General features: G+C 34.1%; 11 protein-coding genes across 13 annotated transcripts in view; 2 read left to right on the forward strand and 9 right to left on the reverse strand.

Annotated features, from left to right (window-relative positions):
- Nucleotides 1–2,434: 2,434 nt before the first annotated feature.
- Nucleotides 2,435–3,319, reverse strand: LOC111414518 (mediator complex subunit 18). The gene has a single exon (XM_023045875.2). It carries the CDS (start codon nucleotides 3,181–3,183, stop codon nucleotides 2,548–2,550), a length of 636 nt encoding a protein of 211 aa, XP_022901643.2. The 5' UTR covers nucleotides 3,184–3,319; the 3' UTR covers nucleotides 2,435–2,547.
- A 217-nt stretch (nucleotides 3,320–3,536) lies between these two features.
- On the reverse strand, nucleotides 3,537–34,347 carry LOC111414515 (Curly Su). Its single transcript, XM_023045871.2, has 11 exons — nucleotides 34,161–34,347; nucleotides 22,864–23,040; nucleotides 18,982–19,058; nucleotides 11,647–11,737; nucleotides 11,363–11,554; nucleotides 10,568–11,291; nucleotides 10,397–10,510; nucleotides 10,188–10,320; nucleotides 9,802–10,132; nucleotides 9,466–9,744; nucleotides 3,537–4,039 (listed from the first exon to the last, which is right to left on the reverse strand). Exons 1-11 carry the CDS (start codon nucleotides 34,175–34,177, stop codon nucleotides 3,919–3,921), a joined length of 2,256 nt encoding a protein of 751 aa, XP_022901639.1. The 5' UTR covers nucleotides 34,178–34,347; the 3' UTR covers nucleotides 3,537–3,918.
- On the reverse strand, nucleotides 17,729–18,857 carry LOC139429284 (uncharacterized). Its single transcript, XM_071194924.1, has 2 exons — nucleotides 18,733–18,857; nucleotides 17,729–18,670 (listed from the first exon to the last, which is right to left on the reverse strand). The coding sequence occupies exons 1-2, from the start codon at nucleotides 18,812–18,814 to the stop codon at nucleotides 17,790–17,792; spliced, it is 963 nt and encodes a 320-aa protein (XP_071051025.1). The 5' UTR covers nucleotides 18,815–18,857; the 3' UTR covers nucleotides 17,729–17,789.
- A 14,739-nt stretch (nucleotides 34,348–49,086) lies between the features above and the next one.
- On the reverse strand, nucleotides 49,087–52,869 carry LOC139429311 (putative gustatory receptor 28a). Its single transcript, XM_071194981.1, has 2 exons — nucleotides 52,219–52,869; nucleotides 49,087–49,213 (listed from the first exon to the last, which is right to left on the reverse strand). The coding sequence occupies exons 1-2, from the start codon at nucleotides 52,806–52,808 to the stop codon at nucleotides 49,087–49,089; spliced, it is 717 nt and encodes a 238-aa protein (XP_071051082.1). The 5' UTR covers nucleotides 52,809–52,869.
- A 6,121-nt stretch (nucleotides 52,870–58,990) lies between these two features.
- Nucleotides 58,991–81,764, reverse strand: LOC111414516 (proton-coupled folate transporter-like). 3 transcript variants are annotated; one of them, XM_023045872.2, is made up of 5 exons: nucleotides 81,555–81,764; nucleotides 67,465–68,454; nucleotides 63,390–63,491; nucleotides 59,813–60,034; nucleotides 58,991–59,762 (listed from the first exon to the last, which is right to left on the reverse strand). In XM_023045872.2, the coding sequence occupies exons 2-5, from the start codon at nucleotides 68,441–68,443 to the stop codon at nucleotides 59,431–59,433; spliced, it is 1,635 nt and encodes a 544-aa protein (XP_022901640.2). In that variant the 5' UTR covers nucleotides 68,444–68,454; nucleotides 81,555–81,764; the 3' UTR covers nucleotides 58,991–59,430. The 3 variants fall into 3 exon arrangements, with proteins under 3 accessions (XP_022901640.2, XP_022901641.2, XP_071051156.1); XM_023045873.2 differs by lacking the exon at nucleotides 81,555–81,764 and adding an exon at nucleotides 74,849–75,061; XM_071195055.1 differs by lacking the exon at nucleotides 81,555–81,764 and adding an exon at nucleotides 73,677–73,750.
- Nucleotides 81,765–86,557: 4,793 nt separating this feature from the next.
- On the reverse strand, nucleotides 86,558–88,064 carry LOC111414517 (dynein regulatory complex subunit 2-like). The gene has a single exon (XM_023045874.2). The coding sequence runs from the start codon at nucleotides 88,058–88,060 to the stop codon at nucleotides 86,672–86,674; it is 1,389 nt and encodes a 462-aa protein (XP_022901642.1). The 5' UTR covers nucleotides 88,061–88,064; the 3' UTR covers nucleotides 86,558–86,671.
- A 22-nt stretch (nucleotides 88,065–88,086) lies between these two features.
- Nucleotides 88,087–109,295, reverse strand: LOC111414514 (angiotensin-converting enzyme-like). Its single transcript, XM_023045870.2, has 11 exons — nucleotides 109,059–109,295; nucleotides 108,809–109,006; nucleotides 108,595–108,756; nucleotides 102,391–102,643; nucleotides 101,409–102,336; nucleotides 101,211–101,354; nucleotides 100,732–101,158; nucleotides 99,350–100,671; nucleotides 98,863–99,289; nucleotides 88,432–89,753; nucleotides 88,087–88,378 (listed from the first exon to the last, which is right to left on the reverse strand). The coding sequence occupies exons 1-11, from the start codon at nucleotides 109,074–109,076 to the stop codon at nucleotides 88,171–88,173; spliced, it is 5,409 nt and encodes a 1,802-aa protein (XP_022901638.2). The 5' UTR covers nucleotides 109,077–109,295; the 3' UTR covers nucleotides 88,087–88,170.
- Nucleotides 109,296–109,503: 208 nt separating this feature from the next.
- On the reverse strand, nucleotides 109,504–124,230 carry LOC111414520 (angiotensin-converting enzyme-like). Its single transcript, XM_071195053.1, has 9 exons — nucleotides 123,973–124,230; nucleotides 123,755–123,916; nucleotides 116,340–116,448; nucleotides 116,142–116,285; nucleotides 115,891–116,082; nucleotides 115,201–115,840; nucleotides 115,007–115,105; nucleotides 114,806–114,949; nucleotides 109,504–109,719 (listed from the first exon to the last, which is right to left on the reverse strand). Exons 1-9 carry the CDS (start codon nucleotides 124,168–124,170, stop codon nucleotides 109,524–109,526), a joined length of 1,884 nt encoding a protein of 627 aa, XP_071051154.1. The 5' UTR covers nucleotides 124,171–124,230; the 3' UTR covers nucleotides 109,504–109,523.
- On the forward strand, nucleotides 124,216–133,472 carry LOC111429566 (angiotensin-converting enzyme-like). The gene is made up of 5 exons (XM_071195054.1): nucleotides 124,216–124,518; nucleotides 126,969–128,212; nucleotides 128,265–128,363; nucleotides 133,070–133,210; nucleotides 133,266–133,472. The coding sequence occupies exons 1-5, from the start codon at nucleotides 124,294–124,296 to the stop codon at nucleotides 133,414–133,416; spliced, it is 1,860 nt and encodes a 619-aa protein (XP_071051155.1). The 5' UTR covers nucleotides 124,216–124,293; the 3' UTR covers nucleotides 133,417–133,472.
- On the reverse strand, nucleotides 133,433–143,409 carry LOC111429565 (26S proteasome non-ATPase regulatory subunit 5). The gene is made up of 3 exons (XM_023065506.2): nucleotides 143,168–143,409; nucleotides 142,475–143,115; nucleotides 133,433–134,171 (listed from the first exon to the last, which is right to left on the reverse strand). Exons 1-3 carry the CDS (start codon nucleotides 143,344–143,346, stop codon nucleotides 133,492–133,494), a joined length of 1,500 nt encoding a protein of 499 aa, XP_022921274.2. The 5' UTR covers nucleotides 143,347–143,409; the 3' UTR covers nucleotides 133,433–133,491.
- A 303-nt stretch (nucleotides 143,410–143,712) lies between these two features.
- LOC111429567 (trypsin-7-like) overlaps nucleotides 143,713–144,179 on the forward strand; it is a 993-nt gene continuing 526 nt past the window's right edge. Inside the window, exons 1-3 of the mRNA XM_023065508.2 lie at nucleotides 143,713–143,785; nucleotides 143,845–144,010; nucleotides 144,063–144,179. The exon at nucleotides 144,063–144,179 is cut by the window's right edge and continues 133 nt beyond it. Coding sequence (XP_022921276.2) covers nucleotides 143,731–143,785; nucleotides 143,845–144,010; nucleotides 144,063–144,179 — 338 coding nt within the window. The 5' untranslated portion in view covers nucleotides 143,713–143,730. The remainder of the gene's footprint in view (nucleotides 143,786–143,844; nucleotides 144,011–144,062) is intronic.

Below are 144,179 nucleotides of genomic sequence, written 5' to 3' on the forward strand. Positions count from 1 at the left end.
TTTAGAAACGGGAATTATCCGTGATCGCTTCCAGATTTTAGGAAACTCACCCGTCTTTAGACACAAGATTACGCAAAAATTGCGTTACAATCACGAACAAAACACGCTGGAAAGTTATTATCATCAGCCGTAAATTTGTTCGGCAACTTCTTAAGAAGATCAAGAACTTGTTCCACAGTGATAATCTTTAAAATGATAGATGGATACATAGAGTGCGAATCAACCAACTGGCAGGTAGAGTCACCACCAAAAACTCGAGTATCGTAGAAAAAAAAGCCATTTCAGCTGAGGGTTGTGTAATCATAGTTTTATGCCTTATATAATTCCAGAAGCTACGAGGATCAGAGCGCAATGACCGCTCAGCATTACTTGTAAAGACTATACATATACAAATCAGAGATCTTTTGCTTAATCAAATATCTCAATCTTCCAAACTCCGCACGATATAAATCGCAATTCTTTGGATTTTCCACTTTCTTCTATGGAAGTCTTTTAACTTTAAAAGATTTTTAATCATTCTTCATGTAAAATAACCGCACAGCATCAACATCTATACACTAATCAAGAAAGGACCAATTTGTTTCGAGGAAATCACCATACAAGCCATAAAAATTGGCTCTGCGAAAATCATAACGACTAATATTTAAGGATGGTACAAATCTTCAGATACAAAAGGCAGGTCATCACGTACGAGTTGGAACTGATGCTCAGTGTTAGTTAAAACTAAATCAAACAATCTCCCGTCGCAGTTCAGCATATGGTTCAGTTGACACAGGCTTAGAAAATGACATGCTCTTCGAAACACTTGTGTTCTTCCATCACCGACAGTAGTATCAAGACCCTTAACATAATCAAGTAAATTAAAGTCTGCTATAATAAGTACAGGAAAGTTCAATAGCCTATGTTCCAAAGCATACAAGAAAGAAAGCAAATCAGGCTTTGGGGTTGTGTAATATATTGACTTTGAAATCGTCAGTATTCACGGCAATATTGCATGCAATAAAAATCATAAAACATTCTGCACAGCAACTTAGGAAACGTTCTGTAGAACCTACAACGCACGTAAACCAAAGGCTCATTGAGATGACATAACTTCATAATTGTATGAAACCCAAACAATCTCCATGCAACCTTTTATTCGTCCTATTTGGCCACAACAACAAAATAGACTGCATGGAATTACTGACATTATTTTCCAATTTCTTATATTAAAAGTTCTCTCAATTTCAATTTTTTATATTGAATGATTTTGCTCTAAATTTTTTATTGCTTGTCAAAAAAAATCGCTTCAGTAGCAATAAGAATTTCCATTTATTTTCTTCTTTGTAGAGAAATTGCTAATTTAATCCCTTTTACTTCCTGCGATCGGTGACTTTTTCTCGATTTTATTTTTAATATCAACGTCAAAAGAATCGACTACCTCAGAGGGCCCGGAGAGAAAACGGCGACGCCACAACGTTAACAACCTTTAAAAGTGTCCCCGTTTTCAAGGACAATTAACCCGAACTTTTCCCATCCACTAATTGCTTACTAAAACTTTTCCGCACAGAACAGCTTTAAAACGAAACTTTTCTGATGGCGAGCGGATGTGTAAATTAAATAAAATCAATTTTGACGTATTAACACCATAAAATGTGTCGGCTTCATATTCGGATCGAAATTTAGATGAAAATTTGACTTAAAAAAGGAAATATCTATAATAAATCGGTTTGCGTTGTTGGAGTTGAGTAGAAACGCGTTCCGAAAATGGGTTTCATAAAAATTTATTGCAAACTCCCCGCGAATATTCGCAGATCTCGTAATCTGCTTACGAACGGCAACGAGGAGGCAGCAACGCGGGGGATATACCGTAAATCACGCGGTTGACGCTCGTGGAGATATGCTCGAAAGCTGGAATAAAACCAAGAGAAAGAGACTATCTCGAAATGGGTGCGATACAAAGCTACGGAGGCTCTCTAATTATCCATACGGCCCTTTAATCTTCCGGAATATCCGGTCCGTTAATGAACCTATTCAAGATTATTATCCGGATTATACACTTAAAGTTAATAGTTCCTTATAATTATCTTGTCTTTATCTTCATCGTTTTCGATAACTATATAACATCTTTAACGACTTTTTTTAAGATGTAATACTTCTTTTTTTGAAGAATTTTGAAAAAAATGGAAAGTTATTTTAAAACAAATTAACCATATTAAAAAATATCTTTAAAAAAATTAAGAATTGGTGATTTTATAATAAAAACTTGTTTCGAAATGTTTCAAAACTTGAAAAATTAAGAAAAAATGTATACAAAAATTTTCTTTTGTAAAATGCAACTCAAATAACACACCTGCAAAATTGGTTGCCTACATAATCCTTTTTAATTAAAAATACTCTTTTATTCTAAAGCATTTTCTTTTTGGGGTAGAAAATATCTATGAATTAATTAAAATCACCTAAAATAATTATTTTTATTTAAATAAAAAATACTTAAAATACAAATAAAGTGCTTACCTAACCTAAAAATCATGCAAATCGATTTAACCTTATTTAATAATTTTCATATCATAATCGTTTATAATCAATCTTTTCCAAATGAACAAGAGGTTTTAATTGTTCAGCAAACAACCTCATATCTTCAGCTATCGCATCATAACCTTGTGGAGCTAAAACGGATAACTCGACCAAATAACTCTGCGAAATCAATTCTAAATTTTCCGGTTTATTTCCAACCCCACATTTACAAATTTTTGAAACGGTAATCTTCATTCGACCCTTTCGAAACATATACCCGCGAGCGGTGTACTCAAAATCCAATCGACAACCAAGTTCTTGCAAAAATTCCACGATAGCTGAATTACAAGCTACATCAATGCTCGATCTCACTATAGTAGGTCGGTTTTTATCTAATTCTTGTTGCCCAATGTATCTTAGTTGATAGGGAGCATCTTGATAATCTAAGGCTCTTCTAACTCTTAATGGAAGAGCGGATGTTCCAGGAGTATTCATACCCAACGTGAAGCACATTTCGTGATCGTAGAAAGTTTCAGCACCATCATCGACATTGTCGCACAATCCACGTAAACGATGAAGTAGCACTTCGACGTATTGATCCACCACGGAACCTTGGAGAAGATATTCTCGGTTTGGAATGATGTTTATTGCAGAAGCTAGGTTATCTTTTACTGAATCACTCGTCATTTTTGTATTTGAGTAAATTTTTTTAAAAATTAGTTGATTTACTTATCTTAAGAGAATTGATGGTATTTATGAGTTCTTTTTGGAAAATTGAGATGTTATTGTAGGTTGGACAAACATAACCTCACAAATTTTTGGGAGAACTTCGGTGCGGTGAATTTAAATTTTTAAATTCTTTTTATAAAATTTTATACTATCTTTTAATTAATTAAAAATGATTTTATTAATAATAATATTGACGATAAATGCAAATTTATTAATTACTTCTTTTTTAATTTTAAAATCTCTTTAAATTATTTAACATGAAGTTGGCAATTTTTGAAACATAACCTAAAATTTTTTAAATAATTTAATAATTCGTTTTTAATAAATATTTTTATTTTTTTCCTTCAAAGTACAAAAAAACTAACAATTATTTACACATAAAACGAAATAGTGTATGAAGACAATTCGAGTTCTCATTTCTATGTGGTGTTAAAGATAATATTTACAAGATATTTTTTAGTTGTAAATAAATTAAAGGAATTAGAATGGAATTCTTAATACAATATTAAGTGCTTTGTAACGTGAATTTGTAACAAATGTCTCTGTCTATAATTTGCAGAGGTAGTTTTCGTTTATCAGGCTTTTCGGATGATTTTAAAGTAAGTAAAAATACTATGAAATAAGTTCAGGCTTATTGGTCTTTGATGGCATTGTTTAAAAAGGTTTTTAAAGTTTTATTTTCTCTTTTTTTAGTTATTTTCCTAATGAAGGATCATAATTAAAGTGATTAAAATTGTGCTCCGAAGGATATTCTGCCCATTTACTTAAGTCCATGGATGGTATCACCCCACTTCTACAAGGTACTCTTGGATTTCTAAAAAGGTAATTAATTAATTTCTAAATAAATATAAAAATAAATGGAAAAATTCAAGAAACATCATGTGGCTTAATCAATGTGAAATGACCCAAAAGACACGTTAAAAATAAAAAGAAAGTACCGAATTAGTATATTACAAATTTACTTATTAAATACACGAATTTAAGTTAAAAACGAGTGGCGATTTTTGAACAAAAATAAAATAAATTTTGACAACGTAGGGAAATAGGTATGTAGCAGTTGGTAACACTTGAAAATAGAAATTTGAATTGACAATTAGAAATTGTCAAAACACAAAATGTATTTATCTGAAAAAAATGTTTTATGTACACCTCCCAAAATAAGAGAAATTGCTTCAATTCGATGCTAAGAACGTGTTTAAACATCGACAGACAAAATTTGTCACATTGACAACTAGAAAAATGTTACTAAAATCCCATTACAGCATGGGATGCTGTAAGGAGTCTCATTACAGCACCCGTTTGAGTACTGTAATTTAATTACCGTCGCAAATTACAAAAAATCACATTAAAATTTCGATGTGACGTCACGTTTTGTGAAGCAAGGCTAAACCCGAATGTTTCTAGTTCTAGTTGTTAGTTCTAGTTTTAGTGCAATAATAATATGCAACATAATGATATCTTATGCTAACTAGCGCTACCTACCACTGTCACTAGAACTAACATTACACCTAGAACTAGAAACATTCAAGTTTAGCCCTCTTAACCCATTTGTGCATAGTGTCCCTTTTAAGGGACATTTTGGGTTACTAATGGGTTAACCCATTATTGACTTGCGATCTATTTATAGATCAACATAAAAACCAGTTAGAAAAAAAAGCTGACACCTCTAGCCGCTGTTTGGATACCGGCAAAGTGTACTTATCACCAATACTGATTTGTGAAACAACGTTGTATGGGAGTAGTTTGTGAGTCCCCGAGTTTGCTTGATTTCGAAGTGCGTGCTTAAAAAAGTATTTTGCTCGTTTATATAAAAAATAAATTGAAGGTAAGTCAGTTCCAGTTCTTTCAAATTGTTCGGAGATTCTTTGATTTTGTCAAAAAATATCTCGATAGATTACTAGACGCTCACAGTAAACATTTTTTTCTGTTTTTTACTGTAAATAGAAGAGATGTTTTTAAAAATCTCCAAGATGTAATGGACTACTTGTATTCTGAGCATATAGAAGCGTATATATTAGTTTTGCCACCAGAGGTAGATGAGCTGACAAACGAGGAAATCTTTGATGAGGAAAATACTGAGTTTCGTAATGTACAGGGTGGGCAAATTTAGATGTTATTATAGGCTATCTCAGAAACTATAAGAGATACGAAAAAAGTAGGTGCCATGTCCCGATCTCTTTTTCCGAGACTAATCCAATCCCGTAAAGACCAAATCTCTATCTTCTTTTACTTTTAAGTTATAGCCAAAAAATCAAATTTTAGCGATTTCAAAAAAATGCTCATATTTCGTTTATTTTTGAAATTAGAGAAATAGGGTTAATACATTCTTAAGACACTTTTTTGAGTAGAATATAGTGCCAATGGAAAAATTTTAAACATAGCTGATAATTCTAAATCTTATGTATTCATTGATACCGAACTGTTCTAATCTTACAAACAGTAAGTTTAGTAGAAGAAGATGACAGTCTGTGACTGTTTAGTTCCTGAAGTTGTTATTCATATTTAATTATTCGTTAATTAATACATTTCTTGTATTTTTAATAAACAAATTTTACTTGCTAACCATATTTTATTGGTGAACAAAGTGAGTATTCAAAGTTTTTATTCATTAGTACAAAACCAACTTTAATCCTGAATAATGGTACAAAACCAACTTTATTCTGTCATATTCGTGCAAAACCATATAGCCACTATAATACACTATAGTAGGTAGTATTTACTGTCTGGACCCGCCTATTATAATCAAAATTTTAAACATACCGCTTACTATTTTGGAATTGATTTTGGGATTGAACCTGCGATACATCATTGAAAAGCTAAAAGTATGCTCTTTCCAGTGTGCTCTCTCCAGGAACATCATAATAAACTATAGTTTGTATTTAAAAAAATACAACATTGTGTTGTATCTCAAAAATCATAAAGTATGTTTAAAATTTTTCAACGCCAGTATATTCTACTTAAAAAAGTGTCTCAAGAACGTATCAACCCCATTTCTCTAATTTCAAAAATAAACGAAATTTGAGCATTTTTTGAAATCACCAAAATTTGACTTTTTGGCAAGAACTTAAAAACAAAAGAAGATAGAGGTTTGGTGTTGGATTAGTCTAGAAAAAAGAGTCCGAGACATGGCACCTACTTTTTTCGTATCTCTTATAGTTTCTGAGATAGCCTATAATAACACCCAAATTTGCCCACCCTGTACAAGATATTACCGGGTTTGTTGAGGTTGAAGCTCACGATTTGGATGAAAGTGATCATGATGATAATAAGCCATTAGTAATTCTACAATCTTCCTCAGAAAAAGTCTAAAATCCCTAAAAATTCGATTGCTCCCAGCTCCAAGGATTTGAGCTACAGTGATGAAGAAGATAATGTACCATTAGCATTTCTCGCACCTGTGCAGAAAAACCGGAAATTGTAGAAACATAAGATGGTAAATGCAAATTGGAGTAAAATGAACCCAACTTATAAAGTATACAGGGTGTATCTGAATGACGTGCCCAAACTTCAGGGGGTGATTCTTTAGGCAATTTTAAGGGTACTTTCTCATATAAATTTTTACCCTCTGCATAAAAAAATTTTAGCAAAAATGTAAAGGGGGTGGTTACGTTTAGTAGTTTAGAAGGATAGGTTGAAAGTACAAATAGGGTGAAAACGTGCCCTACTACCAGTTAAACATATTCCCCAAATTTCGTTGTCCTAGCGTTTATGGTTTTTTGAGAAAAAAAAATTAAACCAAAATTTTTGGCGGGGTGTAGCTCCTTAGGGGAGCCCAAGTCGCCCATGGTTTATATATCAAAGTACCCTTAAAATTGCCTAAAGAATCACCCCTTGAAGTTTGGGCATGTCATTCAGATACACCCTGTATATAAAATATGCTGGTTTGAAAAATAAACGCGGATTTGTGATTCCAAAAGATGAGATTAAAATTTGTATTGGCTTTATTATATTTAGCAGCTACTACACTTTACCATTTGTGCACGATTATTAGTCAGACGACCGATTTAGGACAGCCTATTATGAAAAATGATATGACCAGAAATGCTTATCTTGAGATAAAGTCTTTAATATATTTTCAGAATAATAAAAAGCTGTTAGATATGATAAATGCAAATTTTGAAAATTTTTGTATTTTTCAAAAAAATCTGTCCATAGATACAATGATTGTAAGGTATTACGATCACCACTTACTAAAACAGTTCATAAATGGTAAGCCGATACGATTTTTGTGGCGAAGATGGATATTGCTATTTCTATATTGCTATTTCTATTTCTATACTGGCAAGGAAAGCGGATCACAATCAGAACATCTTGCCACTAGAGTTGTTTTGAAAGTGCTATCTGCTGTAAAAAGTCCAAAAAGTTGTTGCTTATATTTCTTGTTTCGTCAATTAAAAGAAATGCATGTACTTGCAACAGGTACTATCAGAGAAAATAGGACTGCAAAATGTCCATTGCGACCAACCAAAGACTTAAAAAAGTTACCTCAAGGATCCTATGATCATAGATTTGATAGCGAAAACAAAATATTGCTGGTAAAATATAATGATAACAAATATGTTTGTGTGGCCACAAATTTTGATACCATACAACCAGTAGTTATATCGATTATATCGACATTATAATCACCATTATGATTGGCTCCTAGAAAAACATTCTATAACGATAAGGGATAAGAAATGGTACTGGTGTCTAGTCACAAGAATAATTGATATGGCTGTTGTAAACTCCTTCTTGCTATATAGGAGAATTCATGGGAAGAAGTCAATTTCCATCAAAGATTTTAGGAGACATATTTAAAAACTGGTCCCGGCACAAGTGTTTTGAAAAGTAGACCACAGGGACAGTGTAAGACTCGATAAGAATTTACATTTCATCGAAAGCAGAGCAAATCAACGTTTATGTCAATTTCCAATGTGCAAAAGTCGACCGCTTACTGTTTGCAAAAATATAATGTTACCTTATGTCACTTATGTGTTACTTATTTTAGTATGTTTCATAACAAAAACTTTAAAATGTAATGTTATTGTTCTCAATAAATTTTTTTGAGATTTAATCCGTGTGTACCATTATTATGCCCAGCCATCTATTTATAGATCAGCCTTTTTTGCAAAAACTAACATAGACAAACAACATAAACAATATTTTTAGGTATCAGTTGTTTTAGTTAAGTAAAAAAATGTACCAACATACTTTCTTTTTAAAGAAAATGTTATTTGGGCGTTAATGGGTTAAGAGATGTACTAAACCCGAATGTTTCTGGTTCTAGGTCTAGTGTTAATTCTACTTTTCTTTCAATAAAAATATACCACAATTTAGAGCTAGACAACATTTAAAACTAGAACTAACACTAGACCTAGAACTAGAAACATTCGGGCTTAGCCGCAAGTCTCTCAAGACGGTTAAACCCGAATGATTCTAGTTTTAGGTCTAGTGTTAGTTCTAGCATTGTACTATCACTAGAACTAACACAAGACCTAAAACTAGAATCATTCGGGTTTAGCCGTCTTAAGAGACGTGTGGCTAAACCCGAATGATTCTAGTTTTAGGTCTTGTGTTAGTTCTAGTTTTACACTATCACTAGAAGTAACAGAAGACCTAGAGATAGCATCATTGGTTAGTTCCAGTGATAGTGCTAGTGTAATACTAGAACTAACCTAGACCGAGAACTAGAAACATTCGGATTTAGCCGCACGTCTCTCAAGACGGCTAAACCCGAATGATTCTAGTTTTAGGTCTAGTGTTAGTTCTAGCATTGCACTATCACTAGAACTAACACACGACTTAAAACTAGAATCACTCAGGTTTAGCCGCACGTTTTTCAAGACGGCTAAACACGAATGATTCTAGTTCTAGGTTTTGTGTTAGTTGTAGTGATTGTGCTAATTCAAAAATGGCACTAACACTAGACCCAGAGCTAGAAACATTCGGGTTTAGCCACACATCTCTTAAGACGGCTAAACCCGAGTGATTCTAGTACTAGGTCTTGTGTTAGTTCTAGTGATAGTATATAAACTAAAACTAACACTAGACCTAAAACTAGAAAGTATCAGGTTTAACTCAACCACAACAAGTGACGTCATGTCGAAATTTTAAAGTGATTTTTCGGTAAATTTTACACTTTTCCGCATTTTTTTTATTTGTAACGGCTTGCTGAGTAATTTCCCGTCGATTAAAAAAAAATATCGATTTTTAAGCGACATGATGATTCTTGAATTATACCAAAAATATAAAACTTACATTTCATGATCGGGTAATACGAAAGGATATAATTGAATTGTATCGATTAAATCGGTATTGTCACAAATAATTCGTGCCAATCGAACTTTGCGAATTTCTTCTAACTGTTCGGGTGTAAATGAAGATGGTTGGTTGGCGTTTTCGTACCAAAATCGATCTCCTCTCCTTGAATAACTAAATTGGGTTGCTATGACACACGCGAAAGTTGGTCCTAACATACAACCGGGAAGAGGGCGTTCTGAAACTCCCCCGGACCATAAATCAACATCATTTGGATGTCTAAAATTAATAACGATTTTAATTATACTGTTATTAAGATGTTTTAGGATTTATTACTCGAAAATTGATGCGTATCTAGCAACAGTTTCGTTAGGCATTGACCCGAAAAGTCCTTCGAAATGATCGCTAGCGGGAAGCCCACAGAATTTTCTAAATTCCATGTAGCCGGGGATACCAAACTCGCGACCTCTTTGCATGTTAAAACTGACCAGATCCATTCCGTGCCTTGCCCCTACTTTTTTAAAGAGATGGTTCGTTACTTCTTGAGTAATCGAATCATCCATAGCTTGGGCTACTTGGTTCATTAATCCCATTAAGTATTCATCGAAAACTCCTGCTCGGTATAAATCGAAAGGTCTCCTAATTAAATCTGACAATCTTTTTGAAGCTAAAAATGTAACAAAATGATTATTTGTTATTAGAATCGTTTAATTTAAACTTACCAATAAATTTATGAGCTTTACTCCATCTCTCAACAGCTGTTGGTAATAAAGAATGTCCAAAACGATATGCAGCGGCGGCAAAAGCATCTATTACGTTAGGATTAACACTAGGGTCATAACCATGATAATAACCCTTTTAAAATTAAAATTAATATATATCGTATAGAGAAATCGGGGAATATTGCAATTTGTTGTTTTAGTGTACTTACATTTTTTTCAAGAAGTAATCCAAATTTCTGCATAACATCTTTACCTAAAAGTATCGGTAAGAACTCGTTGTAAGTAATATGTTGGATTATAGCAATATTAATTCTTCTAGCTTCCTAAAATAAAAATTAATTTAATTTAATTTCACCAAGATTTTATTTTATTTTTTTTACTTGGAAAAGAGTTTCATCATCCCAATGCGGGTTAACCTCAGCTAATCCTCTTGCAACTCTATTATGTTCTCTAGCCATTAAAGTATGCATACAAGTAAGAACTAGTTGTTCATTAACGCGAATTTCGCCGGCTTCAAAACAAAATTGGCTGCTATTAGCTCGAGTACATCCCTCGTCGGGAATATCAAGCTTCAAAGGAAGAATATCTTTTAATCCGTACTCAGAGAAAGCGGGATTCATTCTTAATTCCCCGCCAACTCCGGATCGTAATTTTCTGGCGAATTTTTCTGTAACTCCATAAACGGTGTTTCCATCCAAAACCCCAGTTAATGTGTTAAAAGGAACTCTGGAACCCAATCGACATCCCGGGCGTGGAGCCGGGAATGAACGTACGAAATTCATACACTTAAATTTAAAGAGTTTGTAAAAATAGTCATCTTCAGGGATGTAAATTTCGTCGCAATACGGATGTTTTAAATGAGGTGGACGATCGCAACATTCTTCGGGATCGTTTCTATTGATGGGATCTAAAGGAGTCCCGGTTAAAGTATAATCATGATCCATGAATTGCCCCCAAGCTATGATCATTACGGTTCCAGCGTGATCGTGGAAACCTTCATCCGGATGCATTGTCCTTGAAACTACTCGAGATAATGGAAGATTATTTCCGGTTACACTTATTCTTGGTGCTGACATCCCATCAGAAAATAATGGACCTATTAACCTTTAAGAAAAAGATGAAAGCGTTTTTATGTCAACCGTAAATGGGAAAATCTAATTAAAATTTATTTTTACCTCGTAAACGGTGTATTTGTGGCTCCCCATGTTGGGTGTTGAAGATTAGTACAAAGACCATCATATCTTCGATACTTTCCCGGGCGACATTCTACGTTCGATAAATATGGTGGGCACACTTCCCGGATTAACGTTTTACTTGTGTCTATTAATGGAAGAGCTTTTTCGATTTCTTCGTAAGATAACCCATAACTAACGCAAATAAAATGAAAACAATTGGATTAGATGATATAAAACTTTTAGAATTGAGGAAATTCATAAAAAAACTTGTTTAAAGTTCTTACGTTCGTGCTAAGTTTACGGAAACGTCTAAAAGTAGTTCACCAACTGTTGCTACATCTTCTGGTTTGTAATCACCATGAGGTTGAGAGACATCTAAAAGAAATAATAAATTTGTTTTAAAGTTTTTGCATAATTTAAGGCGATAATTAATTATTTTAATTGAATAATATGCTATAAAAGAGGCATGAGTCGAATGACGTCTAGAAGATGACATTCATAAACGATATTCTTTTAATCTAGATCTCTTAACCCAAAATAAGTTCCATGTTCTTGCTTGTGAAGACAACAGTGATGATATTAATGATTATCAGAATTTTCTAAGCAATATGGATAATAAAGATCCTGGAATGTGAATAACAACAAGAAAAATACTGAGAAGACACGAAGAAATTCCTACAATTATCCATGAAGGGAATCAGTTCTCCACTGTTGAAGGAAAAACTCAAGCCGTTGCTGATTATCTTGAATTATCATTAGAGCTCGGATTGTTATGCAGTCAAATTATAGGAAATATGCGCATAAATATGCAAGCTTTTTATTCAAAATATGCACAAATATGTGGAAATATGCAAACATATACATTTTTCATAGTTGTTATCAATCTATTTCTATCATATTTTTGTATATGTTTTGCCCTTTTCACATATTGTTCTATTTATTTTCTTCCTCTGACACGTTATCTTAAAAAAGAATAATTAAAGAAGTTAGCCATAGATACTCTAACAGATGTATCGTATTTTTTATTGTCGATTGCCTAGAAACATATGTAAAAACATATTCCAAGAAGATGGGACATCAAATTTAATATAAATAGTTTTATTTAGTTTAAATTTAACAGTTTTCCATTTTTTTAACTCCTAGTGTGAAAGTCTATAAGAAATACAATTTCGGAACAAACTATTGGCAACTCCTCTTAAAACTCTAATTTTTAACTTAAAAACCTAACGTAATCGTTGGCTAAGACGTTACGACTTAATTTTTAAAAAATTCTTACAACTTTAGCACAAGTTTTACAAAATAATTCCTCATTATTTAAATTTAGTTCGGGATAACTTTTTATCCACTGGGACACAAGACACTTTAGGCATTGTTGTTATAGATTGGTAGATTAATGTTCACATCCACTGAACACAGCCACAGTAACTATGGTTGGGGATTTCCTTAAACTTAAACTCAACAGCGCTAGGGATTCCCCGCATGTTTCTGTGAATCGTTGTAAACAAGAAACCAACCCGCAATCAAAAAATATCCTGTGTTGTGCTTTAATCTAAAAGGTATGTTCGCATATTTAAAAATCACGCAGTCATTATATTTTATTTTATTAAGCAATAAGAAACAAATCTAGTAAAATGACAAAATATGCGAAAATATGCAGTAAAAGGCTAATTTATGCAACAATCAAAAAAATTGTAAAAATATGCAAAATATGCAATTTTTTTATTGTACCATCTGCCTTATTTTTATGTAATTCGCCCAGAAATCAATTTTGAAAAAAATATTCCAGAAAATAAAGAAGATGCATTTTGCATAAAATCCGAGCCCTAATTATCATGTACTCACATACGTCGAGAAAAGCATGTCATCTTCTGTTACTATTCAAAGATATAATAAAACTCATCTTCCACGAATAGAAAGAGTAGATAAAGAAGTAACAAATGACGAAATCACATATTTAATTAACAATCTACCTAATAGGAAGGCCCCAGGGCATGACCTTTTACAAATTTAATTCTAAAACACCTCCCCTCGAATATTACTAGCCACTTAACTAATATCTAATTACCGTCGTATAAGTCTCTTTTCGACTCTCAAAATTGTTTGAAAAAGTTGTATTGCGAAAACTTAAGATCAGCTGCTGGAAAGAAATGTTATCCCAAACATACAGTTTGGTTTTCGGTCGGATCATTCAACAATTCACAAATTAGTGCTTGTTACAGAATTTATTGAGAAAGGTTTTTCTTTTTTTTTTTTTCATTTATTTTAAAACCGATTTAACTATGACAATGTTTTTCGTGGTTGCGTTGATACAAAAAAAAAGAAATAATTACATATAAATACCATGAATTACAGAATATGTAACTTCCGAACGTGTGAAATGCTAGTCCGAAGCGGATGCTATTAGGTCTTGGGGAAGCTTCCTTTTTAAACGCGTGTGGATTTGTTGGCGACCAACTTGATGCTGAACCGCACTAGAGCACTTACTGATATTGTTAAAAAGTTTTTAGTTAGTTTTTTAATAAATTCGCTGATAGTTGGGACATTTAAGTCTTCATGGAACTTTGTAAAGAAGTAGAGGGCACTCAGTTCGCAGTGGTGATTTTCTGTTGATCAGAGGATACAATTGGCGAAGCCTGGCATATCCTTGCTTGACCTTTGAGGTTATGTGGAGTTTCCAAGAGAGGAGAACTCCGAGGTATTTAATGGCTTCATCTTTTGCTTTCTGATGTATTTCTTGATCGTTTATAATAATGTAAGGAGCATTTCGATAAAGCCATAGCGAAAAAATCTGGAATTTGCTGGCATTGAGCAGAATGGCCCATTTTGAAAACCATTTCTGGATTTTGTCCACCGACTTTTGAAGTATCTCAATGGCATCAACAAGGATGTCGTTTTCTCCCATTATTAACATGTCATCCGCAAACATGGCCATTTCGAAGTTTACGTTGGTCGGGATATCATGCATAAAGATGTTGAACAGAGCACGGGATAAATTACTACCTTGTGGGGTGCCTGCAAGTATTCTTCGAGTGCTGGAGGAGTATCCATTGATGGTGACGAAGAAAATTCTCTCCTCCAGGAAGGAGAATAGAATTGCAAGTAAATAGTTGCTTAACCCCGTTTGATTGAGCTTGTATTTTAATCCTTCAATCCAGACAGTATCAAAGGCCCTTGCTATATCCAGCGAAACAACTTTTTAGCCTCGATATATTCCGCTACTCTTGCCAGTTGGTGAACCGTGGAGTGTTCCTCTCTAAATCCGTACTGGATGGTTGGGATTATTTTGAGGAGGCTTAACTCTTCTTGTAGTCGATGATGGATGACTCGTTCGAATAGCTTAGATAAGATTTTGCCTGGCTTTCTGAACATTAGGATTTGGGCTTTTTTCCATACTACCGGAAAGTAACCAACTTCCAGACAGCGATTAAAAATTACTGTGATGTGCCTCAGTAGTTTCTCCGGAAGGTGTTTTATTACTATATTAGGTATCTGAGCCTTGCTGTCCTTTAGTTCTTCTACTGAGATTCTGCCGATCTCGGTAGTTACTGAAGTTAGTAGATGGGATTCATTATATTGTTGGATTATGGTAATGTGACGAAAATAAGCAATACACCACTATCGCATTTTTAGATGTAGCTAAAACCTTTGATACAGTTTGGACGGAGGGATTAAAATTCAAACTATTGCATCTAGGTCTAGATGACTATATTACCGCCATACTTATGTCATATCTTCAAGAACGAACTTTTTGTGTGATAATAAATGGTACGTATTCAGATAGACCTTATTTAATATATTTATGCTATCACATGCGACCCCTCCCTGTTGTCCTCCCTGAACACATACCCCAAGTAAGTATACTCCCTAACCTCCTCGATCTCTTTTCCCTCCCATCTCCAGTTTTCTGTTCTTTTTCTCCCCCCCTTACAAAACTTCATCATCATTGTCTTCCCCACATTCACTTCCAGCCCCTTCCCCCTAAAATATCTTTCCAATGTCTTTATCATATCTTTCATCTCCGCCGCTTCTCTCGCCATGACCACGATGTCATCCGCGTATGATAACATATGCACCTTTCTACCTCCCACCACCAACCCTCCCATTTGCCCCTTCCCCAATCTATCCTCCAGGTCCGCCGTATACAGTGCAAACAGACTTGGGCTCAGCTATGGCAAAAAAGGCGAATAAGGTGATGGGACAAGTATGAGGTTGGGGGAAGAGAGTTTTTGGAAGGAATGTGGCAGCGAGGAAGATTATGTTTGAAGGCCTGGTTATCAGTGTGATGATGTATGGAGCAGAGGTATGGGGATGGAGAGAGCAGGCAATGCTGGAGGACGTGCAAGCTAGATACTGGAGATGGGTGCTTGGGGTGGCGAGGGAAACACCGGGGTATATAGTGAGGGAAGAGGTAAAGGTGGATAAGGTCAGAGTGGAGGCGGGCAGGAGAGCAGTGAAATTTGAAGAAAGAATAGAAGGGAGGCCAAACTGCGGGATCTTGGGGGAGTGTTGGAGGGAAATTAGAGAGGGAAAGATCAGATATGGGAAAGGAGACAGAGACAACTATTATAGACGAGCGGGCTACTCGGTAACTGAGATAAATAGTAGACGAAGGGTGGGTAGGGAGATGTGGAGGGAGTTGAGAGTTAGGGACCGAGATGTGCAGAGACAGGAAAGAAGGACACAAATAAAAGAGGGGAGGTATAACGAAAGGTACAGGGACATAATAACGGAGGGGCTGCCTAGATACTTGTTATTGGAAGGAGATGAGGAAGGGAAGAAGTTGGTGGCTAGGTTCCGTTGTGGAAACGAGGAGAGAGCTAACAGATACTGGATGGCCGATGAGGAGAGGTGGTGTAGGCTATGCAGGGACGAATGGGAAACGTTGGAACATATGTTGAATGGGTGCAGTGAGTTGAGGGAGGAGGAGTTGGACCGAGGGCAGATCTTAGGAGAGGGGGGAGAGGGGAAACGATGGATGAGAATGGTTGTGGGGGTAAGGAGACAAAGGGAAGGATGAGGAGATGATTGGGCCGAGGAGCCGAGGGTAAGGAAATGGAGGAAGAGGGTAGAGGGTGAAAATAATATACTAATAATATATATATTAGAATGTATTAAGGGGATAAAAATTGTAAATATTAAAAACAATAAAATGCTTATTATTATAATATATTTATGCATGATATACCGTGCCAAAGATGCAATGAAAAAGCTCTGTTTGCTGACGATATGTTGATTATGACCCAAAGTAGTGATTTGGAGGATGCTATAGAATAGCTACAAGATTATAATCAATAACACAGAACTTTATTGGAATCCTAAAGAAAAAGCTGTCAAATACTTAGGCATACATCTTAATCAACGATTAAATTCTCGTATTCACCTAAACAACAGATTAACTTTGGGATATGCTCGATTGAAACAACTATTTCCTCTAATAAATCTGAAAACTAAATACACTATAATACTATATAAAGCTTTAATAAGATCTTTGGTCACCTATGCTTGCCCGGTATGGAGTAATGCTTCCACAACAAATATCCGAAAAATACAATCTCTTCAAAACAAAATTCTATAGAGAGCAGTAGATGCGCCATAGTTTATTCGCAGTGAACAACTTTACGCTGAACTAAACATAATGATTATTGAAAATGTTATAAGAGATTTAACTAAAAAATGTTACGAAAACATCAATAAGTGTTCCAGTGCTACTAACTTTAATTTGTGTCTAGTTCTAGGTCTAGTGTTAGTTTTAGTGATAGTGCTAGTGCAATACTAGAACTGACATTAGACCGAGAACTAGAAACATTGGGGTTTAGCCGCACGTCTCTCAAAACGGTTAAACCCGAATGATGCTAGTTCTAGGTCTTGTGCTAGTTCTAGTTTTAGTTCAAAAAAAGTATACAATAACTAAAAAAATTTACAAAAACATCAATAAGTGTTCCAGTGCTACTAACTTTAATTTGGGTTTCAAAAATTTGTATCAGCGACTTAAAAGGAAAACGCCTCGAGATTTATTGTAAATTATTATTATTATGGTTTTAATAATAAGAGCCATAAATATGCCTTCTCGCCGAATTTGATGAAATCATGAGACCCTCAAAAGAACTCAAAGTGCTAACCTAAATCAGCAAGTATAAACTCAACTCCAAAAAACTAATTTGTGTAAAATTTTGACGTTTGAAGTTGCAACACTATGAAGTGACCAAAAAGGAGAACGTATTTTTTCCATAACTAGTTGGACATCACGAATATGCATCAAGAATTTTAGCAAGGATGAAAAAGTCCACGAGTAACAATTAATTACACGTACAAAGCTGGATTTTTCTTCATTTATATAAGCACAAAAAATGATATATAAATATAACTTTTTTATTAAAATTTTTATTTATTTTATTTCGAAAAAAGGATTTAAAAACCTTAAAACCATTTATTTAACATCAGAAACCGTTTCATTATTAACTTTAACATTTTCATCATTTCCCTTTTCGTCGGATTTCTTCGTTTCATCACTCTCTTGGCGTTCCTTAACTTCATCGGAATCTTTAATATCTTCAGCCTCTTCATCAGATAATCTAACTGCTTTATTTCTACTTCTCGCTTTTCTCCGATTAATTTTCGCTCTCCTCCCAGCTTTCCCATTCATTTCCCTCGAATTTCTCCTTCGTTTCCCTTGATTCCTCGCACTTTTCCCTCGATTCCTCCTCGAAGGTCTCCTTCCAGATTTTCCTCTCACTCTCCTCCTCCTTCCTCTTCTACCAGAAAGTTTTCTAGATCTTCTCCTAGTTTTTTGTTTTTCCGTTGTTATTTCATTAGAATCAGATTCAACCGATCTTGCTGTTGGTTGAATCGTCGTTGGTTCAATCCCCCTTGATTTAATTGTTTGTTGAGTTGTTGGCGAAATCGTTGTTGGGGGAATCGTTGTTGGATCAATCGATCTTAATTGAATCGATTTTGATTGAATTGATCTTGATTTAATCGATCTTGATTTGGTTGATGATTTATCGTTTGTGGGGGAAGAATCGTTAGCTTTTTCGGTGTTAAGTCTTCGAGAAACTTGCGTTTTTAAAATACGTGATTCCACCGAGTTGTTTTCGCTTTTATTTAATCCTTCTAATTTACCTTTTTCTTCTTCGGTTAAATTGCAGAGAGTTTCGCATTCTTCTTTGGAGTCGAAACGATTGTCGTTACCTCCACATCCTGTGTAAACGAACTTTTGGCATTTGTAGTGTTTTTGATTAAAGTAGTATTTTGGAAGTTTTGATGTACATTGTTTTCCGGTTGTTCCAGAAGATTTTGGTAACAAACATGCTTAAATTATTATTAATATAATTATCAGGGAGTTATTGAATAAGGTTTTTTTTGTTACTTACTTTCTGGTAAAGTAAATGTTTTAATGATGAATATTATAAGTAATAATAGATTTATAAGGAATATTTTTTGGTAAAATTCCATGATTATTCATTTATTTTTTTTTGTGCTTTATTCAATCATATTTCTTATTGTATGAGTTAAAATATTAATCGCAGCAATAACTTTTTAATTGTTTATTGTGTCTGATTAAATCCATTGTTGTTTTTATGATTAATTTAATAATTTAAGGAGATACATTTTAAACTTACGTATTCGTTTCCTTGCATCTAAATAGGCTGCATTAACGGCGTCATATGTAATACACGTTTGAGGACCGTTGTACGTTCTAGAAAAAGAAAAAGGATTAAATAAATACCGTGCCAATTTATCCATAAAAAGATTGACCAACAACCAAACCAACTAAGGTTAGTTGGGTTAATTGAGTTTCTCCTTCATTCCGAAACCAAGAAGGAAAATAAATTGGTGTACAGTAAAACTTCAATATAACGGACCTCCTCAGAACCGACTAAGGATATAACGGATCAAATATTTTTAAGTCATATACAGGGTGTATCTGAATGACTTCAACAAACTTCAAGGGGTGATTCTTTAGTCAATTTTAAGGGTACTTTGATATATGAACCATGGGCGACTTCGGCTCCCCTAAGGAGCTACACCCTTTCAAAAATGGCGGAAAATTTTGGTTTAATTTTTTTTTCTCAAAAACCATTAACGCTAAGAAAATGAAATTTGGGGAATATATTTAACTCATAATAGGGCACGCTTTGACCCTACTTGTACTTTCAACCTACCCTTTTAAACTACTAAACGTAACCACCCCCTTTACATTTCTGCTAATATTTTTTTATGCAGATGATAAATACATTAAAAAAATGTTACCTAGGTAGATGAAAGTATCCTAAAACATTTTTGTCTCTCTAAAATTTTTCCAAAAACGACTAATTTTTGAGAAAAAAGATAATACAGCAAACACTGTCGGTTAAACAACGGGGTTGTCGATCAAAAGTTGGATGAATTTTGAATGAAAAAATCTTAGTAGGCTTTGCAATCTTTGTCAGAAATATTTTTGATGTTTAAACGTCAGTTTTTCTTACTATTATTATTGTTTTTCAAATAAATTTTTGAATAAAGTTCTATCGCATTTACGCTCGTTCACTCGACGTTTCAAAATTTTAAATAAAACAATAATAAAGTAAGAAAACCACTGATATTTAAACGTCAAAAATATTTCTGACAAAGATTGCAAAGCCTACTAAGATTTTTTCATTAAAAATTCATTCCAACTTTCGATTAACAACCCTACAGCTTCACAGTTAGTGTTTGCTTAAATATTTTTTTCTCAGAAATTATTAAATTTGCGAAGAACATCAGAGAGACAAAAAAGTTTTAGAATAGTTTTATCTATCTAACTGAAATTTTTCCGATGTATTTATCATCTTCATAAAAAAAATCTAGGCATAAATTGAACGGGGGTGGTTACGTTTAGTAGTTTAGGGTGCAATAGGTGATATAGGGTGAAAATGTGCTCTATTATGAATTAAACATATTCCCCAAATTTCATTTTCCTAGCGTTTATGGTTTTTGAGAAAAAAAAATTAAACCAAAATTTTCCGCCATTTTTGGAGGGGTGTAGCTCCTTAGGGGAGCCGAAGTCGCCCATGGTTCATATATCAAAGTACCCTTAAAATTCACTAAAGAATCACCCCTTGAAGTTTGTTGCAGTCATTCAGATACACCCTGTATATTAGTGCTACTTAGTGTTACTTAGCACTATCACTAGAACTAATATTCGACCTAGAACGTGAAATATTCGGGTTTAGCCACACGTCTCTTAAGACGGCTAAACCTGAATGTTTCTAGTTCTCGGTCTAGTGTAACTTCTAGTATTGCACTAGTACTATCACTAGAACTAACACTAGACCTAGAACTAGAAACATTCGGATTTAGCCGCACGTCTCTCAAGACGGCTAAACCCGAATGATTCTAGTTCTAGGTCTTGTGTGATAGTGTAAAACTAGAACTAACACTAGTTTTAGTTCTATAAAAATATACAATAACTTAGTGATATGTAGTGCTACTTAGTGTTACTTCGCATTGTCACTAGATCTAATATTCGACCTAGAACGAGAAACATTCGGGTTTAGCCACATGTCTCTTAAGACGGCTAAACCCGAATGTTTCTAGTTCTAGGTCTAGTGTCAGTTCTAGTGATAGTGCTAGTGCAATACTAGAACTAACACTACACCTAGAACTAGAAACATTCGGATTTAGCCGCACGTCTTTCAAGACGGCTAAACCCGAATGATTCTAGTTCTAGGTCTTGTGTGATAGTGTAAAACTAAAACTAACACTAGTTTTAGTTCTATAAAAATATACAATAACTTAGTTAAATAAAATAACAGTGTCTTCTGTTTGTACTTTTATTAAAAACAAATTGTTTTTCACATTGTTTTTATAAAAACAAATAATCCATTTTTAATAAAAGTACAAACAGAAGACACTGTTATTTTATTTAATGCTTTAAAATGGAAAGAAATAACGAATACAACAATAATAACTTAGTGTTATGTAGTGCTACTTAGTATTACTTAGCATTGTCACTAGAACTAATATTCGATCTAGAACGAGAAACATTCGGGTTTAGCCACATGTCTCTTAAGACGGCTAAACCCGAATGTTTCTCATTCTAGGTCTAGTGCCAGTTCTAGTAATAGTGCTAGTGCAATATTAGAACTAACACTAGACCGAGAACTAGAAACATTCGGATTTAGCCGCACGTCTCTCAAGACGGCTAAACCCGAATCATTCTAGTTCTAGGTTTTGTGTTAGTTTTAGTGATAGTGTAAAACTAGAACTAACACTAGGTTTAGTTCTATAAAAATATACAATAACTTAGTGTTATGTAGTGCTACTTAGTGTTACTTAGCATTGTCACTAGAACTAATATTCGACCTAGAACGAGAAACATTCGGGTTTAGCCACATGTCTCCTAAGACGGCTAAACCCGAATGTTTCTAGTTCTAGGTCTAGTGTCAGTTCTAGTGATAGTGTTAGTGCAATACTAGAACTAACACTAGACCGAGAACTAGAAACATTCGGATTTAGCCGCACGTCCCTCAAGACGGCTAAACCCGAATGATTCTAGTTTTAGGTCTTGTGTTACATAGTTCTAGTGATAGTACTAGTGCAATATTAGAAGTAAAACTAGACCAAGAACTGGAAATATTCGGATTTAGCCGCACGTCTCTCAAGACGGCTAAACCCGAATGATTCTAGTTCTAGGTCTTGTGTTAGTTCTAGCGATAGTGTAAAATTAGAACTGACACTAATTTTAGTTCTATAAAAATAGACAATAACTTAGTGTTATGTACTGCTACTTAGTGTTACTTAGCATTGTCACTTCAACTAATATTCGACCTAGAACGAGAAACATTCGGGTTTAGCCACACGTCTCTCAAGGCGGCTAAACCCGAATGTTTCTAGTTCTAGGTCCAGTGTTAGTTCTAGTTTTAGTTCAATAAAAATATACAATAATTTAGCGTTATGTAGTGCTAGTTAGTATTGCTTAGCACTGTCACTAGAACTAATATTCAAGCTAGAGCGAAAAACATTCGGGTTTAACCGTACGTTTCTTAAAACGGCTAAATCAGAATCTTTTTAGTTCTAGGTCTAGTGTTAGTTAATTAATAATGTTAGTGTTAGTTCTAGTATTAATTGGTTAGTTGTATATTTTTCATTGAACTAACACTAGACTTAGAACTAGAAAGTTTCGTGTTTAGCCGTGCGTTTTCAAACAAATCAAATAATTTTGTGTTGGGATTAAAGAGAAGAAAGTGTCGCTGTAAAATGATGCAATCGAGAAAGCTTATGGGTATAAGAAAATCTTTTATTCATGCGGCGTTATTTTTAGGGGAAAACCTCGATGGTTTTATTTTTTTAATTTTTTTTTTGTGACGGGCAACGATCGTACGTGATCGTTTAGCGGAAATGAAACGCAACCGTCTGGTTTTAATCGTAAATTTTTCCGCTTGATGAGAATTCCAGTGGCTATTGTTTCAATTTTTTATTCCAACCGTTTTCAAGATCAATGTTAAAACTCGTTAGTAGTGAATTAATTGTGTTTAACTTACAGCGGGTTCCCTCTCAATAAGTTATATGTGTAATCAAATTGACTGGATCTTCCAGGTCCCTCCAATAATAAAGCACATTCACCATCGTTGAGTCCTTGAAGATCTAACTGAGAGTATTGAATTCCATTTGCCAATCCAAATAGATAGGCTAAGAAAAGGATCGGTGTGAAACACCGCCTGAAAACGAACAAATAAATAAATTTATTTAAAAAAAGAAAATTAACCAAGAATCATGTTATCTAATTGCTTTCAATTAGAAGAGTAGCACGCGAAACGGTCCTTTGTTATACCCAAATTATAGAACAATACACCATTGTGTTATAGTAGATTGGATTAGGTAAGTTGCGTCTGTACCAATTTCTGTACAGGCTGATGGTTAAGTTGGTTCGGGTGGGTTTATGGGAGAAAGTGAGTTTAATTTGTAAACGGATGTTGTATAACATTTAAAAAAAGGCGCGGCCAAAAGAAATCATTCCCAATTCATTCACAATTGATAAATTTATCCGAAGAAAGGTTAATTACATGACACAGCAAAGGATATGTTTGTAAAAGACATTACGCGACCGGAATGCAAAACAAAACGCATAAATTACGCGTTGATTTATCTCAGTACAGCATCAATTAGAATAATGAATGGGCTAAGAGCAAAACTGAAACCTTGTAAGGCTTTAGAACTTACATATGTCTTACAGTAGCATTTCAAACAAAAAAAAATCGCCCCCATTGTTCAGAATCTAATACAACACGTGAAAGTAAACGTCGTGTTAGTTTTTTTATACAGTTATGTAACAACATATCTCTTTTCAACCCAAAGAGAAAAAAATTTTTCAAGAAAAATTAACTTTGGCATCGAAACTAAAATTGTTTCTAAAATATGAAAGTAAAATTTACGATCGTCTACCAAAAATGGGCCAGCAAAATGGCATTAAGAAGTATGCGGCGAGTAAAAGTTTAAACTTAGCACCTCATTCCATCGCCGCCGTCGTCGTCGGTATCTGTTGGTTGTAAATCAAGACCGAGTAAAAAGTTGCGCAATCTGAAAACGATGTCGTACTCGGGTTCTGAGTAAAAGTGGAACCTAAAGCTGCGTCAATATCGATAATAATTTTGATTAACCCACACCTAGTGACCCACATTATGCGAAACTCGTTTCAAAGTGTAATTTTAAAGTAATTTATGGTCGAAAAACGAGCGCCAAAACGCAAAGCAAAGTTTCTTTTTAGATCAATGACGTTTGTTGGCTATCGTAACGAATTTATTTGCATAAAATCTAAATTATAGGGTAATTGAGAATGATCAATTTGTAAACGGTCAAATTACTAGATAATTACGTGACAATATATACTTAAATTATTGGTTTATTAAGAAATGATTTAAGTAAGATTTTTTTTTGATCCAATCATTAAGTTTATTATAAATTAATAAGGCAATTTATTTAATGACACTGTTATTTCTTTAATAAGTTCTATTTTATAATCAAGATTATTAAGTATAAATAATAACTCTTTGATATCAATATTAGAAAAAAATGTTTTAAAAAATTTTTTATAACATTTAGGTCAGGTTTTGAAATGGTTATCGAGATTTAACATGGCATTAATCGAGCATCTCGTTTTTTGATTGACTGACGCGTTGTGATATCGTTCGATCGAGTTGACGTCAAGCTGAGTGAGCTTTATAAAACTAGGTTTTATGGCGAGTTTATATTTGACGTTTCTATCACAACAGTTCAACTAATTTACTAAAAGATGTGTTTTGATATTTATGTCGTTCCATCAGAATCGATCAAAAGATATTTTTTTAATGGTAAATTACTTGAGAAAATATACCACAACTATGTTTAAAATTACCCTCATTACCATCCTCATCAGAAAGAGAATGTCAAATTTCTAAACTAATTTTCATTTCTACTCATTTCAAGATGGAGTACTATTCCAAATGAGAGGGACCTCATTTTAATATTCGCAGCCACACTTTCAACTTGTTTATCTCTATCATTTAAACCATCCATAGTTTTCACAAAATCAATTAATAAGTATTAATAAAAAGACAAATGCAGGTGTTTCTGTAAGTCGTGTCATAAGTTTTATCACAAATATTAGAGTCCAAATTTTTGGTCTAAACTTATAAATGGCTAAGATATGGGCCTTCAAACCTAAGAAATAAAAAGAAAAAAACGGAGGAGGAGTACAGAACACGGAGGAAGGAAGAAAACAGCACTCACAGCCCAAAAAGGAGAGAGGCAGGAATTAGAGAAACTAAGAACACAGTCGGACACGAGGAAATTTTACCAGAATGTACATAAGAATAGGAAAGGATCTAAATCTAGGATTATAATGAACAATGACTAAGGGTGGTGAATTTTCATGGAGCAAGGCGAAATACTAAAAACCTGGGTCGTTTTATGAACAAAAACTGCAAACAGAACAAACAAAGCAGAATCTGATTCTCTTCAGTTTTCTGATCTGGTTTGTATTATTGAGAATTTGGATAGTTTATTTAGGTCTGGTGTTAGTTCTAGGATTGCACTATCACTAGAACTAACACAAGACCTAAAACTAGAATCATTCGGGTTTAGCCGCACATCTCTCAAGACGGCTAAAGCCGAATGATTCTAGTTTTAGGTTTTGTGTTAGTTCTAGTGATAGTTCTAGTGCAATACTAGAATTAACACTAGACCGAGAACTAGAAACATTCGGAGTTAGCCGCACGTCTCTCAATACGGCTAAACCCGAATGATTCTAGTTTTGGGTTTTAAGTTAGTTCTAGTGCAAAACTAAAACTAACACTAGATCGAGAACTAGAAGCATTCGGATTTAACCGCACGTCTCTCAAGGCGCTTAAAACCGAATGATTCTAGTTTTAGGTCTAGCATTGCACTATCACTAGAAGTAATACAAGATCTAAAACTAGAATCATTCGGGTTTAGCCGCACGTCTCTTAAGACGGCTAAAGCCGAATGATTCTAGTTTTAGGTCTTGTGTTAGTTCTAGTGATAGTTCTAGTACAATACTACAACTAATACTAGACCGAGAACTAGAAACATTCGGATTTTGCTGCACGTCTCTCAAGACGGCTAAACCCGAATGATGCTAGTTCTAGGTCTTGTGTTAGTTCTAGTGATAGTGTAAAACTAGAACTAACACTAGACCTAGAGCTGGAAAGTATCGGGTTTAGCCGTGCGTCTAAAGTCTAAACTCGAATGTTTCTAGTTCTAGGTCTTGTGTTAGTTCTAGTTTTAGTTCAAAAAAGGTATACAATAACTCAGTGCTATGTAGTGCTACTTAGTGTTACTTAACACTGTCACTAGAACTAATATTCGACCTAGAGATTTTTTTTTTATAACAATTAGGTCAGGTTTTGAAACGCTTATCGAGATTTAACATGGCATTAATCGAGCATCTCGTTTTTTGATTAACTGAAGCGTTGTGATATTGTTGTGAAATCGAGTTGATTTCAAGCTGAGTAAGCTTTATAAAACTAGGTTTTATGGCGAGTTTATATTTGACGTTTCTATCACAACAGTTCAACTAATTTACTAAAAAAAGTGTTTTGATATTATTTATGTCATCCCATCAGAATCGATCAAAAGATATTTTGTTTATGGTAAATTACTTGAGAAAATGTACCACCACTATGTTTAAAATTACTCTTATTACCATCCTCATCAGAAAGAGAATGTCAAATTTCTAAACTAATTTTCATTTCTACTCATTTCAAGATGGAGTACTGTTCCAAATGAGACGGGGACCTCAATTTAACATTCTTCGCAGCCGCACTTTCAGCTTGTTAATAAGAATTAATAAAAAGACATAGACAGGTGTTTCTGTAAGTGGTGGCATAAGTTAAATCACAAATATTAGAGTAAAAATGAAGACGATTCGTGTAAAAATTTTTGGTCTAAACTTTAAAGTTAAGAAATAAAAAGAAAAAAACGGAGGAGGTGAACAAAACACGGAGGAAGGAAGAAAACAGCACTCACAGCCCAAAAAGGAGAGAAGCAGGAACTAAGAACACAGTCGGACACGAGGAAATTTTACCAAAATGTAAATAAGAATAGGAAAGGATCTAAACCTAGGATCATAATGAGCAATGACTAAGTGTAACGAATTCTTATGGAGCAAGGCGAAATACTGAAAACATGGGTAGTTTGTTATGAACAAAAACTGGATACAGAACAAACAAAGCAGAGGCTGATGATTCTCTTGAGTTTTCTGATCTGGTTCTTATTTATTATTTATTATTTGGATAGCTTATACATTATGGATGGCTTCGCTAATGCCCTGACTAACGGTGAACCTGACTAACTATTTCTGCAATACCAAGGACTGCTTTATAATTTGTCTTGGTATCATTGCACTATTTCTAAATAGCTCTTACTACCACAATCCCATAGCTGGATGCTATAAGAGGGTGTTTCTACAATTCGTGGCATAATTTTAATCACAAATACTAGTGTAAAAATGATATTGATCCCCAAAATGGCTAAGATATGGGCTTTCAAAGTCCTACTAACGCAGCTGCTAGATAATATTGCAAAATATTTCCCAAGCGCAGACAAACTGACAAAAAGTATGTAAATAACGGGAATCAGAAATCAGTTTGTACACCGGAACTAGAAGAAAATATTTTAATATTTACTCTATTACTGTCCATATAAGAAGACATTTCAGAATATCCAAAAGTACGGCTTGGCGTGTCCCTTAATCTAATGGTCTTAAACGATTTTTCATGATAACATTGCACTGTTTACGAAATTTTATATTTCTAAGACAAATCATATTGAAAATATTTAAGAAAATGTTTAAAAATTTCTTAACTTTGAAGCTATCTTCATCTAATGAATGATCTTAGCCATTTATCGGTTTAAACCAACAATTTTTAGACGAATCGTTATCATTTTTAATCTAGTGTTTGTAATTAAAATTATGCCACGACTTACAGAAACACCCTGTACATCAATAATTCACCTCAACTACTCTCATTTCATTATATCTCATCTCATTTCACCGCGTCATCTACTCTCATCTTATTTTTCATCGGTACGAGGTTATGAGATGAAATAATATGAGATAAGATGAAAACAGTTAAGATGAGATCAAATAAGATGAGATAAGAGGCGATGAGATGAAAATAGATGAGACGAGATGAAAACAGTTGAGATCAGATAAGATGAAATGAGATGAAAGACCATGATATTAATTAAGATGAAGTGAAAATATAAGAGGAATATGATGTCGATGTGTATAATATATTTGTAGACTTTAGGTAAGCTTACGATTCCATTAATAGACAACAGCTGTTCAAGATCATGGAACACTTTGAAATCCCAGCAAAGTTGATACGACTTGTTCAGAGCAACGTTGATACAGGGCCAACCGACAGACGACTTTCAGGTATCGCAGGGTTTGAAGCAGGGAGATGGGCTGGCCCCCACCCTTTTGAACCTCGTTATATATATATGTTATAAGGAAAATGGGGCTGAAAAGGACAGGCTTGCTAATCAGCAAATCACTGCACTCGGATTTTGCCAATTTTTTAATGAAATGATCAAAAAGTAGTGTATCTGATTTGGGATTATGAACATAAGGAGGTGGATGGAAAGCGAAGACAGGAATCGTCTGAATTGGCACGGCCTGGTAAAATGTTTTCTTTGTTGTTATTTTATGTCACTAAACTGCCAAAGTGATAGCTATTGTCTATTAGCGTGTTTGTTGACAACGTTTATATTTCAAAAACCTTGTAGGGACAGTTGTCTGTCGTTCTCAGTTTCTCTCTGAATACTTCTGGAGGTTGCTGGTGGCTTAAGACGTTTTGTAATTTCAGATGTATTTTTCAGATATTCCATCCGTACTGTTTTCTCTCTGTTGGTGCTTCTCTATTTCTGGCAAGCTTTCGACTGGCCACCAATCGTATCGTTTCTTTGATATCACAGCGAAATACTGACAAATAGGCGATACACTGATACGCACCGATAACACGATACGCAGATACGCAACAAATGTATACCCTTAAAAATAGAAATGTGAAAACATTCCGGAGTTACTAAATCTATACAATTCAGATGATTCGTGCAACACCTGATGGTTTATTATGTTACAAAAAAGAATCACTAGTAGAGCATAAACTATCTATGGGCCATACAATAGTCATACCACAGTATATATAACAGACAGTACTCTCACTCGGTTTGGCGGGAAGATATGCGCAGCCCTCATTACGCAGGCGAGCGGCCATTACGCTGGTTTAAATCTTGCTAATCGCCAGTGTGTCTGTGAGGTTTGTTTTTGTGCAGAGCCGTAACGACAAGTGTAAAGATTAAAATAAAATATCAAATATTATAAATAATGACGTTATTACTTATATAATATATAACTCAATAACTAATGTTTTTATCAGTTCAGAAATTTAATTGCGAATAACTTTTTTAATTTAATATTTTCGACGTTTTAAATATTTTTAATGCGGACCTGTTGTGTTTTATGCCAGAATAATGGCTTCGAGGTCATTGAAAATCAATTCGCCACATCAAACGTGCCGCCACTGAGTGAGAGTACTGTCTGTTATATATACTGTGGTCATACGGTACACCAATAAACTAGTCAATGTCGGGAACTGAAAATGAAAACTGAAAGTAAAAGTGCTGTTGAAGAACAGTTGGAGCATTTTATTAGAATTTAGTGCTGGTGAGTATATAAGCAAATGTTTAAGTCATTGTGGCTTCAAAGATCAAAACATTGTTTGAAGAAAAGTTACTCCAAGTGATGATATAGTCACACTTATATAGTCACATATAGTCAATCACTTCAACAAATCAACACCGTTGACGATTTTTTGGAAATAGATACTAATCTTGAGATTTGTAATAACAACGACGATTCCGATAGTGATCTTCGACGACAAGGATCGTTATGTATAGAAAATAAAATAATGTAATTTAAGAAACTAACAATGAAGACATATTTGATACTATATGTTTTGTATTTATTTTGCTTAGCCTTTAACAAAACCTACCAAGCCTATCATGGCAAGATCTCCCAAAGTTAAACTGCATAACTCCAACTTACTAGTTGGAACTACCACGAACGGCAGTGACAGCGCCTATCTATCTGAAAGAGACCACTGTATAAGAACGGTTATAAGTGTATCAAAAATCGTCAACCGTATAGAAATCCATAGAAAACATAATAAACCGAACACTAAGCGCGGCAGATTAGGAGTATGGAAAGCTGAAGGATAGTGCTGAAGCTGTGGGGTTAGGATCAACACGGAGAAGTCAAAGTTACAGGAAAAACATCTGTATCGAGACAGCGAATACTGCTTCATTTTATATACCTTGGGGTAGTATTATCTGGGCGTATTACAGAGGACCAAGAGCAGTCCTGGCCAATAGAACGTATTCTGCATTGACCCCCATATTCAGATCTAGGGATATCCACCGAGAAACCAAACTGCGTATATACAAATCAATCATGGATTGTAAGCTATGGGAGTGAGACATGGACGCTGACGCAAAAATCGGCGGAAACCGTGAATTTCTTCGAGAGCAGGATCTTGAGGAGAATATTTGGGCCACTTCAGGAGGAGGATGGATGGAGATTAAGATACAATCGCGAGTTGTATGAGATTTATAAAGACCTGCCTCTGGCACAGTTCGTCAGACTCCAACGCCTAAGATACGAGATTGAGAGTGAAGGAAGCAGTAGACTAGGACGCTAGAGACATGGTCGGGAGTAGGAGTTGGAGGTGACAGGCCAAGGACATGAGATGAAAACAGTTGGGATGATATGAAATAAGGGACGATGAGATAAAAAGAGATGAAATGATGAGGTGAGAAGATATGATGCGATAAAATGGGAATAGTTGAGTTGAAATGAGATGAGATAAGATGAAAACAGTTGAGATGAGATACGATAAAATGAGATGAGATCAAATAAGATGAGATAAGAGGCGATGAGATGAGAATAGATGAGACGAGATGAAAACAGTTGAGATCAGATAAGATGAAAGACCATGATATTAATTAAGATGAAGTGAAAAGATAAAAGAAATATGATGTCGATGTGTATAATATATTTGTAGACTTTAGGCAAGCTTACGATTCCATTAATAGACAACAGCTGTTCAAGATCATGGAACACTTTGAAATCCCAGCAAAGTTGATAAGACTTGTTCAGAGCAACGTTGATACAGGGCCAACCGACAGACGACTTTCAGGTATCGCAGGGTTTGAAGCAGGGAGATGGGCTGGCCCCCACCCTTTTGAACCTCGTGCTGGAATATGTTATAAGGAAAATGGGGCTGAAAAGGACAGGCTTGCTAATCACCAAATCACTGCACTTGGCAGCGTATGCGAACTACATAAATATAATGAACCGAACACTAAGCGCGGGAGATTGGGAGTATGGAAAGCTGAAGGATGGTGCTGAAGCTGTGGAGCTTAGGATCAACGCGGAGAAGTAAAAGTTACTGCTACAGACGAGGAGAAACATCAGTATCGAGGCAGCGATACTGCTTCATTTTATATACCTTGGGGTAGTATTATCTGGGCGTATTACAGAGGAAGAAGAGCAGTCCTAGCCAATAGAGCGTATTCTGCATTGACTCCCATATTCAGATCTAGGGATATCCACCGAGAAACCAAACTGCGTATATACAAATCAATCATGAATTGTAAGCTATGGGAGTGAGACATGGACGCTGACGCAAAAGTCGGCGGAAACCGTGAATGTCTTCGAGAGCAGGATCTTGAGGAGAATATTTGGGCCACTTCAGGAGGAGGATGCATGGAGATTAAGATACAATCGCAAGTTGTATGAGATTTATAAAGATCCGCCTCTGGCACAGTTCATCAGACTCCAACGCCTAAGATGCGCAGAACGAAATTGAGATTGGAGGAAGCAGTAGACTAGGACGCTAGAGACATGGTCGGGAGTACGAGTTGGAGGAGACAGGCCAAGGACATGAGATGAAAACAGGGATGATATGAAATAAGGGACGATGAGATAAAATGAGATGAAATGATGAGGTGAGAAGATATGATGCAATGAAATGAGAATAGTTGAGTTGAAATGAGATGAGAATAGCTGAGATGAGCAGCGTTGAGATGAAATGAGATAAAATGTGATAAGATGAAATTGGATCTTACACCATTTCAAAGGATCGACTTGGGTTGAGTTTTCAGCATTGTGATGATTTTTAGAACTTCCTCAATAATTAGCAACTCGACCTACTAATCAATGGGTTATCTAATGGGTATTTTCAATAGTGCAGAACATCAAATTCTTATCTTATAGAGACGCATATTAACAAAAAAAGTTGAATATGGTTAAATTTAGTTTCAATAAATTTCATAACAATTTCTAAATTATTTAATTTAATATTGTGCCTTTGAATGAGCGACCATTAATTTTCTGAACGTTAAGTTATTTAACCTTTAGAAATCATTTTTACTGAAACATTTCTCAATACATTAATACTTAAATATTTTCTTAATCGAATTTACGAACCAAAAAGATTAATTTTATATTAAAAAAAATCATAAATCAACTATTTCTTAATCGATTATTATTAAATTCTTGAGTGCCTATAATTTTCTATAAACATTTTTCTTAGCTTTTTTTGAAAGGTGTGGCATTTCAAACGCGTTCCATTTTCTTCCAGCACTATCAAACAAACCCGTGTGGTGTGTTGTTTACTTTGAGAAAAAATAATCTCGACACGCATCTAAAACGATTATAAATTGCGAACCTGGTGATTTTGCGTTTCGTAACGTTTGAAATCTAAAGCCCGTTATCCTTTAATGCTTTAATAGACTATAGTATTTATACTCGTGTGGGTTTATATTAGATTGTTTTAAGAAATTTCGAAACGATCTCAGTCAATTTAAAATTTCTTCGAGTTACTTTAATCATTAGGCGTGTGCGTTAACCTTCGATTTTCTTACAAAATCGTATTCAAAATTAATATATTGAATTGGCTAAGAATTTTTATAAATTTTTTCCCCAACCCAAAACGATAATTCATCCAATTAAGTTTCTCCAATCGAAATTAGAAGGTTCTCCAGCATCCGATAAGGCCGTTAACCACATTATTTAACGTCATTTACGATGTCGTTACGTAAAATTCGCTTTCGATAAACAGAGGACCAAGTAAGAGTTACGTGAGATAAAAAAAAAGTGAAAAGAGAGCGAAAGAAAATAAAACGGTATCGGTTTTAAATTACGAAGACTCCAAAAAACACAGACGTGGAGAAATGTGAAAGGTGAATTTGATGATGTCTCTTTTACCAACAACAAGAGTAAGTTATGAAAATTATTAGAGCGTTAACTTGGTTTAATTAAATACAATACGAGTTAAAAAAACCGAATTGAAAATCACGAAAGGTCCATTTCGAAAGCGAAAACTAGTACACAAAATCATCTAATCCAACTCTAATCGTCCAATTACAAAGCGTTTTATTACCACACTTTAACATTTCTGGTTAAAACCACTTCAAATAAATTGAATTAAATTAAAAATGTTATGGATTAGAAATATAAATTGAAATTCTCACGTTAAATTGTTTAAAAGAAATTAATGGATTGAACAATCGTAGTGATTATGGTAACCGTTAATTTTGGGTGGAGTTAACGAGCTTAGGAAGTCTAAACTAAAGTTTAAACATCGAGTTTGGTCAATTACAGACTTCTGGGGCCAATTGGGCAACTTAATCGTCTTAATTAAACACATACGGACACGTGAGAAAACAAGTGTTAGTACGTAGTTAGTTGGTCTTAGTTACACTTTAAACGGATCAATTTGGTTTAACTCTAACTTTAGTTAATCTAAAATTATTTTTTTTAATATTATAAAATTGAATCGATTTTGAGAGTGCAATTGCAATCAAGTTGTTACAAAACATTGATATTTCACACTTTTTAAGGATGTCCTGTTACGAACGTACTTTGCTTAAACAGGAAACAATCAAACGTTGCAAGAGTTTCACTCGCGTGCATATAAAGAGTCTTCATTAACGATTGAAAACTTAAACAGTAAGTTGAAAATTTGTTGTGAATATTTAAAATTTTGTTTTATTACGTGAAACGAATCGAAATTAAATTAACTTAATTCCCATGTTCTAGTAGCACACTTTTAATAAACCGTACTGTCACTGGGTTATTTAATATTCTTTCTAAGGTCTCCTAACATTCGAAATGGAAGGAAATCTAACTGTACTTAACTTCCGGGTGGAATTCTATTTAATTTGAATGTATTAAAATTTTAAATGATTATTTAAAAAAATAAATGTGTTTTACCGAGAATCTGTTGGCATCTCGTTCAAACCGCCTCTGAAATACCTTCACTATGGCACTTTATAAGATGTTTGTGTCTTACTACACAAGCCACCAACACGTTCACTACCGAGGTACAACGGGTTATTGATGTTAAATTCGAAACACGGCGACCGAAGAAGGTGTCTTCGATGGTGCGTATGGGTGTATCGGTGAGAGTGGAACATGTGACTTCTTTTTGAATGTCTTCAGCAAATCCACAACGACGATTACCACCTCTACAAATCATCGACTTACTTTATTAAGAATTATAATTTGTATCAATTAAAAAAATTTAAATAATTTTATTTATTTTATGAAATACTTTATTTTCTGAACTATAAATCTCAATATCGCCAAAAACATCTCTTTCATCCACTTTGAGTCCAACTCTTTATTATTATTACATTTCCGGTAATATTTCTCTATCTTCTGATTGTAGACCTTGTACTCCACTAACTTCTTCTGACATCTTGTACTCGTTACGCAAAAATATCGTTTTAGGAAATCAATTTCTCATCTATGGTTTTGCTTACTGACAAATCAAAGTATAATATTTTTGAAAGTCGTGGTTGTTGATTATCGCAACATCCGATGTGGAAAAGTTGAGGTTTATTGATGGAATTATGGACATATTTGTATAAAAATGCAAGTATCAGTGGATCTTAAGACCCAAAACACACCACAATTATCAAACACATGAGTTGTATTAGTCAAACATTAAGGGGGTTTTCTGTCGAAAATAACTGTGTGAAAATTTGTGCAGTTATCTGAACTGCAGATGTGTAGTATACTTTCAATTTTCGTCTCAGTTTCGACCAATTTTTACTCAGTTCCCCCGTTACTTTCGACAGGTTTGGTTCTAAGTGTGTTCTAAAATAATTCAATTTAATAATAATAATAATAATAATATTTATTGATCACAATGTACTACACTTCAGAATAAACAACTAAAAATGGTTTCCAATAAACAACTGATCAATCTTATGGTGAGATTCAATATATATTGTTCTTCCACCTCACCATAAAGTATATAAAGATTTCAATAGGTGACAGAAAAAGAAGAGCTGCAATTTGTTGCATAATTGCAGCAGTGTTGCTAGAAGAAGAAAAAAACGCCGTGTATGTTGGTGCAAACCTCGGTATCTGCAAAGAAGCGTTTTACCCAGTGATTACCACTTACTGATTGAGTTACAACAAAGTGGGAAAATTCGTTTCAAATTTTATTGGGCAAAGTTGCTCCTCTTATTGAAAAAAAGGGGCTCAGTCTTGAAGGAAGCAATACCAGCGCATGGGAGAATGATTCCACACTTCGGTTTCTAGCAGCTGGGAGAAGTTTTCAAGATTTGTCATTCTCAATGAGAATATCTCCTCAGGCTCTTGGAGAGATAATAATAGGAACATGCGTGGCAATACGGAAAACGCCGAAAATTTTTATTCTGGTAAGCTTACTTTATCCGATAAGACCATACGTGTGACTGAATAAAATATATTCCGAAAAGAGGAACAATACTTTATTACTATAACTATAACTTAACTATACAGGGTGTCTCACGTAACTGGTTCGTTAGAACTTTTTCATCTTCCACTATTCGTAGAGATTTGAAATTTTGGTAGCATGGGTTGTTCATTCGGAACTTTCGATCTAAAATATTTTCAAGATGGCCGTCACTTCCGGTCTACCGGAAGTAGACCATAACTTCGCTATTTTAAATGGAATGCTATAGTTTTTATTACACAGTTTAATTGTACGTAAAAAAATAGGTTGACTTTGATAAAAGTTATTGGTACCTAGCGTTTTTTGTTTTCGAGTTATTTTGGTTTTAAACTATTTTTGGTAAATTTCAACATGCTCTTTAAAACTCCATATCTCAGCCAAAGTTCATTCAAAAAAGATCTACTTTTGCACGATTACTCTTCAGATGTTGTCAAATAGATTGCCATTTGTTGTATCGGAGTATCTTAGCTTTTTGTTTTAATAGTTTCATTTATTTGATCTTCTGTTTATTATTTTTAGTAAGTAAAAGCTAGTAAACTAAAAGATTATCAATCGTAGTTAATAGTACAAATAATAATAGAAATAAATTAAACAAAAAACTGTCAAAACGTTATGGCCTTCTAATAAAAATACAAACGGTTTCCTGCATTATCTGCAGGTTTTGCTAAATTTACGAATATGAGAGAAACTACAATAAATAAGTATAGGAATGTTTATAGATAAATTGTAGAGAATTAAATTCCCTTTCGTGTAGGCTAATAAAATATAGGGCGTTCCATTTAAAATTTTCGACTTTCTCCCCATTGAATATGGAGAAACGGTAATTCAATTTTTGACCAACCTGTATAAGATACTCTGATACAATATATGACAATCTATTTGAGAGCATCTGACGAGTAATCGTGCCAATTTAGAGCTTTTTTGAATGAACGTTGGCTGGGATATAGGGTTTTAAAGTTCATGGTGAAATTTGCCAAAAAAAGCTTAAAATTAAAATAACTCGAAAACGAAAAACGCTAGGTACCAATAACTTTTATGAAAGTCAACATATTTTTTTACGTACAATTAAAAGGTGCAATAAAAACTATAGCATTCCATTTAAAATAACGAAGTTATGGTCTACTTCCGGTAGACCGGAAGTGGCAGCCATCTTGAAAATATTTTAGATCGAAAGTTCCGACTGAACAACCCATACTACCAAAATTTCAAAACTGTATGAATACTGGAACCTAAAAAAGTTCTAACGAACCAGTTACGTGAGACATCCTGTATATAAACATAAAGAGATACAAGTATATTATATTGTTATTGTAAATTTTGGCATTCATTGTCATCGTACGAGAATCCTTCTAACAGAGTCCCTGCCGTGTGTGGTTCAGAATGATGAGAATACGAATTCGAACCCCAACTAGGAGATGGTGATGGAGTGGATAGGGGCCCGATCTCTTTGAATCATTTACTTTATTCAACTCCTTGCGAAAAACAGATCTTAGATTATTTATTTTCTTCACTACACTATCACGTGTTGCATCAGACTCAAGAGGTTTTAGTTTTTCAATTAAAATGTCGTATGCTGCCGCTTTCTTAACACGATTAGAATAAGATACGCATGTGGTATCCCAAACCTCAGGATAGGACCGGTACCAGTCGACCAATGCTAAAAGCGAATCATTTTTGGAGACCGTAGTCATGGTGATTGCAAAAATAGGATGGCGACTGAACAACCTGTACGATGAAGTAAATAAACTACGCAGTTTTCGGTGTAAAAGAGGATCCGAACGCACAAACATTTCATCTGCGTGAAAACCGTCCTAAACTGCACAGTTCGCACAGTTTATAGCTCAGACATGACGTCACACGTTATAAACTGCACAGATAAATGGAAGGTGTGTAACCCCCCTTTAGATATTATGGCAAATGGGGTGTGCTAATTATTGGACTTAGAACTTCGAAGTCTTACCAGAGTAATGTCAAACGTGCGCTGGCAGTATGGCATCTATCCAATGAAATTCCAGATATTTTCTTAACCTCTGGAGGTTTGCCAATATACTTACAGACTTGTTCTTAAGTAGTCAAGAAACTTAAGATATATTCAGGGTGTATATGTATACAGATATACAGATGAACACGGAAATGAGACGAACCCAAGGCACCGTGCCTCAAAAATAACAACAAAAAAGAAAAATACATCAAAATCAAATGCTTCAACACGTATAGCGAGTCGCAAAAGACATAAACCCCCGCGCTACGATGTAAATCGTACGAGGAGTAAGCATGTAAAATAAATAATCGAGCTGAAGACGTCGGGGAGGAACACGAAAATTAACAACTTCAAGAAACCTAGAAGAACCAATACTACCATTAATGATTTTGTGGAATGTCAAAGCATCTCCACATGAACGACGCTGACGTAGCGAAAAGAAGTTGAAGGAGGCACAGGCTGATACGTAATCAATTTAAGCGATGTTGGTTTTAAAATATAGATACTTTAGGAATTGAACGGAAGTCGACAGTCCTTCTTCTTAAAGCCTACTACTGAACATGAGATTCTCCAGATGGCCCCCTTTCCCTACCAAATAAGAAAACCCCTGACATATACAATGTCTCAATAGTTTCAAACTTAATGTCGAAAAGACGCAAAAACTACTATTAACAACTAAAATTGAAGGACGGGAGCAAGAACTTATTAAATTCTTGGGGATATATGTTATGTCAAACCTAAGCTGAAACTCTCATGTTGAATATCTCCAAAGATATTTACGGGCTATAGCTGGATATGAGACTGTCAGAGCAACCTACTTTGCCAACTTTCATAGTAGGGCGTCGTATGGAATATTGATTTAGGGAAATTCTAGTGCGGCCAAAGATATTTTCATGCAGCAAAAGAAAGCATTACGGGTTTTAGCAGGTGTAAATAATACTGCAAGCTGCAAACCACTTTTTCAACAACATAAGATACTTAGCTTATCCTCTATCCGTATCCTAAGAAGTCTTCTCTACGTGCATTCCTCTAAAACCTCATTTCTAAAAAGTTCTGATATTCATATTTACGAAACCCGTTATAAATCACATTATCAGATTCCCTATCATCTTTGCCAATAAAAAATATAACTAATTGCCGCTTCGAAAAAGTTGTACGGCGTATCCTGATAGCTGACGCTTTCTATAATGTGAAGTTTCTTCAACTACCACGTTCGGAGATGGAGTCTTATGTTTCGTTTTGTAAATTATATAATTTTCTTTTCTATTTATATACATTGCTTTTGTTTTGTATATATTTGTATTCTTTTTTCTCTTGACGGTGCTTTATTTGTTTTATACTCTCTTTTATTACTTGTAAACATTTGAAAGCTCAATAAATGTTATTATTATTAATTTCTTTTGAATCCTTTCAATTCTGATAATATATATTATTTGATATTGGGGATTCCAAACGGAGCTGCAGAAGCTTAAAACGCTATGCACATACGCGAAATACAATCTTCTTATAACAGAAATATTTGTAAAATTTTGCGTGACTCTCATAATGAAGCCAAGCATTCGCTAAGCCTTAGCAACAGCTCCATCAACGTAGCCCTTAAACGTTAGTTTGACATCAAATGTGACGCCTAATTCCCTGGTCTGAGTCACTCTAGGTATGGTGTCATCACCCAGGCCATAATCGTATCTCTTCGTGCCAGCCTACCTTGTGAAAGAAGTAAATTTACATTTTTCAGGGTTTAGTGTCAAGAAATTTGAGCTGCAATAAATACGTAATGTCGCGCTGTAGCCTCGAACAATCCAACGGTGAAGAAACTCGAGTAAAAATGTTTATCTACAACTATTGAATTATCTATTCGTTATACATTTGATTTTTGACGGGTAATGACACGCATTACTCATGACTGACAAAGTGTTGAATAATGAAGCCATTATTCCACAGTTCTGGCAGCTTTCTTATATTGAGGTTATGCCTCAAATGTCTATCAAGTTTATTTTTTTTCCTTTTTTTGAATAGTTGTAGATAAAGTATAGTATTCAACTTGCGTATAATGGATGTTACCCACTCAGATTACAGCACTCGCTCGCTTCGCTCGCTCGAGTTGCAACTTCATCTTCGTGGGTAACAGCCGCCATTATACGCTTGTTGAATAATATACTATTATCTACGACTGCTTGGATAAATCATCATTACCACACTCATTTGAGGTGATTTGAGTTCCGTAATGAAGTTCATTACCGCACTGGTTTCATTACGTAACGCATTTTTAGCCCAATCAGAACAGACTTAATTTATTGAAACGAGCAACAATACAAAAGAAAAAGTGCTACCTATTTAAAGAGAAACAATACTATTTATTATAAACATTAATTGTTAATTTTTTACATTTCTAAACACTTCTTCTAGATAAGTAAACATGTTATTGAAACTGACATTAATTCAAAATTGTCAACAGTCATTTCAAAATATTTACAATTTTTAGCAGTCGTAGATAAAATGTTGTATATCACACGTGGGCTAGAGCATAATTACAGCACTCATGTGATTACATGACTCGGTTTTATTGTTAGAACTCGTCGTGCAATTCTTGACACTCGTACAGTAATTATGCTTCTAGCCCACTTGTAATATAAATAACTATTAAATCGTCAGCATACATCAAGCAATGAGAGTGTTTAATTATTGGATAAATATCATTGATATAAATATTAAATAGAAGAAATCCTGAGTGATGCCCTTGCTGTACACCTGAGGTAACAATCATGATGTCCGAAAAATAGCCATTCACCTTCAGAGTACATTGCTTTCAGAGTTCTTCTAATCGTAAGTTAATGCAAGCATAAATTCCTTCATCATGAAAGTTGGACATTGACTAGAGTGAGTTTAAACGATTCTTGTGTCTGCTTCTTCTATTTTCAAACTTATTTTTGAAACATGAAGTCTAACTAGAGTAATATTACATTTTTTCTTAAAACACCTCATTTATTGGGTAAGCAACAGAACTTTTTCTTCAAGAATCTAGTGTTGCCAGTGCAAGTACAGGTGGTCCCAAATTCGTTGTCCGCATAGGCTATCATGTCATGAACTCGTTTCTCGAGAAACTGCTAATGCTGAAAACTCCAAACAGCTTGTTTTAACATAGTAAGAAAAGAAAAGGTGACTTAGGTTAGTTTTGTTTACAAATGTCAATCATTCCCCGAAAGAATGTTAGGTAGGGTCAGTTTTCTTTTGAAACCCAATTATACCGTGAAGAAACCCAAATTATAGCGTGAAGGAATGTTACAATAGGTCAGTTTTCTTTTGAAACTTCAATTACAATGTGAAGGAATGTTAGGATAGGTCAGTTTTCTTTTGAAACCCAATTACACCGTGAAGAACCCCAAATTATAGCGTGAAGGAATGTTAAAATAGGTCAGTTTTCTTTTGAATCTTCAATTACAACGTGAAGGAATGTTAGGATAGGTCAGTTTTCTTTTACAACCCCAATTATAGCGTGAAGGAATGTCGGTTTTCTTTTGAATCCCAATTACAGCTTGAAGGAATGTTAGGATTGGCCAGTTGGTCGTGGCTAGTGAGGCAGTGGAGATGAAGGAGACGATAAGGTCTCTGGAGAGATATTTTAAGGCGAAGGGGTTGGAGGTAAACGTCGAGAAGACAAAGATCATGAAGTTCTGCAAAGGGGGAGAAGAAAGAGAAGAGAGATAGAGGAAGTGAAGTAGTATACGTACCTGGGATATAGGTTCTCGGAAAATAATAAGGTCGGGTCGTACGTGAGGGCGATGACAAAAAGAGCAAACAGGGTGATAAGACAAGTTTGGGAATGGGGGGACCGAACTTTTGGGAAGGATATGGGAAAAAGAAAGGTTATGTTTGATGGCTTTGTAAGGAGCACAAGAATGTACGGTGCTGAAGTATGGGGATGGAGAGAACAAGGATTGCTGGAGGATATACAAACAAGGTATTGAAGATGGGTAGTAGGGCTGACGAGGGAGACTCCAGGGTATGTAATGAGGGAGGAGATTAAGGTAGATGCAGTAAGGGTCGAGACTGGGAGAAGAGCAGTAAAGTACGTGGAAAGGATAAAAGGAAGATCGCATTGCAGGATCCTGGGAGACTGCTGGAAGGATATTAAAGGAGAGTGGGATACTCACTAACTGGTATCGACAACAGAAGAGTGGAGAGAGGTGAATTGTGGAGAGAACTGAGAGATAGGGACAGAGACATACAGAGGCAGGCAAAAAGGTCATACATATGGGAAGGGAGGTATAATGTAAGGTATGGGGAGATAGTGACAGAGAAACTGCCAAAGTATCTGTTGATGGAAGGGGATGATAAAGGGAAGAGATTGGTGGCCAAATTTCGTTGTGGCTATGAGAAGAGACGGAACAGGCACTGGGCGGACGATGTGGAGAGGAGAAACTCTTATTATCTTTTGAAACCCCAATTATAGTGTGAAGAAATATGACAATATCCATAATAGTTGTGTTTTTTATCAAAAACTCTTTAACATCTTGGGAATCGTTGGTGCTATAACTTTTAATTAAGAGTCCTTTTTTGTGTGAAACACATCCAGGAATTCAAAATTATAATTTATTCAATAGAATTAATGTTATAAGGCACAGAATGAAGATATTTAAACATTTTGGGCTTCTTAGTGTTTATTAACATAAAATCTGCTTTATCTTGAGATCGATTAATGATACAACTTTTAACTAAGAGTACCGTTTTACATAAAACAGTTCAAAGAATTCAAAAATATACTCCAAATCGAAATTAAGTTAACATCGTAGATGTAACAAGAGTCAAAATCGTTAATAGTTGAGTTTTTACATAGTAGAGTACTTTTTTACATAAAATACTTCAAAGAATTCAAAAATGTACTCAAACTACATTTTTTTTCAATGGTGGTTTCAAATCTTACAAGACGCCTTCTTCTCCTTATATTACCACTTGATGATATCTCTAATAATTATAAGCCAAACTCGATGCAAAATCTATGGAATAAATGATCTAATTTAAAAATAAATATATTAATTTAGTTCTTTGTTTTCGTCACATTGAATAATCTTCAATTTGGCGAAACAATTTTACCTTCGCGTTTGATTTATATGGACTAAGGTTAAATTTCCCAACCGAGACAGGAAAAGTGAGCGAACGAACGAAGCACGTGATCTTCTTGTAATACAGACCTCGTGACTGGTTTCACCAGATGGGCATCCAATTTTTTTTCGAAAATAATCGCATCTTCGTCGTTCACGGGTTCAAAGTGAAAGATAACTTCTTCAATAAGTTCTCCCTTTCGAATTCCAATTCAAATCCAAACGTTTCCAATTCCAACTCTGATATTGTTCGAGACGATGTTGAAATATTGACAATTTTATGCAATAACAAGATATCTGTGTGAATTTCTTCGCGGAATAATAAAGGAAAGAAATTGTAAATTGCCGGAAACCACGTTGGAATGATCTTCTTCGCGTGAATCGGGGTCTCTCTTTCTTTTGCAAAGAGAAAGGAAATCTTCTCGGCTATTGTTAATTGTAGTTTCCGGTTCAAAGATAATCGATCGATTTGCTTAATTAGTTGTAGTCCTTCTTTTTCTATTCTTTTACAATCGTATAAGTAATTAATGGGATGGTAAATAATTTTCCTTTTAATTATAATTAATGTTACTTTTACTTCATTTCTTTCCTACCATAATTAGTACTTATATTGTGGATCAAAAATGAATTTTCTTTTCCGATATCAACAAATATTGTTTTATTTAATGATATTTCCGTTTAATTCCGCCAATTTTAAATTGGAAAATTTGAAATTAATCAAATTAAAAGGCTGGTTTATTTTGGGATTATTTAATGTTTGCTTTCTCTACTCAATTCATGGACGATTAAAAATTTCTTTTGAAATTAAACCATTTTTGAACATATTGACGGATATAACGGCTTATATAACGTTAATTATTTTAAATGTGACGTTATCTTTACAAGTTGGGATTAAAAAGATCGATGAATTAAAAAAGTTAACTACGATAATCGAAATGTTGAATCGAAAAGAAGAGTCTAAAAACATCGGAAAATTCCAAGTAATTTTTTTGATCATTTTAACAATTTTAAACACTTCGTATTATTGGTATTATTCCTACAAAACGTTTAATGTTAGCAAATATTATTTTTTAAGAGAATTGCAATCGATTCAAGTAAACTTAATTATGTGTTTAATCCACCTTTATTTAACAAATTTAAATTTTCATATCCAACAATTTATGGATAAACTAAAAACCGTTTTTGACCTAAACGAATTTAAGCAAAGAAAAATCATCGAAAATTACGTTTTTATCTCACAAGCTATTAATTTATTCAATAAAATTTTCGGCTGGATTATTTTCTTTTTGGCTCTAAGATTTATAGCGGAAAACGTTGTTATGATAAACGTAATTCTAATTCAAATTAAAGGAAAAGTTCCATTGAACATCCCTCAATTGATTTCTTTAATTCGTGTCCTTATGATTTGGGTAAAACTAAATTAATAAACAATTAATAATAAATAATTTTCAAAAGTAACTATATTTTAGATTGTGGTTTTTATGATTTCAACATCTGGAAACAAAGTGAATAAATCGAAATCAAAAGTACTGGCGGTAATTTATGAATTGATGCATCGAAATCAGCGGTTAAAGAAAAATGTTTTATTAAAAATTTTAATCGGATTAAATCAAAATGAAGAACTTATTTCAGCTCATGGATTTTTTGTAGTTGATCATACGATGCTTTTGAGATCGGTTGGCGCTGTAGTGACTTATTTAATTATTTTGATTCAACTCAATCTTTAAGAATGAAATTTTAGTGTTTAGTTGTTTTGATGTAGAGATGCACGAGTTTGATTCACAAATACAACAAGAACATTAATAAAGGTTTTCGAAGAGTGATGTTGTTGATGTATTCAACTTAGAAATTTAGATAAAGCATCATTTCCAATACTGACAACATACATAGTAACATGTATAATATTTGGGGATCGTACTTAATAATAAATTTGATGCTGTGTTAGGGTAGAGTTGGATTTTGTTGTATAGTTCTTTGTAAAGTAATGCAAACTAAATTAACCGAACTAGCCGCAATTTTAGGGTTTGGATTGGATTGGATTGCATAGCTGTCTATGAAGTTATGCAAACCAACCTAATCCTAAACCTGCATCTAGTTGGCTTCGGATTAGTATTATTTGCATAGCTTTATACAGAGCTACGCAACCCAATCCAAACTGCAAGTTGGAATCCAATTCAACTCAATTAGATGCAGGTTTATTGCTAAGTTGGTTTGCATAGCTATACAGACAACTATGCAAACCAATACACCCCAACTCAAAAACTGTATCTGGTTGGTACCAACCCAACCCAATTATATGCAGGTTTATTGCTAGGTTGCTTTGCATAGCTTTACAAACAATTAAGCAACCCAATCCAACTCTAAAACTGTATCTGGTTGGGTTGGGATGGGTTGCATAGTTGTCTATTTTTTTTGTTAACGCGGTCGGTGGAAATCTGCTAGCAGACATCCGGCCTGGAATCTTGAGCGGCCGGATAGTGTAGGGATGGGGCCCATGATTGAATCCCCGACTCACTAAAAACCTCTTTCCTCATCTTCCTCCGGAACCACCAGAAGCCATTTCATCGGAGTTCTATCAGACTTCTTTTATTCTTTGCCTCTTCAGTATTAGTCCCTCTTTCTTCGACACACCATCCATCCGGTAACATAAAACAAAACAATTAACTTTTTGCATACTTCCGTCCCTCTCACCTGGTCTCCATTACCCACTACTCTCTACCGGCCTCTCTCATACTCCTCCTTTATGGTGAGAATCTCCACAACCATTTTCGAGACGTCATTATGTTACGGGGGATGGATTGCGCCGAAGAAGAAACAACAGTTGTTGAATAAAACGAAATAATTTATTTACAAAATATGTACACAAAAAAAAACCCTCAAAGGTTTTTTTTTTTTTAAGACGAAAGGGGTCGTCTTCGAATTGGCGGTTGAAGTGCTGGCTTGTTGTCGCTGTTATCGTTGTCGCTGTTGTTGTCGCTTCGGAGTTCGGTTGGAATTTACCGCTGATGGAAACCCGGCCGCCTTAAATAGGCGCCCTTGGGTAAAACCCTATCAACCGGGCGTTGTGGTTGGTTGGCGACCGTCCGATCCGTAGGTCGGGTTGACGACCAATGGCCAAGCAGATCGAACGGCGCTCAATTCGTACTTGGTGACAATTACACTTCCTCTCGCTAGCTAGCATCTGCTGTATGACATTATCAGTGTTTAAAATTACCCCGAGTTCATTCTGGCACTTCTCTCTCTCTGTTTTTTGAATCTTACACACACAAATGCGGTATGTTCCGCTGTGTCTATCTCCTCTAAAAACCAGCAGATGTCTGAGTCGGATTTCTTAATTTTCTTCAAATAGTTGCCAAATACTCCATGCCCTGTGATGAATCGTGTCAGGTGGTAGGTAGGTTCCCCCATTTTCTCTGATACCATGATTTAATATCTCGTATGAGTGACGCCGTCTAACCCTCTTGCATCTTCCACCTTGCTTCCCACTGATCCATGCTTTGTTTTTCGCCGCTGCCTTATATTCTTTTCCGTTTATGTGTATATTTATTATCTCATCAATCACTAAGTCAACTGGCTATTACTTCGACACTTGTTTTGGACACAGTGCAATGAGCACTCCTATTACTAGTTTTCTGTTTATGCAGTTAATCATATTCTTGTAATATTTGTACTTAAGAGCACACTTCCACGTTGGTGCGCATACAACACAGCGGACAACACAGTGGTCGCCAACAGTCTTCTCTTGGTGGAGCTTGGGCCTCCCAAATTAGGCATTATTCTCCGTAGTATGTTTGTCATCTTCGTGGCTTTGTCACTTATTGCCCTCACATGAGCCATCATCTTTAGGTCCTTATCCAGGTACACTCCTAAGTATTTTATCCTAATTGTGTAGTTACTGAGGTTATGGGATACCTGGCTGATCGCGTATCCGGCTTTATTCTCAATTTATCCTTACCTGTTACTATAAGTTTGGTGATACTTTAAACCTAGTTCCATTTAAACATATCTACAACTCTAGAGGTAGGATACTCGACTTAGTATTTACTAACTTTAACTGCGAAGTAACTGCAGAGCGTGACGTTGCACCCTTACTTACTGAAAACTTTAATCATCCTGCACTGAACATCTCGATTAAATCTCAGAATATTGAAGATGCTCTAGTGTTTCCATCAAATAACAACCTTGGTTTTAACTTCCGTAAAGCGGACTTTCGTGGATTGTATGACGATATTGGTCGTGTTGCCTGGTCTGATATATTGATGTGCTCGGATATCAATATTGCTGTGGAGAAATGTTACTATAACATCTATAACGATATTGAAAAATTTCGTGAATACCGAAAATTGTATATCCACCGACCCCAAAAATTTCTGGCGTTACGTGAATCAGAAACATGGCAATGCACGTATTCCAGGCTGCATGACCTTTGCTGGCTCTGAGATCTCTGATCCCCTGGAAATAGTGCAGGCCTTCTCTATCTTGTTTTCTGAAGCTTTCAATCCTGGACTTACAATTATCAATAACTGTAACCAGCAAGTCAACTGTCCTGGATCATTCTACATTACTCCATTTTCTATCGAGGAGGTAGAAATCTGTATGAAACAGCGCAATCTGAACATTATCAGTTCCTGGTCAATACAGAATGGAATTGATCTTAATATAGTAAAATGCGTTGTCGTATCTTACACAAGGTGTAATAACCTAATAACGTTCAATTATTGTCTGGGAGCTGAAACAATACACAGAAAACGCACTATTCGAGATCTGGGTGTCTTATTCGATGACCAATTGCAATTCAAAGACCATGTTAACGCTATAGCAAAGTCAGTCTCTGGTGCATTAAGTTTTATCATCAGACAATGTAAAAAAGTTAACAACGTTGCCGCATTAACAGTACATTTCAATGCGTTTGTTCGTACGAAATTGGAATATGGTTCTCTGGTTTTGTATCCTTGTTATATTTCTCACCAGCTTATGCTCGAGAGAGTGCAGAAGAGGTTCTTAAAATACTTACATTTTAAAACAGTTGGTCAGTATCCGGAGCGAGGTGTTGACTACGTTGCATCATTGGAAGAATTAAACTTTTCATCTTTGAGCAATCCTAGAGAAGGTACTAGTAAAAAAATTTTATCGAACATCGTTAATTGTACTGTCGACTCACCTTCACTTCTTGCTCGAATTGGATTCATTATACCCAGACCTGGTATGAGAAATAGCAACACATACCAAGTGTCGATCGCTAGGACCAACGTTCTGATGCGGGCGCCTCTGACACATATGGCACGGAACGCAAATAATGAAGTTACCACTTAAACTAAATATATATCCCTATTGTGACATATTATTATTTTTTCTCTCTTATTTTTGTTCTAAATTTATCTGAATTGTTATTAATTTTTGTTTTGTGCGCTTCTCACCTTACTTTACCTTTTTTTCCTTGTTGTACATTATCGTGTAATTGGGTCTTCGTGTTGGATAATAAAGAGATATATTATATTATTATTATTATAAGTCCCAGATCATCTGCATATACTAACATACCGACTCCAGCCTCCATCTCCAATTGAACCTCGTCATAGAATATATTCCAGAAGGTCGGATCCAAAACAGATCCCTGGGGGACTCCGCAAGATATTTCAAATTCTACCCCGTTTGGCGCTATTATCCTTCTTTCCGACACGTAGCTATGGATTATTCTGTGCATATATTTACTCACCCTTCCCTTTTCCAGCGCTTGGAGGCGCGGAATTGAAGACGTTTTCAATATCAATGGTAACCATTGCACATAATTCCTGTTTTTTTAGCGCTTTATTTTTAATATTCTCCACATAGCCTTGCACCTTTCTTATGGCATCTATAGTGGATCTCCCCTCCCTGAATCTATATTGATTATCGCTCAGTATACCCCTTTTTCTGATCTTCTTACGAGTCTATCCCTTACCAATGCTTCCATTATTTTACATATGGTTGCTTCCAGGCAGATTGATCTGTATGCAGCTTTACCCTTATCGTCTCTTTTGGGCTTTTCGATTAATACAAGGTTTGCTGCCTTCCACGAACGCGGAAACTATCCTCTTTTTAGACATTCATGGAAAATGTTTAGAAAGGTCTGTTTATTGCCTATCACACTTGCTATCAATATTTCCGGAGTTATATTGTCTGGTCCAGGGGCCTTCTTCCTTCTAGTTTTGAGTACAGCCTCTCTCGTCGTGGGAACAGTTTCTCCACCTGTTCCTTTATTATAGTGGTGTCTATAACGTCGATCGCGAAACCGTTTTGAGTCAATCGCCAACAAAATCATGAATCTGAAATATCTATATCTGGGCCGCAAATTTAAAAAAAGGAAGGTTCACTGATAGTTTTACCCCATATGTCTTCATTTAATTCCTCGCACAGCCTTCTCCAGCTTTTCTTTTTACTGTTCTCTATTAATTGTTTTAGATCACGTTTAATTTCCTTATGTTTCTTCATTCGTTCTTTTATTTCACTTTCTGGGGCTGTTTGTCCTCTTAATCTTGTTATTATCCTTCTAGATACGTTGCATTCCTTCCTTTTTGCTGCTATCTGATCATTCCACCAATATACTCCAGTCTGTTTTCTGCTACTACTTCTTTTTTTGTAAACCTTAACACTCTTTTGTTATATTTTTGGCCAGTCCTTCCTGATTTTGGTTTCTTTCTGGTGGGTACAATCCTACACAAATCTCCGAATATCATTTCATCGTTATATACGTCACTCTCCATCCTACGTGTTTCTGTATTGTCGTCGAGATATCATCCTGATGTTGCGAGGCACGTGTTTCTATTTCAAAAATATAGTTTTGTGATCACTCATATTTTCCCTTTCGTCATCTACTCTTCAGCTATGTACCTTGGAGTATAATCTTTCAGACGTACGGTAAAGTCTATATATTAATTAAGTTTATTGCTACCAAATCAGCAATACATTCCACAAACAATTAAATTTTAACCATACTACAATTACATATATCACATTACAATACAATACATTTTATTTCCTATCCTACCCCTCCCCATCTCCTCCCCGCATCTCCCTACGCTGCCTAGTCGCCACCACCTCCCTCATCCATTCTCTTCCCTCTGCCCCCTCCCCCAGCACCTGCTTCCAGCCGATCACCTCCTCTCTTAGCTCGTCACACTCCCTCAGTAGGTGCTCCAACGACTCCCACTCCCCCCCACATAGCCTACAACCCCTCTCATCATCTCTCATCCAATACCTATTCGCTCTCTCCTCATTGCCGCATCTGAATCTTGCCACCATCCTCTTCCCCTCCTCATCCCCCTCCACCGACAGGTACTTCGGCAATCCCTCCGTTATTATTTCCTCGTACTTAGGGTTGTACCTGCTCTCCCTTATCTGCCCCCTTCTTTCTTGCCTCTGTACATCTCTGTCCCTGCTCTCCAGCTCTTTCCACATCTCAATCCCTTCCCTCCTTCTATCATCTACCGCTTTCACTGAGTACCCCACCCTTCTGAAATATTCCTCCCTCCCTCGTTGCCCGTAACCCCCTTTCCCTGCCTTAATCTCTTTCCAGCACTCCCCCAAAATTTTACATTGAGACCTCCCTTCAACCCTCTCCTCAAAACGTACCGCCCTTTTACCCGCCTCCACTCTTAACTTATCAACCTTCACCTCTTCTCTGACTATGTACTCCGGCGTCTCTTTTGCCAACCCCAAAACCCATCTCCAATACCTAGCCTGTACGCCTTCCAACAGCCCTTGCTCTTTCCACCCCCAAAGCTCCGCCCCGTACATCATAACACTTCTAATCAAGCACTCGAATATCATCTTCCTTTTTCCCATATCCCTTCCAAATAATCTCTCTCCCCACCCCCAGACCTGCCCCATCACCTTATTTGCCTTCTTTGCCATTGCCCTCACATGCGCGCCTTCCTTGTTGTCCTCTCTAAATCTGTACCCCAAATATGTGTACTCCCTCACCTCCTCTATCTCCTTCCCTTCCCACCTCCAGTCTTCGCTCTTCCTTCTACCCCCTTTACAAGTAAAGTCTATATATGACTCTCCCATAAAACCAGGAAAATGTCGGTAGTAATGTCGGCAAGAAAATCTTCTAAACATCTGCCTTTCGCATCTAGTTTCACCCAACCCAGCTAGATGCAGGTTGAGGGTTGGGTTGGTTTGCATAACTTTATAGACAGCTATGCAACCAAATTCTAAAACTGCAAGTTGGGTTGGGTTAGGTTGCATAGCTGTCTATAAAGGTATGCAAACCAACTCAACCCAACTAGATGTAGGTTTAGGATTGGGTTGGATTGATTTACATACTGCTATAGAACCCACTAAAATCCAACCCAATTAGATGCAGGTTTATTGCTATCCAACCCAACTCTAAAACTGTATCTGGTTGGGTGGCAAACCAACCCAACCTAAGTAGGTACAAGTTTAGAGTTGGGTTGAATTGGGTTACACACTTTGCCGTTTTAAGGCAAAGTTCTAAACGTTTTAGTCAAGTTTCGTATCCATAAATTGTTATTTATAATTATTTTAAAAAAATTTAATAAAATGCATCTAATTATTTTAAGACCTTTAGAAAAGACCTTTAAGATTAATTGATATTGATAAAACAGGAAATAGAAATAAAATAATTCATGACTTTTAATTTAAAAGGTTGTTCCACTTCGTAGGAAATGCCAAATTAGTTACTAATTGAATTTGAAAGATTGTTTCGTTAAAAATTTGTCGAAAGAAAAAAGTAAAAGTGCTCCAGAAAATATAAAGATAAAGCTGTTGACCTTTTAAAAGTGAAGCTTTAAAAAAAAAAGTTGAGAAGGAGAAGGAACCAAACTGGTTGCCCATAAAACAATTTTAATGGAGGAAACCGAACCTACAGCATTTTTGTTCCACTTTTTCTTTACAACTTATACACTTCCTTGCGTAACATCCACCCGAGATTCACGTTAATTACCTCACTTCTGCCGGACCCAGATCTCTTTTGCATCATTACAAAACACCAACAACCATCGGATCAAGTGATTAATAAAAATTGTGTTACGAAAGAAAGTTCGTTAAAATTTTTAATTTATGATTTAAGAAAGAAACTTTAATTACAACCAAAAAGATATTTTTCTTTGACTTTTGAATTTGTTGTGCAGATTCCATCAATGTCTCTTTACTCTTTAGATTTTACAATCACAGAGTTGACCGTCTGGTGAAATTACGCAATCTAAAAGTGGAACACATACTGAAAAGCACCTACAAGTTGCACAATATTAAGAATGTTGAAGCATTTTTTAGTTATTTCTTTATTAACATATCCATAACGCGACCTCACCTTTAAAATTAATGAAACGTCGATGAAAAATTGATTGAAACTTAACCAAAACGGGATCAATGTGGTGTAAATTTCATTAATTAATATACAACGAACTCGTAAATTGATTAATTTATTTATTTAATTAAAAAATCTCGTTTTAAATTTAAATAAATTGCAATAAAATGATTACATACGAAGCAATTGAACCAAAAATAGTTAACAACAAAGTATTATCAATATCAAAAAACCCAACAGCTGTAAATTTAACTTCAATCTGATCGATTTGTTTCGCTAATAATCGAAATTCTTGTTGAAAAAATTCTTGGTTTTTCGATAAAATCGGTGGTAAATTCGTTAATAATCGGTGACAAATTTTTTGTGTTCTCCCCTTTTCTTGAATGGTTTGTTCACAAGAAGCCGAAATCATAATCGCAAAAACGATAAACATTCCAGTATTCCAAATAGAAACAGCGACGAATTGAAACGGATCTTCAACTTGCAGATTTCCCGATTTAATCACCACATCAAACGCTTTCACGATCGATAAAATAATTAAAATCGTAACGAATAAAATTTGAGCGCCGAAAATTTCGCTTAAAAAATTGATACATTCGCATAAAATCAGATGGTTACGTCGAAAAAACGATGTTGGATATAAAAAATCCTTTTGGCATCGAATTAATCGTTTATTTAACACGATAAAACGATATTTAATACCCATCGAGAAATGGTAAACTTTTAAAACTGTTAACATCACCATGTATAAGTTTACCCAAAACGTGATCAATAACGATAAATTTTCGTTTCCAAAAGCATTGAAATTCGCCCAACCTTCATAAAAACAACAACAAAACACAAAAATATGCAACAAAATTATTTCCATCCAAATAAACCACTTTTTTGATTTAACAAATATCTTCTCAACATCCAAATTTTCATCGATCTCTTTAATTTTTTCAAAAAATTTAATTGAAAACGACCGCTTTATAACAATACTCCATAAAATCGAGATAACATTAGTAGAAACGATTGCGATTAAAATTGCGACGTCGAAGTATTTCGTGTTAGTACGAAACGTTCTTTTTAACACGTTAATTATATTAAAAATTAAAGCGAAGATTAAAATCGTTGTTATAAGGATCGAATATATCAAAAATAACCAAAAATTGATTTTATTCCGCGATTTCGGTGTTGCCACGCAAAATAGGTTGCATAAAATTAGTAAAGGTTGCAAAACTGATTCGAAATTACAAGAAGTTTTCTTCATTGTTTTAACACTTTCGATGGTGGTGGATTTGTAATGTTACAAAAACTTTTTGGTTGAAAATGAGCTTTTAATGAGTCGATACGAAAATGATTGATTAGGTTTTTATCGTTCTATCTGATTAATTAAGGGAAATGGGAATCGTTTGAGAATAATTAATTTAAAGATAGGCTTTACATTTACATGAATTACATATCGGGTAAGCGGACCAACCAACCTTGTCGAATGCTCTTAATGAACAATACCTTGCTCGGTGAAATGTCATTTAGATCCTTTGGGGAGATAAACTGCGACTCAAAAATCGAGAATCTGATACGATTGGGCAGAGGCATAAAACATACTCAACCTCGTCGGCTAGACCCAACAAGTTGAGGTGTATTTTTAATCGGCAGTGCCTAGTAAAGATACCCATTAAAACTTTATTGCTGATACGAGCAATTCCTAAAATATTCCCGGGTTTGACAGTGGCACTTTAAATAAGCACTTTAGCATGCATATATCTCCTTCCAGGAGAACTGGTTCACAGTTGGCGAAGTCTCTCTTCAGCCCATAGTCCAATCCTATGTTTGGCCAACGCAAATGATACACCTACTGTTGGCTCTGGCAGGTGACACCCATCTCAGGTACCATGCCTTGTTTGATGGACTCACGAAACACTCATAACAAAGAAAAACTATTAACTTTTTGAAAATATTTCTCTTATCAACGCACCCGAATAAGGGGGCCACTGTGGCCCCTTTTCCTTTTCCTCCTGGATCTTGCTGGAGCCTCGTTCTTCTCTACATACATTCTTACTGTCTTTATCTTTCTTCGTGTTCCGTTCTCCGGGCTCCTACTGTTCTGTTCTTTCCTCTATCTCCTTCATCTCTATTACTTGTCTTGTAAAATTCACGACAGCATTCCAATTCCCCTCACTCTCCAACATAATCCCGACTCAGGTTTCCAGCGTCATCCCTCTCCCCAATTTGATATTTAATTCACTTCTGGTTTCCTTCCATCACAGTGGTAGAAGGTGTGTTCCACATCGTCCACTTGTGTCTTCGCAGTATATACATAACTCACAACACCACATTTATTTCTTCCTCTTCCGTATGTGTTATTCTTCTTCTTACCATTAGGTCGATAGGTGGTGAACCTCCCAGGACAAGTAGTGCTTCTGTGGATATTGTTCTGTACGCACTGGTAACTCTAATTAGTATTTGTCTTTGAATTCTCGTCAGCTTAACCACGTGTTGTTTCACCTTTAGGGCGTCGCGCCATGTTTTACAGGCGTACAATACTTGTGACCATATCACTGCACTTATTATTTTCCGTTTTTCAGCACTGGGTCCGTATGTTGATCCCATAATTCGATGAAGGGCTTGTACTGTTTTTTGCGCCTTACGAACCATCAAAAGACCTTTGGCGCCTTGGTATGAAGATAAATTATTTTGCTTATCTTTAGTGAATGAATTAAAAAGAATACCCGAAAAAGAGGGGAAGCCCCTTAGAGTTAAAATGTATATACACATATACAGAGTGCGGCAGAACTCCCTCCCTAATTTGACATAGTAGACATGTTACCGTGTGGTGAGTGATTAACAGTGTCGGGATCATCGGCCCATACTTTTTTAAAGAGGAGGAGTGACAGTGACCGTTAACTCGAATCGGTACATTCAAATGCTTCAAACTTTTTTGTAATTCGCGATGGTAATGAAAGCTATTACAGTACTCAAACGGGTGCTGTAATGAGACTCCTTACAGCATCCGATGCTGTAATGAGATTTTAGTAACATTTTATGGAACCAGTTCAAGTTGGTGGCATTAGGTTATTAATTTTTCTAGTTGTCAATGTGACAATTTATGTCTATGGATATTTAAACACGTTCTAAACATCGAATACAAGCTTCACAATGATGAGGACATTGAACTGTGAGCATTTCTCATATTTTGGGAGGTGTACATGAAACATTTCTTTCAGGTGAATACATTTTGTGTTTTGACACTTTCTAATTGTCAATTCAAATTTCTATTTTCAAGTGTTATGGTGTTACCAACTGTAACATTCTTATTTCCCCACATGGTCAAAATTTATTTTATTTATGTTAAAAAAAAAGGATAAAAACGCGAATTACAAAAAATAGCATAAAAAACACGTTTCATAAGACTTAAAGCACTCATTCATTCAACTTGAATTCGTGCATTTCAAGCGTGTCTTACCAAACTTGTTTTTTAATATACTATTATGGCACCACGATTCTATGCGGTACAGATTTAACAGGATGTGTACGGGGCCACTGCTCACTCAAGCAGGAGATCTCTTCAAGATCTGAGGCAGCTGTTCCCAGAATGCTTGATGTCTTTGCGCGGAGACATCCACTGGCCAGTACGATCTCTCTGTGATTTTTTTGTATGGGGGTTTGTTAAGGCTGAAGTTTACAAACATCATCCGAGAACTCTGCCAGCCCTACGACAAACGATTCAAGAAGAGATTGCTCGTATTCCTCAAGAAATGTTGATTAGCGTAATGGCGAACTTCCGAACTCGCATTCGGCAATGCATTGATAACGAAGGAAAACACTTGAGCGATATACTGTTCAAAAAGAGAAACATAATAACGTAACTTCCCATTCTGCAGATTCCATTAATGTTAATACAGTTTTGTTAATTTGTACCATCTGTTTTTTATTCAACTTTCAAATTAGGGAGGGAGTTTTGCCGCACCCTGTAATATCATAGCACAACATCAAGGTCTGCGTTACGAATCTCCTTCAGCAGCAAATCATGTGTCGGAAAAATTCGGCCTCCCAACAATATTCGCATGTTTATCCTACCCAACCCTATGCAACTTTTTTTTTTGCATAGAGGAGGAGAAAATCTTTATAACTGAGCCCAGACCGGATATGGCATCTCATCTGATCCGATCGGGAGTGTGGGACTCTCCTGGCACAGATGTTGTTGGCCAGGCCTACCGCACTAAAAACTCCCCCTCTCTTCCCGGAACCGCCCATCGGGGCATTTCTTCTGGATATCTCACTTCCTTCTTTCACCTTCACCGTTCATGGGAAGGGATTCTTCGTCTTTTTGCTTCTTCTTCACCCTGCATTCCTCCTTCCTCGGAAACTCAGCGTGTTACGGAGCCGAAAAAGCAATCCTGTTATTTTTTGAAAATTGCTTTAAATATCACTTACCGGCACGAGGGGGAGGATTGCTCCCCTTCTGCCTTTCTTGCGATAAGAGCCTGTAAACTTTTCCGCTCGATCGCAGCTAGTGCATCAGGAACTCATTTGCTGAAGTCGAAATTACATTTGCCTTTTCTTTTCTTCGTAGGGTGTTCTCGTGCCAAGACATATAAATAATTACTTTTTGAAATACTTTTTATACCATACATACCGAGTCGTTATGTCAGTTAGGAGCTTAATTATTTCTTCTCCTTTCTCTCTTGTCTCTAACAACATTTCGTGAATCACCTCAATATTGATACTCTCCCATCTCAGCCAGCTTCCGCATTCCATCGAAACGAATGCATTCAACGATAGTATGTTTTGGGGTATCTTCCACTCCGCATCCATACCAGCACAGATCTGATACTACTTTTTTAATCTTCTTAAGATATTGTCCGAAAATGCCGTATCTAACAATGGCTTGTGTTGCGTAATAGTTCGTGGGGCCTTTTTTTTGCCACGTTTTTACATCTTTTATAAAATGACTCGTCCAGCCTGTGTACTGACTCCATCTCTCTTGCCAACGCCGGTAGAGTTCTTCTCTATTCTGCTGTCTATTTTCTCCCCTGGTCTCCCAGTTTCTCGCTCTCTCCCATACCAGTATATCATAGGGAAGGCTTCTGGCCAACACTCCCACCGCTTCTGTCGAGACAGTTCTATACGCCGATGTTACGTATATTGCGATTTTTCTTTCTATAGATCTGAGCACGTTTTTATATTTTTTCATTCTCAGGACACTCTCCCATGCAGGTACTGCATACAAGGTCACTGATTCCACCACCTTTGCCAATAGCTTTCGTTTTGCTCGACTTGGTCCAACTACTCTAGGCATTATACCGGAGAGCGCGTTTATTATTCTTAAAGCTTTTTCTGCGGTTCGGCTTAGATGGGTAGTCATGCGCATATCCTTGCAAATATGAACTCTCGGCATTATCCACCCTTATCTCAATTTTCTGTAATTTCCATTTGCCTTCCAATATAACCACTTCCGTCTTTTCTGGTACCAATTGGAGGCCTATGTCATTTAAGCGCTTGTTTAACATCTTTATGCAGTACTCAGCTTTTTTTTTTTTTCACTTCTTCTGGGTTGGCTGCTTTTACGACTACTGCCAAGTCATCTGCATAGCCAACTATCCCGACCCCCTTCTCAGTCTTCATTCTTATCACTGTGTCATAGCACATATTCCACAACGTACCACCTATTACTGACCCATGTGGGACGCTGCATTTTATTTCTTTTTCTCACCCGTCGGGGAGAACAACAGTTCTGTCTGAGAGGTAGGACTTGACCAGTCTTCTCACCTCTTCTGGCGCACCTTTAAAGTGCATGACCTACTACCGCCCATGGCATCGAATTGAATGCATTCTTCACGTCTAATAAAATCATCGCCCCGTATCCGCGGTGAGTTAATGATGTTTTCTTCCATTCTTGTGCTTCCTTTGTTATGGTCATGACGGCATCAACGGTACTCCTTCCTTTCCTGTACCCGTACTGTGCTTCAGATATTATCTTATTTTGTTCTAGGTGTTCTGTTGATCTGTTATTGATGATTCTCTCTAGTAACTTGCCAACTGCGCTTAACAGGCAAAGTGGTCTATATTTAGAATTTTTAGCCTTTCTCTATATTTTAGGAAATTTTCCTGTTTCAAGGCAACCGTTATACACGCTAAGAATCCTATGCAACCAACCCAATCTAACCCAACCCAACAAAACTCAAACAGTTATCGTTCTCAACCCAATTCTACCCTACCCAACCCAAAGATAACCAAATTAATCCGACCCAACGTAACCCAACAACTGCAGAGCGAGATGAAGCACCAGGCACGCCATTAACAGTTATTTCTAGCGATGAATCACAAATGGATTTGTTTTCAGCCTAACTAGGCCTATCTCAAAGGAGATAGGCCTAGCAGAATATCCATTGCTAGAGTTGGCGTTGTGCTTATCGCACCAGAGATTGCCAATCCAGCTACTCGTTGAATTCGTGAAAGTTTACTGATCATAGGTCTAACCACAGTCCCATAGTGCCAGTGCTGTCCTTCAGGGGTAAGACCCCAATTCATTCCATAAAAGGGTTTTGTCTAGGATTACTCCTAGATATTTGACTTCCATTGAGAAAGGAATTTCTTCACCTTGGTTAGTTGGGCAGATTAGTCCAATCCTTCGTCTCCTGGTGAAGGGTACAACGATTATCCTTGCGAGTTTATCGAGAGATTCTGCGCTTTACACCAAGCGCAAATGGTATCTAGGGTCACCTGGTGGACTTTGGATATCCTTAAATATAGGCAACCTAATATTCATTCATAATTTAAAAAAATAAATTAATCAAGATCAAAATTCGACTCCTTTAATTGTTTCAATTAATTCCCCATGTGTTGGATTTTCCACTTACTTGTGTTATGGTATAAAAATTCATTAGTGTTAAAAAGTAATGAATTTTTTTCATAAATTTTAACAACAAAAAAAAAATGATATGAATAAAATGGAAATATTTATTTAAAATAATAATTAAACAACATTGAAACATGTCGATTCGATTTTTTGTTGAAATAGTAATTAATTTGCTAGATAATAAATTTATCAATAAATTACGATTATTTTATGGCCATAATAATTTAGTTAATAAAACCACAACAATTAAGCTACATCTTAATAATAACAATAATAAAAACCTACAAGATTTTATTTTAATTATCTTAACGTAGACACACACACAATTTATTAAAAATTATAATAACTAACTAATAAAAAAAAAAACGTTCGTATCACAATTCAAATTCACAAAAGTAATTAAATTAATATTTATTTTGAGTAATTTTCTCTACATATTTTTTTATGTGCAGCTCAAATTTAATTGATTCATTTTTATATTTTATGTTCTTTAAACGTTAAATCAATCTAAGTTTTTTTTTCTTCATAATTTGTACTTCTCCATTTCAAAAGCTGCATTTTCTATACCAAGAAATTGAGATCGCAAAGTTCCATCTTCATTTGAAATAACTCCGTTTTCTTGTTTATTTTCGGATTTTTCCAAATCTTGATTAATTTTAGACTCTTTGGCTTCCTTTTTATGCTGAATATACATCCACCCAAAAATTATTACAGCCGGAATTGTTAAAGCCCCTCCTAACAACAAAAATGCTCCCGGCATTGTATCCATTGTTGCCGCGTAAGTCGCGCTGTACATAGGACCATACACTAAAGGCATTAAAGCTTCGCAAACACCGAATAAAGAATTAACTTTACCTGAAATGAATTCATAAATATATGAGGAGTTAATTAAATAAAAATCGAACCTAATTCTTCGGTTGGAACTAATTTAGAAGCGATCGATCTCATCGCGATAAATGAAGTCCCGTTAAAGATTTCGACGATGGCTCCTAAATAAAAAACTAAAGATGTTTTTGCGAAGGTGTAAACGAAACTTGATAACACTTTGCTCATGCTAGAAATTACGCCGATTAAAGCATCATCAATTCGCATTATTTGGCTGAAAAGTCCCACTGAAATTCCAGTTCCTAAAAAAATAATTTATTAAAAAATTTGAATTAGTACAAAAAAAAATATGCATCATAGTGATATCTAGCGCAAATTAGTACTATCTAGCACTGTCACTAGAACTAACACTCGATCTAGAACTAGAAACATTCCGGTTTAGCCATGCGTCTCTTAAGACGGCTAAACCCGAATGATTCTAGTTCTACGTCTTGTGTTACTTCTAGTGATAGTGCTAGTGCAATACTAGAACTAACACTAGACCGAGAACTAGAAACATTCGGATTTAGCCGTACGTCGCTCAAGACGGCTAAACCCGAATGTTTCTAGTTCTAGGTCTAGCGTTAGTTCTAGTTTTAGTTCAATGAAAATATGCAATATAGTGATATCTAGTGCAAACTAGCACTATCTAGTACTGTCACTAGAACTAACACAAAACCTAGAACTAGAAACATTCGAGTTTAGCCGTGCGTCTCTCAAGACGGTTAAACACGAAGGATTCTAGTTCTAGGTCTTGTGTTAGTTCTAGTTTTAGTTCAATAAAAATATGCAATATAGTGATATCTAGTGCAAACTAGCACTATCTAGTACTGTCACTAGAACTAACACAAAACCTAGAACTAGAAACATTCGAGTTTAGCCGTGCGTCTCTTAAGACGGCTAAACCCGAAGGATTCTAGTTTTACGTCTTGTGTTAGTTCTAGTTTTTGTTCAATAAAAACATGCAACATAGCGATATCTAGTGCAAACTAGTACTATCTAGTACTATCACTAGAACTAACACAAGACCTAGAACTAGAAACATTCGGGTTTAGCCGTGCGTCTCTCAAGACGACTAAACCCGAAGGATTCTAGTTCTAGGTCTTGTGTTAGTTCTAGTTTTAGTTCAATAAAAATATGCAATATAGTGATATATAGTGCAAACTAGCACTATCTAGTACTGTCACTAGAACTAACACAAGACCTAGAACTAGAAACATTCGGGTTTAGCCGTGCGTCTCTCAAGACGGCTAAACCCGAAGGATTCTCGCTCTAGGTCTTATGTTCGTTCTAGTTTTAGTTCAATAAAAATATGCACTATAGTGATATCTAGTGCAAACTAGCACTATCTAGTACTGTCACTAAAACTAACACAAGACCTAGAACTAGAATCATTCGAGTTTAGCCGTCTTTAGAGATGCACGGTTAAATCCGAATGTTTCTAGTTCTAGGTCTTGTGTTAGTTCTAGTGATAGTGCTACTGCAATACTAGAGCTAACACTAGATCGAGAACTAGAAACATTCCGGTTTAGCCATGCGTCTTTTAAGACGGCTAAACCCGAATGATTCTAGTTCTAGGTCTTGTGTTACTTCTAGTGATAGTGCTAGTGCAATACTAGAACTAACACTAGACCGAGAACTAGAAACATTCGGATTTAGCCGCACGTCTCTCAAGACGGCTAAACTCGAATGTTTCTAGTTCTAGGTCTAGCGTTAGTTCTAGTTTTAGTTCAATGAAAATATGCAATATAGTGATATCTAGTGCAAACTAGCACTATCTAGTACTGTCACTAGAACTAACACAAGACCTAGAACTAGAAACATTCGAGTTTAGCCGTGCGTCTCTCAAGACGGCTAAACACGAAGGATTCTAGTTCTAGGTCTTGTGTTAGTTCTAGTTTTAGTTCAATAAAAATATGCAATATAGTGATATCTAGTGCAATCTAGCACTATCTAGTACTGTCACTAGAACTAACACAAGACCTAGAACTAGAAGCATTCGGGTTTAGCCGTTCGTCTCTTAAGACGGCTAAACCCGAAGGATTCTAGTTTTACGTCTTGTGTTAGTTCTAGTTTTTGTTCAATAAAAACATGCAACATAGCGATATCTAGTGCAAACTAGTACTATCTAGTACTATCACTAGAACTAACACAAGACCTAGAACTAGAAACATTCGAGTTTAGCCGTGCGTCTCTCAAGACGGCTAAACACGAAGGATTCTAGTTCTAGGTCTTGTGTTAGTTCTAGTTTTAGTTCAATAAAAATATGCAATATAGTGATATATAGTGCAAACTAGCACTATCTAGTACTGTCACTAGAACTAACACAAGACCTAGAACTAGAAACATTCGGGTTTAGCCGTGCGTCTCTCAAGACGGCTAAACCCGAAGGATTCTCGCTCTAGGTCTTATGTTCGTTCTAGTTTTAGTTCAATAAAAATATGCACTATAGTGATATCTAGTGCAAACTAGCACTATCTAGTACTGTCACTAAAACTAACACAAGACCTAGAACTAGAAACATTCGGGTTTAGCCGTGCGTCTCTCAAGACGGCTAAACCCGAAGGATTCTAGTTCTACGTCTTGTGTTAGTTCTAGTTTTCGTTCAATAAAAATATGCAACATAGCGATATCTAGTGCAAACTAGTACTATCTAGTACTATCACTAGAACTAACACAAGACCTAAAACTAGAAACATTCGGGTTTAGCCGTGCGTCTCTTAAGACGGCTAAACCCGAAGGATTCTAGTTCTACGTCTTGTGTTAGTTCTAGTTTTAGTTCAATAAAAATATGCAACATTGTGATATCTAGTGCAAACTAGCACTATCTAGCACTGTCACTAGAACTAACACAAAACCTACAACTAGAATCATTCGGGTTTAGCCGTCTTGAGAGATTTGCGGCTAAATCCGAATGTTTCTAGTTCTAGGTCTTGTGTTAGTTTTAGTTTTAATTCAATAAAAATATGCAACGTAGTGATATCTAGTGCAAACTAGCACTATCTAGTACTGTCACTAAAACTAACACAAGACCTAGAACTAGAAGTATTCGGGTTTAGCCGTCTTGAGAGATGCACGGCTAAACCCGAATATTTCTAGTTCTAGGTCTTGTGTTAGTTCTAGTGATAATGCTAGTGCAATACTAGAACTAACACTAGACCGAGAACTAGAAACATTCGGATTTACCCGCACGTCTCTCAAGACGGCTAAATCCGAATGATTCTAGTTGTAGGTCTTGTGTTAGTTCTAGTGATAGCGTAAAACTAGAACGAACACTAGACCTAGAATTAGAACTAATCCCGAAACTTTCCAGTTCTAGTTGTAGAGTTAGTTCTAGTTTTCGTTCAATAAAAATATGCAACATAGCGATATCTAGTGTAAACTAGTACTATCTAGCACTGTCACTAGAACTAACACTAGACTAATAACTAGAAACATTCGGGTTTAACCATGCATCTCTTAAGATGGCTAAACCCGACTGTTTCTTGTTCTACGTCTGGTATTAGTTCTAATTTAATTCAAGAAAAATATCCAACAATCTAATAATGAATAACAATTAAAACTAGAAAGTTTCGAGTTTAGCCGTGCATTTTCAGACGAATCGAGGTTTTACTATACCTATAAATCCAGTTATCATGTTGTAAGCTGAAAAAATGCTAAAATCGAATTCGTCCCAATTGAATCTGTATCTAGTAAATAAATACATCACGACCATTTCGCCTAAAAAGAAATGTAGTAATTAGAACTTTAGATATTTAGTATTTAGAACAAAAGTTCAAATTGGAAAAAAAGAGGCTAGTCATTAAATTGTCATGTTATTCAAAACCTGTTATTTGATTTTAACCAACCGTTGTTATTTCTCACGAACATCAAGCCGGATATTAAACATTTTCGAACACGATGGATGTACGTCGTTGTATAACCATCGATAAATCCTTGTTTTTTTTTTGACCTCTCTATTTATTTTTTTATTCTCTATGTATAATTTTGTGGTTGAATAGTGTCCTCATCTAAATAACTAAAGCTAATAATATTACACCGTACCGAATCCAAACATTACTATTATGTAATCTATTCACAACATAGGTAACTTGTTACTGAGCGGATTTTAAATGAGAAAAAAAAACAATTTTAAAGCAGCTGATTTGATAAATCAGGGTCAAAACCAATGCCGTAATTGGTACTTTACCAGTTTTATTTATTTCCCAGTAAATTATTTTTAAACGCATTCTCGTTTTCTATGCAAAATTACAACACAAATTCGATTTTGCACAATCGATGTTCTTAACTGACTAAAAAAGAGACCAATAGTTCAACGTTCGCTTGTGACATTATTAAAGTTGTTGTAGCAAAATTCGATTCTTAATAAAATAATAAATTATAAATAAATGCAATCCGAGGTAATCTTTCTAAAACGATTTGATGAAAACTCTCTGGATGAACCCGAGTGCAATAAGCGCAATTTTAATTTGTCGTTTCCTTATTTTTTACGATTGTACTGTCCTTGGCACTGTATCTGGTTTCTAAGTAAGCTTAAATTACATAGTTGTCGATTAGATCGTATTTGATTACACGGTAACCGTTCAAAAAATTGCAGAAAAAAGTGATTAAAAAAAGATTAACCATAATCATTAGAATCGGTTGTTAAGATAACAATTAAATGTAATTTTTGTATAATTATTTGTTTAAAAAGGAATGGTTGAATTTTGTGCCATGCGCAAAGCTCAAAGTACAAATTGCAAAAACGTCCACTTTAAAGTTAATCTTAATGTTATGCAGAATTAATGAGACAATTTTCCAGAAAAGAACCTTGTAGTAACTTGATTATTTTGATGAAGATTCTACAAAAATAAATCATATAAACAAGCGTGTTTTTTTCATATTTTCGAAGAATTTGGTGCGAAATGGAATAAAATTATAATTAATACAACGTTTGCGAATTAAATTTGCTTCTTATTTTATCGCAATATCTTAATTTATTCTTAAGATACGATTTTTTAAAATTTTCATTGACATAATCACTTTGATTATCGAAATGCTTGTATTCAAAAAATGCTAATAATTTAAACAAATTCTCTTCATCACATTAAAACCTTATTAAATTTCATTTAAATTGCTACTTATTTCATCTTAATATCTCAATTCGTTTTTGAGATATGATTCTTTAAATATGGTGGGGTTTCAAATTGCGTGACTTTGGTTTTGTAGGGTTGAATTTAAAAAATCATAACTCCAACATTTTTGAATGTAAAGAAATGAGCTTCGATATATTTAATATTAATTAAATTTGCTTTAAAGTGCTTCTTATTTCATTGTGATATCTCAATTGGTTCTTGAGATACGATTTTTTTAAATTTTCATTGGCATAATCACCTTGACTATCTAGATGCTTGTATTCAAAAATCCTAATGATTTACACAAATTCTCATCATGACATTAAACCCTTATTAAATTTCATTTAAATTGCTGCTTATTTCAGCGTAATATCTCAATTAGTTTATGAGATATGATTTTTTAAATATGGTGGGGTTTAAAATTGCGTGACTTTGGTTTTGTAGGGTTGAATTTAAAAAATCATTACTCCAACGTTTTTGAATTTAAAGAAATAAGGTTCGATGTATTTAATATTAATTAAATTTTCTTTAAAGTGCTTCTTATTTCATTGCGATATCTCAATTGGTTCTTGAGATATGATTTTTTTAAATTTTCATTGACATAATCACCTTTGATTATCGAAATGCTTGTATTCAAAAAATCCTAATAATTTAAACAAATTCTCATCATGACATTAAAACCTTATTAAATTTCATTTAAATTGCTGCTTATTTCAGCGTAATATCTCAATTAGTTTATGAGATATGATTTTTTAAATATGGTGGGGTTTAAAATTGCGTGACTTTGGTTTTGTAGGGTTGAATTTAAAAAATCATAACTCCAACATTTTTGAATTTAAAGAAATGAGCTTCGATATATTTAATACTAATTAAATTTGCTTTAAAGTGTTTCTTATTTCATTGCGATATCTCAATTGGTTCCTGAGATATGATTTTTTTAAATTTTCATTGACATAATCACCTTGATTATCGAAATGCTTGTATTCAAAAAATCCTAATAATTTAAACAAATTCTCTTCATCACATTAAAACCTTATTAAATTTCATTTAAATTGCTGCTTATTTCATCTTAATATCTCAATTCGTTTTTGAGATATGATTCTTTAAATATGGTGGGGTTTAAAATTGCGTGACTTTGGTTTTGTAGGGTTGAATTTAAAAAATCATTACTCCAACGTTTTTGAATTTAAAGAAATGAGTTTCGATGTATTTAATATTAATTAAATTTGTTTTAAAGTGCTTCTTATTTCATTGTGATATCTCAACTGGTTCTTGAGATACGATTTTTTTAAATTTTCATTGACATAATCACCTTGATTATCGAGATGCTTATATTCAAAAAATCCTAATGATTTAAACAAATTCTCTTCATCACATTAAAACCTTATTAAATTTCATTTAAATTGCTGCTTATTTCATCGCGATATCTCAATTAGTTTTTGAGATATAATTTTTTAAAGATGGTGGCGTTTAAAATTACGTGATTTTGGTTTTGCAGGGTTGAATTTAAAAAATCATAACTCCAACATTTTTGAATTTAAAGAAATGAGCTTCGATATATTTAATACTAATTAAATTTGCTTTAAAGTGTTTCTTATTTCATTGCGATATCTCAATTGGTTCCTGAGATACGATTTTTTTAAATTTTCTTTGACATAATCACCTTGATTATCAAGATGCTTGTATACAAAAATCCTAATGATTTAAACAAATTTTCTTCATCATATTGAAACCTTATTAAATTGCATTAAAATTACTGCTTAATTCATCTTAATATCTCAATTAGTTTTTGAGATATGCTTTTTAAAGATGATGAGGTTTCAAATTGCGTGATTTTGGTTTTGCAGGGTTGAATTTAAAAAATCAAAACTCCAACATTTTTGAATTTAAAGAATTGAGCTTCTTTATATTTAATATTAATTAAATTAGCTTTAAAGTGCCTCTTATTTCATTGCGATATCTCAATTGGTTCTTGAGATACGATTTTTCTACATTTTCATTGACAATCACCTTGTTTATCGAGATGCTTGTATTCAGAAAATCCTAATGATTTAAAAAAATGTTCTTCATCACATTAAAACCTTATTAAATTTCAGTTAAATTGCTGCTTATTTCATCGTAATATCTCAATTAGTTTATGAGATATGATTTTTTAAAGATGGTGGGTTTAAAAATTGCGTGATTTTGGTTTGCAGGGTTGAATTTAAAATATCATAACTCCAACATTTTTGAATTTAAAGAAATGAGCTTGGCTATATTTAATATTAATTAAATTTGCTTTAAAGTGCTTCTTATTTTATTGCTATATCTCTATTGGTTCTCAGATACGTTTTTTTTTTCTATTTTCTACGATTTACTAATAATAAATAGCATATTATTTACTTGAATGCATTTATGAACAGTATGGTTTTTGTTGACTCTGTTTTTTTATAATATGTTATCTATGACTACTTGCAATGAATCAATCAACTCGCCGCTATCTTGCATTGCTATTTTGCAAATTATATCTCAGATATATTATATTAAAAAAAAATAATAAACAACTTTTATGTTAGCAATGATTATAAAAAAATTCTTACCATGCATCGGTCCAATGACCACCATAACCACCAACATTAACAGTAAAACTTTGCTTTTCCTATTGGCTTCTCCTCTTTTGAAGGCCACTTTGAAGGTTTCCACAATATGATGATAATCGAAGAAATCTCTAACGAAAGCGCACGGTTTATTTGATAACGTAGGAACGTCGACTTTTTTCCTCTCCTCGATTTTATAGTAACCATAAAGAAAAGCAATCACATACAACACGGCCGATATCGAAAAGACACCGTAAAACCCGATCTTCTTAAATAAAATTCCACTTAGTGCTAACCCAACCGGAACTCCAAGTGATGAAAACACGTTTACAATGCCAATCCTAAGAGTTCTCGTCTCCAAACTGGTTATATCTGCTATGTAACTAAAAACTCCCATAAACATTGTAAACCAACCTCCGGTCAACGCCGGAAATAAACCTTCTATGAAAGCGTTAACTTCCATTGGGAGTTCTTCAAAAAAATACGTACATAACATTAATCCCATAACCGTTAAAAATTCCCCAACAATCGGAAGAAGCATGCATGGTTTTCTTAACCCCCATCGATCACTCCACGAACCGATAAAAAGAATTAAAAAAGCTGGCAAAGCACTTTGAAGAATCGTTTTCCAAACGGTCATCGAAGCGACTAATTGTTGAACTTCTTGTTCTTCCATTGTGTAATTCGCGGTATCTCTCCGACTTAAAGCATCGCAAACCTCCTTAGGATAAGCCAAATTTACCCGACAAGCTTTTTCTATGCTTAAATTTTGCGTGGCCAAACTGGCTAAAACGCACGGCATTATGTAACACGCCACAATCGGTTCAACCGTTATATTCGCTTTAAGAAGTTTACATTTTTCGGTAAAATTAAGGTCATTCCATTTTGAAAAACTATCTTGTTTTTGAAGCGGAGCTTTCGATTGGGGTTGTTTCTTTTCAGGTTTTGCGTCAGACGTAGGTTTTTCGCTTATTTGGGCCATTTCTTTTCAATCTGTAACAAGAATTAATTGATTTAAAGTTTTTTATCTGAATTAAAAAAATTATATCTCAAAAACTAAAAGAGATATTTCAAAACGGACTTGATCATTAGAAAATAGATGCTTTAGTAGATGATTTGTGATAATTTCAGAAAGATTTTCTAAAAAATCGATTTTTCACGAATTTTTATAGTTAAGGTAGAAAAGCTTAATATTTGTAACAAATTTCGAATGACTTCAAATCTTTATATCTTAAGAACTAAAAGTGATATTTCAAAACGGACTTGATCATTGAAAAGTAGATGCTTTATTGGATGATTGGTGATAATTTCAACAAGATTTTTTTAAAAATAGATTTTTCACGAATTTTTATAGTTAAGGTAGAAAAGTTTAATATTTGTAAAAAATTTCGAATGACTTCAAATCTTTATATCTTAAGTACTAAAAGTGATATATCAAAACGGACTTGATCATTGAAAAATAGATGCTTTAATGAATGATTAATGATAAATTCAGAAAGATTTTCCAAGAAATCGATTTTTCACCAATTATTATTGTTAAGGTAGAACCACTTAATATTTGTAAAAAATTTCGAACGACTTCAAATCTTTATATCTTAAGAACTGAAAGTGATATTTCAAAACGGACTTGATCATTGAAAAATAGATGCTTTAATGGATGATTGGTGATAATTTCAACAAGATTTTTTTAAAAATAGATTTTTCACGAATTTTTATAGTTAAGGTAGACAAGCTTAATATTTGTAAAAATTTCGAATGATTTCAAATCTTTATATCTTAGGAACTAAAAGTGATATCTGAAAAAGGACTTGATCATTGAAAAATAGATGCTTTAATGGATGATTGGAGATAATTGCAAAAAGATTTTCCAAGAAATCGATTTTTCACAAATTTTTACAGTTAAAGTAGAAAACCTTAACATTTGTAAAAAATTTCGAATGACTTCAAATCGTTATATCTTAAGAACTAAAAGTGATATTGCAAAACGGACTTGACCATTGAAAAATAGATGCTTTAATGCATGATTTGTGATAATTTCAGAAAGATTTTCTAAGTAATCGATTTTTCACTAATTTTTAGAGTTAACGTAGAAAAGCTTAATATTTATAAAAAATTTCGAATGACTTCAAATCTTTATATCTTAAGAACTAAAAGTGATATGGCAAAACGAACTTGACCATTGAAAAATAGATGCTTTAATGCATGATTTGTGTAATTTCAGAAAGATTTTCTAAGTAATCGATTTTTCACTAATTTTTATAGTTAACGTAGAAAAGCTTAATATTTGTAAAAAATTTCGAATGACTTCAAATCTTTATATCTTAAGAACTAAAAGTGATATTTCAAAACGGACTTGATCATTGAAAAATAGATGCTTTATTGGATGATTGGTGATAATTTCAACAATATTTTCTAAGAAATCGATTTATTTGGGCCATTTCTTTTCAATCTGTAACAAGAATTAATTGATTTAAAGTTTTTTATCTGAATTAAAAAAATTATATCTCAAAAACTAAAAGAGATATTTCAAAACGGACTTGATCATTAGAAAATAGATGCTTTAGTAGATGATTTGTGATAATTTCAGAAAGATTTTCTAAAAAATCGATTTTTCACGAATTTTTATAGTTAAGGTAGAAAAGCTTAATATTTGTAACAAATTTCGAATGACTTCAAATCTTTATATCTTAAGAACTAAAAGTGATATTTCAAAACGGACTTGATCATTGAAAAGTAGATGCTTTATTGGATGATTGGTGATAATTTCAACAAGATTTTTTTAAAAATAGATTTTTCACGAATTTTTATAGTTAACGTAGAAAAGCTTAATATTTGTAAAAAATTTCGAATGACTTCAAATCTTTATATCTTAAGAACTAAAAGTGATATTGCAAAACAGACTTGATCATTGAAAACTAGATGCTTTAATGGATGATTGGTGATAATTGCAAAAAACTTTTCCAAGAAATAGATTTTTCACAATTTTTATAGTTAAAGTAGAAAACCTTAATATTTGTAAAAAATTTCGAGTGACTTCAAATCTTTATATCTTAAGAACTAAAAGTGATATTTCAAAACTGACTTGATCATCGAAAAATAAATGCTTTAATGGATAATTGGTGATAATTTCAAAAAGATATTCTAAGTAATCGATTTTTCACGAATTTTTATAATTATGGTAGAAAAGCTTAATATTTGTAAAAAATTTCAAATGACTTCAAATCTTTATATCTTAAGAACTAAAAGTGATATCTGAAAACGGACTTGATCATTGAAAAATAGATGCTTTAATGGATGATTGGTGATAATTGCAAAAAGATTTTCCAAGAAATCGATTTTTCACTAATTTTTATAGTTAACGTAGAAAAGCTTAATATTTGTAAAAAATTTCTAATGACTTCAAATCTTTATATCTTAAAAACTAAAAGTGATATGGCAAAACGAACTTGATCATTGAAAAATAGATGCTTTAATGCCTGATTTGTGATAATTTCAGAAAGATTTTCTAAGTAATGGATTTTTCACGAATTTTTATAATTATGGTAGAAAAGCTTAACATTTGTAAAAAATTTCGAATGACTTCAAATCTTTATATCTTAAGAACTAAAAGTGATATGGCAAAATGAACTTGATCATTGAAAAATAGATGCTTTAATGCCTGATTTGTGATAATTTCAGAAAGATTTTCTAAGTAATCGATTTTTCACGAATTTTTATAGTTAAGGTAGACAAGCTTAATATTTGTAAAAATTTCGAATGATTTCAAATCTTTATATATTAGGAACTAAAAGTGATATCTGAAAAAGGACTTGATCATTCAAAAATAGACGCTTTAATGGATGATTGGAGATAATTGCAAAAAGATTTTCCAAGAAATCGATTTTTCACAAATTTTTACAGTTAAAGTAGAAAACCTTAACATTTGTAAAAAATTTCGAATGATTTCAAATCTTTATATCTTAAGAACTAAAAGTGATATTGCAAAACGGACTTGATCATTGAAAAATAGATGCTTTAATGCATGATTTGTGATAATTTCAGAAAGATTTTCTAAGTAATCGATTTTTCACAAATTTTTATAGTTATGGTAGAAAAGCTTAATATTTGTAAAAAATTTCGAATGACTTCAAATCTTTATATCTTAAGAACTAAAAGTGATATTGCAAAACGGACTTGATCATTGAAAACTAGATGCTTTAATGGATGATTGGTGATAATTGCAAAAAACTTTTCCAAGAAATAGATTTTCACAATTTTTATAGTTAAAGTAGAAAACCTTAATATTTGTAAAAAATTTCGAGTGACTTCAAATCTTTATATCTTAAGAACTAAAAGTGATATTTCAAAACTGACTTGATCATCGAAAAATAAATGCTTTAATGGATAATTGGTGATAATTTCAACAAGATTTTCTAAGTAATCGATTTTTCACGAATTTTTATAATTATGGTTGAAAAGCTTAATATTTGTAAAAAATTTCGAATGACTTCAAATCTTTATATCTTAAGAACTAAAAGTGATATCTGAAAACGGACTTGATCATTGAAAAATAGATACTTTAATGGATGATTGGTGATAATTGCAAAAAGATTTTCCAAGAAATCGATTTTTCACTAATTTTTATAGTTAACGTAGAAAAGCTTAATATTTGTAAAAAATTTCTAATGACTTCAAATCTTTATATCTTAAAAACTAAAAGTGATATGGCAAAACGAACTTGATCATTGAAAAATAGATGCTTTAATGCCTGATTTGTGATAATTTCAGAAAGATTTTCTAAGTAATGGATTTTTCACGAATTTTTATAATTATGGTAGAAAAGCTTAACATTTGTAAAAAATTTCGAATGACTTCAAATCTTTATATCTTAAGAACTAAAAGTGATATGGCAAAATGAACTTGATCATTGAAAAATAGATGCTTTAATGCCTGATTTGTGATAATTTGAGAAAGATTTTCTAAGTAATGGATTTTTCACGAATTTTTATAGTTAAGGTAGACAAGCTTAATATTTGTAAAAATTTCGAATGATTTCAAATCTTTATATCTTAGGAACTAAAAATGATATCTGAAAAAGGACTTGATCATTGAAAAATAGATGCTTTAATGGATGATTGGTGATAATTTCATCAAGATTTTTTTAAAAATCGATTTTTCACGAATTTTTATAGTTAAGGTAGAAAAGTTTAATATTTGTAAAAAATTTCGAATGATTTCAAATCTTTATATCTTAAGTACTAAAAGTGATATCTGAAAATGGACTTGATCATTGAAAAATAGATGCTTTAATGGATGATTAGAGATAATTGCAAAAAGATTTTCCAAGAAATCGATTTTTCACAAATTTTTACAGTTAAAGTAGAAAACCTTAACATTTGTAAAAAATTTCGAATGACTTCAAATCTTTATATCTTAAGAACTAAAAGTCATATTTCAAAACGGACTTGATCATTGAAAAATAGATGCTTTAATGGATGATTGGTGATAATTTCAGAAAGATTTTCCAAGAAATCAATTTTTCACGAATTTTTATAGTTAAAGTAGAAAAGCTTAATATTTGTAAAAATTTCGTATGTCTTCAAATCTTTATATCTTAAGAACTAAAAGTCATATTTCAAAACGGACTTGATCATTGAAAAATAGATGCTTTAATGGATGATTGGTGCTAATTTCAACAAGATTTTCTAAAAAATCGATTTTTCACGAATTTTTATAGTTAAGGCAGAAAAGCTTAACATTTGTAAAAAATTTCGAATGACTTCAAATCTTTATATCTTAAGAACTAAAAGTGATATTGCAAAACGGGCTTGATCATTGAAAAATAGATGCTTTAATTCATGATTTGTGATAATTTCAGAAAGATTTTCTAAGTAATCGATTTTTCACGAATTTTTATAGTTATGGTAGAAAAGCTTAATATTTGTAAAAAATTTCGAATGACTTCAAATCTTTATATCTTAAGAACTAAAACTGATATTTCAAAACGGACTTTATCATTGAAAAATAGATACTTTAATTTATATAGATGACAATTTTATAAAATTTTCCAATCTTGAAAATAAAGCATAATTTTTAAATTAAATCCTTCGGGTTCGTAATTTATCTAAGAATTTTATCAACAAGTTGTTCCACAAACATCTTAAGAATCTTATGTAATTTACCAGCTTTAAAGAAGTGAATGCAAACTTTTGTATCATCAATTGGTTACGGATTACCTTTCCTCGACGGCGGAATAAAACCCAAGGCTACAACACTATCATTTCGATTTGATGATTTCGGCAAGGCTAGAATATACGTAAAGATTTCGCAAGAACCAGTTGCAATTAAAATCTTAATAACCTCACCTTATTAAATAAATATGTTGAACTTCTCTACATCTTAAGAAGTAGCATTAAAATATTCTAACGGTTATAACTTTTTAAAAAAAGGCAACTAAAAAGATTATCGTTGTTTAAATTCTTCTTCTCTTGAGTACAATAGTACTTACAAAAACGAATGAGTAGACATCAAAATACCGTTAATGTGGCTTAGGCATTTAAAGATTAGGTTTCATTTTAAACACTCAACGTCTTCCCATTTATTTAACCTTAGGCTAATAGAGATCGGCCTTATTTTTTATTTTCTCTAAAACTTGTAATGGATGAGATGTCTAAGTTAAGCAGAATACCTCAACTAGATCTGGTTGCGGAATTTGAAATCACGAAACACGATCTGTATGTTTTGACCAAAGTTGAGAGTTGGATGGGTTGAGTTTTGAACAATAAAGGAGTCTACGACCTCCGTAAGATGTAAGAAAATGTTTATTAAAGGTAAATTGTTAAAATGTGGGTCAATGCAACATCGTTTTGTTGTTAATCGTCTCGAACGAAGTCGTGAATTGAAAATTATGATTAACACCGTGATAGGTAAAATATAAAATTCATCAATACTGAGTAATAAGGTATTTAATGATATCGCTCGTATTGCTAATACTAAAAAGAATTAAAAAAATGTTCATTATCTGATACGAATAGTATTCTGAACGTGTAGAAATGAAGGTGATTTAAATTTGTTTTTAACTATGTGGGATTTACCCAGGATGTTTTATGGAAATTTAATAAACAGAAAGAGAAATATTATTTTCGCTACTTTCCATTTAACAACAACTTTCTCCTAGTCCACACTCAACATGAAACCCGTATTCACAAGATTACAGCAAACTTCTCGCTTAATCAGCTTTTAGTTACAATCCCGGTAACAACAATTACTTACATAATAGGAAGTAATTTTAGAACCCACAAAAAAATTCAAGGTGATTAAAAAAGCTATAAAAATAAATGTTTCAAAAACAACAACGTAAAAGGTGTTAACGATTATTAACTTAAAAAATGTGTTAGAAATGTCTTACCTATTAAAACAAATCGATTATTTTATAAATTATAAAGAATTTGATTCATACATTTATTTTATAAATAAAATAAATTTTTTTTACTTCGATAAAATCAATTTTTTTAACTTAAAAGTGTTGCGCTTGTTGGGGAACTACAGAACCACTTGTAACTGACACAGAAACACGACAGAGTTCGTATCGGCACAGTTGAACCTGCGTGTTTAACGTTGTAACTCGCAAAATGCAAATGGTCGTGTGTGGTTCGGCCTCCCACTTTGACTTATACAGGGCGATTCCGTCCAAAAACCATACCAATATTATTGTTATAATCCCAATTAAACTCTTAAAACGTTTGGGGTAATAACTTTCTTATTAGCTAATTGAATTTGCTTCTAATGCGCCATCAAAACCCAATCAATTGATTTATGGCTTCTTTTCTTTTGCAATTTGAACAATAAGTTAACCAAAGTTTTAATAATTTCAATGTACGTCAAGATTTATTGTGTTTAGGAAACAATTTTTTCCACTATAATAGTTGCCATTAATTAAAACCGTCGGGCCTTTATGAGTAATTATACAATTATGATCGTTACTAGGAAGTAATTTCCTTGAATAGTACGTTTATTTAAGATTGATGATAATCAAACAAATTTAGTTAACAGTAATCAAGCAGTTCTAAATCTAGATTTAATTAAACAAATTGTTTGCCAAATCAATTTAAAACACCTTGAGCATTTTGTGTGGAGCCAATAAAATGTGTTATTAAATTTGCAACCTGAGCTGCTATAAGTAAAAGTAAAAGTCAAACAAGTCTAATAAGATTTTATTAAAATAATTTCCTTTCTAACTAATAGATATTTGAAAACTATTCGTTATATCTTAATAATCAAAAGTGATATTTCAAAACGGACTTGATCATTAAAAAATAGATGCTTTCATTGATATTTTGTAGTAATTTTATAAACATTTATAATTTTTCACGAATTTTTAAAGTTAAGGTGGTAAAACTTAAAATGAATTGAAACGTTTATATCTCAAAAACTAAAACTGATGTCTGAAAATGGATTTAACCAATAAAAAATAGATGCTTTAATAAATAATTGGTGATAATTTCAGAAAGATTTTCCAAGAAATCGATTTTTCGCGATTTTTTAAAGTTAAGGTTGGTAAAACTTAGAATTTGTTACAAATTTCCGATGAATTGAAATTTTTATATCTCAAAAACTAAAAGTGATATTTCAAAATTGATTTGATCAACAACAAATAGATGCTTTAAAGGATGATTGGTGATAATTTCAGAAAGATGTTCCAAGAAATCAATTTTTCACGAATTTTTAAAATAAGGTGGGAAAGCTTAATATTTGTAAAAAATTTCGATTGACTTCAAATCTTTATATCTTAAAAACTAACAGTGATACTTCAAAACGGACTTGATCATTGAAAACTAGATGCTTTAGTGGATGATTGGTAACAATTTCAGAAAGGTTTTCCGAGAAATCGATTTTTTAAAAATTTTTAAAGTTAAGGTAGAAAAACTTTATATTTGTAAAAAAATTTCGATTACTTCAAATCTTTATATCTTAAGAACTAAAAGTGATATTTCAAAACGGACTTGATCATTGAAAAATAGATGCCTTAATAGATGATTGTTGATAATTTCAGAAAGATTTTCTAAGAAGTCGATTTTATACAAATTTTTAAAGATAAGGTGGTAAAACTTAAAATTTGTCACAAATTTCCGTTGAATTAAAATATTTTTATCTCAAAAACTAAAAGTGATATTTCAAAATAGACTTCATCATCGAAAAATAGATGCTTCACTGTATGATTGGTGATAATTTCAGAAAGATTTTCTAAGAAATCGATTTTATACAAATTTTTAAAGATAAGGTGGTAAAACTTAAAATTTGTCACAAATTTCCGTTGAATTAAAATATTTTTATCTCAAAAACTAAAAGTGATATTTCAAAATAGACTTCATCATCGAAAAATAGATGCTTCACTGTATGATTGGTGATAATTTCAGAAAGATTTTCTAAGAAATCGATTTTTAACGAATTTTTATAGTTAAGGTAGAACAGCTTAATATTTGTAAACAATTTCGATTGACTTCAAATCTTTATATCTTAAGAACTAAAAGTGATACTTAAAAACGGACTTGATCATTGAAAACTACATGCTTTAGTGGATGATTGGTGATAATTTCAGAAAGATTTTCTAAAAAATCGATTTTTCACAAATTTTTATAGTTAAGGTAAAAAACCTTAATATTTGTAAAAAATTTCGAATGACTTCAAATCTTTATATCTTAAGAACTAAAAGTGATACTTAAAAACGGACTTGATCATTGAAAACTACATGCTTTAGTGGATGATCGGTGATAATTTTAGAAAGATTTTCTAAGAAATCGATTTTTCACGAATTTTTATAGTTAAGGTAGAAAACCTTAATATTTGTAAAAAATTTCGTATGACTTCAAATCTTTATATCTTAAGAACTAAAAGTGATACTTAAAAACGGACTTGATCATTGAAAACTACATGCTTTAGTGGATGATCGGTGATAATTTTAGAAAGATTTTCTAAGAAATCGATTTTTCACGAATTTTTATAGTTAAGGTAGAAAACCTTAATATTTGTAAAAAATTTCGTATGACTTCAAATCTTTATATCTTAAGAACTAAAAGTGATACTTAAAAACGGACTTGATCATTGAAAACTACATGCTTTAGTGGATGATCGGTGATAATTTTAGAAAGATTTTCTAAGAAATCGATTTTTCACGAATTTTTATAGTTAAGGTAGAAAACCTTAATATTTGTAAAAAATTTCGTATGACTTCAAATCTTTATATCTTAAGAACTAAAAGTGATACTTAAAAACGGACTTGATCATTGAAAACTACATGCTTTAGTGGATGATCGGTGATAATTTTAGAAAGATTTTCTAAGAAATCGATTTTTCACGAATTTTTATAGTTAAGGTAGAAAACCTTAATATTTGTAAAAAATTTCGTATGACTTCAAATCTTTATATCTTAAGAACTAAAAGTGATACTTAAAAACGGACTTGATCATTGAAAACTACATGCTTTAGTGGATGATCGGTGATAATTTTAGAAAGATTTTCTAAGAAATCGATTTTTCACGAATTTTTATAGTTAAGGTAGAAAACCTTAATATTTGTAAAAAATTTCGTATGACTTCAAATCTATATATCTTAAGAACTAAAAGTGATATTTCAAAACGGACTTGATCATTGAAAACTACATGCTTTAGTGGATGATTGGTGATAATTTCAGAAAGATTTTCTAAGAAATCGATTTTTCACTAATTTTTATAGTTATGGTAGAAAAGCTTAATATTTGTAAAAAATTTCGAATTACTTCAAATCTTTATATCTTAAGAGCTAAAAGTGATATTTCAAAATGGACTTGATCATTGAAAAATAGATGCCTTAATAGATGATTGTTGATAATTTCAGAAAGATTTTCCAATAAATCGATTTTTCACAAATTTTTATAGTTAAGGTAAGAAACCTTAATATTTGTAAAAAATTTCGAATGACTTCAAATCTTTATATCTTAAGAGCTAAAAGTGATATTTCAAAACAGACTTGATCATTGAAAAATAGATGCTTTAGTGGATGATTGGTGATAATTTCAAAAAGATTTTCCAAGAAATCGATTTTTCGCGATTTTTTAAAGTTAAGGTGGGTAAAACTTAGAATTTGTTACAAATTTCCGATTGAAATTTTGTATCTCAAAAACTAAAAGTGATATTTCAAAATTGATTTGATCAACAAAGAATAGTTGCTTTAAAGGATGATTGGTGATAATTTCAGAAAGATGTTCCAAGAAATCAATTTTTCACGAATTTTTAAGATAAGGTGGAAAAGCTTAATATTTGTAAAAAATTTCGATTGACTTCAAATCTTTATATCTTAAGAACTAAAAGTGATACTTCAAAACGGACTTGATCATTGAAAACTAGATGCTTTAGTGGATGATTGGTGACAATTTCAGAAAGGTTTTCCGAGAAATCGATTTTTTAAGAATTTTTAAAGTTAAGGTAGAAAAACTTTATATTTGTAAAAAATGTCGATTGACTTCAAATCTTTATATCTTAAGAATTAAAAGTGATATTTCAAAACGGACTTGATCATTGAAAAATAGATGCCTTAATAGATGATTGTTGATAATTTCAGAAAGATTTTCTAAGAAATCGATTTTATACAAATTTTTAAAGATAAGGTGGTAAAACTTAAAATTTGTCACAAATTTCCGTTGAATTAAAATATTTTTATCTCAAAAACTAAAAGTGATATTTCAAAATAGACTTCATCATCGAAAAATAGATGCTTCACTGTATGATTGGTGATAATTTCAGAAAGATTTTCTAAGAAATCGATTTTTAACGAATTTTTATAGTTAAGGTAGAAAAGCTTAATATTTGTAAACAATTTCGATTGACTTCAAATCTTTATATCTTAAGAACTAAAAGTGATACTTAAAAACGGACTTGATCATTGAAAACTACATGCTTTAGTGGATGATTGGTGATAATTTCAGAAAGATTTTCTAAAAAATCGATTTTTCACAAATTTTTATAGTTAAGGTAAAAAACCTTAATATTTGTAAAAAATTTCGAATGACTTCAAATCTTTATATCTTAAGAACTAAAAGTGATACTTAAAAACGGACTTGATCATTGAAAACTACATGCTTTAGTGGATGATCGGTGATAATTTTAGAAAGATTTTCTAAGAAATCGATTTTTCACGAATTTTTATAGTTAAGGTAGAAAACCTTAATATTTGTAAAAAATTTCGTATGACTTCAAATCTATATATCTTAAGAACTAAAAGTGATATTTCAAAACGGACTTGATCATTGAAAAATACATGCCTTAATGGATGATTGTTGATAATTTCAGAAAGATTTTCTAAAAAATCGATTTTTCACGAATTTTTATAGTTATGGTACAAAAGCTTCTATAAGTGTAAAAAATTTCGATTGACTTCAAATCTTTATATTATAAGAACTAAAAATGATATTTCAAAACGGACTTGATCATTGAAAAATAGATGCCTTAATAGATGATTGTTGATAATTTCAGAAAAATTTTCTAAGAAATCGATTTTTCACGAATTTTTATAGTTAAGGTAGAAAAGCTTAATATTTGTAAAAAATTTCGTATGGCTTGAAATCTTTATATCTTAAGAACTAAAAGTGATACTTAAAAACGGACTTGATCATTGAAAACTACATGCTTTAGTGGATGATTGTTGATAATTTCAAAAAGATTTTCAAAGAAATCGATTTTTTACGAATTTTTATAGTTAAGGTAGAAACTTTAATATTTGTAAAAAATTTCGAACGACTTCAAATCTTTATATCTTAAGAACTAAAAGTGATATTTCAAAACGGACTTGATCATTGAAAACTAGATGCTTTAGTGGATAATTGGTGATAATTTCAGAAAGATTTTCCAAGAAATCGATTTTTCACGAATTTTTATAGTTAAGGTAAAAAACCTTAATATTTGTAAAAAATTTCGAATGACTTCAAATCTTTATATCTTAAGAACTAAAAGTGATATTTCAAATCGGACTTGATCATTGAAAAATAGATGCTTTAATGGATGATTGGTGATAATTTCAAAAAGATTTTCCAAGAAATCGATTTTTTACGAATTTTTATAGTTAAGGTAGAAAAGCTTAATATTTGTAAAATATTTCGAATGACTTCAAATCTTTATATCTTAAGAACTAAGTGATATTTCAAAACGGACTTCATCATTGAAGAATGAGTACTTTAGTTTACAATCATCGGTGATAATTTCTTCTTCAAATCTTCCTTCATAACTTCTTTAGTCCTGATCACTCTGCATCGATATAGAAACTTCATTTTGTGTTTTAGTCGTAGACCCAACGATTTTATGGATTTTATCTCGTATTTACTTCTTTTTATTATACATTCTTGTTGAATTTCTCATATTTTCTCATATTGATGAAGGTGAGTTTACATCTTTTTGCATCTTATCAATATGTATCATTTATTTGGACAAGATAAAAGTGACCATCCGGTTCGTAATCTCTCGTGAAATCCACTTGAAATAGAATGATGAGTCACGCCTGATTCTGAACAATAATCCTTAACTTTCTTTGTCGCAAAAGCTGTGCAAAGCAGTTTGAACAAACTCCTTTGTAGTTGTTATTTTGACTGGGGATATACAAGATGCAGCAATTTCAAATAACTTTTGAAGACTGGCAACTTCAAATATGTCTCTCATAAATTTAGTTCATAAAACAACCCAACTTTAAAAAAATTATTACAAATTTTTCCACGAAGCCCTTGAATTAAATAACACCTTTTTGTTATTAGAGTACTTTTTTCATTTCCTTTTTAATTCAATTTAAATTCACTTCAAAGAAAAAAGAAATTAACTAAAAAATTAAATTGTAATTACGACAACCCACCAACAATAATCGTGATTTAGTGACGCAAACGCAACAATTTTTTTCCGGCTGTTCGCATCTCGGCACGCAAATTATCGTGTACTACAAAAACAGAGTGTAAATTTCCGATTAAGATCCATATTAAATTGTATTAAAAAATTTTCCTACTCTAAATTGAGTGCTTGTTTAATTTTGTTTTGAAATTGAAAATTTTTATTCAAATAACAAGGTAACATTTTGATGTTAGAACGCTTACAACACACTACCTTCAATGATATCGTCGTCGATTTTCGTCCGCTCTCACATGGCACAACCCACTAAAACGGCACAATTAGCAAATTGTCACCGCACATTATTCGGTTTAGGTGCGAGAAGACACATTCAAACCACTCTCTAAACTCTCAACTAGTACTATTATAGTAACACCAAAACCGTTCACGTGTCGAGAGATGAACACACGGTCCTCCACGTTTAATTATTTTTTATTAACAAACGGACGCGTTTTAAAAAGAGAACTATATCTATAGAGAACGTTTTTTTTTCTACTTTTAGATGGCCTTTCTTTTGCCTCGACACCAACGACGATGATAACGATGAGAAAGTGCTAAAATGAAACTACGGAGTGAGAGAAAAACTCCACGAATTGAAACAAGTCTGGAAGATGTTTTACCAAATCAGTAAGTAGATGGGGAAGCTTTTCTTTCGCCTTAAGCCGGTTACAAAACCTGGTTAATTAGACGAGTTCATTTTGCTTTAAAGAAAAACGAATCCTAAAAGATCTTTGAAATGTTTTAAGAAGATTACAAAAAGTTTCTTCTTAAAGTAAAAAAAACAGGTTATCTAAGTTAATAGATTAATTAAATTGCAAATCAATACCGTGCTTAGATACAAATCAAAACAATTTATTGGAATCTCTATAAAATAAAGTACTATAAACGTCCTCGGAAATACAAAACATCCACGTAAAGTTCAATTGATAATCATTTATAGTGTCTCGATTCGATTGTTCTACCGGTGTTGTTTTCCTTCAATGTCTTGTTACAACATCCTCACGAATACGTGGTGTAACCATACTTGTTAATAATTTTATGTGTTTATTGTTTCGAATAGTAATCAATTTATCTTTATCAATTTATATTTAAAAAACTAAAAGTGTTATTTCAAAACGGACTTGATCATTGAAAAATAGATGCTTTAATGGATGATTAGTGATAATTTCAGAAAGATTTTCTAAATAATCGATTTTTTACGAATTTTTATAGCTAAGGTAGAAAAGCTTAATATTTGTAAAAAAAATCGAATGACTTCAAATCCTTATATCTTAAGATCTAAAAGTGATATATCAAAACGGACTTGATCATTGAAAAATAGACACTTTAATGGATGATTGGTGATAATTTCAGAAAGATTTTCGAAATAATCGATTTTTTACGAATTTTTATAGCTAAGGTAGAAAAGCTTAATATTTGTAAAAAAATCGACTGATTTCAAATCCTTATATCTTAAGAACTAAAAGTGATATATCAAAACGGACTTGATCATTGAAAAATGGATACTTTAATGGATGATTGGTGATAATTTCAGAAAGATTTTCCGAGAAATCGATTTTTCACGGATTTTTAAAGCTAAAGTGTTAAAACTTAAAATTTGTTACAAATTTTCGATGAATTGAAATATTTATATTTTAAAAACTAAAAGTGATGTTTCAAAATAGATTTGATCAATAAAAAATAGATACTTTAATGGATGATTGGTGATCATTTCAGAAAGATTTGTTAAGAAATCGACTTTTCACGAATTTTTATAGCTAAGGTAGAAAAGCTTAATATTTTAAAAAAATTTCGAATGACTTCAAATCTTTATATCTTAAGAACTAAAAGTGATATTTCAAAACGGACTTGATCACTGAAAAATAGATGCTTTAATGGATGATTGGTGATAATTTCAGAAAGATTTTCCAAGAAATCGATTTTTCACGAATTGTTATAGCTAAGGTAGAAAAGCTTAATATTTGTAAAAATTTCGAATGACTTCAAATCTTTATATCTTAAGAACTAAAAGTGATATTTCAAAACGGACTTGATGATTGAAAAATAGATGCTTTAATGGATGATTGGTGATAATTTCAGAAAGATTTTCTAAATAATCGATTTTTTACGAATTTTTATCGTTAAGGTAGAAAAGCTTACTATTTGTAAAACATTTCGAATAACTTCAAATCTTTATATCTTAAGAACTAAAAGTGATATTTCAAAACGGACTTGATCACTGAAAAATAGATGCTTTAATGGATGATTGGTGATAATTTCAGAAAGATTTTCCAAGAAATCGATTTTTCACGAATTGTTATAGCTAAGGTAGAAAAGCTTAATATTTGTAAAAATTTCGAATGACTTCAAATCTTTATATGTTAAGAACTAAAAGTGATATTTCAAAACGGACTTGATCGTTGAAAAATAGATACTTTAATGGATGATTGGTGATAATTTCAGAAAGATTTTCTAAATAATCGATTTTTTACGAATTTTTATCGTTATGGTAGAAAAGCTTAATATTTGTAAAAAATTTCGAATGACTTCAGATCCTTATATCTTAAGAACTAAAAGTGATATATCAAAATGGACTTGATCATTGAAAAATGGATACTTTAATAGATGATTGGTGATAATTTCAGAAAGATTTGTTAAGAAATCGACTTTTCACGAATTTTTATAGCTAAGGTAGAAAAGCTTAATATTTAAAAAAAATTTTCGAATGACTTCAAATCTTTATATCTTAAGAACTAAAAGTGATATATCAAAACGGACTTGATCATTGAAAAATGGATACTTTAATGGATGATTGGTGATAATTTCAGAAAGATTTACTAAATAATCGATTTTTTACGAGTTTTTATAGATAAGGTAGAAAAGCTTAATATTTGTAAAAAATTTTGAATGACTTCAAACCTTTATATCTTAAGAACTAAAAGTGATATTTTAAAACGGACTTGATCATTAAAAAATAGATACTTTAATGGATGATTTAAATAATCGATTTTTTACGAGTTTTTATAGATAAGGTAGAAAAGCTTAATATTTGTAAAAAATTTTGAATGACTTCAAACCTTTATATCTTAAGAACTAAAAGTGATATTTCAAAACGGACTTGATCATTGAAAAATATATACTTTAATGGATGATTGGTGATAATTTCAGAAAGATTTACTAAATAACCGACTTTTTACGAGTTTTTATAGATAAGGTAGAAAAGCTTAATATTAAAAAAAAATTTCGAATGACTTCAAATCCTTATATCTTAAGAACTAAAAGTGATATATCAAAACGGACTTGATCATTGAAAAATGGATACTTTAATGGATGATTGGTGATAATTTCAGAAAGATTTACTAAATAACCGACTTTTTACGAGTTTTTATAGATAAGGTAGAAAAGCTTAATATTTGTAAAAAATTTCGAATGACTTCAAATCTTTATATCTTAAGAACTAGAAGTGATATTTCAAAACGGACTTGATCATTGGGAATCAGATGCTTTAATGGATGATTGGCGATAATTTTAGAAAGATTTACTAAATAATCGATTTTTTACGAGTTTTTATAGATAAGGTAGAAAATACATATACCAATTATTTGAAATAAGAATAAAACAAAATTTTACTAGACTTATAACAAAGGCCTTCCAACCACTTAGTGGACTGTTGGCTGACGTCTTTCTGGATAATCTAGAGAATGAATTGGTCATTAACAACAGGAATCCCCATAGAGACAACATATTTCTTTGGCAAAGATATGTTGACGATGTCTTTGTTATCACAAATACAATTCGCATATTAACACATTGCAGGAAAACATAAAATTCACATTAGAGACGAAAAAGGATAACAAAGTAAATTTTCTAGACTTTTACTTTTAAAAAGACCAATGAAGGAATACATCTAGATATTTATAGAAAAGACACAAACAGACATAATTATTCCTCAAGACTCGTATCACGACTAGACACAAAAACTAGCTTATGTTCACATATGACAAAAATTTGGGGAACACTGTTCTAAGATGTCATCTTCTACGTCATCGTCACTACATTCTTGAACTAGACTAGATCATCGTCGGTCATGTGTTCACAGTCCAAAACATTCGAGTCAATATTTAGCCACTCCAGAATATTTTCGTCATCCAGCCCTGAACATATTTTACCCGCTGAAACATATCTAAAGGTTCATTCAGCAATACATTTTTCAATTGTGATATCTTTCACATTTTTTCCAGGCATACGACATGTGGTGTACAGCATCTCGAAGCGTAATTGATTTCCAAAACTGTAAATGTGCATTGTTATCTTTTGCGACCAGATCCATCATAAAAATTTTTCTGTACAAACTCTTCATCGTTTCAATTACACACATTTGTCACATTTGGCGGAAGATACAAAACTGTGATATTCCCGTTCAAGAGGCAATACTGCTTTTGAGGGAGATCTGCCGTCCATATATTTTTTTACGTGTGGTACAAATTTATTTTTAAACCACCTTTCAAAAATGTATCGCGTCCATCCATGCATAACGGTTCTTATAGTATTCGACTAAGAGTTTTTTTATATCTTTTAAAGCTCTAGGCGACTTTGACTTCCCCATTACAGTTAATTTTAGCTTATCTTCTCCAGTAGCATTTGAGCAACATAACACTTTTTTAGCAAATGCTGTATATTAGGGCAGGTACTAAACCCCTCTCTTTAATAACGTGTCACAAAAAAAGTAGCCGTTAGCGTCAGCACTAAGCTATTCTCCTTGAAATTGTAATTCTCTAATTTCATGCCTTTCTTTAAAACGTCGCAACCAACCTATTGAAAGTGTAAGTATTTGTAACTTTTCTGCAAAGTATTGTGCTTTAACTAACACATACGGATCGGACATGACGGACATCGGCTCTCCTAGTGCTCTTTGCTGAAAAACCCACTTCACCATTACATTTTCCATTTGCTCACTCTGTGTACCTTTCATTATTTTCCTATGTGAAAGGCAAGCTGATGTTTTACACATAGAAACGAATATTTCAAATTTGGGCTACTGTTTCACTAAATCGCGTACGGTTTGTTGTCTAACTCCATCTTCGTCAACCAGCAGACACACTTTCATCATGTTCACGTTTAATAATTTCCAATTTTTTTCCACTGTTAAAACTATCCATTACTACAGTACAGAAACGCGCTACAATACAGTATGTACCTACGCAATACGAATTTACACAGGAAGAATGAAAACGAAAGAATTTGTTAAAATTAAAAAATATATAAATCACAAGCATGGTTAATCTAAACCCGGATAATCGACACTTTACTGTAATTTTAAACTAAAACCAATACATTTATTTATTTTTAAATTTTTAATTCTTTTTAAAACCAAAATCTTGATTATTAAATTTCAACGCAGATTGTAGTCCACCATCAATATTAATAATTGGAACCCTCGGTTTTAATTGTTCACCTGGATTTTCATAAGCAACGCAATTCAAGCATTCACAATACTGATGAATTTTCTGTCTAATTCCTTTATTTTGCGATTCTAAAAATTTCTTTTCCTCGTACATGCTATATCGGATGGCATCCGCCTGTCCAAATCTTTTCCAAAACGTTTTTAATTCGTAGACGTCTCGAAAATACTCGCAATCCATTACGTTAACCTTAATGTTTTTCCCCAACATCGGGAATGGTAAAACTTTTTCTTGTATTGTTTCGTATTTACGACACATCGAGGCTAATTGCAAAATGTACGAACCTTTGGTTTCGATTTTTTTTAACGTATCCATCGCTTCATTCGCTTCGATGGTGAACAAAGTCAATTTGCTGTCGTCGAAATTAAGTTCTTTTTCCAATTGTGATTTTAACGACCAAAAAGTGTCCGCGTAAAAGTATCTTTCGATGATTAAATCGCCCGCTTTTTGTCCGATGGAACGGTGTAATCTGGCCGTTTCATATTTTAACTTTCTAATTAACTCGAAAAGTTGGGCGATTCTTTCCAATTGATTTTGCATTAATGTGTTAACTTGTTCTTCGGCAGCGTTTAAAATCAAATATTGTTTTCTTTTTTGTGCCGTCTTATCATTGAATGATGTTACGAAATCCATTGTGTCGTTCCAAACTTTCATGTATTTCTCGTGGATATCAAAGCTTAATTTTTGAAGGGCTTCGTTGTTTTTATTTTGCTCGTCTTCCATTCTCGCGCAATATTCGCAACGAATGTATTGTTCGTGTTCTTTTTGCATCATTTCTAATCCGAATAACATCATGTTTAAAAAGTCGACATCATCTCTGTGTTTGCTCATTAATCGTTCAACTTCTAATTCGTTAAACATTCTCATATTGCGTACTTCCGCTTTGCTATCTTGGTTCAATGCTTCTAATTGTTCTTTAAATAATAAAAATAATTTATTTACGTTTTCGCAATGATTCCGAATGTTCATCATGTATTGCTCCTCAGCTTCGTTTATGGCATCCATTAATAGGGATATTTGAAAATCTTTGGCATCTATGGCTATTTCAAAATTATGCCAAGCGTATTCTAATTGCTTTTTTATTTCTGGTATTCCGATGCTGAGTAATAAATCTTTCCATGATTTCTCATGCCTTTTAACGGTTAATCGTCCATATTTTAATTCGCGTTGGAGTTCATCGATTTTTAATTGACGCGCTTTGATTGCAGCCAAACGTTTCTTTTCGGCTTTTTTCGCCGCTTTTAAAGCTTTTTTTTCTTCTTTTGATAATTTCGGCGACATATCGATTTAAGGATTAAAATTACTAATTTGACAATTTTATTGACATGGTTTTGTTTTATTATTATAATAAAAAGGAAACAAAAACAATTTATAAATTAAGATAAAATTTTTTAGGCTAAAAATCGATAAACAAGTAATCCTACAAGAAGTGTTAGCATTGAAGATTTCGTGGTGAACGTGCCGCCGTTATATTCTTTCAAATATTTATAAAGCGGGTCAAAGTATTCCATTAAAGCTGAGGCATCTAAAGCTTCTTCCTCAGTCATGGCTTTTAATACTTCTTTCCAATGTTTGCTGGAACCCAGTTTCAAACCAACACTGGAATAAATAAAATCATTATAACATTAATACAACAAGATTCTTTTTTTTACCTTAATTGTGAGCCGGCTTCTTTGGAAGTATAAAAATCGCATTTATGCAAAGGTTTGCTGCTATCTTTAGGGTCATATTGTCCAGCAGTAATGCAAAGACTCCTATAAAATTGGAACTCCAAAATGTGTGCAACGAAATAGCTAATATACTGGTAATCCCCGGCAACGTGAAACTTCGCGCCGGGATCAAAATCGGTTTCGCTTCTTTGAACGGGCGGTTTAACTTTTTGAATGTTCTTTCTGTACTCCCACCATTTAGCGTTCCATTGATCTTCTGCAACCTCCCCGCTAAAGACGTCCCACCTCCATTTATCGATTAATAATCCAAAGGGTAAGAAAGCCACACGCTCCAAAGCCATATCCATTAAAGCGTTTATCGAAGCTTCTTCAGTATCTTTGTAATCTTTTAATAACTCAATTTTTTCTAAGTGCTGTGGGGTGGCAACTGAAAGAGCGATTGTATCGCCGACGGCTTCGTGAAAACCTGGATTAGCACCATCTCTTAATACAATAGGTTGATCTTTGTATTGTAAATAATATTGTATGTGGCCCATTTCGTGGTGAACCGTTATAAAATCTTCGTAATCAACTTCAGTACACATTTTGATCCTGAACGTTTTTGCGTCATAGAAATCCCAAGCAGAAGCGTGACATAAAACTTCTTTATCATTTGGTTTAATAATCATTGAATCATCACCATACGAAACGGAGTTGTCCAAAAGTCCTAAAGATTTGTAAAACTCGTTGGACATTTCAAACATTTTCTTGACGTCATAGCCAGCTTCTTGCATCGCTTTAGTAACGTCTACTTCGCTTTCATTTGGATATGGTTTAACTAATGGGGAGAGATTTATCCAAGATTGTGCCCACATATTTCCAAAAACGTGCGCGGGAATTAAACCATCTTCAATATCAATTTTATCTCCATATTTCTCTTTTAATTTACCACCAACGTACTTATGTAATTCATCGTACAAAGGCTCTATAGTTTTCCATAACTCTTCAAGGTTCTCAACGAAACCATCCGTTTCAAACGAAGACATCCACATCTCCCCTTTATCGGTGAAACTGTTCGCTTTGGCTGCTTCGTTAGATAATTCAACATACGTTTTATAGAGATTTCTCATTTTTGCACCGCTAGCCTTCCTCCATTCGGTCCAAGCGTACTCCAATTCATCGTAATCGTTTGATTTCGATAAAATCGATTCTATACCAGGTTCTAAATTTAAACCATCCTTTGAAAGATCACATTCTTTGTTAGTGTAAGGACAAATTTTTGCTGCACTGTAAATGTTGGTCATATCCGCAATTGTAGTTGTTAACTGAAATGAACATAACACAATTAATACCATTCTTTTAGATAATGAAAAATTTAGATTATTGGACTAAACGTAACTTAGGTTAGGTTATTAGCCTCAGAAATTCAGAAGTATGTTCAATGAATTCAATTCAATAAGATTTTTTGTTAAATCAGGAAAGATGAAAAAGTCAAGATTTAATCTGAAGTAAAAACCAACTATTTTCTTCATAGTTTTTCTTTCTTCGTATTATAGCACTTCCCGTTTACGTGGCATTTTGCCTATGTTTATTCAATCATTTCTTTCGGACCGTTCCTTTTGTGTCAGAGTGGGGAATGGGATCTCATCGGAGCATTTGATGGAAAATGGCGTTCCTCAGGGTTCTACTTTAAGCGTGGCCCTTTTTCTGATTGCTATGAATGGCGTAATATCCAATCTTAACCCAGAAATAGGAAGATCTTTATACGTGGATGACCTTTGTATATAAACTGACCGGCAAAAAAATACGGCCACTATAAATTAGCTAAAACTTCAAAGGTGGCTTTCTCGCGAACCGCGCATTCGATTTTGATGATTGTTTCTTTGATCGAAAGGTTGATTCTTCGGTAATAATCCTGCGATAGGAATTTTCATTTAGATTTTAATTTGAGCATATACGGGCTGCAAGAATGAGAAAAAGTTTTTTTTCTCGAAATTTGTTATACCCTGTGGGGTGCAACTGCTACAGCAGATGGTGTTAACTGGAATCAAACGGTAGCCCAATCTTTTCTGAACATTTTGTTTTTTTATTCACTCTATTATCTCTATTACTAACGAAGATGCAGTGTTTTAAAGCGAACGTCTGTGAAAACAAGACAAACAAGCATAAAAAATTTAAGGTGGCGCGCTAGGTAGCGTATGTCATTTGTTTCGAATAGTAAATTGATAGTTGTTAAAGATTTTCACAGTCTTTTAACATAATAGCAATCCCGTTGTCAGTAACTGATGTTGCGCGTATTGTTACTTTAATTGAGGATGACAAAAGTCAGCGATACATTGCCCATACCTTGGGTATACCCCGAACAACAGTTCAGGATGCCTGGAACAATATGTGGAAACAGGAAATTTCACTAGGCAGCAAGGTTTCGGTAGAAGACGAGTGACAACAGCAGTTGATGACCGATTTATTGTTCTAAACACTGTGAGGAATCGTAGAACGACAGCTGTAGAAACTCGGCATCGTCTTCAAATGATGCGTGGGGTTGACGTAAGGGAAAGAACCATTCATCGAAGACTTGATAAAAGTGATCTGACTGCAAGAAGACCTGCCAAAAGATCTCGGCTGCTCCAGAGACATCGGTCTTCAATTTGGGCACGTACATATGAATTAGGGAATGGAACAATGGGGTAAGGTGCTCTTCACTGACGAGTCCCGCTTTTGTCTCCTCCTATCGACTACACTCCAAGTGTGGAGACATCGTAATGAAAGGTTTGCGACCTGCACAATTTCGGAAAGAGTACCTTTCCATGAAGGTTCTATTCCCATTTTATTGGTGACGGATTCATGCTAATACATGACAATGCGCGATCGCACATAGCACGTGTGGTTAACGAATATCTTGATGAGGTAGGGTATTGAACGGATAGAGTGGCTAGCGTGCAGCCCGGACCATAACCCTATCGAATATCTTTGGGACCAACTTCAGAGACGCATTCGTCGTCGTTCTGTCCTACCGGACGACCTTCAAGAGTTACGAATTGCTCTTGAAGAAGAGTTTACCGCAATTCCTCAGGAATCAATTACAAACCTAATCAGTTCGATGCCGCGTCGACTACATGAGGTTATTTTGCCTCGTGGGGGGCACACACGCTATTAATTTTCGTGTTATTATTAATTGTTACATTAAATTAAATTTGTTTTCTTGTTTATTTGTCAACAGATGTTTACAATAATGAAGGACGTACGCAATTCTGTAATTCTAAGAAAATGTAAGTGCTTCTGCAAAACTGTTTCAGTTTTTGTTTTCAAGGTCAGTGATTTCAGGTGCCACTTTTAACACAGATTAAAAATCTGTATAGGCTTCATTGTAAATTCCTGGCCACAGAATCACCATCGAAACATTCGCGTTTTATAATTGTATAGTCCACAAATCTTTCATTTCAACGTCTTCATATTCACTCATCGATCATCGGGTGATAGACAAAACCACTACTCATCCGTGCAGATTGAATACGCGCTCGTCGATATCTTGGAAACAACCTCGGTCCTTTGGCAGCCATCTTACAGCGAGAGCACATCTAGCAAGTTTTCAGCGAATGGTTCTCTCACTGACATCAACAACATGCACCATTTGAAGACGACGCCGAGCTTCTACAGCTGTCGTTCTACGATTGCTTAGAACAATAAAACGGTCATCAGCTACTATTGTCACTCGTCTTGTTTTCACAGGAGAACGCTTTAAAATACTGCATCTTCGTTAGTAACAGAGATAATAGAGTGAATAAAAAAACAAAATGCTCAGAAAAGATTGGGCTACCGTTTGATTCCAGTTAACACCCTCTGCTGTAGCAGCTGCACTCCACAGAGTATTACAAATTTCGAGAAAAAAAAGGTTTTGTCATTCTTGCACCCCGTATATGCTCAAATTAATATCCGAATAAAAATTTCTATTGCAGGATTATTACAGAAGAATCAACCTTTCGATCAAAAAAAGAATCATCAAAATCGAATGATTGGTTCGCGAGTAAGCCAGCTTTGAAATTGTGGCTACATTTTAGTGGCCGGTTTTTTTCGCCGGTCAGTGTATTTAATAATAATAATAATAATGTCTTTATTACCAACATCAAATTAACAAATTAAATATTCTATACAAAACAAAAAAAATAAAATAAAATACTAAATTCACTAGTAAATTATAATAGTACGAAATGGCGAAGTTCAGTGCCGAGACACTGCTCAACTTAACCTTAAATTCCATTATAATAATATTCAAAAAATTCCAAAACGTTTAGCAACAAGCGAACAAACTAGATATATAAAGAAAATAATTAAAGAAATACCTCTGCCAGTACAGACAGAAACGGAAAAAAAAATGTAAAAAAAAAAAGAAAACTAATACTTAATAAATGCCACCTTCGCCTTACATTTAAATAGTTAGGATGGCCGTCTGTTGATCAAGTAAGCAACCAAACACTCGCTTTTTAAATGAGGAGACGCTTGCAAGCAGTTTCGTTTCAGTGGGTAAATCATTGTACATCTTTACAATCTGATAACTGAAGCTCCGTTTAAATAACTCCGTATTGTGGTTAGGAGGTGACTGAATCTCAAATTCATGTTATGAATGTCAGTGCGATATTGAATTTTTTGGCATAAATATTGAGGCTTTTCTCTCTGAATTATGTTGTAATAAAACACACAACAATGCAGCTGCCTCCTACGGACCATATTAAGCCATTTTACCTCTGTCAACTTATGTGAAATTCTGTCATACTTCCTAATCCCGAAAATAAATCGCAGACAGGCGTTCTGAACCCTCTGTATGCGCTGCTCATCGACCCTAAGTAAAGACGGCCCATACACCACATCTCCAAAATTAAATTTTGATAAAATCAGCGCATTACAAAGTAGAGTCTTAGTGTTGACAGTGAGAAGATGGCGAGAGGGGTAAAGAGCTTTTAGTTTACCAAACGCACCCTGAAGCATACTTGACACGTGACTTCGGAATCTCAAATCCGAATCCATCACCAACCCTAAATTACGTGCTTCAGATACAATGGGGAGCGTTGATCCGTTGACATCTCCACCATAACGCAAAATATCCATTTTTCGGCCAAATATCATAACTTTTGATTTATTCAGATTGATTACTAAACTGTGATGGTTGGCGGCAGACACCAGATCCGACAATATATTCAATAAATTCAGATAATGTTGTTGTTCTTGAGGTTTATATGATATATACACCTGAGTATCGTCTGCGTAAAAATGAACTTTGCAGTACTTAAAAATATTACTTAAAGGTGCTGTGTAAATTGAGAATAGGGTTGGGGAGAGCACAGAACCCTGCGCCACACCCGACCCAAGAAGGCGTACATTAGATTGATGGTTAGACAGCTGCACGTATTGTTGACGATCACTCAAAAAATTCTCAAAGAATGCAACTGCTGAATCTTCCAGCCCATAGTGCTTTAAAATAGTTAGTAAGAGGTTGTGATTTACTGTATCAAATGCCTTCGTGTAATCCAATAGAACAAGTATAGTCATGTACCCTCTATCTGTTGCACCCATTATGTCATCGATTACACACGTTAAAGCAGTCGTACAAGTGTGACCATGTCTAAATCCAGAATGAACCGAAGGAAGGATGTTATTAATTTCCAGGTGATGCTGCAGTTGAACATTAATAATTTTTTCCATGATTTTTGACATTGCCGTTAGTATACTTATTGGACGAAGGTCAGAAACGAGGATCGGATTAGCAACTTTTGGAATCGGGCGCACGACTGCTACTTTCCACAAAGAAGGAAATACACTATTTTGAATACAAAAATTAACAAGATGTGTGACATAAGGCAGTAGAAATGGCATACAGTATTCTAATGTTTTAACCGATACTCCATCGGTTTCATTTGAAAGGATCCACAGTACAACAACTTAATAATTCACTTCAGCCTGCCATCAACACTATATTGGAGAACACTATATCGATTGGTTATAAGGTATCTGTGCAAAAAACAAAGTGTGTTCTATTCTCTAGACGATATCGTCATCAAGAAAATCCCTCTTTGTATTTACAAAGTATCCGTATTGGTGTTGTTCCTGAAATTAAATTCTTAGGGATGATATTCGATGCCAAGTTACGATGGCAGATCCATATTCAGTACATTATTTCGCGTTGTCGGAAATCATTAAATCTACTGCGCGTTTTATCTGGTACAAGGTGGGGGGTTGATACTACAGTGCTGAAGATGTTGTATAAACGTGTGATATTGCCTGTTATTGATTATGGTAGTGTGGTGTATTTCTCTGCAAGAATAACCGTACTCAAAAAACTTAATGTAATACACAATCTTACAATACGGTATATACTTGGGGCTTTTCCCACTAGTCCGGTTCATAGTTTGTATTGTGAGTCTGGTATTGCTCCCCTTCACCATCGGCGTAATTGGCAAATTCTTAATTATTTTGTAAAAACCTGAGCACCCAATCTCTATATTATTTTCCCAACAGCCACCTGTGTACAGATTAACAGCCACAAGACCGGCAATAGTAAGAGCCAAAGAACTGCTGGGAACTTTAGATTTTACGATGCTTTCTTTATGCAGTATCGAATTTACTCCTTGGCTGTTAAATAAACCCGTTTTCAATTTAAATCTTACATGTTATGCTAAAGAGAGTACACCACGGGAATTACTTAGAGCTGAATTTAGAAATATAATCAATGCCTATGATGATGCTGTTTTTATTTATACTGATGGTTCCAAAAAGGAGAGTGGGGTTGGTTTCGCGTTTGTGGTTGGGGATAGTAATTATTCATGGAGCTTACAGAGTTTTGCGTCTTCTTTGCGGAGTTATATGCCATCTTCCAGGCTCTGTTATTCATCCGTATGAGTCATAATGGAAATAACTTTGTCATAGTTTTTAAATAAAATTGTAGTTTTGAGTGCTCTTAAATCATTACAAGCAATGTGTCCAAATGAACCGATGGTACGGATGGTTGGAGAATTGTTACATGTTATCTTGCTTTCTGGAAAACAGATCGTATTTATATGGGTGCCCGGTCATATCGGCATTGAGGGTAATGAAAGGGCAGATAAAGCAGCAGGACACGGGGTTGACGATAACAGTGTTGACGTCAGTGTATGTCGTCATAAGGATATCATAAGGCATCTTAAATTTCTGGTATAGTAGACGCCACGAGAGCTGGCAGTAAATCATCATTTTCCGCTCTTACAAATGCCATACGTAGTTCACAAACCGCTAGAGAGTAATGTGTGTTGGAAAGAGATAGCATTAGTTTAATATGTCTGCTGTACAGTTCAAATGACCTCGTCGAAAAAGTACGTCTGTTCTTCTAAGGGATGTCACTCTATAATTATAACCTCAAATCGCAACGTCTTGTGAGCGTTGTCATGAATCTGTTAGTTTTTTCACAAGCCGAAAATGTTTTCTTTGAAAGGAAAATCATTAAATAATATCTTTGACAATGTTTGACATATAACCTCCATTACTAACATAACCTACATTTAAATGTATGTGGTGAAATAATCTAAGTCGTACGTCCATATCTTGATTCATACCATTTTTAAGCGATCTGTCACTGCCAGCTCTCGTGGTTTCTACTATATATAACAAATGCCAGAATAACTGGCAACACAATGAAAGCTTTCTACGCCGTATCAAACCCTTAATAAAACCTTGGAATCAGCCCATTATCTTCAATAGATTAGAACAGGTGAAACTAGCGAGATTACATATAGGACATACACAACTAACTTCCGGTTATTTGTTAAAACGAGAACCAAGACCTGTATGTTTGGGCTGCGAAGTTCATCTCACGGTAATGCATATCCTGCTAGACTGTGAATTATATGCCAACGAGAGACAATTACATAATTCTGGTATAGTCATTAATGCTGCGATCCATTTCTGTGAGTCACTTCTCTCCATTGCTTCATTGTAATTTTTGGGTACGTTTTCTAAAGTGTCGATGTGCATGCCAGGTGTGATTCACTTAAATCGTTACCTTTTAAATGGTTTGGTAGTTTCCTTGGACTTTGACTTTGTCTCAAAGGTTATGTCTGATCTTTCCGATTTTTGAGTTGTTTTGTTGCATTTTTATTCTCTCTTTCCTCTTGTGTTTCATTGTCTACTTCCTTCTGTTTCTTTACATGTCGGTTACTTATTTAATTGGTGTTCTCAATTATCGTATTCTGAAATTTTGAACTTGTCAGTCATAAAATCATAAAATTTCTTGTTCCAACATCTAGCATATGCCTCCTTGAGTCCGTATAAGTGTTTTGTTAGTTTATAAATATATCAGTTTCTTTGTTCACATCCTTCTGGTATAGTCATTAATATATCCTCTTCTAAGTCTCTATGCAAAAATGCAGATTTTATGATGCTGCGATCCATTTCTGTGAGCCACTTCTCCTCATTGCTTCATTGTAATTTTTGGGTACGTTTTCTAAAGTGTCGATGTGCAATGCCAGGTGTGATTCACTGAAATAGTTATCTTCTAAATGGTTTGGTAGTTGTTTCCTGGGACTTTGACTTTGTCTCAAAGGTTGTGACCGATCTTTTCGATTTTTGAGTTGTTTTGTTGCATTTTCATTCTCTCTTTCCTCTTGTGTTTCATTTTCTACTTCCTTCTGTTTCTTTACGTGTCCGTTCTTTATTTAATTGGTGTTTCAGTCAGATCATTATCAGTGTATTCTATCATCATGCAAGTGTCAGCGTTTGAGTCGAACTTCTTCCTTAATTGTTTTAGTTTTAAGTTGTACGCAATACATCCAAATACTTTTATTTTCTTGAAGTTGATTTTCTTTGATAAAACATTGTTTTCTTTTAACGCTGTTGTTCGGAGTTCTGTTTATTAGATAAGCAGCACAATAAGTTGCTTCTCCGCACATATTTTTGTCCAGTTTTGAATCTAATAACATAGTGTTTTGTTTGCTCTTTCAGCAATTCCGTTTTATTCAAGTGTGTTCTGGTGTTTAATTCATTCCTCTTTACAGAATGATTGAAAATCCTTTCACAAGTACTCAAGTTCCATTGTCACATGAAACGCGTTTGCATGATTCTCGTTTACTTCATATTGTATTTTGTAGAGATTGTCTTCCTTTTTAGCTAGTACTATTATTTTTTTTATTTTTGATCAGTACAGCTTTTTCCTTATCAAACTTTATCTTACTTTCTACGATAGCGAGCTTTTGTACCGAAAGTAGGTTACATCTCAGATCTTTTACGTGCAGACATTTTTTTCTTTCTGCCATTTCAATTATTAGTCCAAGAATAATTTCAATTTCTGGTTGGTACAGCCAAACGTGTTTCTTTCTTGAAGTAATTTCTTATATTTGCTAGATGATCAGTTGCCCCTGATGGCAGATAGAATTCTACTCTGTTAGGTTTGTTCTTGATCGGGTTTTCATAAACGATAAATGCCAATTTTTCATTTTCGCCGTCGTCACTCTTCTCAGCAACGTGAGCTTCTCTTTTCTTGCAATTAAATTTCAAAGTTGTGAAATGTTCCTATCCATTTCTTTGTTCGATCTCTATTCTTCGCTAACTTGTTAAAAGCAGTTTTATTTTCTTCAAAATTATCATCATTATTCATTTTACGTTTCAATTCTTAATCCAATTATTTGGCCTTGACGTAAATTTCTACAATCTACAGTAAGTTTTTCTCTTTCAACGAGTTCTAAGGCTGTTGCTATATTATCATAGCTTCTGGGTAGTGTTAGCAGTAAATGGCATACCACATCTGTGTTTTCTAAGGCAGCTCCGAAGGCTTTTAAACTCTAATTGTTTCGTCAAATTTCAGAAAATGACTTTCTAACGATTCTTTAGATGAAAGTTTCATGCATAGTAATTTTCTGCACAAGTACAATTGGTTTGCAATACTTTTTCTTTCGAACTAATTTTCTTAGTACTTTCCAATTTTGTAGATCTTTAATTAGTTGTAGATAAATTTCTTTTCTTTTGAATTCTTCAGCAGTTCCTACAGTTTCTATGCATTTGTTAACGTCTGCGTGATCCAGGTAGGAAATTGCTGGTAGTCGAAATTTCTAATGATTAAAGTTCTCGCCGTCGAATTGACAAATTCTTAATTCCTAATTTCTGGGCGTTCTAACTGTGTTCTGGACGCATAACCTGATGAAATAATAGCCGGAGTTCGCCCATAACAGTGGTTTTATTGTATTTAACACTACATGTATCTAACTAAACTAGTTACTTCAGTTCGGCGTAGTTTACATCACTAACTTTTACAAACCGGTTTTAACGGTTTCTTAGAGCGACTTGTTATTACTTTCGACAGCGCAAACGCGGCTTTCGGCTCATTTACGTTTACACATTCGCATAACCAAAAAAGTCTTTCAACTAATTCTTTGAAACCGATAAATTTTTCGAAATAATTTATGTAATAATATTTACCTTTGATAACTTATCCGAATCTAAAGCAGCATTCCCCAAAACTTTTAACAAATGGATTTGCCTCTTAAGATCCTCATCTTTGTAATTATCCTCAATCAAATACTGGAACGTGTTCGTCCAATGTTCCTTTTTAAAGTCTGCAAGCGCCAAGGTTTGTTTAACATCTTCTTTTTGTGCCTCTTCATTATTAACATCTGTGGCTAAATTCCAAGCTGCTTCCACTTGGTTATAATAGAACGTTTTGGATTCTTCGTTATAATCATTTAACAAGGCTTTAATTTCAGCTTCATTCTTATTTTGCACTTTTAGCCATTGATACAACGGTTTGAAGTAGTCCATAAGAGCCGAAGCATCCAAAGCATCTTCTCCAGTCATTGCTTTTAAGACTTCTTCCCAATGTTGGCTGGAACCCAATTTCAAACCAGCACTGAAATAAATAAACACAAATAAAATACTAATATAAAAAGACATCTTTTTTGGAGATTACCTTAATTTTGTTCCGGCTTCTTTGGACTTATAGAAATCGCATTTATGTAAAGGTTTATTCTCATCATTAGCATCATACTCCCCAGCCGCGATACAAAGACTTCTATAAAGTTGAAATTCCAAAATGTGTGCAACAAAGTAACTAATATACTGGGAATCTCCAGCAACGTGATACTTCGCGCCTGGATCGAAATCGGTTTCACTTCTTTGAACGGGCGGTTTAACTTTTTGAATTTGTTTTCTGTACTCCCACCATTTATCGTTCCATTTATCTTGAGTAACCGTTCCGCTAAATACGTCCCATCTCCATTTATCAATTAATAATCCAAACGGTAAGAAAGCGACCCGCTCTAAAGCCATATCCATCAAGGCGTTCATTGAAGCTTCTTTATCATCTTCATAATCTTTTAATAAACCAATTTCTTGTAAATGTTTTGGGGTGGAAACTGAAAGTGCGATTGTATCACCAATAGCTTCATGAAAGCCGGGGTTAGCACCATCTCGTAAAGTAATCGGTTGATCTTTGTACTGCAAGAAATATTGGATGTGACCCATTTCGTGATGAACCGTTATAAAATCTTCGTAATCAATTTCAGTACACATTTTGATCCTGAACGTTTTTGCGTCATAGAAATCCCAAGCAGAAGCGTGACATAAAACTTCTTTATCATTTGGTTTAACAATCATTGAATCATCACCATATGAAACGGAGTTGTCCAAAAGTCCTAAAGATGTGTAAAACTCGTTGGACATTTCAAACATTTTTTTGACATCATAATCAGCTTCTTCCATCGCTTTAGTAACGTTTACTTCGCTCGCATTTGGATATGGTGTAACTAATGGGGAGAGATTTATCCAAGATTGTGCCCACATATTTCCAAAAACGTGCGCGGGAATTAAACCATCTTCAATATCAATTTTATCTCCATATTTCTCTTTTAATTTACCACCAACGTACTTATGTAATTCATCGTATAAAGGTTTTACGGTACTCCATAAATCATCGAGATTTTGAACAAAATTTGTCGTTTCAAACCAAGACATCCACATCTCCCCTTTATCGTGAAAATTGTTTGCTACGGCTGCTTCATTAGATAATTCAACATACTTTTTGTAGTGATCTATCATTTTTGCACCGCTAGCCTTCCTCCATTCGGTCCAAGCGTACTCCAATTCATCGTAATCATTTGATTTCGATAAAATCGATTCTATACCAGGTTCTAAATTTAAACCATCCTTTGAAAGATCACATTCTTTGTTAGTGTAAGGACAAATTTTTGCTGCACTGTAAATGTTGGTCATATCAGAAATAGTATTCGTTAACTAAAAAAATATAAAAACGAAAAATTAAAAGAAGACATCTAAAAATTGGAAATAAATTACTTCTGATAACTTCTCTGTGTCTAAAGCTGCGTTCCCCAAAACTTTTAAGAAATGAAGTTGTCGCTTAACATTTTCATCTTGGTAGTCATCTTCATTTAGATATTGGAATGTGTCAGTCCAATGTTTCTTTGTGAATTCGGCAAGTGCTAAAGTTGCTTTAACTTCTTCATTTTGTGCGTCTGTATTGGCTACGTCTGTGGCAAAGTTCCAAGATGCCACCACTTGGTTATAATAGAAAGTTTGGGCTTCTTTGTAGTAATCGTCCAAATAAGTTTTTAGGGCTTCTTCATCCATGTTTTGAATTTTTAACCAATTATATAATGGTTTGAAATAATCTAAGAGAGCTGATGCGTCAAGATCAGTTTCGCCAGTCATTGCTTTTAAAGCTTCAGACCAATGTTTACTAGCTCCTAAAGATAATCCATCCCTAAGAATTATAAATTTATACTTGTTATTAAATCATTAATTATCATTAATACTTTAATTTCGTTCCGGCAGCAGTTGATTCGTAGAAATCACATTTATGTAAAGGCTTCTCATCTGGTTTTTCGAGGTTGTATTCACCTGCAGCTGCGCAAAGACCTCTATACATTTGAAATTCCAAAATGTGAGCTACAAAATAACTAAAAGATAAAAGTTAATCGGTGATTTTAACAAAATGATTTTTTGAAAATTACTTTATGTATTGGGAATCTCCAGCAACGTGGTATTTAGCAGCCGGATCAAAATCGGTGTCTTTGCTTTCAACTGGTCGCTTAACTTTTTGAATCTCCTCCCTATATTTCCACCATTGCTTATTCCAATCTTGCTCTGTAACTTTTCCATTAAAAACATCCCACCTCCATTTATCTATTAATAATCCAAATGGTAAGAATGCAACTCTTTCTAAAGCCATGTCCATTAAGGCATTAATTGAAGCTTCCTCGGAGTCAACATAGTTTTGGAGTAAACCAACTTTTTCTAGATGTTTTGGCGTGGCAACAGAAAGTGCAATTGTATCACCAACGGCTTCGTGAAAACCTGGATTAGCACCTCCTCTGAGTGCAATTTGAAGTTGTTTATATTGAAGGTAATATTGGATGTGTCCCATTTCGTGATGGACGGTTATAAAATCCTCCATGTCGATTTGCGTGCACATTTTAATTCTAAAATCTGATCCATCGCAAAAATCCCAAGCGGAAGCGTGACATAAAACATCTTTATCATCCGGTTTCGTAATCATCGCCTTCGCTCCGTACGACATTGCGTTATCTTCAAGACCAAGAGAGGTGTAGAATTTATTGGATTCCTCGAACATTTTTAGAACGGTATAACCTTGCTCGAGCATGGCTTGAGTAACATCAACAGCACTAGCATCAGGATATGGTTTTACCAAAGAACCTAAATTAACCCAGGATTGCGCCCACATATTTCCAAAAACATGAGCCGGAATTAAACCATCAGCAATATCCAGTTTTTCCCCATATCGAGTTTTTAATTTCTTTGAAACGTATTTGTGAAGTTCGTCGTAAAGCGGTTTAACCTGATTCCATAAACCATCGAGTTTTGATTCAAAGTTCTCAGTTTCGTAAGCTTCTTGCCATAATTCAGCAGCGTTGTGTTTACCTTAATCAAGAAAAATAAATTATTAATTTTCACTAAATTGAGATATTACTTTACCGTTTTTAACTGCAATTCTGTTTTTGAGTTCAACGTATTTTTGATATTCGGGTTTAATTTTAGCTCCTGTTGCATCTCTCCATGCTGTCCATGCGTAAAGTAATTCATCGTAATCGGTTGATTCAGACATTATTTTTTCTATTCCTGGTTCTAATGTTAATAATTCCGATGCCGTGCAAGTATCTTTTGTTTTATATGGACAAATTTTTGCTGTACTATAAATGTTACTCATTTTATTCGTTATTTCTGTAAACTAAAAGAAAATTTTATTATAAATACTATATGTTAAGACCTCAGTTGAGAATCTGAAGGCTCTGAATTTTGTATATCAATACGAAATCGCCTGTTTTAAAAGATTGTAGCGCCTCGCCCACAATTGAAGATTAATCTTTTTCAAGATATATAAAGAATGATTTCACACTCAATTGAAATGGAATGTGAGATAGCTGGAATCTATTTAACGCAGTTAGATATAATCATCATGACTACCTACGTACAGATCTCTGAACGCTAATTTAAACACATTTCTTGAACCGGAAACCAAAATCGTCATAACAGGAGATTTCAACATAGACACTTTAATATTCAATGGGGCTACACGGGAACTCATTAATACTATGGCTTGCTGGGGTTTAAAGTCAACTAGCTCTGAATACACAAGAGAGTCTGTAACAACTAGAACCTCAATTGATGACATATTCACGAATGTCGATCTATACACCATTAACATTCTTAAATCTGGGATTTCTGACCATCATAGAATCGTTTTAAACTTACCAACTATTCCAGTAGTCAACACCAAAACCAGAATGCGACGTTTAACACAATACGGACAATTGCAGTTCAAAAATGTATTGGAAAATGAAACTTGGAACACTGTTTTTAATACAGTAGGGGCTGAAAACAAACACGATGTTTTTCTAAATTTATATTTACACTTCGTGAATATCGCCTTCCCAATTCAACAAAGACCACGTAAAAGAAAACAATATGTAATGAATGCTCAAACTCTGCAGGTGAAAGAAACTGTGGCTATGAGGTATTAGCCAACATAATAATTAATTATTTCTATTATTATTTGTACTATTAACTACGATTGATAATCTTTTAGTTTACTAGCTTTTACTTACCAAAAATAACAAACAGAAGATCAAATAAATGAAATTATTAGAACAAAAAGTTAATGACAAAAATTAGATTTGAATAAAAACATAAATTTATAATATAAATTTGTTATTAAATTGAATTTGGAAATGCAATAAAATACATTAAATTATTTATTTCGTTGTCTTCCGGAACTAATAAATTCTTTATCAATTTTTTGAAATTTTTCCTTGTGATGGGCGTTAGGTTTGTTAGGCATCTCTCATTAAGTGATCGACACGTCTTGTGCGAAAGTTTATTACATTCGCCATCAATACAAAATAAATTTCAAATATCCGCGGTGGAATAATTTACCATGATGTTCAATAACTTACACCCGTCGTCAAATGTAACTAATGGCAACAATAATACAAACATGGACCAAAAACTGTCAAAATTCCATAGCTTTCTAATAAAAAATCCTGTATTTCGTGCATGTTTTAATAAATTTCGCAATATAAGGCAAACTACAATAAATAGGTATGGGAATGTTTATAGATAATTTGTAGAGAATTAAATTCTCTTTCTGATAGGCTAAACTCAAGATAGACCAAAATAACTCGAAAACGAAAAACGCTAGGTACCAATAACATTTATCAACTTATCAAGTCAACCTATTTTTTTACGTACAATTAAATTGTGTAATAAAAACTATAACATTCCATTTAAAATAGCGCAGTTATGGTCTACTTCCGGTAGACCGGAAGTGGCGGCCATCTTGAAAATATGTTAGATCGAAAGTGCCGAATGAACAACCCATGCTACCAAAATTTCAAATCTCTACGAATAGTGGAACCTGAAAAAGTTTTAACGAACCAGTTACGTGAGACACCCTGTATAAGTTGTTTTTTAGAAATTCCAACGTTTTTGAGATATAATCATTTTTCTATATTATAACACAACCAGCATTTTTGTCAGCTTTAACGAAGAACGGTAGTGTCGTTCAGTGTCGTCCACTTTACATCTTTATTTTCCGTTATTTCAGTTTTTAAATCATTTTATCTACAACTATTGAATTATCTATTCGTTATACATTTGATTTTTGTCGGGTAATGACACCAATTACTCATGACTGACAAAGTGTTGAATAATGAAGCCATTATTCCACAGTTCTGACGCGACCTTGGCGTTTTGATGGTAAATATCTTTTTGTTAGAGGTTTTGCATCTTTTACATCATCATACAAAGAATAATTTCGCCGAGGTCGCTTGCGGGTGAGGCGCTGAATTTGGTATATCAATACGAAATTGTTAGCTTTTGAGATATACAGTATGTCCACGGAAAAGGTGTTGAATAAGAAAAACCTTTTTATTTTTAATTTTATCGAAAAATGTTAATGTTGATAAAAAATTTTGCTAGTTCTTAGAGTAAGATTGGGATAGAAACATTTAACATATTTTATACGCCGGTGTGCAGAAAATTGAAAAAACTTTAAATGGTACAAGAGTAAAGTGCATTTATTTGAGAAGATAAGGAAATAAGTTACTAGGAAAAGTTGTTCAAAAGTAAAAGGTAGTCTCTAATACCAATTTTCGAAAAAATCGGCCTACTTTTATTTATTTGTGATCATTAAATTTATTTTAATATCAATTAACTAATTCCAAATCAACAATGCACAAGTTGTAAGTTTATTTACTCAAACACACTACCACCCTGTTGGGCACATGCCTTTAAACGAACAACTAATTCATCAAAACTTTTTCGAACCTCATGTGAAAATATTGAAGCAACGGCATCTCTAATTTCATCCTTTAATTGATCAGTAGTGGCATTTATTTGAAGTGTGCGATAAACAATTTATTTCAATCAGCCCCATAGGAAAAAATCCATTAATTTAAATCTGGACTCCTAGTCTAACCATCGTCTAACCGTTGCCGAATAATGTGCTAGGCATCCATCAAGGAAGTTTTGTTAACATAGCTAAATAGCTATTCGCATTACAAATAGTGTCAAAGAAGTATGGCCCTATTCTAAATATGGCACTACTCCAATATCGTGCATGTTGCGAAGCCACAACACCATTGGTCGAAAAAGTTGATCCATCAGAAAACATTATTTTCTTATGAAGTACTCTTTCCATACTGCCAATCCACAGACAAAAATCCAAACGTTTTGCTCCATCGCCGATTTCCAAAACATGATTATAAACTGGCTTGTATGGATGTATCTTGTTGTGTTTTAATATCTTGTGAATTTGCGACTTTTTAACAAATTGGAGATTTTCAGCTCTTCTTCTTAATGATAATTTCGGGTGTACCTCTACTGAATGTAATACCAACAAAGTGCTTGCATCATTTTCATCGTACCTCTTCTTTTCTCTAGGTATTCGCAACAATGACCCAGTGCTTAAAAACTTGAAAATTTATTTACGGCAAGTAGTCTCAGAAACGTACACATTGAGGAATTTTTCATTAAATTCCTGAATAATTCGACGATAACATTTTTCGCCTTTCCCATAACATTGCACCAAGTAAATTTTTTGCTGTAAAGTAAGCATTTTAAGCTGACAATACTACGGCTAATAAAGTATAAAAGCGTCAATAAAGCTTGTAAGTATCAACGCCTACTAGTACAAAAATGATCACAAATAAATAAAAGTAGGCCGATTTTTTCGAAAATTGGTATTAGAGACTACCTTTTCCTTTTGAACAACTTTTCCTAATAACTTATTTCCATATCTTTTCAAATAAATGCACTTTACTTTTGTACCATTTAAAGTTTTTTCAATTTTCTGAACACCGCGTATGAAATGAAGGGGTCGCGAGAAAGAAATGCCAAGCATCATTTTGGCCTAACCGAATTTAGCAGTGCTGTCTATGAGTAAATTGAACAAATTACAAGCAGCACTGTTTAGATTTCAATTATTGCCGTTAGATTGCTCTGTATTTGCATTGCATTTTATTACCTCAACTGGTTGTTTGCAAAGTTTTGGGGAAGACAGTGTCAAGCTCCTCATGAGAAATGGAGGGAAACAGGAAATGTGTTAGAAATCTTAAAGATTATTATGAAAACCTAGAAGACTTGTATGAAGAATTTGATGACAGTGACAGCGATCCCAATTATTTAGCAACAAACCCTCCCTACACCAAAACTGTCATGTGGACCTGCATTTTACTGCAGGAAACTGTGGACCTATAACGTAGGTATCCATAACTGCACTTCTGGACAAGGTTTTATGTTCATGTGGGATGAATCAGTTGGAAAAAGGGGTAGTGATGAAATAGGAAGCTGTATTATAAAGTACTTATTAGTAGGAAATGTCCACGCAAAGAAGTTGGTAATATTTACCGACAACTGCGGAGGACAAAATAAAAATTGGAATATAATGTCGCTTTGGTCACACCTTGTAGCTAGTAAACGTTTTGAAACAATAGAACATTACTTCTTGATAACTGGGCATACTTATCTTTCATCAGACCGTGACTTTTCAAAAATAGAAAAGTATCATATCAAGCACTGCCAAAATGTGTACAGTCCTGGGCAATGGAGAGAGATAGTAGCAAAGTGTGGAACAAAACACTGAACTTCATCGTAACATGCATGATGAGTGAGGATTTCCTCGATTTGTCTAGGGTGCAAGAGACCTACTTTAACACAAAAAGCAAGTTTTGTACAGATGGTGTTACTCCTCCACGATTTTCCAAAGCTATTTGCTTTAAATTTGACAGCGAAGAACCTTTTCAAATGAAACTCAAACACTTGATGAATGAAGAGTTTTTAGTGTTGAACCTAAAGAAACGTGGAAGGAGTTCTATTCCAGCACTACATTTAAAAAGAAATGCGCCCAACAAAATCAATAAGAAAAAATTAGATGATGTCAAATCCTTGATGCAATACATTCCTCCCATCTACCATGGATATTACAATGGCCTACAGTCTTCCGCTGAAGTAGACGACCAAAAGGAAGATGTTGTTGTATTTGAAAAGTATCTTTTTGGTTAAGAGTATTTTTTGTCGATGACAGTGTGTGTTTTAATAAAAGTACAAACAAACCTAATGTCTTTTATTTTTGGGGAAAAAATGCCAAGCAACATTATTCAGTGCATATTTTTCTATACAACCATTTTTATCTTATAATAGCGTTTTTTTTACCTACATCTTCACTTTTAACGGTATATAGATACATAACCTTTGTATTAAAAAACTTTGGTTTGTTGTCTGCACTAAAATGTTATTTATGGATTTAGTCAAACTTTCAACTTGCTATATCTCAAAACACCAAACATGATGCTTGGCACTTTTTTCTCCCGACCCCTTCAAATATGTTAAATGTTTCTATCCTAATCTTACCCTAAGAACTAGCAAAATTTTTTATCAAGATTAACTTTTTTCGATAAAATTAAAAATAAAAAAGTTTCCACCTTTTCCGTGGACATACTGTATAATGTTCTAAGTATTTAATCTGAAGGTTTATTTTAATTAGAAGCACCCATTAAAGATATTTAATATTTATCATCATGATAAAAAATTAATGGAATACAAGTGCTAAAACATAAAATTATTTGAGATCAAATCGCATCTCGCCGATGTAATTACATTTATAGACAGATAAAGAAATACAACTTCATTACATTCATATATTTAATGTTAAAAATTGATTATGTGAAAGCAAAAATCATCAGGATTCATAATATTTGAGTAAAAAATTTTGTAATCAATCATTTTAAAGCTCAACTAGTTTCCGAATTTAGTTTATAATTAATTGATTAATAAATGTTCTCCAAAAAATTCTTTTAAAACTTTATTAATCCCCAATATGAAGCTAATCTAATCAGTAATAATTAGATCACATTATACACTTCAACGGTTTCTCGTTTGAAGTGTTTACGTGCGTTCAGATTTTATCTAAAACCTGTAAATATTTCTCATATCCGAATATGACAATTAATCTCGTTATCATCTAATTTATTATGTTGACATCAAACGTTATGATTGTGAAATAAATTGTTGGTTGTATTAAAAATAAATTTAATAAAAAGATTATTACCTTTTTATCTGTAAGTCTCGATGCTATAGACACTATGTCTTTAAAAATAATCATTTTTTTAAATTTTATCTTACCTCTTTTAAATCGGCTTCGTCTAATGCAGCATTTCCTAAAATTTTTAATTTTTTTGCTTGACGTTTTAATTCTTCGTTTGTAAATTCCTCTTCGTTAAGATCTTGAAATTTCTCTTCCCATATTTGTTTTCTTTCAGCGGCGATTTTCATGGTTTTTTCCACCTAAAATTTAAAAAAATTAAATTTGTTTAAATAAAATTTGATGAGATCTTACTAAAGTTGTTTCTAATTCTGTATTTGCTATATCGGTGGCATAGTTCCATTCGGCGTTTTGTAATTCGTTGCACATTTGCACCGCTTTAGTTTGATATTCATTTGTTAAATAAGCCCCAAATTCGGATTCTGTAAGTCTTGAGGAAACGACGCTTGCAGATTGAGACGATTTAAGGAATAATCCAAGGATTAATACGAGCTTAAAAAAAAAACATTAATTTACGATTATTTTTGGATTATTTATTACCCACAGAATAAATTCTCTTCATCCTAAAAAAATTGTTTTCACTCAAGCACTAAAATATCTTTTGATCACCATTAACTTGGAACTCACTCAAATTTCACCCTTTATATACCTTCAAAATCTTTAATCTTCCGCCTTATCAATAAAAGCAAATAATAGATTAGGATTTTTTTGCACTTTTTAATGGATTGAACTTGTAAACAAAATTTTGATGTACTGCTTATAGAAGTCGGTTATGAAATGACTTTGTTTCGTGATATGTTGCGAATTTTAATGAACAACAACGGCGACACACATCTAATCAAGGTTCTCCTCAATTATGTAAAATGTGCGCGCACGAAAATTATGCTTCTAACTGCCGTTGAAAATGGTTGTAAGAAACTTTCTCTTTTCCACGGCGATTAGAATGAAACGAGAAAAATTAGAATGCAAATCGAATTAAAATAAATAGAGAGGTTTAAAAAAATTATTTTTATTTGGAGTATTTTCCTTTTTTGTTAAGATTTAATTTTCGTCCTTTTTTCTTGTAATTTTGATTCTCTTTCATCAAAAATTCTTTGAGCGGTTGGAAGTATTCCAAAAGCGGTTTCGCTGATATTTTTGATTCGCCAGTTAATATTTTTAAAATATAATTAGCGTCTTTACTTGAACCAAGTTCTAAAGCTGATCTAAAAATAAATGTAATTGTTAATAATAAATGCAGTTTTCTTAGTATACATGAGAAATGTTGATAAGACATTCCCATTTATTTACAACTAAACTATTGAATTTATAGATAACCAAGTACCTACTTCAAAATATTTTCAAGGATGTTTATTGAGTGTTTAAAACATTTAAGTGCTAAACATGATTTTTGTTAAACAAAATAATTGCCATTTTTTGTTGATATCTTATCGCAACATTTAACTTAATTATGCACATAGTTTCTAATAGATATATGTTTCATGCTTTATTAAGAGATATTTGCCATAATACATCATGCGTTTCTATAATTAGAACGATATAATAAACCATCAGCAAGCATTCCTAGTTTTAATTACTATTGATGTTATGATGAAGTGCATCATTAAGTAGATTTTGATAGATAATGCTATATATTTAATGTTAAAGGTTGCAAAAACAAGTCTAAAATAGTAAAGCAAGACTATAGACTTTATAGCAAAATTATAATGATATTGTTAAGTTATTTGTAAAATCTACAAAAGCCCTGGAAAGAGTTAATTACACAATCGGCAGTTACAAAATACTTGGAATTGTATTGCATAAATGTCCCACTGTAAGCAAAAGTTTGGAATTATCTATTTAAAGCCCAAACTTCAAGAAATGTAAAGAATTTTAGACTACAAGAAGGTGATCAAAATGACTTCGTTGTTATACCAATGCTTCGAAACTCTGAGATTACAACAAAAAGAACTTTCAAACTTTAGAAATTAAGTTGTTGGAATTCTAAATTACTAGAAAAAGTTTGATGTTATACTGATAAGATTTTAGACTGCAAGAAGAAGCATAAAATTCGGGGACTAGATACTAGACTATATGAAAAAATGTAGAATGACGCCATTCTGAATCCAAATTTAGAAAAAAAGTTTGCAATAACACTGCCATGATTTCAGCTTTAACAATATGTGGGAAATTACGTTAGCCAATTTCTTCAGGCTATAATAAAATGTTAGGAGCTAAGGCTCTAAATGAAGTTGGTCGAATTCCAAACTACAAGAAAAAGGAAGCAATTACACCAACAGCATGTAGACTACAAGAAGGTGATCAAAATTACTTTAGTGTTATACTAAGGCTTTAGACTTTATGAAAATTGTACTAGATAAAAGCCATACTACAAGTGAAAATTCCAAACTAATTCCAAACTTCAGAAATTAAGTTGTTGGAATTCCAAACTACTAGGCAAAGCCTGATATTATACTAATAGGATTTTAGACTGCAAGAAGAAGCCTAAAATTACGGAGTCTAAATACTAGATTATATGAAAAAATGTAGAATGAGACCATTGTGACTCCAAACTTAGAAAAAAAGTTTGCAATAACACTGCCATGATTTCAGCTTTAACAATATGTGGGAAATTACGTTAGCCAATTCCTTCAGGCTATAATAAAATATTAGGAACTATTTATTTATTTATTTATTGACGCATAATATAATATAAGTATATCCATAATATAACAAAACAAAATTTGTATACATATTAAAAGAAACAAGTAAACAACAAGAAAAATGAAAAAAATGTGCGCCAAATGGAGATACCTCAGAACAGTGAAGAACACTGATCTGTTCTTCCGGCACCCCATAAAAAAAATCTATCAACTAACTAAACTAACTAACTACTAACTAATGGTAAAAATAATAAACTTAAAAAAAAAAAAAAGAAAAGAAACGAAAGGGCCACGAATCAACTATTACAGTGCAAGCATTACGAAAAACCAGCAATCATAACATAGTGTGTATGGAGTCTCGGAGAGAAAAAAAAAAAAACAACTGCGCGACCTAGTCATTTATTGCAGGTCAGAAAGAGCCCTTTGATTTTCTTCTTGAAGGAGATACCACCAAGGTGCTGGAATTCAGGAGGAACAGAATTATAATAGGAAACAATGGTGTAAGAAAACGACCTCTTAAACAGCTCAAGCCTGTGACGCGGTATTGCCAGGTAATCTTTTTTACGTATATTAACGTTGTGAACGTCAGTTCGGAAACGAATTCTTTCATACAAGTACTGTGGTACCCTCTTATTCAGCACATGGTGGTAGAAAACAAGGGCATGCAACCTACGACGTGCAGCCATACGCAGCCAACCGATATCCTCATAAACATGAGATATTCGATCGCGATTTCTCAAACCAGAAATGAATCTAATACAAGAGTTTTGTAGCTTCTGGATACGGTATTTGTCACGACCCTTGAGACAAGGTCCGTAAACGACATCACAATAATTAAGATTAGACAAAACAAGTGTTTCACAGAGCAATATTTTTATTCGTTTATTAAGTAGGAAACGGTGTTCATAAAGAGATTTAAGAGCACAGTACGACCACCGCATCATCGAACTAACATGCTGCGTAAAACGAAGTTCGGAATCCAGTATGACACCCAAATTTTTTGCTTCACTTGAAATATTCAATGGACTATTTTTAACAAAAATCTGAATATTATTTTTTATTCTATTCCTGCACGCTTTACTCCCGAACAATAATAACTTACTCTTATCGGGGTTAATAACTAAATTATGCCTTTCTGAAAGGCTAACTAGTGCATCCAGGTCCTGGTTAATATGTCTTTGCGCAACAGCAAGATCTTTTTCATTAAAAGAGGAATAAATCTGAGTGTCATCAGCATAAGCATGATACTTACAATGACGCAGACAGTCGTATAACCAGCATGTATACACCGTATACAAAATGGGACCCAACACAGAGCCCTGAGGTACACCGGATACGACTTCAGTGGGTCTAGATCTGTTTCCATGTATCATGACACTTTGTGACCTACCCGCCAGATAGTCAGCGAACAACGAGATCGCACCACACCCAAGGCCTATGTAGTGCAAAATACTCAACAACAATAAATGATTAATAGTATCAAAGGCCTTGGAGTAGTCCAACATAACAAGCGCCGACATCTTCCCCTGATCAACCGCAGACAACAAGTCGTCAGTGATATTCAAAAGCGCTCCACAGCAGCCATGATGAGGGCTAAACCCAGATTGGAATTCAGGCAAAATATTACACGCATTCAGATAATGTCTAAGTTGTTTTGCTAAAATTTTTTCAAATGCCTTCGAAAGCACCGGCAAAATACTAATCGGTCTCAAATCCGACACCGCATTAGGATTACTTGCTTTAGCGATGGGTAAAATGATCGACTCTTTCCAGCAAGATGGAAAAACATGTTCAGTTATACAAAAATTAAAAATGTGTCTGATGAAATGTATGATCAAGGGAGAACATATGTTTATCATAGATATAGAAAGCTGGTCAGCTCCCTGAGCATTGGAAGAAATAGCGCTTAAGGCATCTCCTACCTCCTCCTCCGTCACCGCAGTAAACTCAAACACATCCACAGAATCTTTAACATTGTTACTATAAAAATTTAAAAGGTCTACATCTGGCAACCCGTCACTTTGTACTGAACAAAAATAGTTGTTAATTTCATCAGCATCAGAAAGTGAAAGAGGAATCTCTCTATTTTTGTTATAATGGACACCGCATTTCTTTAAACTTGACCATAATTGCTTTTTATTTCTACTCCTTGCCGAGAACTCCACATAAGCTCATTTCTCTCTTTTTATTGCACCTGTAGTATAATTCCGCAACATTTTGTAATAGTCCCAGTCATGTAAACTGTTTGTGTGTTTAAATTTATGAAGTGCTTTGTTCCTTAAATCCATCAAAAGTTTCACATTATCTGTTAGCCAAGGTGTTTTTTTTTGTAAACGTGTGCGTTACAATAGGCGCATGTCGATCAAATAAATTTACAATATTATTATTTAGAAAATTCAGCTTGGCATCAATATCATTGAAATCAAAGATGGAATGCCATTGAACTTCTTTTAAGTTGGACATAAACAATTCACTATCAATGTTTCTAAAACTACGGAAAGTTCTTACGACGGAAGGAGGGAAGAAATTTGTCAAAGCAATTGTACAAAAAACGAGATGATGATCAGAAATGTCATGAACCGCCACCGCACCAGAAGCCACAACAGGAGCACCGTCATCCACAATCACAAAATCAATTAGCGTACTAGTACGAAGGTTAATTCTAGTGGGCTCATCAATATATTGCTTTAAACTAAATACTTCCAGCAGTGCACAAAAATTACAATAAGCTTCTAAAAAGATTCTAACTAAGATTCTAAATGAAGTTGGTCGAATTCCAAACTACAAGAAAAAGGAGGCATTTGCACTAACAGCATTTTAGACTACAAGAAGGTGATCAAAATTACTTTGGTGTTATACTAAGGCTTCAGACTTTATCAAAATTGTTTTGGGTAAAAGGCTTACTGCAAGCGAAAAATGCAAACTAATTCCAAACTTCAAAAATTAAGCTGTTAGAATTCCAAACTACTATAAAAAGTCTGATGTTACACTGATAGGATTTTAGACTACAAGAAGAAGTCTAAAATTACGGAGACTAGATATTAGATTATATGAAAAAATGTAGAATGACAACATTGTGACTCCAAACTTATAAAAAAAGTTTGCAATGACACTGCCATGATTTCAGCTTTAACAATATGTGGGAAATTACGTTAGCCAATTCTTTCAGGCTGTAATAAAATGTTAGGAACTAAGGTTCTAAATTAAGTTGGTCGAATTCCAAATTACAAGAAAACGGAGGCAATTACACCAACAGCATTTTAGACTACAAGAAGGTGGTCAAAATTTCTTTGGTGTTATACTAAGGCTTTAGACTTTATGAAAATTGTACTAGATAAAAGCCATACTACAAGCTAAAATTGCAAACTAATTCCAAACCTCAGGAATTAAATTGTTGGAATTCCAAACTACTATAAAAAGTCTAATGTTGAATTGATAGGATTTTAGACTGCAAGAAGAAGCCTTAAAAAGGAAGAACTCTGCAATTAAAGTGATAAGAAGAAGCCTGAAATTATATAGTCAAGAAATTGTCGGGCAGAACTTCACTTCTCTAATATGTACCTTAATTACTAAAATATGTTGAAATTGGCTTAAGTGATTATAATAAAGTTTTATTAAGTGAGAAATTCAAATAAAGTTCATGACTTACTTTAATAATTCCCCAGCTTTAGTTGAATTATAAAAATCGCATTCGTGTAAAGGAGCGGTGAATGGAACATCAGGATGATATTGCCCAGCCTTTATACATATTCCTTTATAAATTTGAAACTCCATTATAGTTGCTAAAAAATAACTTTCGAACAAAAAAAATTATCAAATTTATTTATTTCAAATTATTCTTAATCATTACGATATAAATTGGGTATCAGCGGCCACGTGGTATTTACTTCCTGGATCGAAATCCTTGGTATTTCTACCGACTGGTGGCTTAATTTTTTGGAAGCTTTTCCTAGAATTAAACTTATCAAACCTCAAAACCGCACCAAATTTTTTTTTAATTAATTAAAATTTTTTAATTAGCTTTTCTTATCAAAATTTTATTACCTATAATTCCACCAAGCATCGTTCCATTTATCTTCGCTAATTGTTCCACTAAAAACATCCCATCGCCATTTATCCAAAATTAAGGCGTAAGGTAACATTGTAACATAATTTACAGCTAGGGAAATTAAATTATTAATGGTCGTTTCATTAGTTATCTTATAATCTTCATTTAATAATCCTATTTTCATTAAATGTTGCGGTGTCATCACCGATAACACGATAACATCACCGATTGCTTCGTGAAAAGCTGGATTTGGGGCATCTTTGAACGTAACCGGTTGATTTTTGTATTGCAAATAATACTGTATGTGCCCCAATTCGTGATGGATTAAAAAGAAATCGTGTTGATTAACTTGCGCGCATACACTGATTCGAAAATCATCGTTTCGGCAAAACTCCCAAGCCATGGGGTGACAAATCATTTTGGTTTTTGATGATTTTTCAATTACACCTTTTGGTCCAAAAGCCATTGACATATCTTCTAAATTTAGAGAGGTGAAGAATTCGTTTGCCGTTTTAAACATGTTTAAAACGGTGTAATTTTGGTTTTTAAGGGATGTTGTTAGATCGATTAAGGGCGAATCGGGAAATGGGAGGATTTTTGGAAGGATGTTTATCCAAGTTTGGGCGTGAATGTTACCTACACGAAAATGTTATTTTTTATTGATTTAAAATGAGATAAGATTTTACCAGTTAAATGAGCCGGAATTAATCCATCCGAAACATCTATTTTATCGCCATAAAATTTTTTGAGTTTGTTTAAAACGTAAAAATGTAATTCATCGTACAAAGGCTTAATTTCGTTCCAAAGATTATCAACGATTACATCTAAATGAGGTATTTCGAATTCGCTTCGCCAATACTCTCCAAAGTCGGAATAATCTTAAAAATAACACAATAATAAATCATTTTTAACAATAAATTCGTTTTTGGTTAATTACTATCCGATTTCGCAATTTTATTCTTTAATTCAACGTATCTTTTAAACATTGGTCTTATTTTGAATCCAGTTTGTCGTCGATATTGCGCCCAATAATATGAAAGTTCTTTTAAATCTTTGGATTTAGCAAAAATTTCTTCAATGTCTAAAATTGCAAAAAAAAATTATTAAAAGGCGAAAAATTAAAATAAATAATTACCTGGTTCTAAAGGTAACCCAGAAAGTTTTAAATCACAAATCTTTCTTTTATATGGACAAACTGTAGCTTTGCTGTAAATGGCTGTCATTTCGTTTATAATATCTGTTAACTGAAACATAAAATTAGAATTATACAAATACTAAAGATAAAACAATGCATAATTTTCAGCTGCAATTATTGGCCAAACTATTCCCCCTTGGCGATTTAAGACCATTAGGTTTATGGAGCAGACTTAGGTCCAAGAGTGGACATAAAAACAAGCTGTAGAGAGAGATAACGTATCTAGATACTATCGAGAGTAGACTCTAACAAGCTCTTCGAGAGATAGAGACGAGGTACTAATCTTGGAGAATTCAGAACCATTCAGAAAAAAACCCAACATTGCTTTCCTCGTGAACAGGACGAAGAAAAGTTCTTTTGATGCATTAAGACCAAGTAAGGTTGATCCTGCTAGAAGTTGTTATTAGAAATATATAATCTGCCATCTGGGCAAAGTTCTAAGAGTTGATGTAAAAATAAGCTGATAAGGTATCTAGATACTATCGAGAGTAGACTCTAACAAGCTCTTCGAGAGATAGAGACGAGGTACTAATCTTGGAGAATTCAGAACCATTCAGAAAAAAACCCAACATTGCTTTCCTCGAGAACAGGACGAAGAAAAGTTCTCTTGATGCATTAAGACCAAGTAAGGTTGATCCTGCTAGAAGTTGTTATTAGAAATATATAATCTGCCATTTGGGCGACGTTCTAAGAGTTGATGTAAAAATAAGCTGATAAGGTATCTAGATACTATCGAGAGTAGACTCTAACAAGCTCTTCGAGAGATAGAGACGTGGTACTAATCTTGGAGAATTCAGAACCATTCAGAAAAAAACCCAACATTGCTTTCCTCGAGAACAGGACGAAGAAAAGTTCTCTTGATGCATTAAGACCAAGTAAGGTTGATCCTGCTAGAAGTTGTTATTAGAAATATATAATCTGCCATCTGGGCGACGTTCTAAGAGTTGATGTAAAAATAAGTTGATAAGGTATCTAGATACTATCGAGAGTAGACTCTAACAAGCTCTTCGAGAGATAGAGACGTGGTACTAATCTTGGAGAATTCAGAACCATTCAGAAAAAAACTCAACATTGCTTTCCTCGAGAACAGGACGAAGAAAAGTTCTTTTGATGCATTAAGACCAAGTAAGGTTGATCCTGCTAGAAGTTGTTATTAGAAATATATAATCTGTCATCTGGGCGACGTTCTAAGAGTTGATATAAAAATAAGCTGATAAGGTATCTAGATACTATCGAGAGTAGACTCTAACAAGCTCTTCGAGAGATAGAGACGTGGTACTAATCTTGGAGAATTCAGAACCATTCAGAAAAAAGCCCAACTTTGCTTTCCTCGAGAACAGGACGAAGAAAAGTTCTCTTGATGCATTAAGACCAAGTAACGTTGATCCTGCTAGAAGTTGTTATTAGAAATATATAATCTGCCATCTGGGCGACGTTCTAAGAGTTGATGTAAAAATAAGTTGATAAGGTATCTAGATACTATCGAGAGTAGACTCTAACAAGCTCTTCGAGAGATAGAGACGTGGTACTAATCTTGGAGAATTCAGAACCATTCAGAAAAAAACTCAACATTGCTTTCCTCGAGAACAGGACGAAGAAAAGTTCTTTTGATGCATTAAGACCAAGTAAGGTTGATCCTGCTAGAAGTTGTTATTAGAAATATATAATCTGCCATCTGGGCGACGTTCTAAGAGTTGATGTAAAAATAAGCTGATAAGGTATCTAGATACTATCGAGAGTAGACTCTAACAAGCTCTTCGAGAGATAGAGACGTGGTACTAATCTTGGAGAATTCAGAACCATTCAGAAAAAAACTCAACATTGCTTTCCTCGAGAACAGGACGAAGAAAAGTTCTTTTGATGCATTAAGACCAAGTAAGGTTGATCCTGCTAGAAGTTGTTATTAGAAATATATAATCTGCCATCTGGGCGACGTTCTAAGAGTTGATGTAAAAATAAGCTGATAAGGTATCTAGATACTATCGAGAGTAAACTCTAACAAGCTCTTCGAGAGATAGAGACGTGGTACTAATCTTGGAGAATTCAGAACCATCCAGAGAAAAACACGATATTGCTTTCCTTGAGAACAAGACGAAGAAAAGGTCTTTTAATGGATTAAGACCAAGTAAGGTTGATTCTGCTAGAAGTTGTTATCAGACCTTTGATACTGCGTATCTGCCATCTGGGCGTTGTTTCAAGAGTGGAAGTAAAAACAAGCTGTAGAGAGAGTTAACGTATCTAGATACTACCGAGAGGGCTCTGATACCGACAACCTTTTGGAGAGTCTTCATCTATTAATGGAGGTGCATTTTTCAGGTTCCGCAAGTTCCGTGTGCTTATAACAGCACACCAACCATGAACCTACTGCAGGTGATTGGATTTCAGCCGAAGAGATCTGCAGGGAGGAAAAAATACGGTGGGCCCTCAACGGTTTCTCACCGTTCAAAATACCAGGACCAGACGGTATTATACCTGCCCTTTTACAATGGGGCTTGGAGGGTTTAGTACCTCACCTAGTGGAAATCTTCCAGACATGCCTGGCGCTGCGCTATATACCCAGTCGGTGGCGTGAGGTCACAATGAACTTCATACCAAAACCGGGCAAGCTTGATTATTTCACACCGGAATCGTTTAAACCAATCAGTCTCTCCTCCTTTCTTTTAAAAACTCTGTATGATCGCTACATTAGAGATTTCTGTCTTCCAACTAAAGCAGTAAATCCTAATCAACACGCTTACACTCAGGGCAAATCCACACTAACGGCTCTTCACTCAGTGACCAGCTTTGTTGGTGGAGCACTGGACGTAAAGGAGTCCGCCCTGGGTGTTTTCATAGATATAGAGGGAGCTTTTGATAAAACAACTTTCTCTGGTATTAACGATGCCTTGTTAAAGCATAATGTTTGTGGTTGGATTGAGAACACTCTTAAACATAGGATAGTTAAGCTTAGGGCTGGCGATGTCAGTCTTCAAGGAAGAGTTACTCGAGGCTGTGCACAAGGGGGTGTACTATCCCCACTTTTGTAGAACCTCACCCTGGATAGCCTCTTGAAACGCCTCACTGAAGCCAACTTCAGTTTAATTCGTTTGAATGTGATTTTAATGTCTCTTCCTATACTTCCATTAGTAGCAGTGATAGATTTAGAACGACTTTAAAATTTCCGACATTTCCATGATTTTCGTCAGTACAATTTAATTGTGAACACAAAAGATCTGATCTTTGCCAATATGAGCTACGCAGTCACTCGCGATCTCGATCCGTTGCTTGCTGAGGATTCCCATCATCCCGCTTTAGCGGTTGTTCTGGATTATGCTCCCCAGTTTTCTATGTTTAAGCATCGTGGCCTACCCACCTATAACTTTAAGCGTGCAGACTATCCTTTGTTGTATCGGATGTTGGGTGAGGTGAATTGGTCGGACCTGGATGGTATTGGGTAGATGATGCATGCCGGCTTCTTTATAACAAGCTACACGATGTTTTTGATTTTGCCTAAAACTGTGAGAGATTCTACGAACCGTCATTGGCCTGCTTGGTTCACGAAGGAGGTAAAGGATTGTATTCGCATGAAGGAGAATATGCGCGCAAGTTATAAGCTCATTATATTGCCTGAATGAATTACAGATTTCTATCGAAACACCTCATTACCGATGCATATAATGCGTACATGAACGACGTTGAACGAACTTTCATTTCTGATCCCAGTACCTTCTGGGTCTATGTTCGGCCACGTAACGGCGGTACTCGCATTCCAGGCCTTATGACGAATGGAAACCTGGAGTTTAGTTCGGGTCGAAGTATTGTGGATGCTTTTGCTGATTATTTTGAGTCCGTTTATATTCAATCTGATGCTGTTTTTGTGGGGTCTGATTTCCCCGATCATAGTCTTTGTTTGTCAGTAGAGAACTTCAGCTTGGAGGAGGTTGACGATGCGTTGAAGCGTACAAAGAATATACTTACTGCTGAAGTTGATGGGATACCGAGCATTTTACTGAAGGACTGTGCTTCAATTCTGGCCGCCTCATTGCTTTCGATTTTTAATCTGGTCCTGTCTACTTCTACCTTTCCGTGGTTATGGAAAGAGTCATACGTCTGTCCAATTTTGGAGAAGGGCAACCCTGCTGAGATTGTGAATTACAGACCTATACGCTGCTGTGTGGTTTTTCGAAGGCGTTCTTTTCAAGCAAATCTCATATCATTTAAACAAGTACATAAGCCCAGTCCAACACGGATTTGTTTGTGGTCGATTGGTCCACTGTCACCAATCTGACATGCTTCGCCCAATTTGTTGCTGTGTAACTCGACTTTCGGAAGGCGTTTGATCGGCTGGATCACTTTATCTTATTAAAAAAGCTGAGTAACTTTGGATTAAGTGTCCCTCTATTGTCGTTAATGAAGTCTTATTTGCTAGGTTGGCAGCAGTTTGTTAATTATGGCGGCTTCACTTCCAGATGATTTTCTCCAACTTCAGAGGTTCCCCAGGGATCCAACCTCGGTCCATTGCTGGTCCTGGCTTTTATTAATGAGGTAACCGGAATCTTGGATTGTGAGAAGCTGCTATTTGCTGATGATTTGGAGTTATTCTCGGCTGTTGGGAACTCAGCGATTGTGAACGCTTGCAGGAAAACCTGATCCGTGTTGAGCATTGGTGCCTTAGCAACCGTTTATCACTTAATATTTCTAAATGTGACATTTTCTAAAAAATTAAACACAATTGACTGTGCCTTAGATTGATCCCAAGTGACCTTGGGGTGCTGTTTGACAGTGGACTGACTTTTAACGAACACATTCTTAACTTAGTTGCTATTTGTTATAAAATTTACGGGTTTGTCGTTCGGAACTGTAAGGGTCTGTCCATCAGATGTTTATGTGCGTTGTTTTTTGCGTTAATTAGATTGCGGTTGGAGTATGCGGTAATTGTTTGGTATCCGTTCTATCAGTTTTACGCGAATGCGCTTGAATCTATACAAAAGACATTTTTAAAGTATCTATGCTTTCGACTGGATCGTGTTTACACGACTAGGGGTGCAGATTACGCGTTTCTCCTTTCGCGGTTTGGTGTTCTTTCACTACAACAACGCAGAGTTGTTTACATAGTTAAATTTATTCATAAACTGTTGCATTATGATATTGATTGCGGCTGGTTGTTGGAAAGGTTATCCTTTCTTGTACCGCGTTTCAACGCACGCTGTCCCCTCACGTTCTATAATTGCCGTAGTAATAGTAACACTTTACGAAAATCTCGTTTTTTGATTCTTTGAACACGGTGGTTGTGGTAACTTTGGAACATTTCGGCATGCAGTAGATTGTTAGTAGTTATGATTACGATTCGTTTATTAGGTTATATTAATTTGTATTTTTGCTTATAGCTATATCTTTTTCATTTAATTAATTTAAATATTGCGATGTTATATTTTTTTTTTCCTGTAACTGGATGGTACCTGTGGGAAATAAAGTCTACATCCAGTGCTGCACTTAATAAAGTACAGAGACTTGCGTGTTTGTATGTTACAGGTGCGCTGCGGTCTACCCCCACTGCAGCCTTGGAAAACATGTTGAACCTAACTCCACTTCATTTATTCATTCAAGAGGTGGCACTAGTGACCGTAATTCGATTGCGGGCGGCAGGAATTCTAATGAGTGAGAGAGATAGTAAAAATGCCATTCTGTGGAATGAAATGGTGCACTACTCACCAATTCTGGAATGTATAACGGACTTCACACCCCTATAACACATTTTTACGAAGAAATATCTCACGTACCCAAGTTCCACAGAAGTCAAGGTAAAAAACTGTCTTAAAATCTACACTGATGGTTCAAGTAGACGAGAAGGAGCTGGAGTCTTCTCGTAGGTCTCTAGGTAAAAGTACCACCGTCATACAGGCGGAGTTAATCGCCATACAACTTGGCGCTGACGTTATTGTCAGATCCAACTTGGTAGGTAAGACTTTCACAATTTACACTGACAGTAGACAAGCTATATTAGCCCTGAGTAGAATAACAATTACCCCAGGACTTGTTATGGGTTGTCATCTGACATTGGAGAAGGCCGCAGTGCATAACTGTGTTATACTTCAATTGACAAAAAGACACTCTACTTGTTCAGGTAACAAGCACGCTGATAGGCTTTCCAAAAGTGCTGCTAAGCGAGCGCCAAGGTCACCTGAACCGATAATCACTGATATAAGATTTTACCCACAAAAAGTTTATGAACTGGTGGGATAGGGTTAAGGGCTGCCATCTGTCTAAGGAAGTATTACGTTATCCCTCAGCAGAGACAGCCTTGAACTGTAACGGGACTCGTCACAAGTCACTGTAAGATAAACAAGCATCTTTATAACCTTAAGCTTGCTTAGTCCTGCAAGACCTCAGAATGAGAGGCTTCGGAGAGGAATGGCCGAACACAGATGGCATCAGCAACACACCTCTGAGCTGTATTCTAGTCTTCGGAAATTCCTTAGGATGGTTGATGTAACTGGAGAGAGTGCAGGAGGATGTACAAGGGGCCCGTTTGGGCCTAGGTACTGTATGCGGAAGCATGCCCTCCCCTTTTCTACACACATACTACCGAGAGTAGACTCTAACAAGCTCTTCGGAAGATAGAGACGTGGTACCAATCTTGAAGAATTCAGAACACTCGATATTGCTTTTCTGAAGAACAAGACGAAGATAAGGTCTCTTGATGCATTAAGACCAAGTAAGGTTGATCCTGCTAGAAGTTGTTATCAGACCTATGACAATGCATATCTGCCATCTGGGCGACGTTCCAAGAGTGGATGTAAAAACAAGCTGTAGACAGAGATAACGTATCTAGATTCTATCGAGAGTAGACTTTAACAACCTCTTCGAGAGATAGAAACATGGTACTAATCTTGGAGAATTCAAAACACCCGATATTGCTTTTCTTAAGAACAGAACGAAGAAAAGGTCTCTTAATGGATTAAGACCAAGTAAGGTTGTTCCTGCTAGAAGTTGTTATCAGACCTATTATAATGCGTATCTGCCATCTGGGCGTTGTTCTAAGAGTTGAAGTAAAAACAAGCTGTAGAGAGAGATAACGTATCTAGATACTATCAAGAGTTGACTCCAACAAGCTCTTTGAGAGATAGAGACGTGGTATTAATCTTGGAAAATTCAGAACACACGACGTTGCTTTTCTTAAGAACAGAACGAAGGGAAGCTCTGTTAATGGATTAAGAAAAAGTAAGGTTAATCCTACTAGAAGTTGTTATCAGATAATGCGTATCTGCCATCCGGACCACATTGGCGAACTGTTATAAGCAGAGTTGTTTGCATATTTATAACAAATATAAAATATTTACTCAAATTATAAAATACTTATAAGAAAAGTCACTTACTTCTTCGTACTCGTCGTCTTCTAAAGCAGCATCTGCAAGTTTAGTAAGAACGTTTGCATGTCTTCTTGTAAATTCTTTTGTTAACTTTAATTTGTGAAGATCTTTAAAGTAATTGTCATAAAAAAATTTAGATGTTTTCGTAAAACTAGAACTTTGTTGATTCTATAAAACAATTTTAATTAGTTAAAGAAATAATTAATAATTAAAATCGATTTTACATAAATATCTTCTTTCGTTGAATTGTTTATATCTAAACTATACTCCCAATTGGCGACGTTATAATCGTAACACATCTGCGTTTGATTTTTCTCGTACTCGCCCAATAAAAAGGTTTCGAAATCATCTTCCGAACGAAATGTGGCGGAAATAAATGTTAATAAATTAATTAATATTAAAAAATGAAGATTTTTGTTCATTTTTATCGAATTGTTATGGATATAATTTAATTATTAAGATTCATTAAAAAAAGTTAAACAACCTTAAAAAAAAATGTAGGTAGAAAATCAATTGTTCTTAAAAATCATGATTAAACTGTAAAAATGTTTAAACAAAATAAATCTGTGAGTACACTTTTTTTTGTTATAATTTTAACAATTTTTTTCGATGTAACAAATAACGCCGAACACAAATTTTCTACCGATGAAGAATTCTTAAATTTTCTTTCAACCGAATATGAAAAGAACCAAACCGAAGAATGCAAGCTTTTAAATTTTGCTGGATATAATTATAACGTTCATTTAACTGATGAAAACGAAGAACTTTTAGTAAAAAAAAAAAATATGGTAAAACCTCAATATAAAAGATTAATACCTACAAAGAAGGGTGTGTCCGTTATATGAAAAAATTTTAATTTTTTCTATATTCTTCATTGAATTAAAGCTAGAACTAACACTAGACCTAGAACTAGAATCATTCGGGTTTAGCCGCACGTCTCTTAAGACTAGAAGTTTAGCTAATGCTAAACTAGAACTAACACTGGACTTAGAACTAGAAAGATTCGGGTTTAGCCGTCTTAAGAGGCGTGCGGCTAAATCCGAATGTTTCTAGTTGTAAGTCTAGTGTTAGTTCTATTTATAGTGGTAGTGCAAAACTACAACTAACACTAGACCTAGAACTAGAATCATTCGGGTTTAGCCGTCTTGAGAGACGTGCGGCTAAACCCGAATGGTTCTAGTTCTAGGTCTAGTGTTAGTTCTAGTGAGAGTTGTAATGCAAAACTAGAACTAACACTAGACTTAGAACTAGAAAGATTCGGGTTTAGCTGTCTTAAGAGACGTACGGCTAAATCCGAATGTTTCTAGTTGTAAGTCTAGTGTTAGTTCTACTGACAGTGCTAGTGCAAAACTACAACTAACACTAGACCTAGAACTAGAATCATTCGGGCTTAGCCGCACGTCTCTCAAGACGGCTAAACCCGAATGTTTCTAGTCCTAGGTCTAGTGTTAGTTCTAGTGAGAGTTGTAATGCAAAACTAGAATTAGCACTGGACTTAAAACTAGAATCATTTGGGTTTAGCCGCACGTCTCTTAAGACTAAAAGTTTAGCTAATGCTAAACTAGAACTAACACTGGACTTAGAACTAGAAAGATTCGGGTTTAGCCGCCTTAAGAGACGAAGATTCGGCTAAATCCGAATGTTTCTAGTTTTAAGTCTAGTGTTAGTTCTACTGACAGTGCTAGTGCAAAACTACAACTAACACTAGACCTAGAACTAGAAAGATTCGGGTTTAGCCGTCTTAAGAGACGTACGGCTAAATCCGAATGTTTCTAGTTCTAAGTCTAGTGTTAGTTCTACTGACAGTGATGGTGCAAAATTAGAACTAACACTAGACCTAGAACTAGAATCGTTCGGGTTTAGCCGTCTTGAGAGACGTGCGGCTAAACCCGAATGATTCTAATTCTAGGTCTAGTGTTAGTTCTAGTGAGAGTTGTAATGCAAAACTAGAACTAACACTAGACTTAGAACTAGAAAGATTCGGGTTTAGCCGTCTTAAGAGACGTACGGCTAAATCCGAATGTTTCTAGTTCTAAGTCTAGTGTTAGTTCTACTGACAGTGATGGTGCAAAATTAGAACTAACACTAGACCTAGAACTAGAATCGTTCGGGTTTAGCCGTCTTGAGAGACGTGCGGCTAAACCCGAATGATTCTAATTCTAGGTCTAGTGTTAGTTCTAGTGAGAGTTGTAATGCAAAACTAGAACTAACACTAGACTTAGAACTAGAAAGATTCGGGTTTAGCCGTCTTAAGAGACGTACGGCTAAATCCGAATGTTTCTAGTTCTAAGTCTAGTATTAGTTCTACTGACAGTGATGGTGCAAAATTAGAACTAACACTAGACCTAGAACTAGAATCGTTCGGGTTTAGCCGTCTTGAGAGACGTGCGGCTAAACCCGAATGATTCTAATTCTAGGTCTAGTGTTAGTTCTAGTGAGAGTTGTAATGCAAAACTAGAGCTAACACTAGACTTAGAACTAGAAAAATTCTGGTTTAGCCGTCTTAAGAGACGTACGGTTAAATCCGAATGTTTCTAATTCTAAGTCTAGCGTTAGTTCTACGGACAGTACTAGTGCAATACTACAACTAACACTAGTCCTAGAACTAGAATCATTCGGGTTTAGCCACACGTCTCTCAAGACGGCTAAACCCGAATGATTCTAGTTCTAGGTCTAGTGTTAGTTCTAGTGAGAGTTGTAATGCAAAACTAGAACTAGCACTGGACTTAAAACTAGAATCATTTGGGTTTAGCCGCACGTCTCTCAAGACGGCTAAACCCAAATGATTCTAGTTCTAGGTCTAGTATTAGTCCTAGTAACAGTTCTAATGCAAAACTAGAACTAACACTGGACTTAGAACTAGAAAGATTCGGGTTTAGCCGTCTTAAGAGACGTACGGCTAAATCCGAATGTTTCTAGTTCTAAGTCTAGTGTTAGTTCTACTGACAGTGCTAGTATAATACAAGAACTAACACTAGACTTAGAACTAGAATCATTTGGGTTTAGCCGCACGTCTGTCAAGACGGCTAAACCCGAACGATTCTAGTGCTAAGTCTAGAGTTGGTTCTAGTTTTGCACTAGCACAGTCACTAGAACTAACTATTCCATGTCCATAGAGTAACTTGATTAATAATCCAAGTTAGATTTTATCTTTTTAGTCCGTTATATCGAGGTTTTCCTATAATTGAACAAAATAAATTATTAATTTATTAATTTTTAGACAAAAACAACATTAAAAAATGGATTATCAACCGAATATTTCTACAAAAAATACTTTGAAGGTTTAAATCCGAACTCATTTAACTCCGAAATTTTAAAACGCCAATTAAAATTTTTAACAAAAGTAGGAGATGTAGCATTACCCAAAAGTAAATTCAAACAACTCGTTCAAATCATAAACTCAATGACCGCAATATACGGAAAAGCCAAAGTTTGCCCATTCACCAAACAAAAATGTACCTTAAAAACTGAAGGATTATCCCAAGATGATCTCGATTTTATTATGGCTAATTCAACGAATGTCGAAGAATTAGAGTATTTATGGCAAGCATGGAGAATTGCAACCGGAAGGAAAGTAAAAAAATCATTTAACGATTACGTTAAATTAAAAAATCAAGCTGCAGTTTTAAATGGGTTCAAAGATGAAGGTGATTTTTGGAGGTACGATTACGAAATTCCCAATATGGAGAAAGTCATGGAAGAATTATGGTTGAGTTTAGAACCGCTTTACTTACAATTACACACTTACGTTTTAAGAAAACTTTCTGCGTTTTACGGGAAAAAAATTAACGTTAAAGACGGATTACTTCCCGCGCATATAACGGGAAATAATTACGCGCAAAGTTGGGAATATTTAAATAAAATTGTTAAACCGTTTCCTAATGCTGAAGAAATCGATGTAACAAAAATTTTAAAATCAAAAAATTTTACGATTTTAAAGCTTTTTGAAACCGCGAATGAGTTTTATACTTCAATGGGGTTAGATGATATGAGTATGGCGTATGGGCCAAAAGCAATGTTGGACAAGATCGAAAATAGAGAAGTTGTGTGTCATGCCTCGGCGTGGGATATGTGCGATCCACCCGATTATCGTATTAGTATGTGCACGGAAATTAATAAAGAAAATTTTCGGGTTATCCACCACGAATTAGGCCACATTCAATATTATATCCAATATAGTAAACAACTCTATAGTTTTAGAAACTCTGCAAATGCCGGGTTTCATGAAGCTATTGGTGATTCAATTGTACTATCGGTTATGAATCCGGATCATTTAAAAAAAATCGGATTAATCGATTCAAATTATAAATCAAGTTATGAGAGTAATATTAATTATTTAATGGAACAAGCTTTGGAGGATATCCCAAATTTTCCATTTACTTATCTGGTGGATAGATGGCGGTGGGATGTTTTTAAGGGAAAAACTAAATTGGATGAAATCAATAATTTATGGTGGTTTTATCGGTAAATTTTTCAAACAGATACATTTTGAGTTTTATTTCAATTTTTGTTTTAGTAAAAATGTACAAAAAGTTAAACCTCCAATTCCAAGAGGACCATTAGATTTTGATCCAGGTTCTAAATTTCATATTATTGGAGATACAGAGTATATGCCGTAAGTGTATACAATGAATTTCACTTAAAATGCAATATACAAAAATATATTTTCATAGAAACGAGATATCACTATGTTCCATATTTTTATTGAACAAAAACTAGAACTAACACTAGACCTAGAACTAGATTCATTCGGGTTTAGCCGCCTTGAGAGACGTGCGGCTAAACCCGAATGTTTCTAGCTCTAGGTCTAGTGTTAGTTCTAGTTTTACACTAGCACTATCACTAGACCTAACACTAGACCTAGAACTAGAATCATTCGGGTTTAGCCGTCTTGAGAGACGTGCGGCTAAACCCGAATGTTTCTAGTTCTACGTCTAGTGTTAGTTCTAGTTTTACACTAGCATTATCAATAGAACTAACACAAGACCTAGAACTAGATTCCTTCGGGTTTTGCCGTCGTGAGAGACGTGCGGCTAAACCCGAATGTTTCTAGTTCTAGGTCTAGTGTTAGATGTAGTTTTACACTAGTACTATCACTGGAGCTAGCATAAGATCTAGAACCAGAAACATTCGGGTTTAGCCGCACGTCTCTCAAGACGACTAAACCCCAATGATTCTAGTTTTAAGTCCAGTGTTAGTTCTAGTTTTGCATTACAACTCTCACTAGAACTAACACTAGACCTAGAACTAGAATCATTCGGGTTAGCCGTCTTGAGAGACGTGCGGCTGAGATAGTTCTAGTGATAGTGTAAAAGTCAAGTCTAGTGTTAGTTCTATTGACAGTGCTAGTGCAAAACTAAAACTAACACTAGACCTAGAACTAGAATCATTCGGGTTAGCCGTCTTGAGAGACGTGCGGCAACAAGACCTACAACTAGAATCATCCGGATTTAGCCGTCTTGAGAGACGTACGGCAAAACTCGAATGTTTCTAGTTGTAGATGTTATTGTAGTTCTAGTGGTAGTGCTAGTGTAAAACCAGAACTAACACTAGACCTAGAACTAGAATCATTCGGGTTTAGCCGCACGTCTCACAAGACGGCTAAACCCGAATAATTCTAGTTCTAGGTCTTGTGTTAGTTCTAGTGATAGTGTAAAAGTCAAGTCTAGTGTTAGTTCTATTGACAGTGCTAGTGCAAAACTAACTCTTGGGCTAAACCCAAGAGTTTCTAGTTCTAGGTCTAGTGTTAGTTCTAGTTTTACACTATTACTAGAACTAAAACAAGACTTACAACTAGAATCATCCGGATTTAGCCGTCTTGAGAGACGTGCGGCTAAACCCGAATGATTCTAGTTCTAGGTCTAGTGTTAGTTTTAGTTTTGCACTAGCACTGTCAATAGAACTAACACTACACTTGACTTTTACACTATCACTAGAACTAACACAAGACCTAGAACTAGAATTATTCGGGTTTAGCCGTCTTGTGAGACGTGCGGCTAAACCCGAATGATTCTAGTTCTAGGTCTAGTGTTAGTTCTGGTTTTACACTAGCACTACCAGTAGAACTACAATAACATCTACAACTAGAAACATTCGAGTTTTGCCGTACGTCTCTCAAGACGGCTAAATCCGGATGATTCTAGTTGTAGGTCTTGTTTTAGTTCTAGTAATAGTGTAAAACTAGAACTAACACTAGACCTAGAACTAGAAACTCTTGGGTTTAGCCGCACGCCTCACAAGACGGCGAAACCCAAATAATTCTAGTTCTAGGTCTTGTGTTAGTTCTAGTGATAGTGTAAAACTAGAACTAACACTAGACCTAGAACTAGAGACTCTTGGGTTTAGCCGTGCGTCTGAGGACGTCTTGACAGACGTGCGGCTAAACCCAAATGTTTCTAGTTCTCGGTCTAGTGACAGTTATCGTATTGCACTACCATTAGAACTAACACAACACCTAAAACTAGAATCATTCGGTATAGCTATTAGATTCACCATGTTCATCTTTGATGGAATAATAGCGGAATTTAGATGTAAAGATAAAAATTTATTAAATATTCAGGATCAGTGCTACATATGTTTCGACGCACAGCAGAGTCGTCATCAGGCACGATGTCAGATGGGTTTATAGGTGAAGGTTGTAAAATATTGAACGCATTACGAACATTAATGTTTAAACAAAATTATCTCGTATATAAACGATCCAACTAAATATTACGCCACTATAAATCAACGGAAAGATTTTTTCTTCGAATAATCAGATATCAAATCACAAGTTAATTGGGCACACATTAAAAATTAAGACGAACACGATGTAAAACTTGATCAGGTGAAAATTATAACCTTAAATGTTGTCACCTGTAAACCCATCTGACGTCGTGCCTGATGACAAATTTCATCTTTACATCTAAATTCCTCTAGAATCGGGTTTAGCTGTATTGAGAGACGGGTGGCTAAACCCGAATGTTTCTAGTTCTAGTATTAGTTCTAGTTTTGCACTAGCACTATCAGTAGAACTAACGCTAGACTTAGTACTAGAAATATTCGGGTTTAGCCGTGCGTCTCTTAAGACGGCTAAACCTGAATGAACTCCATGCAGTCCACTCCGTACAAAAGCACCACCATACGTAACACTTTACGAACCTCAATCTCAAGTTTAGATCAAAGTCTAAGCAGCTGAACACGCTTCTGAATTTTTGAAATGCCTGCTTAGCTTGTTCTATGCGACTTTTAGTTTCATTGTCCAAGTTGTCAGCAATCAACATGTGTCATCGGTGTATGTGATGTTGTTGATCCAAACCCCATTACCTTTAATACAAATCTGAGCATCATCAAGTGCTGCTCGAAATACTGTCCCTGAGTAAAAATTAAAAAAAGATTCTCAGTTTTAAGCCAAACCGGCTATCAGCCATATCCCTTTCACATTTTTACATATTATATACGTTGATGAATTATTTTAAGGAAGATTGTTAGGGTATGGTTCATAAGGCTGATGAGTGATTCTTCACAAGTTCTAGGTGGTAATGGGATAAAGATAGATTATAGCCATTGTTGAGGGTAGCAACTAGTATCATAAACTGTGTTAAATATTTGACATAAAATGGCATACATTGCAATGGAATTGCATCCGGGACAGGTAATTCATGATTCTTCGAGTTTTGAATGCCTTTTTTATTTTCTCCCTAGATACAGCTAGACCAGTTATGCATTCGTTCCTTTCATTGTTTTCAGATCTGCTTTTTCTTGAATGTCAGAAACTCAGAAACTATCCGGCCATCTTCGCCGACTAATTTGGTCCTTTTCATCTTTCCGTAAACACCAGATGTTTCTTTTATTTTTTTGTGTACTTGGAAAATGTTGTCTTGGTTCTGTAGATGTCCAATCTCTGTGCATTCTTGTCTCAACCATTAAATCTTCGCTGCACTGGTTTTCGATCTGATTGTTGTTTGTATATCCTGTATCGGGTGTCATCCTTGTTTTTATAAGATTTTTATTCGTTAATTATCTCTAGTATCTCATCTGTCATCCAACTTTCTATTTTGTTATCTTTACTATAGCATGAGATATTGCAGTCTCATGATGTTTTCGTTCCTTATAGCAGGGTCTTTGATTTTGTGAAATATTTTTATGCTTTTTCCAAAGACACTTTTAGAACTGCAGCTAACAACACAATGCAAGAGGCGATTACCTAAACCATACCTGGTTCGAAGCCCCCATAGTCCGACGATATTTTCAAACATCCCTTTTCCAATTTTGGCATTAAAATCTTTCATAATGTTGACGTCATGCTTTTTCAGGAATTTCAGCAGTGCCTTGCTCTCATTGTATAGTTTCTAGTTCTAGGTAGTTCTAGTGACTGATAGGTAGCGCTAGTTAGCATAAGATATCACTGTTTCATATTTTTATTGAACTAAAGGTTTAGCCGTCTTGAGAGACGTGCGGCTAAATCCGAATGTTTCTAGTTCTAGGTCTTGTGTTAGTTCTAGTATTACACTAGCACTATCGCTAGAACTAACACAAGACCTAGAACTAGAATCATTCGGGTTTAGCCATCTTGAAAGACGTGCGGCTAAATCCGAATGTTTCTAGCTCTAGGTCTTGTATTAGTTCTAGTATTGCACCAGCAATAGAACTAACACAAGACCTAGAACTAGAATCATTCGGGTTTAGCCGTATTGAGAGACGTGCGGCTAAACCCGAATCTTTCTAGTTCTAGATCTTGTGTTAGTTCTAGTGATAGTGCTAGTACAAAACTGGAGTGTTAGTACTAAGATTCGGGTTTAGCCGCACATCTCTCAAGACCTTCTTCCAAGCAAATCTTTTCCTTTGCAAAACTATCCAATGCCTGTACTATTAAGCTATCTAGCATTTTATGTGGGACAGTGTAGTGCAAGTGCATAGTAGTTTTGTAACTATGGTTACTCCATTCATATATTGCGAGTTATATGAAATTCCGGTATTAGCCAAGGACAGTAGAATTTAACAGGACTGCTACATCCATTGTATTTTTGTAGTCCACTAGGGATTGGTTGCCCGCACTCTACGTCACACTATTTGCCACGCCTGGTAACTGTCTGCGTTTTTACAGGTTATATGATAGACATTAATACGTCTAAATACATAAAACTTCAAAAATAATACGAATACGTCTAGGATATAACCTCTAAAAATACACAGCAAACGCATAGACCATAACAACAGCTGGGCGTGGAAAATGGTGTGACGTAGTTTGCGGGCAGTTTGTCACAACAATGGATGTAGCAGTTAGATTCTACTGTCCTTGGTATTAGCATATTAATCAAAAATGTCTCATTTCTTTTGTAGATATTTTATAGCAAATGTAATAAAGTTTCAAATATATAAAGGACTGTGTATAGCAGCTGGTGAATTCGATCCAAATAAAAAGAAGAAATCTTTGTTTGAATGCGATTTTTATGGATCTAAAATTGCCGGAGAAAAGATGAAGTATTTATTAAATTTTACTTGTTCATTTGAGATTGCTTGAATTTTGTGTTTTTAGGATGGGATTACAAGTAGGAAGTAGTATTCATTGGAGTAAAACTTTACAAATGATGTCCGGTCAATCAACAATGAATACTTCAGCGATTTATGATTATTTCGAACCGTTGATTAACTATTTAAAAGCAGAAAATTTAAAATTTAATAAATAATTAGATAAAAAACAACTTTTATCATTGCAAAGCATATTTATTTTCTTTACATATTAAAATTACCAAAAAACCTTTTCAATCATCTCCTTCTAAAGCTATTTCAGTAACACCCTGTACATAAAAAGGCCCCTCGTTAACAAAAACCTTCATAGATTTTTGCATCTCATGATTAAACGAAGGACTCTCAGCTAATTTCTTCACAATATCGTATTTTAAAACTTTACATTCCTTAATTGTCTCGATATTGCGATCCATCAAAAATTCGATCAACCCTGGGGTATTTCTCATCACTTCGTGACCCCAATATTGTTTCGATAAAGAACCCAAAACAACTAATCCCCCCATTTTTAACTCATTAAAAGGATTTTTAGCATATCTCATTATCCAATCCATCGGATTTTCAGTCATAAATCCGTACCATTTCCGAGTCGTTTCCGTTACATTTCGATCACTTCCATTTACATTTAAAAAGTTTGCTAAACAATGTAAAGCTTTCACTTTTATATCGTTCGGAAAAACGCCTAATCCTTCCACTATTTTTGTGATCGATTTATATAAATTTACACCAATCCTATCGATTTTTAATTTCGACTCATCCGTGTCAACAATGTAACTTAACGTGTTAAGCGTTACCCCTAAAGTGGTGTTATCGTTTGAATTTAAATTCATGAAGAGGTGATTTAGAACGAAGGGGTAAGTTTCGATGAGAATATCCGGGTTTTGATGGGCGATGTGGCCAAAAAATTTTAAAATTCCTAAAATTTGATAATATAAGTACTAATGGTTATACGGCCGGTGTTAATTAAACTAAAAATAAAACTAATACTAGACCTAGAAACTTTCGGGTTAAGAAAAAATGGAGAAATGCGATCGTGGTTATGGACAGAAATGAATATAAGAAAATAATAAAGAACGAAACTGAAAAAATAGTAAGGAATATGAAAGAACTGGTAAAATCCACAGAAATCCCAGCAAAACAACAGAAAAGCTTATCCGTACAGGTCCCAGTACACCCAAGGATATTATGGATTACCTAAGTCCATAAACCAGAAGTCCTATTGTCCAGTGCTATAAATTGTCCCATCTATCAACTAGTAAAGCACCTTGCCAAGATTCTGTCTCCTTTTACAGGTACAACAGAGTCATATGACAGATTAAACACATTTTGTAGAATCAATCAGGAGTATTAAGTTAGACCCCCAGGATTATCTTGGTAAGTTTCGACGTAGAATCTAGTGGCTCTATTCACCAGAGTAGCAATCAAAGATGCCGTAAATAGTCTTCGCCAGAAACTCATTCCGGATGGTTTGTCAAAGTATGTCCCAAGACTAGTGGAGTACTGCCTATCGCCGACATCTTTTTGCTGGAAAGGAGAATCACCTCTGTCACCTGTGATCGCCAATTGAATTACCTAAAGTCCATAAACCAGAAGTTCTATTGTCCAGTGCTATAAATTGTCCCACCTATCCACTAGCAAAGTACATTGCCAAGATTCTGTTTCCTTTTACAGGTAAAACAGAGTCATATGACAGATTAAACACATTTTGTAGAATCAATCAGGAGTATTAAGTTAGACCCCCAGGATTATCTTGGTAAGTTTCGACGTAAAATCTAGTGGCTCTATTCACCAGAGTAGCAGTCAAAGATGCCGTGGATGGTCTTCGCCAGAAACTCATCCCGGATGGTTTGCCAAAGTATGTCCCAGGACTACTGGAGTACTGCCTATCGTCGACATCTTTTAGCTGGAAAGGAGAATCACCTCTGTCACCTGTGATCGCCAATTGGATTACCTAAAGTCCATAAACCAGAAGTCCTATTGTCCAGTACTATAAATTGTCCCACCTATCCACTAGCAAAGTACATTGCCAAGATTCTGTCTCCTTTTACAAGTAAAACAGAGTCATATGACAGATTCCACACATTTTGTAGAATCGATCAGGAGTATTAAGTTAGACCCACAGGATTATCTTGGTAAGTTTCTACGTAAAATCTAGTGGCTCTATTCACCAGAGTAGCAATCAAAGATGCCGTGGATGGTCTTCGCCAGAAACTCATCCCGGATGGTTTGCCAAAGTATGTCCCAGGACTAGTGGAGTACTGCCTATCGTCGACATCTTTTAGCTGGAAAGGAGAATCACCTCTGTCACCTGTGATCGCCGAGTTTTTGTATAAAGAAAAATGAAATCCAACCATTCGAACCATTCTCTTTATTAAGATTATATTAAACTATTTTAAAACCTCAAACCTAAAAATTTTACATTTTGTGATATTCCTGGAAGCAAGGCACTACACATAATTCGACGTTACAATCTTTGCACATCTACCGAGTCTTCTTTCGACGCCTTGCTTTTGTTGTCGTTTGCAAAAATACTACACAAACACGGCAAGCATGTTTCTTTTTTTCTGTAGCCGGCACCATTGTTGAAAAATGACGAGCGGTCAAGCGCTTCGGATTATTTATTGACGTTAACGGACGACCACCATTTTGTTTGATGAAGGGCACATGAAATTGGTGTATCATTTGTCTTATTACTGCTGACTGGAAATCAACCAACGAAGGTTTCTTTCCAGTTTTGGTAAGATATAACACATGAGCATTAACATTTTTTCTCATGCTCTTTAGTTTGCTCAGCATCATGTCTGATATGTCAATCAACCCCATGTTTTAGTTATAACAATACAAGAAGATTTTCTGTTTTTGGTTCGCACTAGTACTTCCCGCTTGTCTTTGCATTTGACGATCAATATAGTTTCAGCACAGAAGCTCTCAGTTTCGCCTTTTGTTATTTTAGTGGAGTGTGTCAAATAATATTGGACTAGTGTACCAGTTGTCAACGTATAATTTATGGCCTTTTCCTATATGTGCTACCAAAAGCGTTGTATCCACATCTCCAGATGTTCCTAAGTCGGGAATTTCCTGGATGTCTGTGCTTTTTCCACAGTATACAATGAAATCCAAAACATAGCCCGTTTCGGAACAACACAACAAAAAAAGTTTTATACCAAACCTATGGCGTTTACTGGGAATATATTGCTTATATTCATCAATACACAGTTTTTCAAACGGGTAAAAAGTTTCCTTACAATTTCTTCTTGTTGCAACATCGACAAAATGCATATATAACGATTTCTCCACATCAAGGTAGAAAATATTGGAGTGTGTATAAGGGCATCACGACTCCAATATTCACTTACTCTCAGTTTCTTCATCCTTGTCATCAGCATTGACACTGTTATGAATAAGTACACGTCGATTTCATTTATATCATTCCAGCTTTGAAGTCGCGCACTATTAGGTTTGCAATATCACGCGATAGAAAACACAAAAAGAAATATTGATGAATGCTGGGTATAAAATTGTGAGAAGTCCATGAGAAGAGTGCTCTTTGCCGTTTGTTCGGTTAAAATTCTTAATATTCTGGTTCAACATTTTCATTATGTGAGTCAACACTTTCTTCGCCGGTTAAGTTTATCTCTAATTCCGATTCGGAAAATTATTCCACTTCCGAATCAACGTGCAAAATAATATTTTCTAACTCGTCTTCTACGATTTCCATTGCCATATTTGTACAGGAGTAAATTATTTCACAAACTATTACAAAAAGATGTAAATACACTTCAACTATACAACACTTGCGCTCATCAAGAAAAATTCGTGTCTGAACGTGTTCATAAAAAGCCTGAAAGTATATTCCCACTCCAGTGGGAGAAGTAACGTCTACCGCTGCTAAAACGCACATATACGGGTTTGGCCACTTCTACACGACAGTGTCCAACGTATGGGTTTGGCCCCAATTGGGTTAACGAAGAGTCCATGGAAACCGAAGTTATGACTCCGTTACGTCGATGACACTTTCGTGATTTGGCAACAATGTAAAGAGCAACTCCAGGAATTTCTAGACCACCTCAATTCATAGCACCCCATGATAAAATTTACTATGCAAACAGAAACTGCAAAAATGTGCCGTTCCGTTTTGCCAATATAAATCGGCGCCTTCACACATATCTCGTTTTTATTGCTTTTTCGTTTCACGATTGAGGTTAGACTAGCGAGTGGTTGTAAATTATCGAAATTAAATTCTTCAGGTGTGTTGTTGTCACTAACCAAACCTTCCTTTTCTCTTATAAAGTTATGTAGAACGGAAGATGCTTTTACTATCCATACAGCTGTGTTTTTATGTACATCTAGAGGCCAATGGAAAATTCTCCACTTATTAGCTAAGACCAAATGCACATTCTACATATCTTCTAGCTCTAGTTAAACGATAATTAAATATTCGTTTATTTTTGTCCAAATGTGTCCCACCAAACGGCCTTAATAAATGTTCGTGTAAATCGAAACCTTCGTCACCTATTCTTACATAAGCAACTCTTGTCCCTGAGTCTATTGTTAATGGACACGGTTCTGGTATTTGCAAACTGGGTTTAGCATCATTTTCCATAATGTCGATTCGTTAAATATTGACGAATCACACTCTTTTCCATATGATCCTACACTATATGTTAGTGATCCACGACCGCTAATAATACGATCGAAAAAAAGTCTTTGTAGTTTAAGAACATTGAACAACTTCTTTTATAATATTACTGATAGTTGATACACCAACACGAAAGGTTTAATGTAGATCTTTGAATGAGCACCCAGAAGCCATATACCTAAAGAATAAAATATATTGTTGTTAAATGTGATTAAAATGTGGTCACAAACTAGAGATGCTTGGATAAGAACATTAAATGATAATAAAAAAGCAAAAAATCTGGTGCTGGTGTTATAACTGTTAAGCCTTATAAATATCACAATCAAATATTGTTTTTGAAAAAAGTTTTTGATGCAGGTGAAATGCAGGAAAGCGTCACCACTTATGAGACAAATGAAGAAGGCGACGTAATAATAATGGAACTAAATAATAAAACAAATGAAGGAGACGACACAACAGAAGAAGTCAAAAAACCAGAAAAAACGCATAATTTAGTAAAGCCACCAGGAAAAAGAAATGTGTCAAAAAGTAAATTATCAAAAAATGATTTCCTACATTAAGCAGCAGTTAAGGCCAAAAGAAATTGTGCAGGAGGATCGAAACCTCTCCTTCTTCAAAAGTCTCTCCCGTCTTTAGCATTACTTAATGACTACGAAACGTTAGAGTTTCAATCAAGTGTATTAAGCATTTTACAAAATATTAAGAGGAGATCTAACCAACCGGTGTACACTTGGTCAGCTTCCGTACAGTCGCCAACATTGATATCTGTGCAAAGCCAGGATTCAGAGTTGACTTGGACAGAATAAACGTTTTGTTATCTTAAACATATAGCCAGTTTTTCTTCAGGACTGATACTTTTCCTCCAATTTGTATCTTTTTTCCTTAAATCCTTTACCAATCTTTTAAGAAGATCATCAAAAGTAGACATTAACATCCAAAATTAATTAAATAACAAACTGTTTTTTTCCGTATGCACCAACAGCAACGGCTATGAAATTGTAGTTTGCATCAACAAGTGCCAACAAAACAACAGAAAACGTCTTTTCATAATTAAAGAATAACGAACCGCTATTATGGGAAGCCTGTATAGTAATATGTTTCTCATTTAACGCTCCTAAACAGTTAGGAAAGTTCCAAAGCATATAAAAGTTGTCAGAATTGGATTTACACATCTCTTCTGTAGGATTTGGTAGCACTTCAGATATTAGGTTGTCAGTTATGATCCTACATGTATCCATGACTATTTTGTGTACAGGGTGGGCAAATTTGGGTGTTATTATAGGCTCTCTCAGAAACTGTAAGAGATACAAAAAAAGTAGATGCCATGTCCCGGTCTCTTTGTTCGAGACTAAGCCAATCCCGTAAAGACCAAATCTCTATCTTCTTTTGTTTTTAAGTTATAGCCAAAAAGTCAAATTTTAGTGATTTCAAAAAATGCTCATATTTCGTTTATTTTTGAAATAGAGAAATGGGGTTAATGCATTCTTAAGGCACTTTTTTGAGTAGAATATACTGCCGTTGAAAAATTTTTAACATAGCTGACAATTTTTGAGATATAACATAAAGTTGTATTTTTTTAAATACAAACTATACTTTATTATGATGTTACTGAAAAGAGCATATTTTTAGCTTTCCAATGATGTATCGCACGCATGATGTTTCTGTGGAAAATAAGCGTTATTTTTCAATTTTTTAAATATTAAAGATTAAAATTCAAATTTTTAATTATAGTACGCGAGGAAAACGCTAAATACTACTTAGTTACTATAGCAACATGAGTTTACTTGTCATTTCATTCATGAATTTTGCGAAACGAGTTTCCCGTTTAAGAAGTTCCGCATTATCTTTAAATAAAACGATAAAATTAAATACAGAATATATTGGAGTCCCCTTTGAAGATGATACATAAGTCTTCATATCCCCATTCAAACGGTGTTTCAGTGGAAAGTCCGCTCCCAGTTTATGATTCCTAATTTTCCTCTATCTCACCCAATTTCAAAAGAAAAGATTGCTGATATCATTGTTTCGGGAAAACTGGGAAAATACTACCGAAGATTTCATTCATTGATACCGAACTGTTCTAATCTTACAACCAGTAGTTGAGTAGATGAAGACAGTTTATGACTCTTTAGTTCTTGAAGTTGTCCATATTTATTCATTAATTAATACATTTCTTGTATTTTTAATAAACAAACTTTACTTGTTAATCATTTTTTATTGGTGAACAAAGTCAGGGATAAGATGTTGAGAAATTTAAATTAACTATTCAAAGTTTTTATTCGTTGGTACAAAACCAACTTATCCTGAATAATGGTACAAAACCAACTTTATTCTGTCATATTCGTGCAAAACCATGCAAAACCATATATTATAGCCACTAGGTAGTATATACTGTTCGGACCCGCCTACTATAATCAAAATTTTGAACATTAGCGCTTACTATTTTCGAATTGAAAATTAACGTTTATTTTCTGCAAATACACCATACATGCGATATATCATTGGAAAGTTAAAAATATGCTCTTTACTTTAACATCATAATCAAGTATAGTTTGTATTTAAAAAAACACAACTTTGTGTTGTATCTCAAAAATCATCAAGTATATTTAAATCTTTTCAACGGCAGTATATTCCGCTTAAAAAAGTGTCTTAAGAACGTATCAACCCCATTCCTATAATTTGAAAAATAAACGAAATATGAGCATTTTTTGAAATCACTAAAATTTGAACAAAAGAAGATAGAGGTTTGATGTTTGCGGGATTGAATTAGTCTCGAAAAAAAAAGACCGAGACATGGCACCTACTTTTTTCGTATCTCTTATAGTTTCTGAGATAGCCTATAATAACACCCAAATTTGCCCACCCTGTACAATAGTATGTCCCAAGCGGTGGCTAAATGAAATTCTGAAATACAAAAATATTCAAAAAAACTTTGTTACATCATCCTAGTGGATTAGTATCCTTTATACAAAGTTGCAAATCTTCCCTTATATTCTTCCACTATCGCTTCTTCGCCTGGTACAGTTCCTGCTCTTCATCATCCAAAACTATAGCCACCATCACTAACTCTGTATCCGTAAACATCTTGAACAATGCTGACCAAAAAGTATTAAGACGGAACGTATATATATTATATTCACAAGCAGGTGTAAATATGCGTCACTAAGAAGTCACGAATGTCTGATACTGAACTGATACGGAACTGACACGATACTGATATGTGTAAATCCACCTTAATGATCGACCTTCCAATAGTATGTGAATATAAATAATAGTCTGATCCTATAAATACGGGAACGTTGTGTTGTGTATGAACATCATATCCAGTAGTGATGAATAGGAGAAAGAACGATCCTGTAATACTAGGCGCTGTGTGAACTTACTTTATATGTGATAAACAGAACCTGAGGTAAGAAGAAAGATTCCTAGAGGATGTACTGCAGAAGGACGGCTATACTATGAGAGATATCTAATGAGCCACCAAACCACGCAAAAAGAATTATGACTCGGTAAGTACACCAGCCGGTTTTATCTGCCTTCCTTATATTTCATGTATGACGGAGCGATTGCGAGGTGGCTGAAGTCAGCAAAATACAAAACGCTCTTCCGATAGCCAAAGACAAACTAACCCCATTAAATGGAGGCTATCGTGCAGTTCCGGGAAGTATTACGTTGGTCAAACTGGACGTAACATTGAAGCCGCATCAAGGAACATGAGAGGGATGTCCAACTGAGTAAAATCCAGTCGCAGAGCGTTGCCACAAAGACACGAGCCAAAATGGCGGTTTGACAGCTTGTCAGTGCATGTCAAGGTTTATAGAACATAAGGTTACCTCATTCCCTATGCCTCTGTAGTATCGATTATTACCCCGCAAATTGACGTCACTGGTTCGATACAGTCAGAATAAAAGATAGCCTATACGTGCCTATACTGTGGTACAGTCTATATAAAATATTTAAACCTCGCATCGTGTTGTGTTATTCATAGAACCAGCTACGTCACTGACCCACCTTGCCTCTCAGAGGAGGAGAATCGGTATTGGGTAACCTTATGTTCTACAGACCTTGAGTGCATGTCACCACTTATTTACAAAAATAATGCCGTCTTGTTGCCTTTGGTGTTGCAAAAATAGCAGTAAGAAGAACTTTAGACTCTTGAGAGTACCACGAGAAAAAAAAAGAAAGGAAATTTGGCGTAATTTTATCAACAGAACGACAGTTTTAAATTTCCCGCTTGACTTTTGAGCCAAAATGGCGGCAAACCGCGGTACTTTGATAATCTAAGGACTTTATTTGACATGGGAATAACATAAATAGAGAAGATGCTAGTGAACTCAACGCAACCTTCTCCACCTGGATTTGACAAAAACAACTTAGTTGACAATTAGACACTAATTAGTTATTAATTATTTTTTCATGTTTCGTCACTTCAAACTTGTTTCTGAAGAAGATTGCAACATGGCATCTAAATTTTTTTAGAAAACGACTCAAAAGTTTGTATTTCTAGGTCTATTATTAGTTCTAATTTTAGTTTAATTTGTAAAATTAATGAAAATAAATTTGAAATATTATTTTTTAACCTGGTTCACAAAGTTGGAGATAAACAACATTTTCCGTATCTTGTAATGAATCACAAAGTTTTGATAAAACCTTACAATTCTCCAAATACGTACAACCATGCTCCATTTCGGCGAAAGTTGAAAGCAACTCAATTATATTTAATTGAACCAAAACATCCTTTGAGTTTAATTCGTCTATAACATCCCTTAAAAATCCATTTTTCTCCATTTCAATAGCTAAATCAGGTGATATTTTCGCTATGTTAATAACGACTTGATGAAATCGGATCCTATTCATTTCATTCGATGATGTAACCTCAACTAGGATTGGATTAACTTCCTGGGAGATTAATAAATTAATTCCTTGGGGTGTTTTACATATTTCTGAGACTACATCACAAGCAACTGTTGCAACAGAAAGATTTTCATCACCGATACATTTAACAACGTAACCATACAAAGTTTTAAAATTAACCAAACTAATCTTATTAAAAATAAATTTAGAATCACGTAAAATCTCGTTTAAGGCCATTATTTTAACTTGGGCGTGAGGATGGTTTAAAGCCCTTCCTAAATCGGTGAAAAAATGAGATGTTCCATCACCCAAATCCAAGGTACTTAAACACACTGTAAGTACCTCACATGCTAATTCAATTTGTTCACTAAAAAAAGCATTTTTTAAATAATTATTTAATAAAAAGGATTATTTCTTACTCGCTTGAATCGTTTAAACAATCAAAAACGAGAGGTAGCTGTAAAAGCGTTGTTGTCTCTTTCGCTTCATCATGAGGTAAACTTGAGATGTAATCTTTTATGTCGTTTAAGACCGGTATTCTGTTATCTGCAGTTTTTAAAAGTTGAGATTTCTCTGTACACCAGATTTCACGAGACATGATATCGGCGTTTTTTAAAATGACAAGCAAGAAAATTGTCTAACCTCAAATTTTGATGTGACTAACTTCACATCATTAACTAAATTTTTAATTTAATTTTCGCTTTACTATTTAATAAATAATAATATAAAATCGTTTATTTTCTAATTTGATTATTAATGTCTTTAATATGAAAAGCTATTAAATAAATTTTTAGTCTGGTTGAAATAAAAAAAAAAGTTTTTCTTATCCGAAATGATAATTTTCTAATTTGTAAATCTAATTTAACATTTCCGTTCTATAAATCTATTAAGATAAGAAAACATAAATAATTCAATCTAATTGATAAATAAAAGGTATTTAAGGAACAACTAACTTACCACAACCGAGTTTTAATTTCCCGAAATGTACTTTTTAACAATAACATTGTTTTATTTACAATTTATCCTTAACTGCAACGGTACTATTTTTCAAATTAATCAAATTTGTTTTTATTTTTTATATTAATCATTTTTTTAGGAAACGTAATTCAGCAAGACATAGATGGCAGAATCGTGGGTGGTATCCCTGCTAATATCGAAGATTTTCCATATCAAATTTCATTACAATATAGAGGACAACACGCTTGTGGTGGATCAATTATAAGTTCAAAATTCGTTGTTACAGCTGCTCATTGCACAGATGGGTAATAATTTATTTCCTTAATAATCCATAAAAATTAATGAATTATTTTTAAGTGCAAAAGCGGAATCTTTATCGGTTAGGGTTGGTAGCACTTCGTATCGAGATGGCGGGAAAATAATTCAAATTCAAAAAATTATTCAACACCCTTCCTATGATAATAGCGTTATTGA

Source organism: Onthophagus taurus, chromosome 3 (genome assembly GCF_036711975.1).
Source record: "Onthophagus taurus isolate NC chromosome 3, IU_Otau_3.0, whole genome shotgun sequence".
Classification (NCBI taxonomy): Eukaryota; Metazoa; Arthropoda; class Insecta; order Coleoptera; family Scarabaeidae; genus Onthophagus; species Onthophagus taurus.

Bases quoted from the DNA above. Each gene is read 5' to 3' on its own strand.
- LOC111414514 (XM_023045870.2), bottom strand. The intron at 102,644-108,594 runs GTAAGATAAAAT...ATTTTCTTTTAG, and splicing joins ACGAAGCCGATTTAAAAGAG to TTTACAGAAATAACGAATAA. The intron at 102,337-102,390 runs GTAAAGTAATAT...TTCTTGATTAAG, and splicing joins CAGAATTGCAGTTAAAAACG to GTAAACACAACGCTGCTGAA.
- LOC111429565 (XM_023065506.2), bottom strand. From the start codon at position 143,346: ATGTCTCGTGAAATCTGGTGTACAGAGAAATCTCAACTTTTAAAAACT. The intron at 143,116-143,167 runs GTAAGAAATAAT...TGCTTTTTTTAG, and splicing joins TGTTTAAACGATTCAAGCGA to TGAACAAATTGAATTAGCAT. The intron at 134,172-142,474 runs GTTAAAAAATAA...ATCAAATTTTAG, and splicing joins TCTCCAACTTTGTGAACCAG to GAATTTTAAAATTTTTTGGC.
- LOC111414516 (XM_023045872.2), bottom strand. From the start codon at position 68,443: ATGGCCCAAATAAGCGAAAAACCTACGTCTGACGCAAAACCTGAAAAG. The intron at 63,492-67,464 runs GTAAGAATTTTT...ATTTCTTTTTAG, and splicing joins GGTCATTGGACCGATGCATG to GCGAAATGGTCGTGATGTAT. The intron at 59,763-59,812 runs GTTCGATTTTTA...AATTCATTTCAG, and splicing joins AGTTCCAACCGAAGAATTAG to GTAAAGTTAATTCTTTATTC.
- LOC111414517 (XM_023045874.2), bottom strand. From the start codon at position 88,060: ATGTCGCCGAAATTATCAAAAGAAGAAAAAAAAGCTTTAAAAGCGGCG.
- LOC111414518 (XM_023045875.2), bottom strand. From the start codon at position 3,183: ATGACGAGTGATTCAGTAAAAGATAACCTAGCTTCTGCAATAAACATC.
- LOC111414520 (XM_071195053.1), bottom strand. From the start codon at position 124,170: ATGAACAAAAATCTTCATTTTTTAATATTAATTAATTTATTAACATTT. The intron at 116,286-116,339 runs GTAATTATTTAT...TTGCAATTTTAG, and splicing joins TGGGTTACCTTTAGAACCAG to ACATTGAAGAAATTTTTGCT. The intron at 114,950-115,006 runs GTAATGATTAAG...TTTGTTCGAAAG, and splicing joins GCTGATACCCAATTTATATC to TTATTTTTTAGCAACTATAA.
- LOC111429566 (XM_071195054.1), top strand. From the start codon at position 124,294: ATGTTTAAACAAAATAAATCTGTGAGTACACTTTTTTTTGTTATAATT. The intron at 128,213-128,264 runs GTAAATTTTTCA...TTTTTGTTTTAG, and splicing joins AATTTATGGTGGTTTTATCG to TAAAAATGTACAAAAAGTTA. The intron at 128,364-133,069 runs GTAAGTGTATAC...TTTCTTTTGTAG, and splicing joins GGAGATACAGAGTATATGCC to ATATTTTATAGCAAATGTAA.
- LOC111414515 (XM_023045871.2), bottom strand. The intron at 11,555-11,646 runs GTAAGAACTTTA...TATTTGCGTTAG, and splicing joins TCCGTAAACTTAGCACGAAC to TTATGGGTTATCTTACGAAG. The intron at 4,040-9,465 runs GTAAGTTTTATA...TTACCTTTTTAG, and splicing joins GTATTACCCGATCATGAAAT to AAATCCAAGAGTACCTTGTA.
- LOC139429284 (XM_071194924.1), bottom strand. From the start codon at position 18,814: ATGGAATTTTACCAAAAAATATTCCTTATAAATCTATTATTACTTATA. The intron at 18,671-18,732 runs GTAAGTAACAAA...TAATAATTTAAG, and splicing joins AACATTTACTTTACCAGAAA to CATGTTTGTTACCAAAATCT.
- LOC139429311 (XM_071194981.1), bottom strand. From the start codon at position 52,808: ATGGTGATGTTAACAGTTTTAAAAGTTTACCATTTCTCGATGGGTATT. The intron at 49,214-52,218 runs TATTTAAATTTA...AATGAAGAAACA, and splicing joins GTAATCATTTTATTGCAATT to TAAGGAAATTAAACGTGATC.